Raw genomic sequence first — 113,494 nt, 5'->3', positions numbered from 1 at the left:
GGAGCATGCAGGCCCCTTTTAAGCACAGTTAGGGGACTCTTAGGGTTAGGTCATCTTCTAATGTGATTGGCTAAGCAAGCAGCAGTTACATTTGTACACCTTTGATTGGCTGTGGCCCAGATTTTACCATCATTGAACATGTTTAGATATGTCTTAGAGACTTTGCAGGAACTGACTCAGCCCTGGAGCCTGCTATCTCAGGCAAGTCCTTTTTTTGGTCATAGTCCAGAGGTATTGCAGGAACTGACTCAGGCCCCTGGGTGGCTATCTTCCTCAGCCACATGTCTGGGTCACTGTTGATTCTAACAGTCCTTTGTGTTTTTTTTCCCAGAAGTCTTGCCTGCCTCTCTGGGAAATTGAACCTTAGGCCTAGCTGTAAACTGGAGCAAATTTAATCCTCTCACTGGCTTGTAAGCCACCAGGCAATTCTGTCTTCCCCTCCTTGCCATAGGTGTGCTCACACACCTGGTTTTTTATGTGGGTTCTAGGTATCCAAACTCAGGGACTCATGCTTGTGAGGCAAGCACTTTATACACCGAGCCACTTCCTTAGCCCAATTTCTGTTAGTTTGCAACTGATTAAGCATTTTACTAATTCTAAGTGATAAGCAGTTAGTCAACATTTGTTGAAGTGGAAAAACTTTGTAGGATATATATATTTTTTCAGGTAGGGTCTCATTCTAGCCCATGCTGTCATAAATTTAATCACTAGCCCCAGACTGGCCTTGAATTCAGATCTGTCCTCCTACCTCAGCTTCCGCATTGCTGGGATTAAAGGTATGTGCCACCATGTCTGGCATTCCATGATTTGTTTTTTTCAAAGGTAGGGTCTTTCTCTAAGCCCAGGTCAACCTGAAAATCACTCTGTAGTCTCAGGCTGGCCTTGAACTCAGTGTTCCTCCCCCCTTGCCTCCCAGGTGCTGGGATTAAAGGCGTATGCCACCATGCCTGGCTAATCATTCCATGGTTTTTAAACTGAAACTTGTTAGTATGCATTTGGGTTTGCCTCCCAAGTGCTCAGATTAAAGGCAACATGCCTGCCTCATTCTATGAGTGTAAAAAATATTTTAATTTTTATGAGAGAGAGGGAGAGAGGGAAAGGGGGAGAGAGAATAAGTAGAGAGGATGGGTGCTCCAGGGCCTCCAGCCACTGCAAATGAACTCCAGACGCATGCACCTTCTTGTGTATCTGGTAGGAGGACCTCTGAGAGTTCAAGGCCACCCTGAGACTACACAGTGAGTTCCAGGTCAGCCTGTGAAACCCTACCTTGATAACAAAAAAAGACTTAGGCTGGGGTAGTGACTCAGTGGTCAAAGCTATTTGCTTGTAAAGCCTGCAGGCTATAAAGCAGAACAGGCATTTGTTTGCAGCAGAGAGACCCTGGTATGCCCACACCCACACACAAATAAATACAAAAAAAAAAATAAACAGACCTGGAGATGTACCTTTAAGTCCCATTAATTGCAACTGACCCTTTAGAACAGTAAAACTGAAGAAGTTCTAGCCTCTGCAAACGAACTCCAGGAGCGTGTGCTCCCTTGTGTGTGGATCTGGCTAACGTGGGACCTGGGGAACCGAGCCTCGAACCGGGGTCCTTAGGCTTCAAAGGCAAGCGCTTAACAGCTAAACCATCTCTCCAGCCCTATTATTTATTTATTTTATTTCTTTTTTATCTTTTTTTGTTTTTTTTTTTTGAGGTAGGGTCTCACTCTAGCCTAGGCTGACCTGGAATTCACTATGGAGTCTCAGGGTGGCCTTGAACTTCTGGAAACTCTCCTACCTCTGCTAGGATTAAAGGTGTGTGCCACCACGCCAAGCTTTTTTTGGTTTTTCGAGGTAGGGTCTCACTGTAACTCTAGCTCAGGCTGATCTGGAATTCATTATGTAGTCTCAGACTGGCCTCGAACTCATGGCGATCCTCCTACCTCTGCCTCCAACCCAAGTGCTGGGATTAAAAGCATGCATCACCACGCCTGGCCTACTTCGTAAAAATTTTTATTGACACCCTGATCTGATCATAATCCTTTCCCCCTACCCTGTCTCTACTCCTCCACTGAACCACTGCTTTCCAACTAGTCCTTCTGAACATATTTTTCTGAGTGTGGTTTATGGTCACCTGTCAACACAATGTTCTTTTGGGTCCTGGGGAATCTAACCTGGGATCTTAGGCCTCACAGACAAGCACCTTAACTGCTAAGCCATCTCTATAGCCCCTTACTTAATTTCCAGACAAGGTCTTGCTACGTATGTCTGTGGCTTGGTACTCACGTAAGTAAACCCCTCAGCCTATCTACTAAGTTTTGGGATCATAGGCATGTATGTGCCTCAACACCCGGCCTCAAACTGGCTCTAGAGGCGTTCTTACCCTGAAACTTCCCTTACCCACTTACCTATTTATACGTGTAGCTTTGTTTTAATCATTTTGTTTTGTTTTGTTTTCCGAGGTAGGGTCTCGCTGTAGCTCAGGCGGACCTGGAATTCACTATGTAGTATCACGGTGGCCTCGAATTCATGGCAAGCCTCTTACTAACTCTGCCTTTCTAGTGCTGAGATTAAAGACGTGCGCCATTAGTTTTAATCTTGAATTTTAATTCCCACTGTCACTATTTAATTGAGTCTCCTAGTTTTCCGCACTCCGGCAAGTTTTCAAAACAGAAAAAAAAGCTAGAAATTGGGCTGGAGAGATGGCTTAGCGGTTAAGGCGCTTGCCCCAGTACCCATGTAATGCAGATGTGGAGTTCGTCTGCCGTGGCTGCGTACCCCATTCTCTGCCTCTCAAATAACCTAGAAACTTCAAGCAGCCAGCCAAACTCATAAAAGCTCTTCGCAAGTGACGTTATCCAGGAACTCGGGACATCCCGGGCCTCAACGGGCCGCAGGGCGTCCTCAGGCCGCCCGGGGCCCCTCTGCGCGCCAGTGAGCGGGTCCGTACCCCTGTCTCGCGCGCGGCGGGACGGCAGGTCCTCGGTGAGCTCTCCCAGCGCCGCAGCGGCGTCCCTGCTTCCTCGCGGGGTCGCGGGGACCACGGCTCGGCCCGCGGGAAGCCGCCCTCGGGCCCCGCCGCAGGAAGGAGGGCGGTGACGTCACGGACCGCGGGCGCTGACCCGCCGGCGGCCCGGGCAGGCCGAGGGGCGGGGGGCGGGAGGGGGGCCGCAGTTCCTGGGCCGCCGCCGAGCCCCGCGTGGGGGGCGCGGAGCCCTCCCGACGGCCGCGGCTCCGGCCCTCCGCCCCCGGGCAGCGCCCGCACAGAGTTCGCGGGAAGCGGCCAAACTTCCTGTCCCGCGCCCGGGCCGCTTCCGGTGGGAGCCGGAAGACGCCGCGTGTGGACGGAATCGGGCACCGACTGCGGCCGGCCGGCTGCCCTGCACCGGGAGGCAGGTGAGCTCCGGGGTGCGGCCGGCCACCCCCCCCCCCCGCGCCGGGCCGGGGGGCGGTCCTGCGGGGAAAGGAAGCCCGCTGCGGGCTCTTTTTTGGGGGGGTTTTCGGGCGGGGGATGCCGGGGCCGAGCTCGCGCCCGAGGCGGACCGGGAAGCCGCCCCCCTCGGGCACCTCTCCGGGCCGTGGCGGCCGGGGTGAGGAGCGGCGGGGGTGAAGAGCGGCGGCTGCGGCCCACGGGATGGAGGGAGAGGGCGGCGTGCCGGCTCCTCGGCTCCGTTTTGGGGGCGGGTGCATGGACCGAAGCGCGACCGTCCCCAGAAAGCCGGCGTCGGCGAGTCCCAGGCTGGGGGAGCTCCCCGACTGCACCCGGCGCCGGGACCCGCGGGCCTTCACACCGAGGTGGGCCCTTTGTGATGGCCGGAAGGAATGCCAGCCCGAGCCTGCCCCGGGCATCTCGGCCCCGAGCTTCCCTCCCCTTTCCTGCGTCCACCTGCTCTCCGAGTATGGGAAAGGGACGGCTGCAGACTGGGGCCCCACCGCCGGCCTCTTCGCCTGCCACTTGCGGCGAGCGTGTGAGCTGCGACCGTTTACAAGCGTGTGCGTGCTTTTCGCCCAGTGGACTTAACCGACTGAACAGTCTCGAGAACCTTAACTATTTTATTAAACTTTATTCCACTTGCTCACGAAGCTCTGAAATGCACGTAGGCACCCTTTGGGAGTCAAATATTATTAACTTGGGGATTGCGACTTCATACTTTGACTCAGACTCCGGTACAAGAGTCACCAACACATCTGCAGAGAGAGTAAAAGGAACATTCGAAGCAAAACCAGGCATTTTTGTTGTTGTTGTTGATGGTAGGAGGGATAAATTCCATCCTGTGTTATCTTGACGTGTGGGAGAATATGGGGCAACTAAAATAACATGAAAAATGTGAATGCTAGGGCTGGAGACATGGCTCAGTGGTTAAGGTGCTAAGGTGCTTGCTTGCAAAGCCCTATGGTCCGGGTTCAGTTCCTCAGTACCCAGGTGAAGCCAGGTGCGCAAAGTGATACATGCATCTAGAGGTCCTTTGCAGCATCATGAGGTCCCGGCACACTCTTTCTCTCCTTGCAAATAAATAAATAAATAATTTGAGTTCGAGTTCAAGCTTTGCAGCCAAGTAGATGTCAAATGTTTAGTAAGAGCCAGGCGTGGTGGTGCATGGCTTTAATCCCAGCACTTGGGAAGCTGAAGTAGAATGCCCTTGAGTTCAGGGCCACCTAATCTGTAGTTTTTTCTTGGGGGGGGGGGTGACATTAGGGTTTGACCATTATTTTGAGGCATTGGACTTTGAATATGGAAAGTACACAAACCTTTTAAAAAATATTTTATTTATTTATTTGACAGAGAGAGAATGGGCACATCCGGACCTCTATCCACTGCAAACAACCTTCAGATGCATGCATCATCGTGTGCATCTGGCCTACGTGGGTACTGGGGAATCGAACTTGAATCCTTAGGGTTTGTGGGCAAACACCTTAACCATTAAGCCATCTCTCCAGCCCACATAAACATTTTTAAGAATTTAATTAATTAATTAATTTGTGAGGGAGAAAAGAGACAGAGAATGGGCATGCCAGGGCCTCCACCACTGCAAACAAACTCCAGATGCATGTGCCACCATGTGCATCTGGCTTACATGGGTTCTGGGGAATCGAACTTAGATTCTGAGGCTTCTAAGGCAGAGTACCTTAACCATTAAGCCACCTCTTCAGCCCACATAAACATTTTAATGTTTTGGAAAGGTAATTTGAGTGTCCGAATAGATAGTAAGCAAAGGGAATCTTAAAACAGGATGACTAATTAGAAGCTTATTTTAAGAAATGTTTTGTTTATTTGAGAGAGAGAGAAAAAGCCAGATAGGATGAGAAAGAGAGAGAGAGAGAGAGTGTGTGTGTGTGTAAATGTGCATGCCAGGGCCTGTAGCCACTGCAAATAAACTCCAGATACATGCACCACCTGTGCATCTGGCCTTATGTGGGTATTGCAGAAATGAACCCACATTGTCTGGCTTTGCAGGCAAGTGCCTTAACTGCTGAGCCTTCTCTCCAGCCCTAGAAGCCTATTTTAATACTTTATTTATTTGAAAGAGAGAGAGAGAGAGAGAATGGGTACACTAGGGCCTTTAGCCACTGTAAACGAACTCCAGATGGATGTGCCATTTTCTGCATCTGGCTTTACGTGGGTACTGGGGAATTGAACCCAGGTCCTTAGGCTTTACAGTCAAGTGCCTTAGCCGCTGAGCCATCTCTCCAGCCCTACGAGCCTATTTTTAAAATTTTTCTGTTGACAACTTCCATAATTGTAAACAATATCCCAGGGTAATTCCCTCCTCTCCCTACTTTTCCCGTTTGAAACTTCACTCTTCATCATATCCCGCCCTCCCCCCCCCAATCAGTTTCTCTCTAGTTTTTTCTTTCAGTTTTTCGAGGTAGGGTCTCACTCTGGTTCAGGCTGACCTGGAATTAACTATGTAGTCTCTGGGTGGCCTCGAATGCACAGCGCTTCTCTTATCTTTGCCTCCTGAGTGCTGGGATTAAAGGCATGTGCCGGCTCTCTTATTTTGATGTCATGATCTTTTCCTCCTCTTATGATGGTCTTGTGTAGGTAGTGTCAGGCACTATGAGGTCATGGATATCTAGGCCATTTGTGTCTGGAGGAGCACGTTGTAAGGAGTCCTACCCTTCCTTTGGATCTTATTCTTTCTGCCACCTCTTCCACAATGAACCCTCCTCAGTCTTGGAAGGTGTGATAGAGATATTTCAATGCTGAGCTCTTCTCTGTCAGTTCTCAGCACCTTGGTGCCTTCTGAGTCATCCCAAGGTCACTGCCATCTGAAAAGAGAAGCTTCTCTAACCAAAAGTGAGAGTAGCATTAATATATGGGTGCAAACATTAAGAGAAGTGCTTACTGGGACGTTTGGTGAGCATATTATATACATTTATCCAGACATCAGCAGGCACCCCTAGGGCTCATGACTACCCTGTTGTAGGTTTTCAGCGTCAGGGATGTTATTCTCTCCCATAGACTGGGCCTGCAGTCAAATTAGAGGGTGGTTGGTTTCCCCCATACAGGCATGCCACTCTTGTACCTGTTGGCTCATTTGGCCTGGCTGGCCACATTTAAAGCTTCAGTGTCCACTGTTGAGTACCTCCACTGGTGATTTCTTTCTCTCCCATTGAACTGTGTGCAGCGTGGCTTTTTCCAGCTTTCTGTCAGCTGGTCTATATGGAGGAGGTTTTCAGCTCAGCTCCAGCAGGATTTCTCAGTGGCCTTGCAGCAAGTATGTGGAGTCTCCAGCAGCAGGGTCTTACCTTCTATACCTGGTGGGAAATCAAGGGCCTCGGCAATGACCTGTAATGTTTTAGGAGCATCAGGGACTTCCCTGGCCAACAAATCAATCCTATTTTAATAATATGGTTTAAAGATACTAAGAGATCTAAATGAGCTTACAATAGGAATAAATTTGGAGGACTCAGAAATCACAGGATTATTTAAAATGTGAAGAAAGCCGGGCGTGGTGGCGCACGCCCTTAATCCCAGCACTCGGGAGGCAGAGATAGGAGGATCGCTGTGAGTTCGCGGCCACCCTGAGACTACATAGTGAATTCCAGGTCAGCCTGAGCCAGAGTGAGACCCTGCCTCAAAAAAACCAAAAAAAAAAAAAAAAAAAAAATTGTGAAGAATGAGAGGCATTACTAGACAGAATTTGCAGCTGAGTAGGAAGAAGATTGGGGAATAAATGAACACTGCAGAAGAACAGGCTTGGTAGGGGGGATGTATCTGGGTTTTGGATATTGGCCAGTTTTAAATGCTGCTGTGTGTGTATATGTATATATACATATACATATACATGTACATATACATATACATATACGTATGTATGTTTTGGAGTTCAGAAGAAAAGTCAGGACTGTAGAAAAGAAGAAGAGCTGTCATTTTCTGTGTTATTCATTCACTGTCTGAATTTTTATTCAGTACTTATGCGTTTACAGGAAATTTGTTTGAAATATCTTTACACTTACAGTAAAGATATCTTTAGAAGTTGATATTGATTTCAGGGTTTCTTTTTGGAAAACGGAAAATTGACTGGGCACGATAGCCTATGTCTGTAATCCCAGCACTGAGTGGCTTGAAGGAGGAGGATCAAGAATCCAAGGCCATTTAATTGCAGCACTCAGGAGACAGGTAGGAAGTTCTCTGTGAGTTAGAGGCCAGCCTGGGACTATAGTGGGTTCCAGGCTAGCCTGGAGTAGAGCGAGACCCTGCCCCAAGGAGGAAGAAAAATTCAAGGGTAGAGCTGGAGTGATCACTCAGTGGTTAAAGGCACTTGCTTGCAAAGCCCGATGGGCCCAAGTTTGATTCCCCAGTGCCCGTGTAAAGTGAGATGCACCAAAGTGGCACATGCATCTGGAGTTTATTGCAGTGGCAGGAGGCCTCAGGCACCCATTCTTTCTCTGCCCCCTTCCCTTCTTCCCTACTTTTCTGCTTACAAATAAATAAGTGAATAAATAAATAAAATATTTGATACAATAAGAACAATTCAAGGCCAGCTTTGGCTACATACTGAGCTTGAAGCCAGCTTGGGCTGTATGAAATCATGTCTGAAAAAAACAACAACAAAAACAGGTGGGGGTGCTGGAGAGATGACTTAGTGGTTAAGACACTTACCTGTGAAGCCTCAGGACTGAGGTTTGATTCTCCAGGTCCTACGTAAGCTAGATGCACATGGTGGCACATGTATCTGGAGTTCATATGCAGTGGCTGGAGGCCCTGGCATACCCAGTCTCTCTCTCTAATAAATAAATTAAAAAATAAAAAAGTAAAAATTGATTAATCGTTTATGGTTACACAACTGTGAATATACTAAAGACAGTTTCTCTTTAAAATGAGTAATTATATATGTTATGAAAACAGTTTTGGAAACTTTTTTTTTTTCCCTGAGGTAGACTTACTCTAGCCCAGGCTGACCTGCAATTAACTATGTAGTTTCAGGGTGGCCTTGAAATCTTGACTGTCCTCCTACCTCTACCTCCCGAGTGCTGGGATTAAAGGGGTGTGTCACCATGCCCAGCTTGAAAACTTTTTTTTTTTTTTTACATTTTTATTTTTTTGGTTTTTTGAGGTAGGGTCTCACTCTAGCCCAGGCTGACCAGGAATTCACTAAGGAGTCTCAGGGTGGCCTCAAACTCACAGTGATCCTCCTACCTCTGCCTCTCAAGTGCTGGGATTAAAGGCGTGCGCCACCATGCCTGGCGAAAACTTTTTTTTTTTGGTTTTTTGAGGTAGGGTCTTACTCCAGCCCAGGCTGACCTGGAATTCACTGTGGAGTCTCAGGGTGGCCTCGAACTCAAACTCACGGCAATCCTCCTACCTCTGCCTCCCGAGTGCTGGGATTAAAGGTGTGCGCCACCATGCCTGGCAAAAACTTATTTTTTAAAAAATATTTTTACTTATTTATTTGTAAGCAGAGACAGAGAGAAAAGACAGAGAATGGGTGCACCAGCGCCTCCAGCTGCTGCACCACTGGCTTTATGTGGGTACTGGGAAATTGAACTCTGGTCGTTGGGCAGTGCAGGCAAGCTCATTAACCTCTCAACCATCTCTCCAGTCCAGAAACTTTTAAAAAGATTTGGCCTGGAATGGTGGTGGTGCATGCCTTTAATCCCATTCAAGGGCAGTCTGGGCTAGTGAGGCCCTACCTTGACAAAAAAATTAAAAAAAAATTAAAAAAAGACTTGTACTGCAAGAAGAAAAAAAAGAAGATTTACATTGCAGTTTTTGAACTGTATATAATTGGTAATGGAATTGAGAATCATAACCTTTGTATTTGTCATTATACTACTAGACAGTGTACTTAGCAAGTTCTGTGTCAAAGATGAAGTCCAGGGCTAAGATGAAGTCCACACATGACAGTTAGTGAGCTACTGTGTGCTCTTGAACACATTTTTTTTTCCTTATTTTTTTAAGAGCTAGAGTTAAGAGACAGACACAGAGAGATTATGTACACTAGGGCCTCCTGGCACTGCAAAGGAATTCCAGACACTTTATCACTTTCTGCATCTGGTTTATATAGGCACTGGGGAATTGAACCAGGGTTGTCAGGTTTTTTACAAGCAAGTGCCTTTAACTGCTGAGCCATCCATCACTCCATCCCCTATGTTTTTAAAAATTAATTTATTATTTTTTTTATTAACGATTTCCATGATTGTAAACAATATCCCATGGTAATGCCCCCCCCCCCCCCGCACTTTCCCTTTGAAACTCCATTTTCCATCATATCCCCTCCCCCTCTCAATCAGTCTCTCTCTTATTTTGATGTCATGATCTTTTCCTCCTATTATGATGGTCTTGTGTAGGTAGTATCAATCAGGCACTGTGAGGTCATGGATATCCAGGCCATTTTGTGTCTGGAGGAGCACATTGTAAGGAGTCCTACCCTTCCTTTGGCTCTTACATTCTTTCAGCCACCTCTGCCGCAATAGACCCTGAGCCTTGGAAGGTGTGATAAGAGATATTTCAGTGCTGAGCACTCCTCTGTCACTTCTTCCAGCACCATGATGCCTTCTGAGTCATCCCAAGGTCACTGCCATCTGAAAAGAAGTTTCTCTACCAAAAATGAGAGTATTATTAGTATAAGGGTATGAACATTAAGAGAACGGCTTATTGCAGCCCCCATATTTTTTTCTTTTTGTTTTGAGATAGGGTCTAATGATGTAGTTTAGGCTGGCTTCAAACTTCTGATCCTTCTCCTGCCTTAGCCTTCCCAGTGCTGGGATTATATACGTGTGCTGCCACACCTATCTCTTGTGCAGATTCTTCAGAGTTCAGCCTATTCTAGTGCTTTCACTGTTCTCTGTTTTGGGTCTGGTAAGATGGCTCCGAGGTTAAAGGTGCTTGCTTGCTTTCTTTTTTGGTTTTTCAAGATAGGGTCTCACGCTGGTCCAGGCTGACCTGGAATTAACTATGTAGTCTCAGTGTGGCCTCGAACTCTCAGTGATCTTCCTACCTCTGCCTCCCGAGTATTGGGATTAAAGGCATGTGCCACCACACCCGGTAGGTGTTTGCTTTCTATCTTGAACCTTCAGTACATGTACAAATCTTAAGTTTGGACACCAGAATTGTATGTCTATCCTGTATGTATACGCAGTTGTTTCAGAAAATGTCCACCTTTTTAAAGGTTAAGGTGAAATAAAATGGATATCATAGGCTGGATACGGTGGTACATTTGGGATCACTGTGGGTTTTGAGGCCACCCTGAGACTCCATAGTGAATTGCAGGTTGTCCTGTGCTAGAGTGAGACCCTACCTTGAAAAACCAAAGAAAGGAAGAAAAGGATATCAGTAAATGGTTGTCTGGTTTCTTAGAAGTATTTATTAATTAATTTATGGCTTTTTTTTTTTTTTCAAGGTAGGGTCTTGCTCTAGCTAGCCCAGGCTGACTTGGAATTCACTATGTAGTCTCAGGCTGGCCTTGAACTCATGGTGATCCTCCTACATCTGCCTCCCATGTGCTGGGATTAAAGGCGTGCACCACCATGGCTTCTTTGAGATTTTATAATTCAGGAATCTCAAAGTTGGAGGTACTTTAAAGATCGCGACCTAAACAAACATTTGGAGATTTCTTGGCTTGTTGGGATGAGCTGGAATTGGGGGAAAGAAATTTTTAAGCCCTGGAAATTCAAGATCAAACCTAGAATCCTGTAATCATTCATATTCATGCTGATTTGCTTGTGAAGTTTAGTAACTTTGGTCAGTGAGTTATTAAACCTTGGTTCCTTCTTCTTAAGAAGATGAATGGTAAACCACATTAAGATATGGTAGTGCTTAAGTAAGAAATGTATGTGGAAAGAAAAATTGAGGATTTAAGTGGGAAAAAAGGAACATTTCATTTATATTTTGTAAACTGGATTTCTGGTAGCTACAAAAAGGGAGAAAAGTCAATAAACATAACATTAATTGCCATATTTCTTAATATCTTTTGTAAAGTGTCTTAGTCTAGCATTTTAGTGTAACATAGTATTAATACTAGGAAGACTTCCATTCTTTTTTTTTTTTTTTTTGGTTTATTTATTTATTTGAGAGCGACAGACAGAGAAAGAGAGAGAGAGAGAATGGGCACGCCAGGGCTTCCAACCACTGCAGACGAATTCTAGATGCGTGCGCCCCCTTGTGCATCTGGCTAACATGGGTCCTGGGGAATCGAGCCTTGAACCGGGGTCCTTCGGCTTCACAGGCAAGCACTTAACCGCTAAGCCATCTCTCCAGCCCCCATTCTTGGTACATTTAAAAAATATTTTATTTATTAGAGAGAGAAACACAGAGAGAGAAAGGGGCAAATAGAGAAAAGAGAGAGAAAGAGAAAGGCATGCCAGGGCCTCTAGCCATTGCAAACGAACTCCAGACATATATGTCACTTTGTGCATCTGGCTTACATGGATACTGGGGCATCATACCTGGGTCCTTAAGCTTCGCAGGCAAGCATCTTAACTGCTAAGCCATCTATCTTTCTAGTCTGTTTTTTAAAAATATTTTAAAGAGAGAGAGAGAGAGAATGGGCACATCATATCTTCCAGCCCCTGCAAACGAATTCCAGACACACATACCACCTTGTGCATCTGCTTTATGTGGGTTGTGGGGAATTGAACCTGGGTCCTTTGGCTTTGCAGGCAAGCTCCTTAACCACTAAGTCATCTCTAGCTCCTGTTTTGGTTTTTGAGGTAGGGTCACTCTAGCCCAGGCTGACCTGGAACTCGCAGTGATCTTTCTACCTTTGCTTCTCGAGTGCTGGGATTAGAGGCGTGTTCCACCGTGCCCTGCTCTTAGCACATTTTATACTGTATAATTACATTATGGGTAACACTACTCCTAATTTTAACAATATTTAAACCAGATTAAGTGGGTTCATGAGCCACAGTGCTGGGAGGAGGGTAGAATTGAGTTGGAGTTGGAGTTGAGTAGATCACATGCTTAGCATGCATAGGCCCCGGGTTCAATCTCCAGCACAAAAAGTAGGGGAGGGAGGAAGGGAAGGTGGATAGAATGAATTGATTTGTAGGGGACAATGGCATCTGGGTCCTGAGAGTACACCTTTCAAAAACACTTCAAATTTTGCCTTTCCTTTTTTTTTTTTTTTTTTGGTTTCCATTTTCTTTTGGTAGTGATAGAGATTGAACCCAGAGATATTCTTTTAAACTTGATTTTCTTTTATGTGTGTGGTGTACACGCACACATATGGGTTTTCATATGTGTATGGGTGTACGCATGCGTGTGTGTAGGCCGAGTTTGACAACGAGTATCTTCTCTAATTGTTCTCCAGTTTGCCCTGAGGATCTGCCTCTCGAGTGCCAGGATATAGATGTGCATCTCAGCTTTTAAGTGGGTACTAGGGGTTTAAACTCAGGCCAGCAGTTTTGCAAACACTTAACTGATTAACAAGCTTCCTAGCCCCTTGATATTTTTTAAAAATTTTATTTATTTCAGAGAGAGAGAATGGGTGTGGCAGGGCACCTAGGCAGTACAAACGAACTCCGGGCACATGAGCCACCTTGCCCATCTGGCCTACTTGCCAACTGAGGAATCAGACCTGGGTCCTTAGGCTTTGCAGGCAAGTGCCTTAACTGCTAAGCTATCTCTCAGCATTTGTTTTACTAAGATAGTCACTATGTAGGATGGGGTAGCCTAGAATTTAGGATCCTCCTGCCTCTGTCTCCTGAGTGCTGGGATTATAGGCGAATACCATCTTGTCCCAGATGGACTAATTTTTTAAATTATCAAAACAAAATAGAGCCAGGAGTGGTGGTGCATGGGAGGCAGAGGTAGGAGGATCATCATGAGTTCGAGGCCACCCTGATACTATATAGTGAATTACAGGTAGGCTTGGGCTAGATAGAGTGAGACCCTACCTTGAAAAAAACAAAAACAAAATAATTAATTACCTTTTAGAAAACCTAGTAAGCCAAGAAAAAAAAAAGTCACACTAGCCTGTCACACAATATATCTACTATCATAATTATGTAAATTTCTTTCCACTTTTTCCTATGCATATTGTTAGTGGTGTTAAAAATGGAGGGGGCTGGAGGGATGGCTTAGCGGTTAAGGTATTTGCCTGCAAAGCCGAAGGACGCAGGTTTGATTCCCCAGATGCATTAAGTCTGAAGTGTCAGTGTCATGCTCAATTAGCCATGCCCTGTATTCAAGTTTTCTAAAGAGTAATTGTATTTTGCTTCCAGTTTTTTTTTTTTTTTTTTTTTTTTTTTTTTTTTTTGTTGTTGTTCAAGGTAGGGTCTCACTCTGTGGAAAGGAATTGGGAACCAGGTCTGAATCCTATGGAGACAAAGATCATGCTCTCCCATGTGAAGCTCCCACAAGTCTTTAGCTAAAAGAGGAGCTTCATCTATCTGAATCTTAATAACGCTTATCCTACTTAACCAATGCTGACTTTACTCTCTATTGGAGAATCTATTTTTCTTTGACAGAAGGTAGTGAGACCCAAGGAGATAAACCACTCCTTGCATTTCAGCCAAGGCCCAGGTGAAACCATAGAGTACTGCTTCCATGGTGAGCCTAACAATCAGCTCCAGGGTGAAGGAGACAGGCACTGAGGATACTCAACACTTACCAAAGCAGAAATCCAGGGGCTCCTAAGAGCTCATCACTGAAGTAGACTTAAAACACACCCACCAAGTTTCAGGGAATTTTGTGAAAGAGGGGATGGAAAGATTGTAAGAGCCTCAAGTTGGGACGTCATGCCCCTCCCCAATACCTGACTGCTGCTTCCACAATGCATAACCCGCAGCCCCATGGGGAATACCAGCAACCCCAATGAGGAAGGCCCTCTGCAGAATGGGGACGGGGAGGAGGGAAAGGATGGTGTGATAGTTAAGGTGTTGTCAACGTGATCTGTTTCATAATCCACGGAGATAGCGGGGTGTTCAGCACTGAGACTTCTCTATCACACCCTCCAAGGCTTAGGGGCCATAATGCAATAGGTGGCTGAAAGAATGTAGGTGCCAAAAGGCAGGGAGGACTGCTTACAAAGCTGTCTTCCAGAACCAACGTGGCCTTGACATTCATCATGCCCTCACAGTGGTTGACATTACCTATATAAGGCCTCCATAACAGGAGGGGAAAAAATGATAACATCAAAATAGACAAGAGAGAGCTGGGCGTGGTGGTGCACACCTTTAGTGCCAGCACTAAGGAGGCAGACATAGGAGGATCAGTATGAGTTCAAGGCCACCCTGAGACTACATAGTAAATTCCTGATCAGCCTGGGCTAGACTGAGACCCTACCTCAAAAAAACCAAAAAAATTAAAAAAAATTTTTTTAAAGCCATTTGTGATGATACATGCCACAGGAAATTGCTGAAGGGGTGGAGGCAGGAGGATCAGGAGTTCCAAGCCAGCCTGGGCTACACATAAAAAAATAAAAAGGATAATATTGAAATAAAAAATAATTCTAAAAGATCAAAACACATCAAATACAAATACCTATGATGTTAATTAAAAAAATCCCTCAGTCACTTTAACTCATTATTCTGGAAACTGACAAATTTTTTAAAAGGGAGGAAAAAAAGCCAAGAATTTTTCATTGTTATTTATTTCTCCTCAAGAAGACAAATAAGCTGGGTGTGGTGGCACACACCTTTAATCTCAGCACTGGGGAGGCAGAGGCAGGAGGATTGCCGTGGATTCAAGTCCAGCCTGAGACTCCATAGTGAATTCCAGGTCAGCCTCGGGGAAAAAAAAAAAAAGAGAGAGAGAAGAAAAGAAGAAGCCAAATAAATGCTGATTCAAAAAGAATAGATGGAAGGTGATCATGGTGCACTGGGAGGCAGAGATAGGAGGATTGCTGTGAACTGACGACAGCCTGAAGTTGCAGAGTGAGTTCTAAGTCAGCCTGGGCTAAAGTGAGACCCTACCATGGTAGAAAAATAAAAATTAATAAAAAAGGGGGGGACTGGAGAGATGGCTTACCGGTTAAGGTATTTACCCACAAAGCCAAAGGGTCTCGGTTCAATTCCCTAGGACCTACGTAAGCCAGATGCACAAGGGGGCACACATGTCTGGAATTCCTTAGCAGTGGCTAGACGCCCTGGTGCACCCATTCTCTCTCTCTCTTTCTCTGCCTGTCTCTCTCTCAAACAAATAAATAAACTACATTTTACAAAATTTTTTAAAGCTGGGTTAGAGTTGTAGCTCAGTTGGTAGAGTGTTTTCCTAGCATGCAGAGAACCATGTATTGAAAGGTAAAACAGTAGAATCAGGAGTTCAAAGGTCATTCTCAGCTACATGGCATGTATGAGGACAACCCAACTTGAGTGATGAGCCATCTCCCTAGGCCCAAGTGGAAAAGCTTTCTAAAAAGTTAATTTCTCTAATGGACTTGAAAAAATGTAAAATGTACTATAGCCACTTAGTAGGCCTTAATTTTGAGACTTTTTCCCATTAAAATTGTGTAAAAATTATGAAGAAGTATAAAGGCACAATAAATTCTATCATCACTTGCTCATGAATTTCCCTTTATTTCTTTATGTTTCATTATTGACAACTTCCATAATTATAGACAACAAAGCATGATAATACACTTCTCTTATTTTCCCTTTCACAACTCCACTCTCCATCATATCCCCTCTCCCTCTCAATCTGAATTTCTTTTAAAACTGAACTGTGACCAATTAAGAACTTGATGGCATGTCTACTTATAAAGGCATATAGAAGTGGTTATTGTTCCTATTATTAGAAATAATAGCTAGTTAACCTTTTTTTCCCCCAGAACATCCTGTTTTAATGTTTCTAATTAATCTTTTTATTTCTTTACTGAAATAAACCATTCTTCCACAATTGGATCTCTATTTATTTATTTATTATTTTTGTTTTTTCGAGGTAGGGTCTCACTCTAGCCCAGGCTGACCTGAAATTCACTATATGTAGTCTCAGGGTGGCCTCGAACTCACGGCGATCCTCCTACCTCTTCCTCTGGGATTAAAGGCGTGCGCCACCACGCCCGGCTTGCTTCCAGTTTTTGTCACACATTTATTATGAACAGCTTTGGGAATATAGCATTTTCCATGTTTAAGGCCTTTAGCCAGATGTGGTGGCACACCTGTAAGCCTGGCACTTGGTAGGCATCTATAATCCCAGCACTCAAGAGGTAAAGGCAAGAAGGCTGCTGGGTTTCATGAGAACAAAAACTGTATCAAAGAACAACCTTTTTAAAAAAATTTTTTTGTTTATTTTTATTTATTTATTTGAGAGCAACAGACAGAAAAAGAGGCAGATAGAGAGAGAGAATGGGCGCGCCAGGGCTACCAGCCACTGCAAACGAACTCCAGACACATGCGCCCCCTTGTGCATCTGGCTAACGTGGGTCCTGGGGAATCGAGCCTCAAACTGTGTTCCTTAGGCTTCACAGGCAAAAGCTCAACCGCTAAGCCATCTCTCCAGCCCCATCCTTTTTTTATTCTTGTTTTTGTTTTTCGAAGTAGGGATTCACTCTATCTTGGGCTGACCTGGAATTCACTATGCAGTCTCAGAGTGGCCTCAAACTCATGGTGATCCTCCTACCTCTGCCTCCTGAATGCTGGGATTAAAGGCATGTGCCACCACACTCAACAGAACAACCTTTTTATAGGTTTTGATGTTTTTAGGGTTTGTTTATAGAGTTTCTTATTTGTGTGCGTGTATGTTTATGGGCACTATGTGCCACAGTGTGTGGTGGAGGCAGAGGGCAATGTTGAGGTTGAGCTGTCTTTGCTTTTCTTCACTCTCTTTGAGACAGGGTCACTTGTTGGTAGCGAAGAAATACCAGTCTAGCTGCCCAGCTTGTTTTTTTTTTTTTTTCTTTTTTTAGGCAAGCCCTACAGTCTGGCTTTAAAAAAAATTTTATTTATTTATTTATTTATTTGAGAGAGAGAGAGAAAGGCAGAGAGAGAGAAAGAGAATGTGTGCCAGGGCCTCCAGCCACTGCAAACAACTCCAGATGCATGCGCCCCTTTGTGCATCTGGCTTATGTGGGTGCTGGAGATTCGAACTGGAATCCTTTGACTTTGCAGGTAAACACTTTAACCACTAAGCCATCTTTCCAGTCTTTTTTTTTAAATAAATTTTTTTATTTTTTTTTTATTTGAGAGCGACAGACACTGAGAGAAAGACAGGTAGAGGAAGAGAGAGAGAGAATGGGCGCGCCAGGGCTTCTAGCCTCTGCAAACGAACTCCAGACGCGTGCGCCCCCTTGTGCATCTGGCTAACGTGGGACCTGGGGAACTGAGCCTCGAACCGGGGTCCCTAGGCTTCACAGGCAAGCGCTTAACCGCTATGCCATCTCTCCAGCCCCTTTTTTGTTTTTTTTTAATGAGAAAAAGAAGATTGGTACTCCAGACTTCATGCGCCACCTTGTGTGCACGTGTGGCCTCGCGCATGCTTCACCTTGTGCTTATGTGGGATCTGGGATGTCAGATACAGGTCCTTAGGCTTCGCAGGCAAGTGCCTTAACTTCTAAGCCATCTCTCCAGCCTATGGTTTTTTGTTTGTTTTGTTTTTGCTCTAGCCCTGACCTGGAATTCATTCTGTAGTCTCAGGGTGGCCTTGAACTCACAGAGATCCTCCTTCCTCAGCCTGGGATTAAAAGTGTGCACCACCACACCCAGCTCAGCAGTTGTTCTTTTTTAAAAACAAGTGCTTTAGGCTCAATTCTTTGCTTGTTTTCATTTTTAGATGAAGAAATGCCTTTGTTTATTAAGCCATTGCTCTTAATGCTTTGTCTTTCCCTTTTTTGACCCCTATTTTAGGTTAAATTGATTACCAGCCTAGTTCAGCATTTTACCAGAAGAACATATTCCTAAGGGAATATGAGCAAAACAGGAAGATATCATTGACTGAAATTATATTTGAACCTGTCCCCTGAACAACGACAGGATTTTGGAAGCTGAATCAATGTTATCAGATGAATTAGAATCCAAACCAGAGGTGAGCCCACTCAGGCTGTTTCCTTTTAGTGACTCTATTTTAGTTCATCCTTAGTTTATTAGTCAGGAAACAACTTCTATAATGACTTTTTTTATATACATAATTTTATTACAATTACCAAAAAAAAATTGAACATCCTAGAAATCCCAAAACTTATTACTCATATGAATTCCTATCAACTTTGCTCTTTCTTTCTTTCTTTCTTTTTTTTTTGGTTTTTCGAGGTAGGGTTTCACAGTGGCCCAGGCTAACCTAGAATTAAATTAACTATGTAGTCTCAGGGTGGCCTTGAACTCACGGTGATCCTCCTACCTCTGCCTCTTGAGTACTGGGATTAAAGGCATGCACCACCACGCCAGGCTTTTAACTTTGTTCTTTCTAATGACTTGATAGTAAATATTTTAGGCTTTGTGAGCAAAATGGATTTGATTGCCATTCTTAATTTATTATTTTTCTAGTACTGAATATTTTCTAAAAGTTTTAAATACTGTTTTTTGTTTTCTTTTTGGGTTTTCAAGGTAGATTCTCACTCTAGCTGAGGCTGACCTGGAATTCACTATGTAGTCTCAGGGTGACCATGAAGTCACTGTTGTCCTCCTACCTCTGCCCCTGCTGGCATTAAAGGTGTGCGCCACCATGCCCAGCCTAAACATTCTGTGTTTATCTTTCGGGATTAAAATAGTTGCCAGGTGTGGTGGTGCACAACTTTAATCCTAGTACTAGGGGAGCTGAGGTAGGGCACTCACTGTAAGTTTGAGGCCAGCCTTGGACCACAGAATGAGTCCTAGGTCAGTCTGGGCTAGAATGAGGCCCTGCCTCCAAAAAAAAAGCAGCATGTTGACATGCCTTTGATCCTAGCACTTGGGAGGCAAAGGTAGGTGGTGGATCACCATGAGACTGCATAGTGAATTCCAGGTCAGCCTGGGCTAGAGTGAAACCCTACCTTAAACCCCCCCCCAAAAAAAAGCAAAAAAACTTTATATTCCTAAACCATGTTTATATAATGTGATTTGTATCATATATATGCACACACAAATATATATATATGTATATATATATATCTCAATATATATGTATATATATATATCTCACATATATATGCACACACAAATACTACCACAAGCCATCTTTTCCTGAATTTTGTATATATTTGAAATTAAAAAAAAATTTTTTATTCATTTTATTTATTTGAGAGTGACAGAGAGAGAGAGAGAAAGTGGCAAATAGAGAGAGAAAGAGGCAGATAGAGAGAGAAGGAGAATGGGCGTGCCAGGGCTTCCAGCCATGGCAAACGAACTCCAGATGCGTGTACCCCCTTGTGCATCTGGCTAACGTGGGTCCTGGGGAATCGAGCCTCGAACTGGGGTCCTTAGGCTTCATAGGCTAGCGCTTAACCGCTAAACCATCTCTCCAGCCCTGAAATTTTCTTTTTAAGTACAATGGGAGATTTAAGCATTTTTATATTTCCCTTCATTTTTTCTCACTTTAATTTTAGTAAATTTGTGTTGTGAGTTGAAAGGTCATTTAATTTAAATTCAGATTATTTAAATTTCAAGACTGGTTCTTGTAATAAGTTCTGTCATCTGAGACAAGTCACTTAATGTCTTCTGGTTGATTTCTCACTTGTAAAATACATATTAAATTTTTAGTGATTTAACATGAGGATTGAATGAGCCACTACCCAGGAATGTATTTTGTAATATGTAATGAGTATAGTGCAGTTGATTTTCAAAAACAGATCAGGGCCAGGCATGGTGGTGCACGCCTTTAATCCCAGCATTCCAGAGGCAGATGTAGGAGGATCGCCATGAGTTCAAAGCCACCCTGAGACTACATAGTGATGTCCAGGCCAGCTTGGGCTAGAGCAAGACCCTACCTCAAGAAAAACAACAAAAGATAGAAAAAGAGAGCGAGAGAGAAAATAATATGTTAATGTAATTATATAAATCAGCCTATCTCTCGAACAGAGTACTTCATCAATATTGTAGTTAAGTCTAGTTTTTTAGTAAATATGTTTGAAATTAGTGAGCAAAATTTATTATATCATTTACCTTTTTGGTAAATTTTAGAAGCTTAAATCTATTCCTAACAACCTCTATCTCTTAGTATTGTCTTTTCCCTCCCTCAGCTCCTGGTTCAGTTTGTTCAGAATACCTCCATCCCGTTGGGACAGGGCCTAGTAGAATCAGAGGCTAAAGACATTACTTGCTTATCCCTCCTTCCAGTGACCGAGGCTTCAGAATGCAGTCGGCTAATGTTACCAGGTAAAAATAAAGCTCATTGGAGATAGAATTAAGAATTAAGAGCTTAGCTTGCTCTGTGGTACTGTTGAAATGGAAAATTGGCTTTGCAACTGACTTATGGAAACTAAAAGTTAGGAGTCAGGGGAAATGTAAGATGATAATTATTAGTGCATCAAAATAAAAGTGAGACTGAATGGAGGGGATATGATGGAGACTGGAGTTTCAAAAGGGAAAGTGGGGGGGGCAGGGAATTACCATGGGATGTTGTTTACAATCATGGAAGTTGTCAATAAAAAAAACTAAATTAGCCGGGCGTGGTGGCGCACGCCTTTAATCCCAGCACTCGGGAGGCAGAGGTAGGAGGATCACTGTGAGTTCGAGGCCACCCTGAGACTACATAGTGAATTCCAGGAGAGCCTGAGCTAGAGTGAAACCCTACCTCAAAAAAAAAAAACAAAAACTAAATTAAAATTTATAAAATAGAAATTAGCCAGGTATGGTGGCATACACCTCTGGCCAACAACTCACTAGAAGGTATCCCATTTCTGGCACTGAAAATTTTCCTAGTAATCTATGGCTTCTAGAAGTGCCATTATTCAAGAAAGATTTTCATATGTCTTTTTCAGAATATCTTGAATTTTGACTGACCTTCCTTCCCCCCTTCCCTCACCCTTCTTTTTTTTTTTTTTTTTTTTTTTTTTTTTTTTTTTTTTCAAAATTATTTATTTATTTATTTGAGAGCGATAGACACAGAGAGAAAGACAGATAGCGGGAGAGAGACAGAATGGGCGCGCCAGGACTTCCAGCCTCTGCAAACGAACTCCAGACGCGTGCGCCCCCTTGTGCATCTGGCTAACGTGGGACCTGGGGAACCGAGCCTCGAACCGGGGTCCTTAGGCTTCACAGGCAAGCGCTTAACCGCTAAGCCATCTCTCCAGCCCTCACCCTTCTTTTATACATTCACTTCCCCTGACCTTGCTTAGGTCTTTCCCCTCCCTGTAATCTGTTCTTCTACTTACATATATGCAATACCCTCCCCTTAAGTCCTTCCCTCTCCTACCTCCCTTATAGTCTTTTTCTAGGTTATCAGCTACGGATTTTTGGTTCTAGCTCATACACAAGTACATCTGTAGCTAGGATCCACATATGAGAGAGAACATGTGACATTTGGCTTTCTGGGCCTGGGTTACTTCACTTAGTATAAGCCTTTTCAGATCCATCCATTTCCCTGCAAATTTAATAATTTCATTTTTCTTTCTTTTATTTTTTTATTTTTTTTTTAATTTCATTTTTCTTTACCGCTGAATAGAACTCCATTGTGTAGATGTACCACATCTTTATTATCCATTCATTTATGGATGGGCATCTAGGCTGGTTCCATTTCCTAGCTATTATGAATAGAGCAGCAATAAACACGGTTGTGCAGGTATCTCTAAGGTAGTGTGAAGAGTCATTAGGATATATGCCTAGGAGTGTTATAGCTGGATCATATGATAAATCTATTTTTAGCTGTTTCAAGAACCTCCACACTGATTTCCACAGTGAATTTCAGGTTAGCCTGGGTATGATGGTTTGATTCAGGTGCCCCCCCCAAAAAAAACTTAGGTATCTGAATACTAGGTTCCCCAGCTGACGGTAATTGGAAATTAATACCTCCAGGAAGCAGTTTATTGTTGGGGGTGGGCTTCTAGGTGGTATAGCCAGTTTCCCCATGCCAGTGTTTGGCACACTCTACTGTTGCTATTGTCCACCTTATGTTGGTCAGAGGTTGATGTCCACCCTCTTCTCATGCCATTGTTTTCCGCTGCCATCATGGAGCTTCCCCTCAAGTCTGTAAGCCAAAGTAAACCTCTATTCCCGCCCCCCCCCCCAAAGTGAAAGGAAAAGGTTATTCCAGAACTGTGAATGTTTTAAGATGGAAAAGGAGGGAGGGAGGATAAAGTAGAATAGAGTTGTTGCATGAATGCCAGCATAGAGTGGAGGTGTGGGATCCAAGGGAAATCAGTATGTCAGATACCCCTGAGAGGCCAGAGAGACAAGGACTGTCTGAGAGAAGGCTATCGTTAACCTTGGCAGTCCACAAAAGGCAGCGAGTAAAAAACTAAGCTACAGTGGGTTGAGGTCACAATACAAAGTCCAGTGTATACCTGAAGAAATAACTATATAGTACTTTTTAAAGCTTTCCTTTTAAAGAAAAAATTACTGGGCCAGGCATGGTAGTGCATGCCTTTAATCCCAGCACTCAGGAGGCAAAGGTAGGATTGCTGTGAGTTTGAGGTCACCCTGAGACTACAGAATGAATTCCAGGTCAGCCTGGGCTAGAGTGAGACTACCTGGAAAAATGGAAGGAGAAAAATAAGGTTATAAATAATAAAGGAAAATTTATTCACTTACTTACATCCATGTCCATGAGACACACTATTACAAACATTATTTGTACCTATATAATTTCAATCCCTTCCCTTATAAATATGGTATATAGCATTTCATGCATGGCATATATAATAGATACAGAAAAGTATTAAACAACATATGTACAATTTGAGGAATAAGTATAAAGGCAATATCTATATAATCATTGCCAGCTTTCAAGTTCTCTATAGGCTCTTCCTTGATGCAGACAACTTCCACTCTAATAGGTTGCCACTGTTTTAATTTTTGTGACTAACATTTCTTTTGTTTTCCAAATTTAACCATCCTTGTGTACATCATTAAGCAATATAATTTATTTTTAACTTGTTTTGGCCCTAAATTAATATAATATGATCTATATTTTTTGTACCTTACTTGTTTTATTCTTCATTTGTGAGGTTCAACATTATTCTATGTGTAAGGAAAGTGTAAGAGAAAAGCAAAAGAAAATATCAGATTTGATCTTTACAGATAGACTGTTTATTGAGAGAAACAGCAAGGTACCTCAGCTTTCCTGTGGGATGAAGGCTAAAGCACTGGGCCAGGCTGGGGTGTAAGCTTATAAGGAGTATCCTAAGAAAAAGACTGTAGCAGTTGCGGGTCCAAGGGAAGAAGATAAGGAACTGTAGTTATTTGTGTCCTTGCTCAGACTAAGCTTTTTTAGCCAAATTGTCTAGGCAGGATAACCTATTAGACAGTTTCTGTTCCCTCAAGGTTTTCTAAGCTAAGGGAAGTTTTATCTATTGGGAGTAGCCTATTAAGGCTGCATGTTTCCTGTGTCATTTTTATTACCTGCTAGTTTTAGGGAGACATTAAATCTTTAGTTCCTTCTAGTTTTCAGAGAAGTCTATTGACCCTCACGATGTAGCTGTAGCTTATTTGGTTTCATTGCTGTATTCCTGGTACATCAGTATATCATACATTCTTAGTCCATGCCATTGCTCAATATTTTCCAATACTGGACTATGGCAAGCAGTACTTGTATGAATTTGATATTTTTAGTATTTATATAGTAAAATAGATGTGGCATAAAATTGTCATTTATTTTATTTATTTGAGAGAGCAAGAGAGGGAAAGAGGCAGACAGAGATTGAGAGAGAGAAAGAGAACAGGCATGCCAGGGCCTCCAGCCACTGCAGACAAACTCCAGACACATGCGCCACCCTGTGCATCTGGCTTATGTGGGTCCTGGGGAATCCAACTGTGGTACTTTGGCTTTGCAGGCAAAAGCATTAGCCAGTAAGCCATCTCTCCAGCCCTTATTTTATTTTTATTTGACAGAGAGAAAGAGCAGAGAGAGAGAGAGAATGGGTGCACCAGGGCCTTCAGCAGCTGCAAACGAACTCAAAATGCCTGCACCACTCTGTAGCATCTGGCTTATGTGGGTCCTGGGGAATTGAACCTGGTTCCTTTGGCTTTACAGGCAGATGCCTTAAGTGTTAAGCCATCTCTCCAGCCCATTTTAAAGCTGTTTTGGTGTACAGTTCTGTGATGTTAAGAATACTCACATGGGGCTGGAGAGATGGGTTAATAGTTTAAGGCACTTGCTTGCAAAGCCAAAGAACCCAGGTTCAATTCCCCAGGACCCACGTAAATCAGATGCACAAGGTGTTGCATGTGTCTAGAGTTTGTTTTCAGTGGCTGGAGGCCCTGGTGTGCCCATTCACACTCACTCTTTCTCTTTCTCCCTCTCTCTCCCCCTGCCTATTTTTGTATCTCTCTCAAATAAATAAAAAAAAATATTTTTTAAAAAAGATACTCACATGGGAGGGTGGAGAGATGGCTCAGCAGTTAAAGGCACTTGCTTGCAAAGCCTGATGGGGCCTGGGTTCGATTTCCCAAAACCCAGATGCACAAAGTGGCACATGCATTTGGAATTTGGAGTTCTTTTGCAGTAGCAGGAGGCCCTGGTTGCCTCTGTCTGTCTGTTTCTTTCTCTCAAATAAATACATAAGTAATTAAAGAATACTCGCATGGGGCTGAGGAGATGGCTCAGTGGATAAAGGCATTTGCTTGCAGGGCCTGCCGGCCTGGGTTCAATTCCCCAGCACCCATGCAAAACTAGACACAAAGTGGTGCATGCACCTAGTGTTTTACTGCAGCATCAAGAGACCAGGAGACCCTGCCCCCTTAAACAAACAGAGAATATTCACATTTTTGTGCAACATCATTAGTCTAATGAAAATGGTAGAACTGTCCACTTTATTCCTGTTATTTTACTTACCAGCTGCTTAAAAAAGGAAAATTATTGCCCGCCTGTTACAAAGATGCGTGAAAACATTGAATGCTTCAGCATTATAGTGTAATTCCTTATTATATTGCAACCAAATCATTTGAAAACGCTTCCCCATTACTTAGAACAAAGTTCTTGAGAATAAATTTTTTAAATTGTTTGTATTCAATATGAACCCAGCACTATAATGAGACATTCTGATTGTCCTGTGAAATTTCACTGAGTTTCCCATCCTGCTGTTTTCCCCTGTAATCACTCTGCAGAAATATCATTTTCATGCTATACAAGTCAAGGAGATGGCAGGGCCTTTAATCCCAGCACTCTGGAGGCAGAGTTAGGAGGATCGCTGTTAGTTCAGGGTCACCTTGAGACAACATAGTAAATTCCAGGTCAACCTGAGCTAGATTGAGACCCTACCTTAGAAAAAAAAGAGAAAGAGAGAGAAGTACTTTAAAATTTAGATCCTATTGTTGAAATGGTATTGATTTCTAGCTTCAAGGACTAAAGTGGATAATGTCCCAGTGTGATTGGTTGGTTGCTAGTTATACCTACTGTCAGAACATTTTAGACTACTTTTGTAAGGCTGCTAAGATACTAAGGAGGTTTCCTAAGTCATACATACTAGGTATTAAAGTGGTGAGGTCTTGGAGCTGGGTATAAAAAGTAAGTGGTGCGTTTTCTTTTTACTAGATGATACTTCAAACCATACTAACTCCTCCAAAGAGGTCCCTTCCTCAGCTGTTTTGAGAAGCCTTCAGGTGAATGTGGGCCCAGACGGAGAGGAGACAAGGGCTCAGGCTGTACAGAAGTCCCCAGAGTTTTTGTCTACTCCAGAATCTCCTAGCTTGTTACAAGATCTACAGCCAAGTGACAGCACTTCTTTTATTCTTCTTAATCTGACGCGAGCAGGTATGCTTTATTCTGTTCTCAACTCTATTTAGGCTTAAGAAAAACAAGGAAGAAACAATTGGGGGATGAGGAGATGGCTCAGCAGTTAAAAGCACTTGCTTGCAAAGCCTGTGCCTGGGTTTGATGTCTCAATACCCATAGAAAGCCATATTCAAAAAGTGACTTAATGAATTCCAGGTCAGCCTGGGCTAGAGTGAGACCCTACCTTGAAAAACAAAAAATAAAAATTAAAGGAAAGGAAAAATACAATGCCAGGGGCCTGGAGAGATAGCTTAGCAGTTAAGGTGCTTGCCTGTGAAGACCCAGGTTTAATTCCCAGGTACCCACATAAGCCAGATACATAAGGGGGCACAGGCATCTGAAGTTCGTTTGCATTGGCTGGATTCCCTGGAGCGCCCATTCTGTCTCTCACTTTCTCTCTCAAAATGGATAAATTAAAATAATAAATAAATAAATAAAATGATAAATAGAGAATGGGGACCTGAGCATGGTGGTACACGCCTTTAATCTCAGCACTTGTCAGGCAGAGGTAGGAAGATTGAGAGTGTGAGGCCACCCTGAGACTACATAGTGAATTCCAGGTCAGCCTGGGCTAGAGTGGGACCCTCCCTTAGAAAACTAAAACATACATACACACACACACAAATTCAGAACAGAGTTTCTGGGCCAAGGCAAATGAAAGGATTACCCTTTGGCTAACATTCTTATGTTCTCTTGTTTCTTCTAGGTCTGGGATCTTCAGCTGAGCACTTAGTCTTTGTACAGGATGAGACAGAGGATTCGGGGAATGATTTCCTCTCCAGTGAGAGCACAGACAGTAGCATTCCATGGTTCCTCCGTGTTCAGGAGTTGGCCCATGACAGTTTAATTGCTGCTACTCGTGCACAACTGGCAAAGAATGCAAAGACCAACAGCAATGGTGAGACTCCTATGTCATCTTCCTTTCTCCTATTCTGTACAGGGATTTGAATTGTGTACAACTAAACATAGTTTATTGGTGAGAAACCTAGAAATGTAAAAATGGTCTTTTATCCTAGGCCATACCAGCTTTGTGTACCAGATCAACTAAACCCATATTTTGAATTTTTTTTTTCCAAATTCTTGATGTACAAAGCATCTTTTAAAGAAAAAGGCTATAGGCATGGTGACACATACCTGTAATCTCAGCATTCTGGATGCTGAGGCAGGATAACTGTACTTTTATTTATTTGTTTATTTGAGAGCAACAGAGAGAGAGAGAAGGAGGCAGATAGAATGGGCATACCAGGGCCTCCAGCCACTGCAAACGAACTCCAGCTGCGTGTGCCCCCTTGTGCATCTGGCTAACATGGGTCCTGCGGAATCAAGCCTCAAACCGGGGTCCTTATGCTTCACAGGCAAGCGCTTAACCACTAAGCCATCTCTCCAGCCCGATAACTGTACTTTTGAGGTCAACATGGGCCACATAGACTCTGTCTCAAAATATTTCTAAGGTTATTTGAGTTATTTTTATTATAATGCTTTTTGAGTATGTAAAAACATAAATATTTTCTATTTAGAGCTCTTAAAATTAAAATAGCTTTATCAATTAATACAACTATAAAATTAATGTTAAGTCTATGAGAGATGTTTTGCTGAAACTAAACTGCTAATCATTTTAGAGAGAGAGAGAAATGAATGAGAATGGGTGTGCCAGGGCCTTCAGCTGCTGCAAACAAACTCTAGATGCATGTGCCACCTTGTGCATCTGGCTTACAGGGTCCTGGGGAATTGAACCTGGCCCCTTTGGCTTCACAGGCAAGCACCTTAATCACTAAGCCATGTCTCCAGTCCTCATTTTGCAATTTCAAATTTTACAAGTTATGAGTGGTTTTGTGCTGGTTGCCTCTGCTACTCCCTGTCCCCTTGTTAGCTTAGCATACTTTCTCCATGTTACTTTTCTCAATTCCAGTTAGTTTGAATATTGTCCATGGATTGACAGTATCACTCAGCAACATAGAATGTGGGTCATATGCCTCACCACAGATTTAGTGCATCACAGACTTGTTTCTGATGCATGTTAAAACTTAGAAGTGGGTACTGGAGAGATGTCTTAGCTGTTAGTTGTGGGTTTTTTTCTTTTTTATATGAATAATTTGGTATAAGCTTCATAATCAGTAAAGCGTTGTGAATGTTATTACTCCAAATATGTTACCCTACTAAGTGTATGTTCCTAAATATAAACTAAGCACAAGGGCTGGAGAGATGGCTTAGTGGTTAAGGTACTTGCCAGCAAAGCCAAAGGACCCATGTTCAATTCTCCAGGGCCCACATAAAGCCAGATGCACAAAGCGACACATGCATCTGGAATTAAACAGAAAATAAAAATAAAATAAGCCAGGTGTAATGACACACACTTTTTTTTAAAACAATTTTTTAATTATTTATTGATTGATTGATTTGAGAGCGAGAGACACAGAAAGACAGATAGAGGGAGAGAGAGAGAATGGGCGCGCCAGGGCTTCCAGCCTCTGCAAACAAACTCCAGATGCGTGTACCCCCTTGTGCATCTGGCTAATGTGGGACCTGGGGAACCGAGCCTCAAACCGGGGTCCTTAAGCTTCACAGGCAAGCGCTTAACCGCTAAGCCATCTCTCCAGCCCGACACACACTTTTAATCCCAGCATTTGGGAGGCAGAGGTAGAATGATCACCATCAGTTTCAGGCCACCCTGAGACTACATAGTAAATTCCAGGACAGCCTGGGTTAGAGTGAAACTATACTTCGAAAACAACAAAAAACAAACAAACAAACAAAAAAAAAACAGGAGAAGAAGAAAAGAAAATTAAAGAAATAAAGTAAGCCCAAGTATAAGACAAAAATAGTTCTAGGGCTGGAGAGATGGTTTAGCAGTTAAGGCACTTGCCTGAAAAGCCAAAGTGCCCAGGTTCAATTCCCCAGGATCCTCATAAGCCAGATATACAAAGTGGTGCATGTGTCTGGAGTTCATTTAAAGCTGCTAAAGTCTCTGGCATGCCCATTCTCTCTTTCTCTCTCTCCCTTTTTTTCCCTTCTCAAATTTAAACAATTCATTTTCTTTCAAGTTAGGGTCTTAACTCTAGCCCAGGCTGACCTGGAATTTACTAGGTAATTTCAGGGTGACCTTGAACTCATGGCGATACTCCTACCTCTACTTTCTGAGTGCTGGGATTAAAGCATGCACCACCACGCCTGGCATAGACAATTTTTTAATAAATAAAATACAGTCCTACTTTGCTACTAATATGTTTCCCTAAGTGTTGTCTTACTTAGATATATAAACTTTAGACATGTAGATTAAATGGCTGCATGCAAATTTTAATATTTTGTTTGTACACACACAGTCATGATACACAAACATATTTATGAAATACTGCTTTTCACCACTAACGTGATGTGATTTTATTCAATATTTTAATGTATTCTAACATAAATATCTTTTTTTTCCATATTAGGGTATGCACTATATTCTGCATGCTATGCAAGTATTCCACCACTATAGTCCTTTCTTACTTTGAGACAGTACTGTGCTAAGTTTCCTAAGCTGGCCTCAATTTTTATGCTCTTTTTGTTTGTTTGTTTTTCGAGGTAGGGTCTCACTGTAGTCCAGGCTGACCTGGAATTCACTATGCAGTCTCTGGGTGGCCTTGAGTCACCTCATGGGCGATCCTCCTTCCTCTGCCTCTGCTGGGATCAAAGGCGTGCACCACCATGCCTGGCTACAATTTTTTTTAAAAATTTTTATTTATTTATTTGAGAGCGGCAGACACAGAGAGAAAGAAAGATAGAGGGAGAGAGAGAGAATGGGCGCGCCAGGGCTTCCAGCCTCTGCAAACGAACTCCAGACGCATGCGCCCCCTTGTGCATCAGGCTAACGTGGGACCTGGGGAACCGAGCCTCGAACTGGGGTCCTTAGGCTTCACAGGCAAGCGCTTAACCGCTAAGCCATCTCTCCAGCCCCCGGCTACAATTTTTGATCCTCCTGCCTCATCCTCTCAAGTAGCTAGGATTATAAGCATATGCATGTATTGTGGTTTGTTTTTTTTTTAAAGTTTGTGTTTTCTTTTGTTTCAGTTTAGTTTTTTTTTGTTTTTTTTGAGGTAGGGTCTCATGCTAGCCCAGGCTGACCTGGAATTCACTATGGAGTCTCAGGGTGGCCTCAAACTCGCAGCGATCCTCCTACCTCTGCCTCCGGAGTGCTGGGACTAAAGACATGTGCCACCATGCCTGAGTTGTTTTTTTTTTTTTTTTTTGAGGTAGGGTCTTGCTCTAGCCCAGGCTATCCTGGAATTCATTATGTAGTCTCCTGAAACTCACAGTGATCCTCCTATCTCAGCCTCCTGAGTGGGCTGAGACCCTGGGCTAGCGTGAAACCCTACCTTGAAACACCATATATTATATATTGATCATATATTAGTAATCTTCAGTATTGAACATAATGGAGTTCCATAATTCATTGCCTCTTGTTTTACATTTTCTGGTAAATTTTTATTTATTTATTTACTTGTGTGTGCACACATGTGTAACAGGGTCTCTTGATACTACAAATGAACACCAGGCATACGTGTGTCTTTTAGTGTCTGGCTGTATCTGGATGCTAAGGAATTTAACTCAGGCTTTGCAAGTAAAACGCCTTTACCCTTGGAGCCATCTCCCCAGCCCCCCTTTTTCCCTTTTAAGACAGGTGTTCATCTAGCCCAGACTGGCCTCAAATTCATTATGTTGATAAGGTTGAACTTCTGATTCTCTTACCTCTGCCTTCTAGTCCTGCTATTAAAGGCATACACCACCATGCCCAGCTACATAAAATTTTATTTATTTGGGTTTTCTGAGGTAAGGTCTCACGATAGCTCAGGCTGACCTGGATTTCACTATGGAGTCTCAAGTTGGCCTCAAACTGACGGCAATCCTCCCATCTCCACTTCCCAAGTCCTGAGATTAAAGGTGTGTGCCACTATGCCCGGCCGCTCCTGGCTTTTTTTTATGTAGGTACAAGGGATCCAAACTCAAGTTCTCATCATTGATGGGCAGGCACTTTACCACTGAACATTGCCTCGGCTGATTTTTGGGGGGGAGTTGTTTATGTTTTATTTCTTGAGACTTATAACCAAGAATACCTTGAACTCCTGACCCTCATGCCTCTACCCCCCCCCAAGTGGTGGGATTAAAGTTGCATGTATGTACCACCTGGCTTTTACAAATTTTGTTTGTTTTTTGTTTTAAGGGAGGGTCTCTCTGTAGCTGAGGTTGACCTGGAGCTCATTCTGTAGTTCCAGGTTGGACTCAATTTTACAGTAATCTTACTTCTGCCCCCTGAGTGCTGGGATTAAAGGCATGTGCTACCATGCCCAGCAACAGAATAGTTTGTTTTTTCATGGTAGGGTCTTGCTCTAGCCCTGGGTTACCTGGAATTCACTATGGAGTCTCAGGGTGGCCTCAAACTCACAGCAGTCCTCTTACCTCTGCCTCCCAAATGGTGGTATTAAAGGCATATGCCACCACGCCAAGCTACAAATAGTTTTCATTCTGCTTTTTGAAATAATGTTAAAGAAGCTATTTTGAATATTTCTACATTTGTCAGAAACCTAGTCTTGTGAAACAATGCGTGATAGCTGGGGCTGGAAAGGTAGCTTAGCAGTTAAGCCACTTGCCTGAGAAACCTAAGGACCTAGGTTCAACTTCCAAGGACCCATGTAAGCCAGCGCATGGTGGCACGTACATCTTGAGTTCATTTACACTGGCACAAGGCCCTGTCACGCCTATTCTTTCTCTCTATCTGCCTTTTTCTCTCTCAAATAAATAAAAATAAAATATTTTGAAAACATGATAATTGTTGGTAGTTCTCTGGAATAAGGGTATGACTGTGTAAGGCACTCATATCTATGGAGAAGATAGATACAGGTACCTGGTTGTTGCAGTCAGGTCCACATTGCTGGTAGAAATCACCAGACCAGGAGCAGCTTACAGGAAAAAAGAGGGTTATTTTGGCTCACAGGCTCAAGGGGGAAGCTCCATGATGGCAGGGAAAACGACGACATGAACAGAGGGTGGACATTACTGCCTGGCCAACATAAGGTGGACCATAGCAACAGGAGAGTATGCTAAACACTGGCAAGGGGAAACTGGCTATAACACCCATAAGTCTACCCCCAACAACATGCCCCCTCCAGGAGATGTTAATTCCCAAATCTCCATCATCTGGGACCCAAGTATTCAGAACATCTAAGTTTATGGGGGGCACCTGAATCAAACCACAACACTGATTAATAACAGGAATGAAATATAGGAGCTTTATTGTTTAAAACTAAGTTTCTGGGGAGCTGGAGAAATGGCTTAGCAGTTAAGCACTTGCCTGTAAAGCCTAAGGATCCCAGTTCAAGGCTCAATTCCCCAGTACCCATGTTAGCCAGATGCACAAGGGAGCACATGCATCTGGAGTTGCAGTGGCTGGAGGCCTTGATGTGCCCATTCTCTCCTCCTCGCTCTTTCTTTCTCTGTCACTCTCAAATAAATAAATAACAAAACAATAAAACTAAGTTTCTGAATAGGATTTTCTCTGGATTACAAGTATGTGATTTTGCTTTAGGAGAAAATGTTCACCTTGGTTCTGGTGATGGGCAACCCAAAGATCCTGGGCCCCTTCCTCAAGTGGAAAAAAAGCTCAAGTGCACAGTTGAGGGCTGTGACCGGACATTTGTATGGCCAGCTCACTTCAAGTACCACCTCAAAACTCATCGGTAAGCAAATCTGAGATCTCATGTTGTTTTTAAATATTTATTTATTTACTTATGGAGGGAGAGAGAGAAAAAAAGAGAGAGAGAGAGAGAGAAAGGGAGAGAGGGAGAATGGGTGCACCAGGGCCTCTTCTGCACGTGAACTCCAGATGCATGCACCACTGCATCTGGCTTATGTGGTTATTGGAGGATTGAACCTGGGACCTTATACTTCTCAGGAAAGTGCCTTAACTGCTAATCCATCTCTCCAGCCCTGAGATCTCATATTTGTGTGTTTAGTTAGTTATTTGTATATATGTGAGAGAGCAAGTGGGTATGCCAGGGCCTCTTGCTCCTGCAAATGAACTCCAGACATATGTGCTACTTTGTGGATCTGTCTTTACATGGATACTGGGCAATCATATTCTGTCTACCAGGTTTTCAAGCAAGCTCCTTTAACTTCTGAGTCCTCTTCCTAGCCCTGAGATAACCATATTTTGAACTTAAGAACATTAACCTTTCCAAGGAACCTGTCTCCTGATTAACAAATTAAAGGAAAGCAAAGACTCAGCTATGTTCGCATTATTAGTAAGGAATGGTGGTATACATCTATAATCTCAGCACTTGGGAGGCTGGCAGGAGGATCAAATGTTGGACATCAGCCTAGGTTACATATTGAGACATTGTCTCAGAAAAGCAAGATCTCTCTCTCTCTCTCTCTCTCTGTCTTTTGGTTTTCCAAGGTAAGGTTTCACTCTAGCTCAGGCTGGCCTGGAATTCACCATGTAGTCTCAGGGTGGCCTTGAACTCATGGTGATCCTCCTATCTCTGCCTCCCAAGTGTTGGGATTAAAGGCGTGCATCACCATACCCAGCCAATATCTCCAAGATCTCTTTTAAGACACGGTCTAACTGTCTTGCCCAAGTTGTTCTTAAATTCCTTAGCTTAAATTATGTTTCCAGGGGCTGGGGAGATGGCTCAGTGGGTGGTGGTGCTTGTGCTTGCCTGTAAAGCCTGTAGCCTGGGTTCAGTTCCCCGTTACCCACGTAAAGCCAGATGTACAAAGTGGCACAAGCCAGGTGTGATGGATCATGTTTTAATCTCAGCACTTGGGAGGCAGAGGTAGGGGGATCACTGTCAGTTCAAGGTCAACCTGGGCTAGTAGAGTGAGACCCCACCTTTAAAAGACAGAAAAAGAAAAAAGTGGCACAAGCATCTGGTGTTTGCAGCAAGCGACCATGGCACTTCCATACACATGCACATGCCTGCAAATAAATAAATTTCTAAAAAAACATCTTTTCATCTCAGCCTCCCAAGTGTTAGATTTCTAGGCATGCACACCCATGACCAGTCTTTTGTTTGGTTCTTACTTTTATGATGCTGGGATTGAACTCAGGACCTTGTGCATTTTAGACAATCATCTTCCACCTCTCTCCCGAGTGCTAGGATTCACGACGCCTGGCTCATAAAACATAACTTTTTTTTGAGAATTTATGTAATATGTAAACCTAGGCCACTACTTAAAACCTGTAAAATTAGTATTGGGGATATGATAGAGCAGAACATTTATAATTTTAACAAACTCTTCAGATTATTTTGATATATCCAGGTTTGGAATTTATTGTTTGCACTGAGAAGCAATAGGAATTTTAACTTGTCATCTGTAGCAAAGAGTATTTTTAGATATTATTGCTTATTTGGTGTTTTGCAGAAATGACCGCTCCTTCATCTGCCCTGCAGAAGGTTGTGGGAAAAGCTTCTATGTGTTGCAGAGGCTGAAGGTGCACATGAGAACACACAATGGGGAAAAGCCTTTTATGTGCCCTGAGTCCAATTGTGGTAAGCAGTTCACTACAGCTGGAAACTTAAAGAACCATCGGCGCACCCACACAGGTGTGTGCAACTCTGCATTCCCTTGTGCAATCTCCTTGGTTCAGTGTTTGCTTATGTATACTTAGGAAAGGTTCACATGAGACTATAAATGAAGTTGTGAGGTCCTTGCTAGAATCCTGAAGAGAATTTTTGTTGTTGTTTTTTGCTTTATTTGGTGTCTCATGGGATTTGCAATTCATTAGTAGTAACATTTATTGACCTTTATCTATGTGTGAGGAATGGACAATGTGGATTTCTGCATGCAGGAACCTAACTTGCTAACTTGAAGGAAGAGATACAAGAACTTAGGAAACAATGATGCGAGGACATAGGGACAAAATCAGTCTTTCCAAATCTCTCTGAACAATGTTTAATTGGATTTTACTCAATAACATTTATTAAAACATACAAACCATAAAGAACAATAAATTGGAGTAGGTAAGGAGAAGGTATAAAAGATAAGATATAGTATACTTTTTAAAATTAAATGTAAATACATCATGTCTGCAAAATTTCATTTGAATTTCCTGACATTGTAATTGGTTAATGACAATTTTCATTATGGAATTATCTCTGAATAATAACATAAATAAACTAGCATCTTGATAAACATTTGAACTTCACAATTGTTTTTGAAATTCAATTGTGTTTATTTTTCTTGAACAGAATGAGAGAAGTAAAAGTTTGTACCAAACTCTAGATAAAATAGTTTGATTGGATAGATTTGACTGCATATTTTCTGCATGTATAGTGAACATCCTAAATTAACAACAAACATATGTGTCATTACAACGTAGAGAAATAGTTTTTTTTTGGGGGGGGTGTTTCAAGGTAGGGTCTCACTCTAGCCCAGGCTGACCTGGAATTCACTAAGTAGTCTCAGGGTGGCCTCGAACTCACGGCGACCCTCCTACCTCTGCCTTTCGAGTGCTGTAGAAATAATGTTTAAAGAAGTTAAAGTATGAGCACATAAATGACTGTTATGAAAATGATCTTTGTCAATCACCCATTTTCCCAGTTAAATTAATCTGTTTCCTTTTCTCAGCAGCTTGTACTTTTCCATAAAAGTTGTACTTTCACAAGTTTCTTTCTAATTACATCATGAGAAAACAACTTGTAGTTAGTATTGCTTCCCTCACCTCACACCACCGTCCACCGACAGCTTTCCTACCAACTAGGAACAGCAGCTCCCCAGTACTACAGCTTTACTGTTTTATGTGCTTCCTGTGTGTGGTGAAATCAGTAAGAGAAATGCATTTCATGTCCTAAATCCTTTTGTGAAACACTGCCTACCAATTACATAGATTTAAAAAAATTACATGCAGATTTTGACTATTTATTTGTTATAAGAAAATTCATTTCCTGATAAAATGAATTTTTATCAGGAAAAACAAACTTATTGAAAAAATCCATGAACTTACCTTTTTAATTTTGCCTTTTCTGTGACAAAATTTGGGGGTAAGATGGGGAAATTTAATGATTGATTTCAGGCTAAAAGACTCACTTTTCTGGTACTTGTCTTATAATAAAAAATATAAGTAGCACCTTATTATGAACTTTGACAGGGGATTCTTGCTTGTAATAATACTCAAGAATCATTAAAGATTGCTGTAGCCGGGCGTGATGGCGCACGCCTTTAATCCCAGCACTCGGGAGGCAGAGGTAGGAGGATTGCCATGAGTTCGAGGCCACCCTGAGACTCCATAGTGAATTCCAGGTCAGCCTGGGCTAGAGTGAGACCCTACCTCGAAAAACTAAAACAAACATAAAAAGGAAAAAAGATTGCTGTAAAGGCTGGAAATGTAGCTCAGTATATAGTGCTTGCCTAGCATGTACATTGAGTTCAATCTCCAGCACTGGAAAAAAAGTTGCTCTTGAGATTTCTAACTTTAATGATCCTTAATAAAGACCATATTCAGTGGTCTAAAAACAACAAAAAGCGTATTTGCTCTTTTGGTTTTTAATAAACCATCAAGGGCCATATTTCATTCTGGAAAAATATATTCATTAAAAATGTTTCAACTAATTTATTTAAAAATTACCCTAGTATTTTCTAATGCCAAAAAAAAAGCTTACTTGAATATTACTTCTAAACCTCAATAACATAAATCAATGATTTAACTACTTTTTAAAAAAGAATACCTGTTTCTTTAACATTTAACAACCTGAAATAAATCTATACAAATTTTTAAAAATACAGTAACACAGCCAGGCATGGTAGCACACACCTTTAATCCCAGCATTTGGAAGGGAAGTAGGAGGATCGCCATGAGTTTGAGGCCACCCTGAGAATACATAGCGAATTCCAGATCAGCCTGGGCTAGACTGAGACCCTACCTTCGGAAAAAAAATATACAGTAACACTGTTAAGTTTTATTAGGTCCCTTTTTTTCGTTTGCCTTAGAAAGAATGTACAACTCTTCTTGCAATTTTTGTTAAGAAAGGGGGAAAAGAAAGTGTTCCCTTTCAGTTGAGTCATAACAAACATCTTACCCTTCTCTTAGAGTGTTTGGAGACAGACAAAGGGTATGGAACAAACACTGAGGGTCCTTCAGGACAAGCAGTCCCTTGAGAAAGCTGGAAGCAACAGTAGGTCTGGCTCTTAGCTGCGTACATAGTTCAGCCATGGCATGGACAGGGTACCGCTGCCCTGCCCTTCCCCTTCCCTCACTGCCCCTCCTCTGTAAAGTACGTCAAAGCCCTCTTCTATAACAAAGTCTTTTGGTATAATGGGTGTGGTAGAAAAACCATTGCTTTGTCTCTTGGGGACATCTTTCACCTCTTGCATGTCTTGCTTTTGAGGTACTACAACTTATCTATTTCTTTTTTTTTTTTTTTAGTTGTTTTTTGAGGTAGGCTCTCAACTCTAGCCAAAGCTGACCTGGAGCTCACACCGTTAGTTCCAGGCTGGCCTTGAACTCATAGCGATCCTCCTACCTTTGCATCCCGAGTGCTGGGATTAAAGGTGTGCGCCACCACGCCAAGTTACAACTTGACTGTTTCCATTTCACATTGAATATCCTTTCCACTTTTTTTTTTTTTTGGTTTCTCGAGGTAGGGTCTCACTCTAGCCCAGGCTGACCTGGAATTCACTATGGAGTCTCAGGGTGGCCTTGAACTCAAGGGCAATCCGCCTACCTCTGCCTCCCGAGTGCTGGGATTAAAGACACCACCACGCCCGCCCGGCTCTTTACATTATTTTCTATCACTTCACTACTTCACCTTTGACCTTCTCAGTTGCCCTCCTTCCAACAAGATCCAATGTCTTCTGTATGTTTATGTGCTTTTAGATCAAAAGGGTCTTATCTAAGATTCTCAACAAATGAGCCTTCAACCCCATGGGAATTAGAATGCTCCTGTCAGAGACCCGAGTTCTTATTATCTTTCCAAAAAATGAGATTAAATTCATAGATTATAAATAATGTCAGTACACCTGATGACTTCATTGGCAGTGCAGGCAGATTGCATGTCTTTTTATACCAAGTTATCAAACAGGATGAGGATAATGTACTTAGAAATCAACTTCGCTAAATTCAGAAATGTAAGTCTCCAAACTGAACCCTGGCAGCATCTTTTTTTACATGTCAGTCAGACCAGCTTCATCTTTCAGTTTCATACGCATATTATTTTAAACACTTAAAATCTTGAAAGTGAAATTGGCAAGTCTTCAGAAGTTAAGATACCCTGTGTGCGCTATCATGGAGTAATAACCCAGTTGTGCTGATGTTTTCCCAACAGTTTCCAAAGACAAACATGGTTGCCACCCATTGATGAAAAATACTTGCTTGCCCTTTGCCAAAAGCTACATTACAGTGTTCAATGAAATATACACTAACTGCTAAGCAGTTGGAAATTTGGAAATGTCCAAATCACAATTTTTAAAACAGTTTTGTTTAATAATATTCATATTGGTGCCAAATTGGTCTCCTTTCCAAGACTTGAGTGGAAAAATGGAGGCACAGGCTGCCCGCACCCTTCTTCCAGAAGGACTAAGTTGTCTAAGATATACAGTAAAATGGAGAATAACAGCAGGAGGACTCCATGTGCCTTTGGAAATACAGACTAAGACAAGCCATCAGAGCCCTCGTGGGTTCAAAACTACATTATATCCATATAGCAGGTATTACCTGTACAATGATCTTTTCAAAGCTCAAGTTCAGTAAGTTTTAAAGCATTTGCTACTATTGTCATGAATACAGCTTTCAAACTGTAAATCAGGTATCACTTCGTGCACATTTCCTGGACCAACCTGCCTGTCAGAATTCACTGCCTGTGGTCAACTCTTGTGATTTATAAACAATCGACACATAAATTTCAGCCAACACCCATAAAGCTTAGCTATGGAGCAGCAAATATTTTTTAAAAAAAAATGTTATTCTGCATAATCTATCCTGCAGACACAAGTCTCTGTCACCTGTCATAACAATGCAGGCTTTCAGAAAATGAAAGTATTTACATTTATCTGAAATTCATGTCAGTTAAAAGCAGGCAACTGGCTCCATGGAAAAGCGCGAGTGTAAATATGGAGGCAGAGTGGTCTATCTGCAGAGCGGCTCTGCTCTATCCGGTCCTCCATGGGCCCAGGACATGTCAGCTCATGGCTGCATCCAAAAGCCAGTGAGTGATTATAGCCAGGTTGGAAAGGGCTCGCTTTTTTTTTTTTTTTTGAAAAGGGGGATCAGCTCTTCAGATTCCAAAGTCCCTAGATCCCTATTTGTTCCCAGAATACAGTCAAGGAAATCAGGGAAGCAGCTCTGTTGGGGATTGATGTTCATGGGCACCTGACCTGCACTTTCTCCTGTGTACATCTTGTCCATGTTGCTTAGGAAGTCCTTTGGAGTTGTGGGGACAGTGCAGCATCACAAGCCCAGGTCGCTGTCCGTATTTTGCTCCCTTGTATGATAGGGCCTCCATTGAGGAAAGGGTCCAAGCTGTTACTGGTGATGGACCTCATGCTTGGGGTGATGGAAGGCAGGTTGACAGGAGCAGCTTGAGCGGAGGCCACGTTCTCAGCTTCCCTGGGAAGTTTCTGCAGAGAGCGGCTTCCTACCCAAGGGAAGTTAGAGCAAAAGGGAGTCAGTCTGAACTTCACTATTTTGTTTAGTTTATCCCTGGCTTGGTTTGGGTATTTGACATTTTGTAACCTAGATTGGCCTGGAAGTCACTGTGTACCTTAGGCTGCCCTTGAACTGGTAGAAATCCTCTGTCTGTCTCAACTTCCCACGTGCTGGGATTATAGCATGCTCTACCATGCTGGCTGAACTTGTTACTGTTACTTGACATGCAATCTGTCATATGTATTGTTATTTATTTAGCAAATTTTTGAGAACCTTCTCTTTGGGGGTGGTTATGAGTATAAAACTGTGAGAACAGCCCACACTGTCAGTCTTGCTGTCATCAGAAGGAATGGGATTACTGAAGCTGGAGGGATCAGCCCTTTATCTGGGGAGGAGAAATACTATGAAGTTTAGGGGAATCAGCAGGGCTCTTTGGTAGTCTATTGCAGAACATTGAGAGGCAACACTTACTAGGTAGGTAGCCCAGTTGAAATTATATGGCATGAATTAAAGGAATCAGATTGAAAACAGAAGGATGAGGAAAGATAGAATAGGTTGTCAATTAATCAGAAGGCTGAATCTTTGTCTTATTTTCTATCTAGGAGAGAAACCTTTCCTTTGTGAAGCCCAAGGATGTGGCCGTTCCTTTGCCGAGTATTCTAGCCTCCGAAAACATCTGGTTGTTCATTCAGGTATCAGAACCTGTGTCATTCATGTGTTTCAGTATTTACAAAAAAAAAAAAAAATAGGCAAAGGGTGAGATGGGTAGTATAAAACAGTTTAAAAAGAAACAAAATTTCCACCATAACCTTAATAGAGCTTCTCATTCTGACTAAATAATGACCAGGGCCCTTAATTGATCATGTTCAAAGATGTTTTTACCATGGAGAGTTCTTCTTTTCAGTGGATTACTGAAGTACTTTCTAATCTAGACCTGAGGAGATCTGTGCTGGGTCCTTTGTAAATTATATCAAACATGGATCCTGTTCTTTAGGTATTGACATTTTCATTCCTCTGGAGAAAAATTTCAAATCAAGAACAAAGTGGAGTGGGGGAGGCTGGAGAGATGGCTTAGTGTTTAAGGCGCTTGTCTGCAAAGCCAAAGGACCCAGGTTCAATTGCCCAGGACCCATCTAAGCCAGTTGCACAAGGGGGCACAGGCATCTGGAGTTCATTTGCAGTGGCTTTAGGCCCTGGCACACCCATTCTCTCCCTCCCTGTCTATTTCTATATCTCTCAAATAAATAAAGATAGAAAATTTAAAAAGGCCAGGTGTGGTGGTGCATGCCTTTAATCCCAGCACTCAAGAGGCAGAGGTAGGAGAATCACCGTGAGTTCGAGGCCACCCAGAGACTACATAATGAATTCCAGGTCAACTTGGGCTAGAATCGGATCCTACCTCAAAAAACCAAAAAAATGAACAAAGTGGGAAGATTGATAGCCTGTGGTAGCAGCACCAGTAACATTATTGCCTTCTGAGAGGGTATTGGTGATTTTGCTTCTATTACCTCTTTGGCAGAAGCTGGGCCTTTGGAAATTGGTAAGCAGTAGTGTAGAAGAGCAAGACCCATTTCTTGTGTGGGATTCTTATATTAATTCCTTGTAATTCTGTCAATTTTCTCATTCTATGCAGATTGACCTGGTCTTCCCTGATAAAGATGTCTTTCAAAATGTCTGAAAATGGGGCTGAGAGGGTAAAGTGCTTGTCTTTATGAGGACTTGAGTTCCATCCTCAGAGCCCACAAAAAAATAGCTGGGTATGGTAGCGTGCATTTTTAATCCCAAGGCTAGCAAGGTGGAGTCAGGTAGATCCTTGGGGCTTGCTAGCCCAGCCAGTATAGCCTGATGGGTGAGTTTCTGAAGTGCCTTGTCTCAAGAAAAAGATGGGAGCTTGGCATAGTGGCGCATGCCCTTAATTCCAGCATTTGGGAGGCATAGGTGGAAGGACTGCTCTAAGTCCAAGGCCAGCCTAAGACTACATAATGAATTCCAGGTCAGCCTGGGCTAGAGTGAGACCCTACCTTGAAAAATAAAAAACAAGAACAATGACTGGGCATGGTGGCACATGCTTTTAATCCCAGCACTAGGGAGGCAGAGGTAGGAGGATCACTGTGAGTTCAAGGCCACCCTGAGACTACACAGTGAATTCCAGGTCAGCCTGGGCTAGAGTGAACCCTACTTCAAACCCCTTCCCCCAAAAAAGGAACAATGTCTGAAGAACATCATCCTTGGTTATGGTTATCCTCTGGCCTCCACACATATGTCTACCCACACAGATACTAAAAGAAGCACAAGCTGGGTGTGGTGGTGCCCACATTTAATCCCAGCACCTGGGAGGCAGAGGTAGGATCTCCATGAGTTTGAGACCACCCTGAGACTACATAGTGAATTCCAGGTCAGCCTGGACTAGAGTGAAATCCTACCTTAAAAAACCAAAAAAAGAAAAAGAAAAAGAAGCACAAGTATCTGGCATTCATTTGCATGACAAGATACTCTGGCATGCACACACACATTTTTTTAAAGTAATTTTTACTTTATTTTTTATTTATTTATTTGAGAGCAACAGACAGAGGGAGCGAGAATGGGTGTACCATGGCCTCCGGCCACTGCAAACGAACTCCAGACACGTTCATACCCTTGTGCATCTGGCTAACTTGGGTCCTGGAGAATCAAGCCTCGAACCAGGGTCCTCAGGCTTCACAGGCAAGCACTTAAATGCTAAGCCATCTCTCCAGCCCACAAATAACTTAAAAAGGAAGAAAAGTGGACTGGAGAGATGGCTTAGCAGTTAAGGCATTTACCTGCAAAGCCAAAGGACCCAAGTTTGATTTCCCAAAACTCACATTAGCTAGATGCACAAGGGGGTATGCGCGTCTGGCGTTTGTTTGCAGTAGCTGGAGGACTTGGCATGCCCGTTTTCTCTCCTCCTCTCTCTTTCTCTCCGCCTCCCTCACTCTTTGTCTATTGCTCTCAAATAAATAAAAATAAACAAAAAGAAATAAATAAAAGGAAGAAAAGAGCTGGGTGTGGTGGTGCATACCTTTAATCCTAGCACTTGAAAGGCAGAAGTGGGTGGATTGCTGTGAGTTTGAGGCCACCCTGAGAATGTAACATAAATTCCAGGTCAGCCTGGGCTAGAGTGAGACCCTACCTTGAACCCCCCCACCCCAAAAGAAAAGGTAAAAATAACAAAGATGTGCCACCATGCCTGTCTTGGCACAGTACTTTTTGTTATTGTAGCCCTCATTTTGCCCTTTTACTGCCTTATTCTGTCTACCTGTCCCCTAAGAGCATGCATTTCTGACCTTTGCTCTAAGTGTGTTTTTGTGGAATGGAGACAACAAGCTTTAGACTTAAGAACGTGTATGATAGTTCAGGTCATTTATGTTAGAAGAACCACCAGTGTGAATGTTAAAAACTTCAAGTGGTGACAAGGAAATAGGTCATAGGGCATTTTGAATCCAGGATTGGAATCCTTGAGGTGGGTACATATCCTAGAGGTCAATGTGTGCTGGGAAAGGAAGCAAACACTTCCTTGAGTGTTGTGATTCCATACTGAAGAAGAGACTATTTTGGAAAGCCATAGCACAGTAGGTCCAGAAATTACTGGATCTGGAAGCCAGAGACTTGCTGGTGTACTTTTCCTGCCTTCCTCACATAGAGAAGGCTGAGGGACTGGGAAGGTGAGGAATGGGAGGAGCCCCCTCAGGTTTAGTTTACCATTCTCTGGCCTTCTCCATGTAGGTCTTTAGTCCACTCACTCACTTGATACTGGAAATGGTCCCTTTTTTTTTGGCTGCCTTGTTTTAACCTGGCTCCTTTTTCAGGAGAGAAACCTCATCAGTGCCAAGTCTGTGGGAAGACCTTTTCACAGAGCGGGAGCAGAAATGTGCATATGAGAAAGCATCACTTGCAGTTGGGAGCAGCAGGGAGTCAAGAACAGGAGCAAACTGGTGAGGAGGGTGGTCAAGTAGGGAGTGGTCATGTAGCCAGAGAGCCAAGTCATTGGCTACCTTGCTATCCGGAGGTTTTCTGGTTTGGTTTTGGGTAGAGAAGTTTGTCATTTGATGGGCTGTTGGCATCCAAACAACTGTCAGTTGCAGTGCAGTCATCTGCAACCTTTCAAAACATGTATTTTCTTGTTGCTCATGCCTCATTCTCTACCCACACAAAACAAGAATTTGTAGATAAATTGTAAGATCCTAGAATATCTGGTTTTTAAAATTCCACATGGGGCTAACATGTAGCTCAGTAGGACATAGCAAGTTTGAGGCCAGCCTAGGCTGTATGTGACTCTGTCTTAAAAAACAAAAATGAGCTGAGTGTGGTGGCATGCCTTTAATCCCAGCACTCGGGAGGCTGAGGAAGGAAGATTGCATTGCTGTGAGTTTGAGGCCACCTTGAGACTACATATTAAATTCCAGGGTAGCCTGGGCTGGAGCAAAACCTTACCTCAAAAAAAGGGGGGAGGGGCGCTAAAGACCTGGCTTAGTGTAGTGGTTAAAGTGCTTGGCTACGAAGCCTAAGGACCCACGTTTGATTCCCCAATACCCATGTAAGCCAGATGCACAAGGTGGTGTATGCATCTTGAGTTGTTTTGCAGTGGCTAGAGACTCTGGTGTGCCCATTCTCTTCCTCCTCTTCCTTCTCTTCTTTCCTTCATTCTCCCTCACTCTTTACCTTCCTTCTTCCTTCCTTCCCTTCTCTCTCCTTCTTTCTCTCAGCTCATATAAATAAAATTTTTAGGGGCTGGAGAGATGGCTTAGTGGTTAAGGCATTTGCCTGGAAGCCAAAGGATCCCAGTTGGATTATCTAGGACCCATGTAAGCCAGATACACAAGGGGGCTCTGGAGTTCGTTTGCAGTGGCTGGAGGCCCTGACACATCCATATTCTCTCTCTCTCTCTCTCAAATAAATAAATTAAAAGAAAGAAAGAAATAAACAAGGGCCGGAGAGATGGCTTAGTGGTTAAGGTGTTTGATTCCCCAGGACCCATGTAAACCAGATGCACAAGGTGGCGCAGGCATCTGGAGTACGTTTGCAATGGCTGGAGGCCCTGGCTTGCCTATTCTCTTCTCTCTCCCTGCCTCTTTCCCTCTCTCAAAAAATAAAAAATAAAATATTAATTAAAAAAGAAAGGAGTCAGGTTTGGTTGCACACATCTTTAATCCCAGCACTGGAGGCAGAGATAGGAAGATTGCTGTGAGACTACATAGTGAATTCCAGGTCAGCCTGGGCTAGAGCGAGACCCTACCTTGAAAAACCAAAACCAATAAAAGCAGGTGGAGCAGAAGAGATGGCTTAGCACACTCCACTTTCTCTCTCTCTCTGCCTCTTTCTGTCTTTCAAATAAATAAATAATATATTTGCAAAGAAAAATGAGTGTGTGTGTGTGTGTGTGTGTGTGTTTTGTTTTTTGAGGTAGGGTCTCACTCTAGCCCAGGCTGACCTGGAATTCACAATGTAGTCTCAGAGTGGCCTCAAACTCACAGTGATCCTCCTACCTCTGCCTTCCAAGTGCTGGGATTAAAGGCATGCACCACCACACCCAGCGAATGAATATATTTTTAAAAGTTCCTCTAGTGCAAGCCCAGTGTGGTGGTGCATGTATGAAATCCAAGCATTTGGGAGTCTGAGGTAAGAGGATGAGGGTTTCAAGGCCAATCTCAACTGCATTTGAGGTCAGTTGCAACTTGTGCCACATGAACCTGTCTGAGTTAAAAAAAATGTCCTTAGTGAATATGATGATAACTAGAGCTAGTCTCTATGGACCCTTCGCCTTGCCTTAAAGTGGACAACTATTTATTTCTTCTACCTACTTCTTCATGTCTTTTCTTAATCATTTCATTCCAAATATCCTTTCTGAGGATCTACATATCTCCCTGTTAATCTTCATATATTAATTATAGGCAAAGATTATTAGACATAAGGATCAAACTTTGTAGGTTTATTATTTCCTGGAAGTAGGTAAAATAGGAAGTGACATCCAAGATAGAAATTAACTTCTAGGTCTCAAAGAGGTAGCCAGCTTTCTTATGAAGAGAAGTGAGAACCAGGCTCAGCCTTGACTGCTGTATGTCTCTCACATCCTATTCTCTGTGCAGCTGAGCCACTCCTGGGCAGTAGTTTGCTTGAAGAGGCTTCAGTACCCAGTAAAAACCTGGTGTCTATGAATTCCCAGTCCAGCCTTGGAGGAGAGTCCTTGAATCTACCTAATACAAATTCTATCCTGGGAGTTGATGATGGTAAGACTTCTAACTCTCCTTTATTTGGGGGAAATGGGCTGCAACTAGGAGCTAAGGAATGGAGCATTTGTCAAAATGGAGGTTTTAATCTTATAACTAACTGTGGTGTGATTGAATAGAATTTATATTTATTCTCTGGGATGGATAAAGTAAATCTGATTTTTGAAAGATTAAATATGTGAGCCGGGCATGGTGGCGCATGCCTTTAATCCCAGCACCAGGGAGGCAGAGGTAGGAGGATTGCCATGAGTTCAAGGCCACCCTGAGACTACATAGTGAATTCCAGGTCAGCCTGGGCTAGAGTGAGACCCTACCTCAAAAAACAAAAAAATAAATAAATATGTAACACAAGAATAAAGAGAAAAAAATTTTAATAGAAAATGATCTGTAATCCTTAGCGTTTTAGCCCAACTATGTCTGTCTTTCCTATTGCAGTTATGGAAGAACTTAACTTTTAAAACATTTAAACAGAACTTAACCAGGTTTTACAGAGGAGATATAAAGCAATTTCTCCATACCTTCAAAAGCCATATCTTCTGGAGAAAGAAAGGGCTCTCTAGGAAACAGTTGCTCCTCTGGTATAGAAATTTCACCCAACTTACACAGGCCAGGCCCTCTTCTCTGAAAAACTTACCAGGTGAGGTCAGCATGCCTTTATTCAGTGCCTACTGTGTGCCTGGCACCATGGGAGAGACGAAACAGGAGATAGGGACCTTCCAGTTGAGAAGTTAAACTTACAATTGTGTCAGACAACATTAAGTAAATAGAAGAAATAATATTAGTTATACAATGTAGTCTGAAAGAACAACATAAGCTATAAAGCTTCTAGAAGAAACTTAATTTGTTTGTGAGGACTAATTGGTTTATCTATAAACTAGTTACAGAAGATTTTCTTGGTGATCCCACAAACATTTACTAAGAGAGAGACTGTAGGTTTTAGTTACTTATATCCTGCTCAGAGTTAGGTGTAAGTGACCATGTTTGTGTAACTTCTATATGGAGCCTGCGAGGCCCAAAATTTGCTGTTTAGGGATACTGCACTATTTCGTGAACAGCCATTGTAGAAAGCAAAGCAGGAGGCAGAGAAATTGCATGGGGCAACTTTGCCAGCTTTCAAGAAGCAAGTACCAAGGGAGGAAGGGACCCTAAGTAGGAACTTTGAGTAAAGAATTAGCTTAAGTTCTTAACCTGTTGACTTCAAGGCTGGCTCTGATTTTCTGATCTGCCTGCCTACACAGCTGTTGCCTGGTTTTATACACTTTAATACAGGTACCAGGGCTAAAACCATAGTACTTGTAAATTGTATATTGAGCTGGGTGTGGTGGTGCACACCTTTAATCCCAAACACTTGGGAAGCAGAAGTAGGAGGATTGCTTTGAGTCCTAGGCCAGTCTGAGAGTACATAGTGAATTCCAGGTTAGCCTGGGCCAGAGTGAGATCTTACTTAAAAAAAAAAATTGGTATATTGAAAACTGGCCAACTCCTTTTTTTTTTTTTAAGCTTTTACTTCCCATCAACCTTTTGGAATACTTTCCTAATACACTAATAATGTGAGGCAGGAATTACCTTGAAAGAAAGATTACATGGGATTCAATTTTTCAGGAATAGTTTTTGAAGTCTTAATGGTTGATTTGATGAGCAAGTGCATATTCACAGAAGTGTAAATTTACTGTTTCTTAGAGTCCCGTTTTCTGTTTTCATAGAGGTTCTTGCTGAAGGGTCTCCACGTCCCCTGTCTTCAGTGCCTGATGTGACACATCATTTGGTGACCATGCAGTCAGGGAGACAGTCATATGAGGTCTCTGTCTTAACTGCAGTTAATCCACAAGAGGTAAAACTGACTCTTGCCTTCACTTTGTTTCTTTGGTGAATTAGTGGATTGTGGGTGGGTAGAGAAATTTGCCAGTTGTGTACTGGCATCTCCTGGAAACTTGGACTAGAATATCTTGCTTGATGCTTAAGCATCTGTTCAGTGTCAAAGGAATTTTTTTTAATTATTAGTTTTTTAATTAACAACTTCCATGATTATAAACAATATCCCATGGTAATGCCCTCCCTCCCCCTGCCACTTTCCCCTTTGAAACTCCACTCTCCGTCATATCCCCTCCCCCTCTCAGTCTCTTTTATTTTGATGTCATGATCTTTTCCTCCTATTATGGTGGTCTTGTGTAGGTAGTGTCAGGCACTGCGAGGTCATGGATATCCAGGCCATTTTGTGTCTGGGGGAGCACGTTATAAGGAGTCCTACCCTTCCTCAAAGGAATTTTGACTATTAGGAATCAGACTGTTAGGGCCTAGACTTTCAGCTTTAGAGTTCCCTATATGTACATATTCCTTTATTATCCTCCCTGTTCCACTGTTCTCTACATCACTAGGACATGAAAATGTTTTTGTTTTATAAGGAAAGTAACTTGCTAGAACAAAGTTGTTCTAGTTGAGGGTAGGGGGGATATCAGTTACAAAATAATTGAAAATAATGACTAATGTAGGAGGCTGAGGTTGGTTCAAACCAGCTTGAGCTATACACATACTGAGCCCAATGCCTCATTTTTTTTTCTCTTATATGTAGATTTCGGGTCTAAAACAAACAAAATTCCATGGAATTAGAAAGGGGACTATTTGGGAAGAAGGAGATAGGGTATGGGGGACAGGACAAGAGAAGTCAATGAGAGAAGCTAGGCATGGTGCCTCACACCTTTAATCCCAGCACACCAGAGGAATGGTAGAAAGAGCACCATGAGTTCAAGGCTATCCTGAGATTACGTAGTAAATTCTAGGTCAGCCTAGGCTAGAGTGAGACCCTACCTCGGGGGGGGGGGGGATCCTTGAAGAGATAGTTTAGCAGTTAATGCACTTGCCTACATAGTCAAAGGACCCAGGTTCAATTCACCAGAACTCACGTAAGCCAGAACAAGGTGGAACATACATCTGGAATTTATTTTAAGCAGCTGAAGGCCCTGGTGCACCCATTCTTTTTCTTTTCTTCTTTTTTTATTTTTTCTGAGGTAGGGTCTCACTCTAGCCCAGGCTGACCTGGAATTCACTATGTAGTTTCAGGGTGGCCTTGAACTCACAGCGATCCTCCTACCTCTGCCTCCTGAGTGCTGGAATTAAAGGTGTGTTCTACCACACCCAGCCCAGCCTATTCTTTCTGTCTGCCTCTCTCTCTCTCTCTCTCTCTCTCCCCCCCCTCAAATAAATAATTTTTTTAAAAAAGTCAATGAAGAGTTGAATTAAATATGAAGTACATTATATACATTTATTAAAATGTCATAATGAACCCTATCATATAAATAATATATGCTAATAAAAAGTAATCCTCTGGACTGGAGAGATTGCTTAGCAGTTTGGGTGCATGCCTGCGAAGCCAAAGGACTCAGGTTCTATTCCCCCCAGGACCCATGTAAGCCAGATGCACAAGGTGCTGCATGTGTCTAGAGTTTCTTTGCAGCAGCTGGAGTGCTCACTCTCTATCTGCCTCTCTCTCTCTCTGTCTGTCTGTCTCAGAGAGAAGTAAATAAAAATTATATTAAAAAATAAAATAAAGGGGTTAAAGGCAAAACCTTGCAAAACCTGCTGGCCCAGGTTCAATTCCTCAGCTATCCACATAAAACCAGGGGTCAAAAAGTACATTCATCTGGCATTCATTTGCAATCACAAGAGTCCTTAGCACACCCATACACACAGAAAACAAATAAACAAATAGATTAAAAATTTCAAAAAAGAAAAATTGGGCTTGGAGATGGCTTAGCAGTTAAAGGCTGATGGCCTAGAATTGATTCCCATATAAAGCCAGATGCACAATATGGCACATGTATCTAGAGTTCATCTGCAGCTGCAAAAGGCCCTGGCTTCCCCATTCTCTCCCCCCCTCCCTCTCTCAAGTAAATATTTTAAAGTAAAAAAGAAAAATTATCATTGATTCTGCTAGAGTCATGTGTCTGGGAGATAGCAAGCTGAACCAGTTGAGCATGAAGTATGCTTTCACTTGCTTGTTGACTGTGGGCTGTCCTCTAAGTCAAGGACAGGCCTTTTCAATTGCATATACTTGGCTGTGACCCAGAACAAACCTTGGTCTTACGTCTTGGGAGTTTGACTTCATGACAAGCATATGTGTGAGCTTTTGCCATACAGCCTGTGTACCCCAGTAAACTATTGTATCATTGAAATGACTCTGAATCCTATACTAAATTTGTTTTATTGTTATTTTAGAATCATCCTTGGAGTAATCATCCTCCTAAGATCGCAGGTCTCTGGGCATCCATGTTAACACTCTGCCAGGATTGTTTGTATTCATTGTGACACTGGATTGAACATTTTAATATTCAATTTATTTGTTGTTATTGGAGAGAGAGACAGAAAGAGACTAGAAAGAGACAGAGAATGGGCATGGCATGCCAGGGCCTTCACCCGCTGCAAACAAACTCCTGATGCATGTGCCACCTTGTGCATCTGGCTTACGTGGGTCCTGGGGAATCACTCCTGGGTCCTCTGGCTTTGCAGGCAAGTGCCTTAACCACTAAGCATTTCCTCCAGCCCTTTTTACATTTTTTAAATATTTATTTTTATTTTCTTGAGAAAGAAAGGCAGATAGAGAGAATGGTGAACATTTTGCTGTTGGTATCATGGGTTCTATCCTAAGTTGCTTATTTTCAGGTTTTAGAATGAGTCATCTCTGATTCACCTATGGAGTTTCTCCTCTATTTTTTGCCCCTTTTAATCCTTTTTATTTTCCTCCTTTGCAGTTATATTATACAAGTTTTCAGAGTGTAGTAAGAGAGATATTCATATATAAGCACATGTACCTGTTACTCAAATTGAATTTTTATTATTATTTTTTTTTTTTTTTAGTTAGGGTTTCACTAGCCCAGGCTGACGTGGAACTCACTATGTAGTCTCAGGGTGACCTCAAACTCACAGCAATCCTCATACCTCTGCCTCCCAAGTGTTGGGATTAAAAGCATGTTCCACGATGCCCAGCTTGAATAATTAATTTTATGTTCTACATCTTACTTGTTTTGATTATTTTGTTTGTGCTGGAATTTAAAAAAACATTTTATTTATTTATTCATTTATTTATTTATTTATTTGCAAGCAGAGAGAGAAGAGAGACAGAGAATGGATGCTCCAGGGTCTCCCACTGCTGTAAGTGAACCCTAGATGCACTTGTCACTTTGTGCACTTGACTATGTGGGTACTAGAGAATCAAATCCAGGTTGTTAGTCTTTGCAAACAAGCACCTGAACCACTGAGCAATCTCTCCAACCCTTGTGCTGGAATATTTTAGAGCAAAGTATAGACATGTTTACCTTAACAGACAAGGATTTAAGAAGGGATTATATTTTTATACACAACAAAATTAATAACAATATTCTCTAATGTTTTGTGTGATGTTATGTTTCTCAAAAATGTCTTTTCAAGGCTGGTGTGGGGGCACATGCCTTTATTCCCAGCACTTGGGAGGCAGGGGTAGGAAGATTGCCCTGAGTTTGAGGCCACCTTGAGACTACATAGTGAATTCTAGGTCAGCCTGGACTAGTCTGAGACCCTACCTTGAAAAACAACCAACCAACCAAAAAAAGAAGAGAAAAGCCTTTTCAGGGCTAGAGAGATGACTTAGTGGTTAAGGCTCTTGCCTGCAAAGTCTGAGGACCCAGGTTCTCCCCAGATTCCATGTAAGCCAGATAAACAAGGTGGTATATGCATCTGGAGTTTGTTTGCAGTGGCTAAAGGCCCTTGCACACCCATTCTCTCATACCCTCTAACTACTTCTCTAATAAACAAATGAGTAAATGAAAATACTTTTATAAAAAAAATGCCTTTTCAGTGCTAGAGAGTTGACTTAATGGTTATGGTTTTTATATGCAAAGCTTAAAGACCCAGGCTCACCAGATGCACATGGTGGCTTATGCATCTGGAGTCCTTTTGCAGTGGCTAGAGACTCTAGTATATCCATTCTCTTTATAAATAAATAAGTTAAATACATAGTAAAATACATTTTTTCGCGCTGGGTGTGGTGGCACACGCCTTTAATCCCAGCACTTGGGAGGCAGAGGTAGGATGATTGCTGTGAGTTCGAGGCCACCCTGAGGCTCCATAGTGAATTCCAGGCTAAGCTGGGCTAGAGTTGAGACCCTACCTTGAAAAATAACAAAACAACAAAAAAAGCATACACACACATACACACAAAAAAAGATGGTACATGCGTCTGGAGTTTGTTTGCAGTAATTATAGGCCCTGGCACACCCATTCTCTCTCCCTTCCTATCTGCCTCTCTCTCTCAAATAAAATGAAAAATACCTGGCTGGGCATGGTGGCACACATCTTTAATCCCAGCACTTGGGAAGCAGGAATAGAAGGATTGCTGTGAATCTGAGGCCACCCTGAGACTACATAGTTAATTCCAGGCCAGAGTGAGACTACCTCAAAAAACAAAACAGAAAAAAAAACCTCTCTGGAAAATCTGAGTGTGATAGCACATACCTTTATTTTATTTTATTTCGTTTTTTTGAGGCAAGCCCCACAGACTGGTCTTGTGTATGTGTGTGTCTGTGAGAGAGAGAGAGAAATTGAGAGAGAATGAATTGGCATGCCAGGGCCTCAGCCATTGCAATTGAACTTTAGACATGTGCGCCCCTTTGTGTACATGTACAACCTGGCATGCTTGCATCACTGCACCTGGCTTATGTGGGACCTAGAAAGTCAAACATGAGTCTAGGTTTTTGCAGGCAAGCGCCTTAACTGCAGAGCCATGCATCCAGCCTGGAACACACCAGCCCAACATACACCGTTAGTCATACTACGTAGGCCAGCCTGGGCTACAGAGTAAATTTTAGGTCAGCCTGGGCTGGTATGAGATACTGTCTCAAAAGGAAAAAGAATCTCAGCTGGGCCTTTAGCCCAGCATTCGGGAGCTGGGGTAGAAGTGTCACTGAGTCTGAGGCCAGCCTAGGGCTACAGGGTGAGTTTCAAGTCAGCTTAGGGTTGAGACCCTCCCTTGGAAGAACAAGCAAAGAATCTCTAACAGGGATAAGGCTCAGTAGATGAAGTGCTTGCTGCACAAGTGTGAGGACCACGCATCAACCCCCAGCACTCATGTAAATGTCTATGGGCACGACAGCCTACCTTCAATCCCAGCACACAGAAGGCAGACGGGGATGTCCGGGTAAGATGGCTACCTAGCCTAGCCCTGGATTCAAGTGAGAGTCCCTGCCTCAGTAGATAAAATGTCTCCACATACACATGCACACACATTCAAACAAACACACCACATACCAAAAAACAACTTTATTTTGCAGGGAAGGGTCCTAGATGATCTGCCACTGAGTTTCATCCCAGCCCCAAACTACCCTTTTTTTTGTTTGTTTGTTTTTGTTTTTTGAGGTAGGGTTTCTCTAGAATTCCCTATGTAGTCTCAGGGTAGCCTCAAACTCACAACAATCCTCATACCTTTGCCTCCCAAGTGCTGGAATTAAAAGTGTGTGCCACTACGCCTGTCAAAACTACACAATTTTTAGATCCCCATCATGCATACAGCATCAAGTGAAATAAGAAATGTTATGTAAGCATTTTTAATCCTCCCACTTAAGCTCTCAGGGCTGGAATTATGGTCATGCATGCAACTGGGAACCAACTCCAGATGCATGTGCCACTCGGGCATCTGGTCTTATGTGGGCATTACGGAATCAAACCTGGACCACCAGGCTTTGCAAGCAAGTGCATTTAACCACTGCACCATCTTCCCAGTCCTAAATTTTATATTTTGTTGCCATAGTTAACATGGCAGCATTATGTAGCCAAGGTGTTTTCCCAAGACCAGTGTGAAAATATGATCTATCAGTGTGTTCGTGTCTTTAGTTTTGTAACTAGATAACCGTGACCTCATCTCTCAGTTCATTCCCCAACCACCACTCTTAATCCTTTCACTTAGTATGAATTATTTTTTCAGTAATTCAGCTATAATCTAGTCTTATCTGCTTTTGATCTTTTACAGTTATTAAACCAAGGGGAATTAACTGAAAGACGGACATGAGTATGGATGCTGACTCCTGGAGGAGCAGCTCTGTCTGATCCCAGGTGCATGGTGGGACTAGGATCCAAAAGGTTCACAACCCACTGGAAGCCAAGAGCCTGCCTTTGCCTCAGTTCATCTTTCCTACAGAGGAGCTTCTCAACCACCATCTGATCTGCTCAAGGAGCAATGAGTACCTGTGGGCTGAGTACACGTAGCTGCCTCTCTTCTCAGTGCAAATTTGGGTAGACTTCTCCCAAAAGTAAAGTTGATTATGTATTGGATGAAGTTTTTCATTACAGCTGTTGAGGAAAGACTTTCCTTTGAAGAGTTTTCATCCCAAACCCAGCTATCTTTTCACATGGTTGGGTGGTGTCTCACCACCAACCACAGAACTTCACCACAAAGCTGACTTTTCAAGATGCCTTGTTGCTTTGAAGAAGGGAGTGATGTCATTTATGTCATGGCATTCTCCCTGTAGCAACCTGAGTAAGAGACTCTCAGCCACTTGGCTGCAAAAAATAAATTACTTGAATCTCTCCCTTGGCCCAGGCTGTACACCTCTACTTTGCTTTCTTGGTTTATGGGAGTTATAGAAGCATGTTGAGAGGGGTTGTTTGTTGTTTTTTAAGTTAAAAATCACATGATCTAGCACTTCAGTTTTCCCTTTAAATAAACAAAGCAACCCAGTCAGCTCTTTGGCTCTTGTTTTAGATATACTTGTTTTTTTAGAGAAGAGGTTAAGAAAATAATTCATTTTTTCTTAGGATTCCATGAAGGTAAAACTAAGGTGTAAGGAAGCTAAGCATGGTGGCACACCTTTAATCCCAGAACTTGGGAGGCAGAGGTAGGAGGATCGCTGTGAGTTTGAGGCCAGTGTGAGACTACACAGTGAATTCCAAGTCAGCATGTGTCAGGAGTCCCTACCTCAAAAAAAAAAAAAAAAAAAAAAAAATGCGGGCATGGTGGCAACACGTGCCTTTAATCCCAGCACTAGGGAGGCAGAGGTAGGAGGATGACCATGAGTTCAAGGCCACCCTGAGACAATATAGTGAATTCCAGATCAGCCTGAGCTAAAGTGAGGCTGATCTCAAAAGAAGAAAACATGATATGCCACCACACTGTCGTATACATACACATACAGAACCTTGCCATGCATACAGTAGACATATAAACATGCACACTCCTGCCCCCAAAACACAAAACCATGACATGAATATCATTTCTAACTGGCAAACCCAGATGCTGTTATCAGAGTATCACACCCTGACCCAAGTCTGGGAAAATGGCAGTAATACATAGTTTTGAATTTGTCCAGAAAGATGGTTAATACGTGAGAAATAGGCTCCTGTTAGAAACCTTGCTATTATCCTGCCTCTAGTTACTGAGAAAATACACGATTTTTTTTTGGTGAGAACTCCTAAAATATCCCAAAGCTCACCTACTTGTAGAAAATCCTGGCTATCAGAGAGGTTTGCATTTCTTGAACATGAACTCCATGCTGACACACACACACGCGCATACAATGCTCCATTCTCGACAGATAATAGCAAGGAACTCATATTTTAAATTATTTGTTACTGATGTGTAATTGACTTATATACTATGGAGACTAAGTTCATGACAATTACTTGTATTTTTGTAATATTTTATTTATTAAAGAGAGGAGAAAAAGAGGCAAATAGAGAATAGATGCACCAGGGCCTCTAGCCACTGCAAACAAACTCCAGACTCATGTGTATCTGGCTTTACATGAATATTGGGGAATCAAACCTGGGTCCTTTGGCTTTGCCAGCAAGCACCTTAACCATTAAGCCATCTCTCCTTCCCAGTTATTTATATTTTTGCATATTTATTTATTTATGAGGATGGGCACACCAAGGCTTCTAGTCACTGCAAATGAAGTCCAGATACATGTTTCATCTTGTACTTCTGGCTTTACATGGGAACTGGGAAATCGAACCTGGGGCCTTAGGCTTTGCAGGCAAGCACCTTTAACCACTAAGTCATCTCTCCAGCCCTATTTGTATTTTTAAATGCCTTGCTTTCTACAGCAATGACTCCCAACCTAGAACATTTCTGCCTTGTGGAATCTGTCTGGAAACATCTTTGATTATCAACAGGTAGAAGACAGATGGATGCTAATGGATATCCAGTAGGCAGAGGCAACAGTGCAGCAAAACAACCTGTGCTGTTTAGGACAGCTCACAAGCAACAGACATGAAGGCCCATAATCCTGAAATAAAAACTCAAATTGGCCAGGTGTGGTGGTACACACTGATCCCAGCACTCAGGAGACAGAGGTAGGAGGATCGCCATGAGGCCACCCTCAGACTCCATAGTGAATTCCAGGCCAGCCTGGGCTAGAGTGAAACCCTACCTCCAAAAAAAAAAAAGACATGTTGAAATTGGTCGTTTCCCTGTACTATATCTAATAAATAGATATGTTTTATTTCACTCACACAGTAGTTCCCTAAGATTTTTTTTTCTTTTTGTTTTGGTTTTTTGATTTTTTTGAGTTAGGGTCTCACTGTAGCTCAGGCTGACCTGGAATTCACTATGTAGTCTCAGGGTAGCCTCGAACTCACGGCGATCCTCCTACCTCTGCCTCCCAAGTGCTGGGATTAAAGGTGTGCGCCACCAAGCCTGGCTCTAAGATTTTTTTGTTCTTGTTGATTTTGGTTTTTTTGAGGTGGAGTCTCACTCTAGCCCAGGCTGACCTGGAATTCACTATGTAGTCTCAGGGTGGACTTGAACTCCTGGTGATTTTCCTATCTCTGCCTCCCAAGTGCTGGTATTAAAGGTGTGCACCACCACGGCCGGCTCTAGTTTTAAGTTTTTAGATCTTTACCAACGTGCACGTGTATAGCTTCTGATGCAAATGTGGTTGGTCTGGCAGTTGTGGGTCTGTACTTCAGCAATGTTTGTACTTTCATCTTTGCTATACCTCATTTGACTCATGAGCCCTAGTAGGTGTTTGGGCTTCTTTCTAGACGTATTCACAAAGCAGAAATCCTTAACTCAGCTGTGCTTCCTCCCCTGAGCTTTAAACCATTTTTGTCATCTGTTACTTTTCCCTGTTCTTTTAACAGTATTCATGACTCAAAACTCGAGTCTTACTGGGCATGGTGGCACATGCCTTTAATCCCAGCACTTGGGAGGCAGAGGTAGGAGGATCTCCGTGAGTTCGAGGCCACCCTGAGACTACATAGTGAATTCCAGGTCAGCTTGAGCAGGAGTGAGACCCTAACTCGAAAAACCAAAAAAAAAAAAAAAAAAAAAGCTAGAGTCTTGCCTGCCTTGATTCAGCCCTTAGCTGCTTGGTGTTCAGATGCAGGAATAATATTAAGTGAACTGCTTAAACAAGTGGTGATCCTCCACGTTGTTCTTGGGGTAGGTAGGCTGCTGTTAAGATTCTTCTAAGTCCTGCTGGGGATCTCTGAGGGTGAGTTTCGGAGATTCATAGATGCTGCAAAACATTTTAAATTAAAAGAAACATTGTATAAGGTTTAAAAATGGTCCATAGAAATGGCTATTTTGTTTGTTTTTTGAGGTAGGCTTTCACTCTAGCTCAGGCTGACCTGGAATTCACTATGTAGTCTCAGGATGGCCTGGAACGAACTCACGGAGATCCTCCTACCTCTGCCTCCCAAGTGCTGGGATTAAAGGCGTGTGCCACCACACCCAGCGACTTGGACTAAGAATAATGGTAATACTATTGTTTTCCCACTGTGCCTTAGGTAATACTAAAGTCAGTTATGGGAGAGGTGTTGTAAAGGAGTTCCAGAAAAAACATCTTATAACTTCACAAGTAGATATGACTTTTCATCTGAAAGTAGAAATATTTTTGACTCATGGCATTATAACTGAAATAAGAAAATAATCTTAGGACTAGAAGGATGGCTTAGCGGTTAAAGGTGCTTGCCTGCAAAGCCAAAGGACCCAGGTTCAATTTCCCAGGACCCAAGTTAGCCAGGTGCACAAGGGTCGCACACGTCTGGAGTTCATTTGCAGTGGCTAGAAGCCCTGGAGCACCCATTTTCTCTCTCTCTCTCTCTCTCTCTCTCTCTCTCTGCCTCTTTCTCTCTCTGTCACTCTCAAATAAATAAATATAAAAATAAACAAAAAATAATTTTAGCTGGGTGTGACAGCGCACACATTTAATCCCAACACGTGGAAGGCAGAAGTAATCCATGAGTTCAAGGCCACCCTGAGACTACATAGTGAATTCCAAGTCAGCCTGGGCTAGAGTGAGACCCTACCTCAAAAAAAGAAAAAAGAGAAAAAAGAGAAAAAAAAAAATCTGTGGCTAGAGAGATGTCTCAGCCATTAAGGCACTTTTCTGCAAAGCCCAAGGACCCAGGTTTGATTCCCTAGTACCCACATAAAGCCAGATGCACAAAGTGGAACATGCACTTGGTATTTGTATTCAGTGGCTGGGGGGCCCTGGTGTGCCCATTGTCTCTCTTCTTTCTCTCTTTACTCGCAAATAAATTAATAAAAATAAAAAACCAGGTGTGGTGGCGCATACCTTTAATCCCAGCACTTGGGAGGCTGAAGTCATAGGATTGCCATGAGTTCAAGACCTGCCTGAGACTACATAGTGAATTCCAGGCCAGCCTAGGATAGAGCAAGACCCTACCTACCTCCAACAACAACAACAAAAAAAGTAAGTTTCCAATTGAAGGACTCTAACTAAATCTAGATTGTATTCACAACTGGATTACTATAAATTCAAATATGTGGCTTGAAGATCTCTGGATGAGTTATATAAGTAAAGGATGGTGATCTCAGAGTAGCTGCTGTAGTTTCCTCCCAGTGGCTTCACTGGGGATGACAAATTAGAACTACCTAATTATAGCAGCATCTCAGATTACCTAGGAAGACCCTTGACTGACCTTTGTACAGCCCCTGTGCCTTGACTCCTCACGAAGTCCTCCTCCAGTCCAGCCTGCTGCAGGGTTTCTCGATACCGTTGTTCTGCTTCTTTCTTGGCAAGGTCCTGTGGAATGGAAACTGATCTACTGTAGCTGTCTCATGGATTGCCAGATGATTCTAAAATTACTTGCATAATCAGTAGCTTTATAATGCATAACAGTGCTCCTCCCACCGCCACCTTTAGTACTAGACAAAAATCAACATAAAAATTAGAGTTTTGATTTAACGCCTTAGTATGTAAATGAGTCTCCTGAGGATCTTGTTCAAATACAGATTTGCATTTGATAGGTCTCAGACTAGGCCTGAGTTTCTATATTTCTTTTTTTGTTTTTGTTTTTTCAAGATAAGGTCTAGACCAGGCTGACCTGGAATTTACTATGTAGTTTTAGAGTTGCTAAGAACTCACAGGGATCCTCCTACCTCTGCCTCCCAAATGCTAGGATTAAAGGTGTGACTACAGAGTGAGTTCCAGATCAGCCTGGGCTACACTGAGACCCTACCTTGAAAACAAGGGGCTGGAGATACGACTTAGTGGTTAAGGCACTTGCCTGCAAAGCCAAAGGACCCTTGTAAAGCCAGATACTCATGCTTCTGGAGTTTGCCCTGGCACACTCATTGTTCTCTATCCATCTAATCTAGTCTATCTATCTGCCTCCTCTTCTCTCTCTTACAAATAAATACAAATAAAATCACAAAAAAAGACAACATGTAAGTAAAAAAAATAAATAAATAAAAACAAAAATGAAAGGAGGTTTCAGTGAGAGACCCTGATCTGTTGGCTCTGTCATTTGAGGCCTGAGGTAAGGCTGGCATATCATGGAGGCGGAGTGTGAGGCACAGGCTGCCCATTCACAGTGACTAGGAAACAGTGAGAGAACATCCTGAATCTGTCTGCTCGTGGGTATTCTTTTTTCTTTTTTTGGTTTTTTCTGAGGTAGGGCTTCACTCTAGTCCAGGCTGACTTGGAATTCACTATGTAGTCTCAGGGTGGCCTCAAACTCTTGGCGATCCTCCTACCTCTGCCTCCCGAGTGCTGGGATAAAGGCATGCGCCACCACACGCTCTCTTTTTTTCTGTTTTATCACATCTGGAAGTCAACCTGCTTACTGCCCACATTGAGATTGGGTTTTCCTCCCTTAGCTAATACCATGAGGAACATGGCTAACTGTCGGTATCTCTCAATACAATCAAGTTGACAAGATTATCCATCATAGAGTTCAATTTAGAATATCTGAGTCTGAGGAAATCCTTAATATTCACATAGTAAAGTAGCTTCATAGTTTATAAGAGCCCTTTAACCCAGAGCAGAAAGAAAACGACAATTTGTTTTTACCTTTGTAACTTGTTCAAAGAGGTAGGGTCTTGTTTGTATTCTCTTCTTCATCTCCTCCAATTCTTTCTTATACTCTTTAGTTCTTTTACGGTCATTGTTCCTGGAATTAACAAGATTTCTAGAAAGAATCCCTCTTTTCCAATTCAGAATACCCTTCATTCTAGTTAACCAGAGCACCTTCCATGCACACTGAAATTTCCTAACTCCTGGCAGATCTTTCCAGCTCCTGTGATCACAGAAGCTCACCTAGGTGATTCCATTCTGCCATTTCAAGGCCAGTGATATGCTGTTCCAAACCAAACAACCCTTTGCCATGTGGAGGACACTGACCGGTTCTCTTTAAGTTTTGCTTTGAACACCTCCTCCAGGCTTTTGTGGGGATCCATGGCTTTTGCACGCAAGGTCACGGATTTAGACATGGCTTGACACTTCTTTTTGTGCATTCCCAACCACTGAATACTCTTATCTTCCTTGTCCTTTTTTTCAAGTGACAATCTAAAAGGAAAGAACAAAAATAACATTGTAGATGACCAGCCTGGGCACATTTTAAAGCAGCCTTGAGCTGGAGAAATGGCTTAGTGGTTAAGGTGCTTGCCTGCTAAGCCTAAGGACTCATGTTTGATTCCCATAAAGCCAGATGCACTAGGTGGTACATGCATCTGGAGTTCCTTGCAGTGGCTAGAGGCCCTGGCATGCCCATTCTCTCTTTCTAGCAAATAAATAAAATTTTCTTTAAAAAAAAAAAAAGCAGCTGGAGAGGTGGCTTAGCAGTTAAGCACTTGCCTTGAAGCCTAAGGACCCCAGTTTGAAGCTCAATTCCCCAGGACCCACGTAATCCAGATGTACAAGGTGACACATGTATCTGAAGTTCGTTTCCAGTGGCTGGAGTCCCTGGTGCACCCATTCTCTCTCCCAGGCTCTCTCTTTCTCCGTCTGTCGCTCGCAAATAAATAAAATAAATAAATAAACTTTAAAAAAGGCAGGTGGACCATGGTGGTGCATGTCTTTAATCCCAGTACTTGGAAGGCAGAAGTAGGAGGACTGCTGTGAGTTCAAGGCTACACTGAGACAACATAGTGAATTCCAGGTCTGGAGTTCATTTGCAGTGCTAGAGGCCCGGGCACACCCATATTCTCATTCTCTCTCTCTCTCTCCCTCTCTCAAATAAATAATAGTAATAAAAATAAGCAGGCTTGAGCTGGGGGTTTAACTCAGTGGTGGGCATTTGCCTGGCTTGAACCAGGCCCTGGTTTTAATCTCTAGCACTGACAAAAAGAGGAGGAGGGGAAAGAAAAAAAAAACAAAAAAGGAAAAGAAAACCAGGCTCCTGCTTTCCATCTGACTGATGTTCCTCAAGATAATTTCAGACCTGAGCAATGGATGCCTTATCTTTAAAATATTTATTTATTGACAGATAAAGAGGGGGACAGAGAGAGATAATGGGCGTGCCAGGGCCTTTGGCCACTGCGAACAAACTCCAGATGCATGGGCCCAATTGAACCTGGGACCTTTGGCTTTGCAGGCAGGCGCCTTAACCACTAAGGCGTCCCTCCAGCCCTGGCTGCCTCATCTTTGTGGTAGGTTCTCCCACCTTCTATCATGCATCTCTGAATTTTTAGTGCTCATGGTTACTCTCTTTCATGTATATGCTTTCACACATTATCTGTGCTGCACTCCTACCAACTTCCTCTTCTGCTTACTCTTTAGTCTTCACGCTTTACCGCAGACATGCTCTAAAAGACAACGCTGCTGCACCAAGCGTCCTCACGGGTCTCTAAACTTGCGCTCCTCACAAAGCACAGCAATAGCTTCTTAGCCTGTCTGTATTTCAAACTGGTTACTCTACTGTAGGCTTCCTAAGGCATCTTTGGCCTTAACATTGTGCCTTGAACCCATGAAAGCCCCATGAGAGTTTGCTAAGTAATGGTACATATTCCTGCCTTAATAGAGAACCCCAACAGTCCTTGAAATGTCTCTGGTAACAACAGAGGGTGTTCAGAAGCAGGGTGGGCTCTAGCATTTTGGACCAAGATGGGGCATTATGAGTCTTGTGTGACCTACATACTCACCTGACTGCAGATTCCCTCTTCCGAGTAGCATCTGTGATGTGCACAGGGAGGGTGTTGGTAGAAAGAGAAGCAAGGCCACTCAGAGAATGACTCCTTGGCCGGGGTGTAGCTGTTGGCTGAGGAGAATCCTGTAACAAAAGAAGGCAGGTATTGGTGGGACAGCATGAGTGATTAGTTGCTATTCTAATTAGAATTCAATTTCATGGAAGAGCAGAAAATTAGAATCTTTATTTCCTCCCCACCTCCCAGGAATAAAGCGAGGAGAATGAGAATCTCGATGTTAGTGGTAATATTGGAGGAATACTATGTATCTCTGGCTCCTATTAGTTTAGATGGAGTATAATCAGTGTATCTACAAGAAGCGAGAATGTCCTAGGACTGAGTGAAGAGACAGATGTTGCACTTCCCTCCTCTGAAACTGTAGCAGGGAGATTCCTCTGATGGTAGCTGACAAGAACTCCATGACTCTGAGCCTGACCTCTTTGGTCAATAATATACCTTATCTCAGGCACCAGCTGCCTGTACGTAACCCTATTTGGCAGAACCCTAAGCTCCTGGGTGTAAATCTCTCCCCCTCTGAGTGAAGAGCTGAAACAAAGGACTGTGAAAGGTGTGTAACTGCAGCACAGCGGGAGTTCACGGCCTCTTTCTGGTGCTGGCTAGCAGAGGTCTGCGCAGGAATCAAGGCTCTCTCCCTCTCTCTGAAGTACATTTTTGCCTGATTTCGCTTTCTGACTCAATTATTATTTTTTTTAAAATGTTTCTGTTTATTTTACTTGCTTGAGAGTAACAGGCAGAGAGAGAAAGAGGGAGATAGAGAATGGGCGCGCCAGGGCCTCCAGCCACTGCAAACACTCCAGATGCGTGCGCCCCCTTGTGCATCTGGCTAACATGGGTCCTGGGGAATCAAGCCTTGAACCAGGGTCCTTAGGCTTCACAGGCAAGTGCTTAACCACTAAGCCATTTCTCCAGCCCTGACTCAATTATTGCCTGTAACAAAAAGGTCTACGGAGAAGAGTTCTTTGGAACTGGCAAAAGGATACAGCACTTGGTCCCAATTCACTGCCTCTTGGAATTTTTTAAATTCTAGAAAGGGATGGAAGGAGGGCTCTCGTGGTCTTAAATTTATAGGAATATGGATCTGCCTGCATACAGAAATATAGAGTTGGTCATTAAAAAAAAAAAAAAAAGCAAAAAGAGCCGGGTGTGGTGGTGCACACCTTTAATTCCAGCACTTGGGAGGCAGAGGTAGGAGGATCGCTGAGTTGAGGCCACCTGTGATTACGTAGGGACCTAGGACTACATAGTGAATTCCAGGTCAGCCTGAGCTAGAGTGCAACCCTACCTCGAAGGAAAAAAAAGAGCAAAAAGGTCATTTAGAGACTAGTGAGATGGCATACACCTTTAATCCCAGCACTCAGCAGGCAGAGGTAGGAGAATTGCTGTGAGTTCAAGATCAAGTTCAAGCCTGAGACTACAGAGAGAGTTCTAGGTCAGCCTGGGCTAGAGTGAGACCCTACCTTACAAAACCAAAAAGGTTATATAACAATGTCAGGACAGGGCTGGAGAGATTGCTTAGAGGTTAAAGCACTGTGAAGTGGAACCCAAGTTCGACTTACCCAGAACCCACATAAATAAGATGCACATATTGGCGCATGCACCTGGAGTTTGTCTGCAGTGGCTAGAGGCCCTGGTACACTTTCTTTCTCTCAAACAAATAAATAAAGTATATATTTTTTAATGTCAAGCTGGGCGTGGTGGCGCACGCCTTTAATCCCAGCACTTGGGAGCCAGGGGTAGGAGGATCAAAGTAGGTTTGAGGCCACTCTGAAACTACACAGTGAGTTCCAGGTCAGCCTGGGCTAGAGTGAGACCCTACCTCTAAAAACAAAACAAAAACAAACAAACAAAAAAAAAGTCAGGATGAACAAAACTAATTAAAAAAAAAAAGTCAATATGAAAAAAAAAAAACTGTCAGAAGGGGCTAGAGAGATGGCTTAGCAGTTAAGGTGCTTGCTTGCAAAGCCTAACAACCTGGGTTAGATTCCCCAATGCCCATGTAAAGACAGATACACAAAATGGCATATGTATTTGGAGTTCATCTGCAGCAGTTAGAGGCTCTGGCTTGCTTGCTTGTTTCTCTTCCTCCCTCCCTCCCTCCCTCCCTCTCTTTCTCTCATCACACTGAAAATAAAAAAAAAAAAAAAATTTGAGGGGCTGGAGAAACTGCTCAGTAGTTAAGGCACTTGCCTGAAAAGCCTAAGAACCCTGGTTCAATTCCCCAATACCTATGTAAAGCCAGATGCATAGAGTGGCACCTGCATCTGGAGTTAGTTTCAGTGGCTTAGAAGCCCTGGCATGCCCATTATATCTGCCCTTCTTTTTCTCTTTCTGCCAAATAAGTATTTTTTAATGTCAGGACAAGGCTTTCCTTCCTATCCCTAGTTTGCGTGTGTGTGTGTGTGTGTGTGTAGAGGCCACAGGCAGAAGTCGGTTGGTCTCTACTTTTACTCTTTCAGAGTCTCTCACTGAAACTAGAGCTCACCAAGTTGGTTACCAGTTAGCCTGTTTCCACCTCCCCAGCGCTGGGATTACAGGTGTGTGTCACAATGCTTAGCAGTTTTTTTAAAAAATGTTTTACTCATTTGCAAGAGGAGAGAGAATAAATGAGTATGCCAGGGCTTCTAGCCACTGCAGACGAACTCCAGATGCGTGCGTCACTTTGTGCAGCTGACTCTGCGAGGGTACTAGGGATCACCCCCAGGCCGTTAGGCATTGCAGGCAAGCGCCGTAACCACTGGGCAAACTCTCCAGCCTAATGCTTAGCAATTTATGTGATTACTGGGGATCTGAACTCAGGTCCTCATGCTTGTGCAGCAAGCATTTTACCCACTGAGCCATCTCCCCAGCCCCAGCTGCTGTGCTATGGGGCTGGGCCCACCATGTGCCTCTGTCCTCGGACCCCAGTCCTTCCTCCCGACACAGCTGCCTGGGTCTCACCCTCCTCCTGCCAGTGCTGGCCGCATCACAGGGCCGCGGGGCATGACACAGATTGGCAGTCCTCAGCAAGAAGGGCTTGTTGCGCGTGGTCTCCCGGCTCTCCCTCTTCTTGGCAGCTCTTCTCTGGAAGGCGTTGTAAAGGGCCTCATAGTCAGGGACGACTGGGTTCACCCGAGGCTGGAATCCAAAGTCGGTCTGTAGAAAGCTGAGCTTTTCCTTCTGGGTTCGAGTAGCTGTGCGGGGCTGAGAGTGAGCCCGGCTCCTAGAAGAGCTGACAGGAGAGGAGGCCATCTGTAGCATGTCCAGAGCCCTCATCTGGATGCGAATTTTCCTCAAGAGCTCAGCTTCTGAGCAAAGAGAGGACAGTGAAGAATGAGGAAGGACCACATTTCACACTAAAAGGTCTAGAGAATTCATTCTCCCTCCCCCTTCTGAAAGACATTCTCAGCCAGATGTGGTGATACATGCCTTTAATCCCAGCACTGGAGAGGCAGAGGTAGGAGGATCGCCGTGAGTTTGAGGCCACCCTGAGACTCCATAGTGAATTCCAGGTCAGCCTGGGCTAGAGTGAGATCCTGCCTTGAGAAGCCAAAAAAAAAAAAACCATTCTCACTATGATATCCAACTCTTAAACCCTCCTGTCTTGGCTTCTTCTGTAGGTGGGATTACAGGCACAGGTTATCACATGTCTCAAAATTTTCCCTGCTTTAAACATTAACTGTAGTATGTTAAAGTCAACTGTAAATAATGTAATTTAACAAATAACGTAAAACTCATCCCCTGCATGATTTCAGAAGTTGGCGCTACTTCACCAGAATGAGGGAGTTCAGAGCTTTCCCATGAGCAGATGGCTGGAGGTGACACTGGCCTAAGCTAGTCCTGGAGTGTCTCATGGACTCCGCTCCAAGATCTGAGCTGGTTCAAAGGCCTTCACATGTACTTACAGAGAGGTCACCAGGACAAGTGCTGGAGGATTGCTGCAGGACCTCCCAGCTGTAAAGACAGACCTAACCAACCCTCCCTGCAGGCCTGAACTGAGCACTCACTCTAGCGAATATGCCTGACAGCTGGTCTCAGAGCTAGGGTGACCTTGAACCCTGATTAAATTGCTCTCTCTTTCTCTCTCCCTCTCTTTGTATTTTTGTTTTTTTCTTTTTTAGTTTTCAAGGTTGGTTCTTACTCTAGTCCAGGCTGACCTGGAATTCACTATGTAGTTTCAGGGTGGCCTCAAACTCATGGTGATCTTCCTACGTCTGCCTCCAAGTGCTGAGATTAATGGCTAGCATGCACTAACATGCGTGGCCTCTGTCTTTTGTTTTCCTCAAGGCAGGGTCTCACTCTAGTTCAAGCTGACCTGGAGCTCACTGGATAGTCCTGGGCTGGCCTCAAACTCATAATCCTCCTACCTCTACCTCATGAGTGCTGGGATTAAAGGCCTATGCCACTGTGCCTGGCTTCCTGACTAAATCTCTATACTGCCTTTGAAGACCCTTGACACGAGGCAAACACACAGCAAGGGTGTGTTTACCCTGAAGTTTGTCCCCAAGGGCTGGTTCCAAAATGGCTTTGGGGATTCTTTTGGCAGCCTTCTTCGGGGGGACCTTGTCCTCAGTGATGGCGCTTGAGTCTCGGTGTCGAGCAGCTTTCTTTCGCTGCTCCTCCTTCTCCAGGAAGCTGAAAGGTTTCAGAGACGAGAGTAGCAGCTCCTTCCTCTTCTGTATCCGTGCGCGCCTCTGCGCCTCGCTGCGCTCCACGATCTCGGGGTAGAGGGGCAGGTAGACGTGCGCGGGCACAGGCTGCGCTCGGAACTGCCGGTGGCACTCGGCCTCCTCCTGGCCCTGCCTCTGGGCCTGCTGCCTCTCCAGTTCGAAGGAGGCAGGCGAGGCCAGCCACTGGGCCTTCTTCCTGGCCTCGCGCACTGTCATGCGGAATGGCTGAGGGACAGTAATGGAGGATGCCCAGGAGCAGACACTTCTGTGCTGGGAGAGAGGCCCAGAGTCTGAGGTCGGCAAGGCCTGAGCCCTGGGAGCGTCAGAGGGAAGGCTGCTCAGGGAGCTGCTGCGCCTGGGGGAGCAAACAGACCTGTGTATGGACAAGGCAGCTAGGAGGTCTGGATCCTCCTGGGTCCTTCTCCCCAGACCTTGGTACAGGCAGACCACAGCTGGCTTCTCAGACACCACAACCTCCCAAAGGCCTTCCTCTCTGCCACAGGCAATCTCAGCGGCCCAACGGGAATGCTCTTCTCAAAATCCACCCAGCAGGTGCCATTTTGAACTGTGACAGTTGCACGAGGGAGAAAACAGTGCAATGGAGTGCTGCAGAGACTCACATCCAATTCAAACCTTGAGGTTTTGAATTTCTTTATAGGGTGGCAAAAGTAATAACCACTTACAAGGCTATTAGGAAAAGACTTAGTAGTTAATGAGATAAAGTATACAGGCACATAACGGACTTGGTCAAGGTCAATGACCCTTGTCATTCTCAGGGGAGAGGATTTTGGGAAAGTTGGTTACAGTACTCATTGAACTAAGTGTTCCCTAAAGTGATTTAGGATTGCTGGGTAGGAATCAGACACTTGGTTTGACCCAAGACCTAATGCTAGGCTACGTCTTGGATAAATGACAACTTTGCAGATGTGGTCCCTGCCTTACAGAGGGAGAAGGTAAGGCCCTGTGACATGGCATGATGTGCCTGAAGAGGCATGGGCTACCACTGACTGCAGTACCATACCTCAGAGACCAAGGGCCCTGGGCCTGGGCCTGCGGCTTCCCCCTGCCCACGTCCCAGAAGAAGCTCTTCAGATCTTCCTCATCTTCAGAGACGTTCTCACCACTGCTTGGGTCAGACTGAAAGAAGGATTCTAGCAGACCCCACCTGCCTTTCTGCTTCAGAGTCTGCAGAGTCTCATAAAAGCTCCCTGTTGAGTCAGAAGTAGAATCTGTCTCCTCCTCTGAACTAAGGAACTCGTGGAGTTTTCCAGCCCTGGGCAAAACCAGCTTTTCCCCAGACTGCTCATCTTCTGCCTCTGTGTCTGAGGAAGATTTGGGGGGAAATACCTAAAATGGAATAGAAATAAATTGGGAGTTAAACTATAGTTTCAAAAGTTTTCAAAAACATAGTTTTGGACCTGGGCATGTTGGTGCATGACTTTAATCCCAGCACTCGGCAGGCAGACGTAGGAGGATTGCCATGCGTTCAAGGCTACCCTGAGATTATATGGTGAATTCCAGGTCAGACTGGGCTAAAGTAAGACCCTACCTTGAAAAACCAAAAAAACAAAAAAAAACAAAAAAAAAACACATAGTTTTGTTTCACTTTGAATAGGCCTAAATAAATTAGGGACTAAAGAGAAACAAAGAAAAACAAGATGAGTTCTTCACTCAAAAGATATTGTAAGAACTGGAGAGATGGTGTAGCCATTAAGGCACTTGCCTGCAAAGCCTCAGGGCCCAGGTTCCATTCTCCAGGTCCCATGTAAGCCAGATGTACATGGTGGCACATGCATCTGGAGTTTGTTTGCAGTGGCTAGAGGCCCTGGTGCACCCACTCTCACTTTCTTTCTCTCTTTCCCTGTCTGTAATAAATTTAAAATTAAAAAAAAAGACATTTCAGGGTTGGAGAGATGGCTTAGCAGTTAAGGTGCTTGCTTGCAAAGTCTAAGGACCCAGGTCTAACTCCCCAGATGCACAAAGTGGTAAATACATCTGGAGTACGTGTGCAGTGGCGAGAGGCCCTGGTATGTCTATTCTTCCTCTCTCTCTCTCTCTTTCTCTGTCTCTTTCTTCCTCTCAAATAAATAAAATATTTAAAATTTAAAATAAAGAAAGTTGGGAACTGGGCATTGTGGTGCATGCCTTTAATCCCAGCACTGGGGAAGCAGAGGTAGGATCGCTGAGAATTCGAGGTCTATGTGGACACTTGGTTGAAGGGTCAGAAAGATGGCCAAAGAGCTAAAGCCAGTTCCCTGCTCCATTCAGTGCCGTAAGCATGCACAGGCCACCATTCATAATCCGCACCATACATTTTGTTCTCTGCACTCCTAACCATGGAATCCTAACCATGACTTTGGCCACACTCTATACCCTGCTTACTTGAGATTTCCATAGTTGCTACCCATCCTCCTTGTCTCATCTACAGCCCTTTTCTTCTTATCCTAATTTCCATACTATCACCAGATATGGATGATTAACAGAAGAGACAATGCCTTCTAGCTGTAAGCAACATCATGGGAAAGCATGCCACCCAGGCTTTGAAATACCTCATCCCGAGTCTCAGTGCTACAATGCTTACCTAGCATGCTCACAGTTGATTCTGATCCTCAGCACCCCAAAACAACAGCATCAAAACTACATTCATGTATTCATGCAGAATTTATGTACTGGGTGTCCAATAGGCACAGATGGGAACAAGACAAAGAAGTCTCTACTTACGGTGAGAGCAGGCAAACAATGTAGGAGGAATATAACAACAGAAAGGGTAAACACTGTGAGGTCGTGGAATAACTGAAATAACACGGGTACAATCACTTTAGGAAGCCTCTAATTTTATGTTTCAAGTACCTCTTTGCCTACCCTGCCCTTTCTCTCTCTCTCTTTTTGGCTTTTCAAGAAGGGTCTCACTCTAGCCCAGGATGACCAGGAATTTACTACGTGGCCTTGAACTCATGGCAATCCTCCTACCTCTGCCTCCGAAGCGCCGTACTAAAAGCACTAAAAGCATGCACCACCACGCCCAGCACCCTCCACTCTTCTCAATACCTCTTGCTCCCCTTTCATGGTCTATTATGTAGTTTTATAGTCTATCCCCGCTTTCAACTCCCCCTAATTACATACATAGAAATGTTAAAACCTGTGCTGGAGAGATGGCTCAGAGGTTAAGGCACTTGCCTTCAGAACTTAACCACCAGAGTTCAGTTACTCAGTACCCACATAGAGCTAGAAGCACAAAGTGGCATATGAATCTGGGGTTTGTTTGCAGTGGCTGGAGGCCCTGGTGGGCCCATCCTGTCTGTTTCTCTTCTATCTCTCTTGACTGTAAATAAATAAATATTTTTAAAAAATGAATATTAAAACTCAACTCTTGAGCCGGGTGTGGTGGTGCATGCCTTCTAATCCCAGCACTCAGAAGGCAGAGGTAGGATGATTGCCATGAGTTCGAGGCTACCCTGAGACAACAGACTGAATTCCAGGTCAGCCTGAGCTAGAGTGAGACCCTACCTCAAAAAACAAAAACAAAACAAAAAACCTCAACTCTTGTATGGTTATAAAAGTTTTACTTAAATAAAGGAGCTGGAGCCAGGCATGGTGATGCACGCCTTTAATTCTAGCACTCGGGAGGCAGAGGGAGGAGGATTGCCATGAGTTTGAGGCCACTCATAGTGAATCCCAGGTCAGCCTGAGCCAGAGTGAGACCCTACCTCAAAAAACCAAAATAAATAAATAAATAAAAGGAGCCAGACCATGGTGCTGAGAAGTGACAGAGGAGAGCTCAGCACTGAAATATCTCTATCACATCTTCCAAGGCTCAGGGTCCAATGCAAAAGAGGTGGTGGAAAAATGTAAGAGCCAAAAGGAAGGGTAGGACTCCCTACAATGTGCTCCTGCAGACACATGGCCTGGATATCCATGACCTCACAGTGCCTGATACTACCTACACAAGACCATCATAATAGGAGGAAAAGATGATGACATCAAAACAAAAGAGACTGATTGAGAGGGCAGAGATATGATGGAGAGTGGAATTGCAAAGGGGAAAATGGGGGGAGGGAATTGACGTGGGGCATTGTCTATAAGTATGGAAGTTGTCAATAAAAAAATGAATTAAAAAAAAAGAGCCAGGCATAGTGGCACACATCTTTAATCCCAGCACTTGGGAGGCAGAGGTAGGAGGATCGCCATGAGTTCAAGGCCACCCTGACACTACATAGTGAGTTCCAGGTGAGCTTGGGCTAGAGCAAGACCCTACCTCAAAAACAGAAACAAAATAAAAAAGGGACCCTGGCCTCAGTCAGTGAGCCACCAAGGACTCAGCTGCCGCCCTTTGAGTCCCCTTTCTTCCTGATGCTCTGCCCTCCCCACCACCCACCGCCCACCTTCTCCCAAAGCCGCCTTATGCAGGCCGTTTCCACTGAGGAAAAGGAATCCCAAAGCATATCTACTACCCAGAACCTCCTCTCTTTGACTCCTTTGCTGATGCAAGCTAGGCAATGACCTGCTTCTTGCTGACGCTGAGGAGTCTATCCATAGAAGAATTCAACAGAGAAACATCAGGAAGACCCTGACTACTGTCCAAGGGATCATTGATGATTACATTAAAATAAGCCAGCAGTGCTGGTGAGATGGTTTAGTGGTTAAGGCACATGCCTGCAAAGCCAAAGGACCTTGGTTTGATTCCCCAGGACCCATATAAGCCAGATGCATAAGGTGGAGGCCATTCTTTCTCTCTCTGTCTTTTCGCTATCAAATAAATAAGTAAGTAAATAAATATAGATAAAAAGAAACCAGTGAGAGCATTTAAGAAATCTGTGGGCTGGAAAGATGTCCCAGTGGTTAAGGCACTTGTTTGCAAAACTTTTGCAGTGGCTAGAGGCTCGGGTACACCCATTCTCTCTGCCTCTCTTCTGTTGGTCTGTGTGTGTGTGCGCGTGTGCGCACATGCATGTGTGTGCATGTGCGCAAATAATTTTTTTTTAAAAAAAGAAGAGCTGGGCATGGTGGCGCACACCTTTAATCCCAGCACTTGGGAGGCAGAGGTAGGAGGATCGCCATGAGTTCAAGACTACCCTGAGACTACATAGTGAATTCCAGGTCAGCCTGAGCTAGAGTGAGACCCTACCTTGAAAAGCCAAAAAAAAAAAAAAAAAGACAATGACTAGAGAGATGGCTTAGTGGTGAAGGCACTTGCTTGTAAAGCCAAAAGACCCAGGTTCAATTCCCCAATATTCATATACAGCCAGATGCAAAAGGTGGCATGTGATTTCCTTTGCAGTGGCTGGAAGCCTGGCATGCCCATTCTCATTCTCTCTCTTAAATAAATAAAATATTAAAAAAGAAGAACTTTGCCTGTGACAGTACTGTAATTGAGCATCCAGAATATGGAGAAGTGATTCAGCTACAGAGTGACCAGCACAAGAATATATGCCAGTTCCTAATAGAGACGTGACTGGCTGAGGACGATCAGCTGAAGGTTCATGGGTTAAGTGCTTGTGGCTCTCTCAAACATAACCGAGGATTTCCTTGCAATGAGTAGAATGTCCCTTCTGCCCCCTGTCATAAGTTTAAAACCTTCAAAGGTCACTATGTAACCATTTGGGGTCTGCTGTTAACTTGGACTAGTGTAACTTCATGCAAAAAAATGAAAAGAGCCATCCTTTCTAGTCTGAAAGTCCCTCATTTAAAGAGGTCAGGCAGCAGGCGCCTGGCAGTGTTCAGCTTGAAACAAAGCAATAATGCAATGTTTCAGCCCAGCCCGGAGCCCCAAGGTCACAGAAGGCCGTCTGCCAGAAGCTCCCCAGCTCTCCCTCTACAGGGTCCCATGCCCCAGGAGAAGGTCAACACTTGAACAGCCCACCCGAGTTTGGAGAGGATGGGGGTAAAGGCAGCAACAGCAGCAGTGCTGCTATAGGGAGCCTCTGGCAGTAAAAAAGAACACTTGGGGTCCGGAGGGATGGCTTAGTCGTTAAGGTGATTGCCTGTGAAGCCTAAGGACCTTGGTTCTATTCCCCAGAACCCACATAAGCCAGATGCACACTGGAGTTCGTTTGCAGTGGCTAGTGGCCCTGGTGAGCCCATTCTCTCTCTGTCTCTCTCTCACAGAGAAATTAATAAAAAACAAAACCAAGAAAAGAACACTTGGAGTCTAACTTGACAGGCCAGCAGAACTCAGAAAAGGCTACCTTCCCACTGGTGAGGTGATTAAGACATCTGGCTTGCCACCAAAGTTGTCTTTTTAACCAGACATATCTAGGTGGGGGTTATGCAAAGAATGTGAGGCCAGCTAACAACAGTTAGACTTGACAAGAGAGCAAACATCACCATGTTGAAGGGGCAGTCATGTCGCTCGCTGTAGAGCTTGCGGCTTACCAGCAACAGCTGCCCAGTGTTCTATGAAGTAGCAGGCTGTTGTTTTGTTCGTGTTATGTATTTAAACCTGTATTTAAATAAAAACTTGTTTTCAGAAACAAAAGGACCCTGCTGCCCGTGGCCAGGTGGGGAAAACAAGAATAGCCCCTGTTGTCAGAAAAAAACAAAGCCACCTGAGTTAGGACTTGGGTCATATCTAAGAACAGGGCAGCAGAACAGTCCAGCCTACTCAAGAGTCCTTCAAGCCCTCACATTCTCCCCTCCATTGCCTTTGTGACTTCTCTCATGTAGTCTGGGCCCAGACAGCCTCTTTTCCCAGAAACTCATAAAAAGGGCCAACTCACTTTGTTTTTGTTTGTTTTTCGAGGTAGGGCCTCACTCTGGCCCAGGATGACCTAGAATTCACTATGTAGTCTCAAGGTGGCCTCGAACTCACAGCAATCCTCCTACCTCTGCCTCCCAAGTGCTGGGATTAAAGATGTGTGCCACCATGCCCAGCGGTCTTTATGTCTTTTTAAAATTATTTTATTTTTCTTTCTTTCTTTCTTCTTCTTCTTCTTTTTTTTTTTTTTTTTTTTTTTTTTTTTTTTTTGGTTTTTCGAGGTAGTGTCTCACTCTGGCCCAGGATGACCTAGAATTCACTATGTATTCTCAAGGTAACCTTGAACTCACAGCAATCCAACTACCTCTGCCTCCCACCTGGCTTATTTATTTCTGTGAGAGAGAAAGAGAGAGAGAGGGGGGACAGAGAGAGAGAGAAAGGATATGAATATGGATGTGCCAGGGCCTCCGGCTGCTACAAATGACCTCCAGAGATATGCCACCTTGTGTATCTGACTTACATGGGTCTTGAGAAGTCGAACCTGGGTCCTTTGGCTTTGTAGGCAAACGGCTTAGCCTCTAGGCCATCTCTGCAGCCCTATGTCTTTTTTTCTTTTTTTTTGGTTTTTCGAGGTAGGGTCTCACTCTGGTCCAGGCTGACCTGGAATTAACTCTGTAGTCTCGGGGTGGCCTTGAACTCATGGCAATCCTCCTATCTCTGCCTCCCGAGTGCTGGGATTAAAGGCGTGCGCCACCACGCCCGGCTCTCTATGTCTTTTTAAAAACAAAATTATTTTACTTAAAAGAGACAGAGAAAGAAGCCGATAGTGGGTGCACCAGGGCACCTAGCCGCTGCAAATGAGCTCCAGACATATGTGCCATGTTGTACATCTGGGGAATCGAACCTCGGTCCTTAAGTTTTGCAGACAAGGGCTTTTAGGGCTAAGCCATCCCTCCAGTTCTGTATGTCTCAATCTTTCTCAGCCTCCGTTTTCACTTCTAAATAATGGAATCGATCATATCATTGGTCATACAGTTGCGAGGATGGGCGAAAAAAGAGCGTTATTGTTATGGTTCTATCAAGAGCGTGGCCCAGGACACTGAAGGCTCAAGTCCCCAGGGAAGAGTTGGCGGCCAATTTTAGCCCCACCCCCTCGGGGACACGCCCCTGGCGACTGTCTCCAAGGCAACGCGAAACAGTTTCCTCTCCCTGAGATTACTTTGTCGGGGGAGCATCCGACTTCCTCCCTTTTCTTTTTTTATTTTACCTGGCGGCTCCGCTCGGCACCCGCGGGATCCCCCGCAGGCCTCTCCACAGTCATCTTCGCAAGCTGCGGCAGAGGCGGCGGCCGACAGGTGCGCGGACCGCGAGGCTGGCTGCTGCTGCAGTGCAAGCCACGCCCCCTCCCGGTTTCGGCCTCTGACTGCTTCCGGGCTTCGTCCTAGGAGGCAAGAGTCGCCGTCGGATTGGTCCAGCCGTCCTGCTTCCGGCGGGGGCGGCACCGGATTGGAGGGCTGTGCTCCGGAAGCGCTCCTGGAGGCGGGTCTAGCGGGGCGCCGGGGGCGCCCGCGCAGGTCAGGTCGATGGCGGCCCGGCTGGGAGTGAGCAGGTTGCTGGGCGCTCGCCCGGCTGCCCGGGGAGGCCCGCTGCTCGCCTGCCGGAGGTGGGCCGGTGCCTCGGCAGACACCGTGTACGATGTGGTGGTGTCGGGCGGAGGCCTGGTGGGCGCTGCCATGGCTTGTGCCTTGGGTAAGCGCATCCTCGGGGCGTGTGGCGGGGACCTGGGCTGCGGACCGGGCGGGCTTGACCTAGCGGCCCATTCACTGCCCGACTGGAGGAGCCCGGGGCGTGCGCTTGAGCTGCTGTCCCTACGGTCAGGGTTTGTAGAACACGCACCTTTGGAAGGAACCAGGCGGTGTATCACTGACTTGTTTTGTTTTGTTTTCTAACTGATTCTCATATTTAATTTTTTTTTTTTTTTTTTTGAGGTAGGGACTCATTCTATAACAGGCTGACCTCGATCGAATTCACTATGTAGTCTCATGGTGGCCTCAAACTCACGGTGATTCTCCTACCTCTGCTTCCCGAGTGCGCCACCACGCCCGGCTGTTTTAAAATATTTTATTCATTTATGAGAGAGACAGACAGAATGAATATGGTCACTCCAGGGCCTCCAGTCACTGCAAACGAACTCCAGACGCATGACCACCTTGTGCATCTATCTGGCTTACATGGGTCCTGGGGAATACAACTTGGTTTTGCAGGCAAGCGCCTTAACCTCTAAGCCATCTCTCGAGCCCGTTTATTTATTTCTTTTTTCTTTTTTTCTTTTTCGAGGTAGGGTCTCTAGCTCAGGCTGACCAGGAATTCACTATGTCTTCTCAGGGTGGCCTTGAACTCACGGTGATCCTCCTACCTATGCCTGGAATTAAAGGCGTGACACCCGGCATGTTTTGTTTTTTGAAAGCAGCGTTATTACAGTATAGCTCACATAATATAAAGTACTCCCTTTTAAAGCATACATTTTAAGAGTTTTAGTATATTCGCAGATCGGTGCAGTTATCACCACAAAAAGTTTTAATACGTTTTACTTATTCTATAAAATTAAACAAAAACCATGGGACCCTTTAGAAGTCACTCATTTCGCAATCCAAGGCACTGCTTTCTGTCTCTGGAATTGCTGGTTTATATGGTGCCTTTATTCAACGTTTTGAAGAGTTGCCACTGTTTTTAAGATACTGCACCATTGTAAAGGTCCACGTACAACTTGTGAATGTTGCAGTTTCTCTAGGCACACTAGACAGGACTTGTTTTTTTGTCTTTTTGCTTATAGTCACCTTAGGAGTTGAGAAGTGGTGTCGGTTTATATTTTCCTAATGACAAAGGATGTTGAATTAGCTTATTAATTTTTGCCTTACTGCAGATAGAATCCAAGGCTCTATACATGCCAAACCAAGTGCTCTACTGCTGAGCTGCATCTTTGAATAAATTCTTCCATATTCTTAGCCATCATTTGTGTATCTTTCTTTTTTCTTTTCTTTCTTTTTTGTTTGTTTTTTCCAAGTAGGGTCTTGCTCTAGCCCAAACTGACCTAGAATTCACTGATTCTAGTCTCAGAGTGGCCTAACCCTACCTCGACCTCCCTGTACCAGGCCTGTTTTGTTTTGTTTTCATCCTGTTCTCCAGTACCACAGGGAACAAAAGCAGCCGTTTTTTAATATAAATATGTGCACAAAACTCTGTATTATAATTGCTTTCTTCTCTTTTAACATCTTTAATTTTTGAAATTTTTATTTATTTGAGAGAGAGAATGGGCAGGCCAGGGTCTCCAGTCACTGCAGACAAACCCCAGACACATGTGCCACCTTGTGCATCTGGCTTGTGTGAGTACTGGGGAGTCGAATCTGGGTCCTTGGGCTTTGCAGGCAAGCGCTGCAACCACTAAGTTATCTCTCCAGCCCTATAATTTATTTATTTCTCTGTCTCTTCCATAGAACACCACAGTAAAAAGTATTATTTATTTATTTGCTAGAGATTGAGGGAGGGCAAAAGAGAAAGAATGGGTGTACCCCACAGCCTGTAACCCTTGTAAATGAACTCACGATGAATGTGCCACTTTGTGCATCTGACTTTATGTGGGTACTGCAGAATTGAACCTGAATGCTTTGGCTTTGTAGACAAGCGCCTTAACCACTAAGTCATATCTCTAGTCCCCAGCCCATTTTTAAAAAATACTTTGTTCACTTTTATTTATTTATTTGAGAACGACAGACAGAGAGAGAAAGAGGCAGAGAGAGAGAGAATGGGCACGCCAGGGCCTTCAACCACTGCAAACAAACTCCAGATTCATACACCCCCTTATGCATCAGGCTAATATGGATCCTGGGGAATCAAGTCTCAAACTGGGGTCCTTGGGCTTCACAGGCAAGCATTTAACTGCTAAGCCATCTCTAGCCCCCAGCCCATTAGAATTTTTTTTAAAAATCTTTGTTTATTTATTAGATACAGAGGGAGAGAGAAAATGGGCACACCAGGGCCTCTAGCCATTACAAATGAACTCCAAGTGCATGTGCCATGATGTGCATCTGGCTAATGTGGCTCCTGGAGAATTGAACCTGGGACCTTAGGCTTCACAGGCAAGTGCCTTAACTTCTAAGCCATCTCTCCAGTCACCCCTCAGCTCATTAAAAAAAAAATCTTTATTTGTGCTTGTTTCAGCGCACATATACTAAAATTGGAACAATACAGAAAAGGTAAGCATGGCCCCTGTGCAAGGATGACATGCAAATTTGTGGAAAAAAATAATTATTTGCAAGGAAAGACAACAACACGTTTTAAAAATCAGGAATGAAGCAGGTTGTGTTGGAGCCCACCTTTAATCCCAGCATATGGGAGGCAGAGGGAGGTAGATGGTCTTTAGTTGAAGGACACCCTAAGACTATATAGTGAATTCAGGTCAGCCTGGACTAGAGTTAGACCCTACTTCAAAGAGAAAAAAAAAATCAGGAATGACTTTTACAAATGACAGTACAGGACTGGGAAGGTGGCTCAGCTTAAAGGGTAAAGGCACTTCCTTTACTACTGGCCAAAGTTCCATTCCTCAGCACCCACATAAAGCAGTATGCAAAGTGGTACTATTATCACAAGGTGCCTAAGACAGTGGGAGGCAGAGCTAGGAAGATTGCCAACTAACTAGACTGGAGCACACAACTGCAGAAACCCAAGTGCTGGGTTGAAAGACATGCACCACCACACCCAATTTTTTTGTTTAGTTTAGTTTGGTTTTGTTTTGAGGTAGGGTCTTGCACAGGCTGACCTATGTAGTCTCAGGGAGGCCTTGAACTCACAGTGATTCTACCTCTGCCTCCTAAATGCTGGGATTAAAGGCATGTGTCACCCTACACAGCTCAACATTACATTAAAACATTATTTATTTATTTATTTATTTATTTATTTGAGGGACAGTAAGAGGCAGATAGAGGAGAATGGGTGCACCAGGGCCCTGAAGCCCTGCAAACGAACTCTAAATGCATGCACCACCATGTGCATCTGGCTTATGTGGGTCCTAGGGAATTGCACCTGGGTCCTTAGGCTATAATCTCAGCAAAACTGCCATGAACTCAAGGCTATCTTGGGGGTACAGAGTAAAACCTTGGTTCAAAACAAACAGCCTGGCATGGTGGAGCACGCTTTTCATCCCAGCACTTTGGATACATAGGTAGGCAGATCACTGTGAGTTTGAGGCTTCTGTAGCAGACAGCTTCAGGTTTGCTGAGATGCACTTCCAGACTAGAAGCAGTTATGGAGGAAGGGATTTATTGAAGTTTGCAGATCCAGGGAAAGTTCCATAGTGCTAGAAGAAGCTGGCCTGCCTTCACAGGCCCAAGCAGAGAGAAGCCACAAGCCCAGAAGCCGTGTTGCACACTTCAGGAACTCCAGGCAGAACTAGGCACTTTATATATCTTTACATTGGAATTTCAAATCACCACCACATCTTAGGGCTGGACCCTAATATCTGCCCAGTAACACCTCCTCCACCCAGGTAGCTGCAAATCCAAACTACAAACTAATAAAGCACTGAATATATTGGGGGCCATCTATTCAAAAGTACCACAGGAGGCATAGGTAGGCAGATCACTGAGTTTGAGGCAAGCCTGACTTCATAGTGAATTCCATGCCAGCTAGGCTAGAGTGAGACCCTACCATGTAAAACAAAACAACAACAAAAACCTGAGTAAAAATAAAGCCACAAATGTAAAAGAACAGTTTACTTCCTTAGTCTTGGAAATTAAATTTTGGGGGATGGAGAGATGGCCTAGCCGTTAAGGCACTTGCCTGCAAAGCCAAAGGACCCAGGTTTGATTCCCCAGGACCCATGTAAGCCAGATGCACAAGATGGTGCATGCATCTGGAGTTTGTTTGCAACAACTAGAGACCCTGGCATGCCCATATTCTCTCTCTTTCTCAAAGGCATGGTGGTACATGCCTTTAATCCCAGCACTTGGGAGGCAAAGGTAGGAGGATCACTGTGAGTTGGAGGCCATTCTGAGACTATCTAATGAATTCCAGGTCAGCCTGGGCTAGAGGGAGAACTTATCTCCAAAAATAAAAATAAAAAAGTAGGGTGGGAGAGATTACTTAGAGGTTAAGGCGCTTGTCTGAATCCTAAGGGCCCAGGTTCAATTCCCCAGTACCCATGTAAACTAGATGCACAAGGTAGTGCATGCATCTAGAGTCCCTTTGCAGTGGCTGGAGGCCTGGCATGACCATTCTTTATTTGCCAGTTTCTCCCTTGCCTTCTCTCTCAAATAAAATAAAATATAAAAAAGTACCTTTTAATTTTTTTAATTTGTTGTTTTATATATATATAAATTTTATTGACAACTTCCATAATTGTAAACAATATCCCGTGGTAATTCCCTCAAACCCCCCCCCCCACTTTCCTCTTTGAAACTCCACTTTCCACCATATTCCCACCCCCTCTCAGTCTCTCTTGATGTCGTGATCTTTTCCTCCTATTATGATGGTCTTGTGTAAGTAGTTTCATGCACTGAGGTCATAGATATCCAGGCCATTTGGTGTCTGGAGGAGCACGTTGTAAGGGGTCTACCCTTCCTTTGGCTCTTACATTCTTTCTGCCACCAGTTCCACAATAGACCGTGAGCCTTGGAAGGTGTGATAGAGATATTTCAGTGCTGAGCATTCTTCTGTCACTTCTCAGCACTGTGATGCCTTTTCAGTCATCCCAAGGTCATGCCATCTGAAAAGAGAAGCTTCTCTGACCAGAAGTGAAAGTAGCATTAATATATGGTTATGAACATTAAGAGAAGTGCTTACTGGGCAGTTTGGTTAGCATAGTATGTACATTTAGCCAGACAGCAGCAGATGTTACACCCCTAGGGCTCATGACTACTCCTGTTGTAGGTTTTTAGTATCAGGGATGTATTCCCTCCTATGGAGTGGGCCTCCAGTCAAATTTAAGGGTGGTTGGTTTCCCCCATAACAGACATGCCACTATTGCACCTGTTGTCTCATTTGGCCTGACTGGCCAAATTTAAGACTTGCAGTGTCCACTGTTGAGTATCTTCACTGGTGATTTCTCTGTCTCCCATTGATCTGCATGCAGCATGACTTTTTCCAGTTTTCTGTCAGCTGGTCTACATGGAGGAGGTTTTCACCTCAGTTCCAAGAGGGTTTCTCAGTGGCCTTGCAGCCCAATTATGTGGAATCTTCAGCAATAGGGTCTTACCATCTCTTCCTGGTGTGGAACCTGAGGCCTTGGCAATGGCCTGTAATGTTTTGGGGGCATCAAGGACCTCCCTGGCTAACAACTCAGTAGAAAGGATCCCATGCCTGCCACTGAAAATTTTCTAGTAACAATCTATGGTTCCTGAGTGTTCCATGGTCCAAAAAAGTAGGTTTCCATATGACTTAATCATGTTCTCTTAGATTTTTCTTTTATTTATTTGAGAGAAACAGGCAGGGAAAGAGATAAAGAATGGGCATACCAGGGTCTCCAGCTGCTACAAACTCCAGATGCATGCACCTCCTTGTACATCTGGCTTATGTGTGTCTTGGTGATTAGCACCTGTGTCCTTTGGCTTTGTGGGTAAACACCTTAAACGCTAAGCCATTTCTTCAGCCCCCTTTTAATGTTTTGATATTTACATGTGTTATGTAATTTAAATCTGGTTAGACATGCTTATTTCCTTAAACACATGAAAAGTTCCAAAATTCCCTCAGTTTTAAAGATTTTATTACAGAGAAACAGGCAGGTAGAGAAAGAGAATGGGTATGCCAGTGCCTCCAGGCATTACAAATGAACTTCAGACACATGCGCCACCTTGTGCATCTGGCTTACACAGGGACTGGGTCCTTTGGTTTTGCTGGCAAGTGCCTTAACCACTACGCTATCTCTCTAGCTCTCTTCTAGCAGTTTTTTCAGAAAAATATTTTATTTTTATTTATATACATGAGAGAGAGAAAGAGGCAGAGAGAAAATGAGTGCACCAGGGACTCCAGCCAGTGCAAACAAACTCCAGATGTATGTGCCACCTGTGCATTTGCGTTACATGGGTCCTGGGGAATTGAACCAACTGGCTTTGCAGGCAAACGCCTTAACTGCTAAGCCGCCTCTCCAGCCCTTTTCTAGCATTTCTAAGTATAAAGTACATTATTATCTGCGGTTATCTTACTGTGCAGTTAATTTCTTGGCTTTCCTAAAATGATTTTAAATATTGCATCTTTTGTTTTTTTAGGACATGATATTCACTTTCATGATAAAAAAATCCTGTTGCTCGAAGCAGGTCCAAAGAAAGTACTGGAGAAATTGTCGGAAACTTACAGCAACAGGGTCAGCTCCATTTCCCCTGGTTCTGCAACCCTGCTCAGCAGTAAGTAGAGCAACATCCTTTCCACTCAAATGTCCAACTTGTCCTGTAGGACAGTCACCAGAGCATAGGAAATTGCTTATTGTGTGGGGGTGAGTGGGTGGGAGATGGGCTTGCTTGTCCAGTTTGAGGCCTGCCTGAGAATACATAGTGAAATTAAGGCCATCTTGGCCTAGTGTGAGAACCAACCTCAAAAAAACAAAATTTAAAAAATCTTAAAGCGGGCATGGTGGCGCACACCTTTAATCCCAGCACTCGGGAGGCAGCAGTAGGAGGATTGCTGAGAATTCAAGGCCACCCTGAGACTACATAGTGAATTCCAGGTCAGCCTGAGCCAGAGGAAAAAAAAAAAATCTTTAGGCTGGGTGTGGTGGTACATGTCTTTAATCACAGCACTTGGGAGATAGAGGTAGGAGGATCACCACAAATTGGAGGCCATCCTGAGAAGACATAGTGAATTCCAGGTCAGCCTGGACTAGAGTGAGACCCTATCTTAGAAAACAAAAAAAACAAAAAAAAAGCCTTTAGAATGTTTATAATAGAATAAAGAATATATAAATATATATCATATTATATTATTCTTTATATATAAATATATAAAGAATAGTGGCTTAGTTTTCTTTAGTGTGATTGGAGTTTTTCATGCATATTATACAGTGTGGAGCGCAGCAACAGAGTAGCTTAGCTTCTATCAGCAGACTGAATAGAAGCAGAGGGTTTTTCTCTTGCTGGAAAACACTGCAGACAACCTGACTTAGCAGGGTGGAGAGACCAGTGATGTGCCGGGGGGGGGGGGGGCAAGAATCCCAGATTCCTGTGAGGTCACCCTGGTCTATATAGAACCTTTCTTTTTATAGGTTTTGGTGCCTGGGACCATATCTGCAACATGAGATACCGAGCCTTCCGCCGAATGCAGGTGCCTCCTTTTCATTCCTTCCTCTTGGCAAGCTGTCTTGGCCTTGTGTTACAGCATCAGAACACATGTTCTTCAGGTTCTCTGTGAATGTGGGGGGAACCAGAGCAAGTCTGAATTCCAGTCTGAATAGGGCTTTTTTTTGTTTTTTGAGGTAGGGTCTCACACTCTAGCCCAGGCTGACCTGGAATTCACTATGTAGTCTCAGGGTAGCCTTGAACTCACAGTTGGTTCACCAACCTCTGCCTTCCAAGTGCTGGGATTAAAGGCATGCACCACCATGCCCAGTTGAATGCCCTTTTTTAAAAAAAATTGTGTGTGTGTGTGTGTGTGTGTGTGTGTGTATAGATATATATAATTTATTTATTTGAACAAGAGAAAGAAGGAGGTGGGGAGAGAGAGAGAATAGGTGCACTAGGGCCTCCAGCCACTGCAAACGAACTCCAGACACATGTGCCCCCTTGTGCATTGGCTTACATGGTCCTGGGGAATCAAACCGGGATCCTTTGGCTTTGGCAAATGCCTTAACCACCAAGCCATCTCACTAGTCTCTCTCTCTCTCTCTTTTTAAATGTATTCTCTTTTTAAAAAAAATTTGTGTGTGTGTGTGTGTGTGTGCAGTCTCATTAGCCCAGGCTGGCCTTGAACTTGTTCTGCAGCTAAGGCTTGCCCTGACCTCCATATACTCCTCCTCTACTTCCTAAGTGCTAGGATAATAGTCATCACACATTGCTCTGATCTTTTCACTTTCAGCCCTGCTAAAGAGGCTGAGGGTTTGTGATTTCTTGCTCCTCTCATTGGGAATGCACTGAACTTTTATCAGAATCATGTTTACTTTTCCTTGGTTGTATTTATTTATTTTAATTATTTATTTATTTGAGAGAGAGAATGTTGCAGAGAGAGAAAGAGGGAGAGAATGGGTACACCAGGGCCTCCAGCCACTGCAAACGAACTCCAGATGCGTGCGCCCCCTTGTGCATCTGGCTTACATGGGTCCTTGATAATCAAACTGGGATCCTTTGGCTTTGCAAGCAAGCACCTTAATCCCTAAGCCATCTCTCCAGCCTCCTTTTCCTTGGTTTTAATGCAGCTTTTCTTTTGTGTTTCCAGGTGTGGGATGCCTGCTCAGAGGCCTTGATAATGTTCGATAAGGATAATTTAGATGACATGGGCTATATTGTAGAAAATGACGTCATCATGCATGCTCTCACTAAGCAGCTGGAGGCTGTGTCCGGTGAGGCACCATCTTGTCCACCTTCATTTGTTCTCTAGGAAGTGAGAGTGATAGACACACACAGAGAGAAAGAGAATGGCCGTGCCAGGGCCTCCAGCCACCGCAAACAAACTCCAGATGCATGCATGCCACATTGTGCATCTGGCTTACGTGGGTCCTGGGGAATCGAGCCTTGAACTGGGGTCCATAGGCTTCACAATCAAGCGCTTAGCTGATAAGCCATCTCTCCAGCCCCTTTTGTCTTGTTTTTTTTCGAGGTAGGGTTTCACTCTAGCCCATGTTGACCTGTAACTCACTGTGTAGTCTCAGGGTAACCTTGAACTCATGGCAGTCCTCCCACCTCTGCCTCCTAGTGCTGAGATTAAAGGCGTGCACCACCACGTCTGGCATCCTTGTGGCTTTCATGATTGATCAACAGCTCTTAAGCCATAGTATTGATTACTTGAGTCCCCTTTTTTTTTTTACAGTTACTTTTTAGATCTTGCCTGTATGTGTGTTACATGTGTGTGGAGGCCAGAGTAGAACATTAGATGTTTTCTGTCATTCTTCCATGTTGTTTCCTTGACATGAAGTCTGTCACTGAACTTAGAGGTATTGCTTTATTTTTATTTTATTTAATTATTTTCAAGCAGAGAGAGAGAATGGGTCTTGTCAGGACCTCCAGCTGCTGCAAACTCCACATGTATGTGCTGCTTTGTGGATCTGACTTTGTGTGGATACTGGAGAATCAAACCCCAGTCATTAGGCTTCACAGACAAGAGCCATCTCCAGCCGTGAGCTGCTGGTTTGTTTTTTGTTTTTTGTTTTTTGTTTTTTTTTTTTTTTGGTCTGCTCTTTTGATTGAACAGTGAGCTCCAGCCATTCTCATGTCTCCACCCCCACAGGACTGTGATTACAGATGTGCATAGCCATGCCCAGTTTTTGCGTGGGTGCTAGCACTTGAACTCAGTTCATCATGCTTACATGGCAAATGATCTTACTCACTGAGCTGTCTCCCCAGCCCATCTTGCTTTTCTTGTTTGGTAGTAAGCAATGAGATGGCAAGCCTGGAACTTTGTTTTAGGTGTGTTTGGTTTTTCCTTAGCTTTTTGACCCACCTTTCTAATATTTTGCTTTTTTTCTCTTGACCTTTGCAGACCAAGTGACAGTTCTCTACAAGAGCAAAGCTGTTGGCTATACCTGGCCTGATACATTTTCCATGGAAGACTCCAGTCCTTGGGTCCACATTACCCTAGGTGATGGCAGCACCCTCCAGACCAAATTGTTGGTAGTTGAAGATTCTTACTTTGTCAGGGGTCTTGCATGTTCTCTGAGCCATAGAGCCATAGTTTGAGATGTAAACTATGAATTAACTTTTGGCAAAGCTGTGGTTGTATAGTGACTGGTATCCATTTAAGGAAGCATTAGTTAAGAGGCTTTATAAAATCTGCATAGGAAGCAGTCTCATGAAATGAAGGCTAGGAGGATGGCCAGGTTTCACAGGGACGGGAAGCAGAGTATTGGGAATTAGAGCTGTTCTTTCTCTCCGGAATCCTAGGGTCATTCCGCTCCTGGCAGCACTCATTTCTGCCTCTGCTCCCATGCCTTCTTTGGGCTGCACTTTCTCTCTAGTTCAAGTATCAAAACCACCTGGCTGAATCTGGTTGTGGCACTTCTTGGGTCACACGTACGCTTGGCCCCATTAGTCCATATGAGGACATATGTTGTAGAACGGTCCCTATAGGGGCTGCCTGGGAGAGGCCTGGTAAGTTTCCTGCCACAGTTGAGATTTGTCAACAGTTGGGACTAGACAGAATTTTAGTGGAAAGAGATAAATTTCTGGAGCAGTATGATTGGTCATAAGGCTTAGCAGGCCCATGTGTCCATGCAGATTGGTGCTGATGGTTACAACTCAGCAGTACGGCAGGCTGCTGGGATCCAGAATGTCACCTGGAACTATGACCAGTCTGCTGTTGTGGCTACTCTGTATTTGTCAGAGGTAAGATCTGAAGCTACCATGTGAGGACCCTATTCATAAGCACCCAATGCCCCTTTCAGGAACCTTTCTTCTGTTGCAGGCCACAGAAAACAATGTAGCCTGGCAGAGATTCCTCCCCTCTGGGCCTATTGCTCTGCTACCGGTAAGAGGTCCTCTGGCCAGTCAGCTCCAAGGTAGTCATTCTCCAAGCTCCCATTGTCTCCCTTACCTACCTTCATGCTTGAAAACTCTGAGGTCAGAAAAGGATTGTTAGAAAAGGTTTCATTCCATACTGGTCTCAAACTCTCTCTTTTTAAAGATTTATTTTTTATTTATTTATTTTAGAGAGAGAAAGAGAATGGGTATGACAGGGCCTGTAGCCACTGCAAATGAATTCCAGATGCATGCGCCACCATGTGCATCTGGCTGGAACCTGGAGAATCGAACCTGGGTCCTTAGGCTTCACAGGCATGCGCCTTCACCGCTAAAACATCTCTCCGGCCCTCTTTTTTTTTTTTTAAGTTATTTTTTATTGTTCTAATGGGCATGACAGGGACTCTAGCCACCGCAAACAAACTCCAGACACATAAGCCAGCCATCCTTGTGCATCTGGTTTTATGGCTCCTTTGGCTTTGTCAACAAGCACCTCAACCTCTAAACTATCTCTCCAATGCATTTTTTTGTTTTTGTTTTATTTAGTTTATATTACAGAGAGAGAGAGAATGGATGTGCCAGGGCTTCTAGCCAATGTAGATGAACTCCCAGACATATGGACCACCTTGTTCATCTGGCTTACCTGGGTACTAGGGAATTGAACGTGGGTCCTTAGGCTTCACAGGCAAGCACCTTAACTGCTAAGCCATTTCTCCAGCCCAAATCCAGGTTTTAAAAAATATTTTATTTTTGTTTATGTATATATGGGGAGGGTCTCAAACTCTCAGTCCTCCTGCCTCAGATTTTTGTATACTGGGATTAAAGGTATGCGTCACCATACCAGACTTTTTATTTTTTTATTTTTTTTTGGTTTCTGAGGTAGGGTCTCACTCACTGTAGCCCAGGCTGACTTGAAATTCACTATGTAGTCTCAGGGTGGCCTTGAACTCAAGGTGATTCTCCTACCTCTGCCTCCCAAGTGCTGGAATTAAAAGTATGTGCCACCATACCTGGCTAGTCTTTTTTTTTTTTTGACACAGCTCTCAGATACCTTGAGTTCCTTGGTATGGTCCACCTCGCACGACCATGCAGCAAAGCTGGTCAGCATGGATGAGGAAGAGTTTGTGGACGCCATCAACTCCGCTTTTGTGAGTATCGCTTTGTCCAGCTGATGGCGTGAGGTGGGAGTAGACAGAAAGGGAGTTATGAGTAAGGAAAAGGGAAAGGCCCTACCAAGCAGCTTTTCCTTTGCAACAGTAATCCTCGATCTGGAATCTCCAAGGTGTACAGGGAAATGTAAAGCAGAGGGTTATAGGCTGCTGTTGCACTGATAGACACCTGATTCACTGGTGGATAGGGTGTGTTTTTTTTTTTTTTTTAAGGAAAATTCATTTATTTATTAGAGAAAGAGCAGATAGAAAGAGAATGAGCACACCTGGGCCTCCAGCCACTGCAAACAAACTCCAGAAGCATGTGTTACCTTGTACATCTGGTTTTATGGGGGTCCTGAGGTCTTTTGGCTTTGTAGGCAAGCGCCTTAACCACTAAGCCATCTCTCCAGCCCCTAGAGTAAGACTTATCTCCAAACAAACTAAGAAAAGAAAGTTGTACTTCTCACAGAGATGTCACAGAGCGAGTAGCAAAGCTGCATTTATCTGTTTGGCCCATAGAGCTGAGGATTTTATAAGTCCCACTGCTTCTTAAGGACTTCATACTGAAGGACCTAAATTCAACGGTTTTGTGGGAGCAATAGGAAAAAAATGAATTGGTCTGGAGAGATGGTTCAGTGGATAAGAGCAGTTGCTGCACAAGCATGATGACCTGAGTTCAGGCCCTGGTATCCATGTAAAAGGCCAGACATGGGGCTGAAGAGACGGCTTAGCAGTTAAGGTGCTTGCCTGCAAAGCTAAAGGACCCAGATTCAATTCCCCAGTACCCATGTAAGCCAGATGGACAAGGTGGCACATGTGTCAGGAGTTTATTTGCAATGGCTGGAAGCCCTGGCATGCCTATTCTGTCTGCCTTGTTCTCTCTTAAATAAATAAATATTTTTAAGCAAAAAAAAAAAAAAAGCTGGGTGTGGTGCACGCCTTTAATCCCAGCACTGGGGAGGCAGAGGTTAAGAGGATTGCTATGGGTTCAAGGCCACCCTGAGACTATATAGTGAATTCCCGGTCAGCCTGGGCTAACGCGAGATCCTACCTCAAAAGAAAATAAAACCTGAAAACTAAAAAAAAGCCAACCATAGACAGCCACACATACCTAAAACCCTAGTACTGGGTGGGAGAGAGTAGGTAGAGACAGGATCACTGGGACTCCCTGGTCAGCCAATCTAATAGAAGTAAAACGAAATGAAGCTGGACATGGTGCACACCTTTAATCCCAGTACTCGGGAGGCAGAGGTAGGAGGGTTGCCATGAGTTTGAGGCCACCCTGAGACTACATAATGAATTCCACATCAGCCTGGGCCAGAGTGAGACCCTCTCTTAAAAAAAAAACAAAAAAAGAAGGGAAGAAAGAAAAACAGGGATATCAAGTTCAGTGACTTTGTCTTAGGGAAATAAGATGGAAGAGTGGTAGAGAACACTCATCTTCCTCTGGCCCGTCATGTATCTGTATACATTTGTGTATACCACTTGCGTTCACACACCAAAATATATGAATGGCATCTGGCTTACATGTTTCTTAGGGAATTGAATGGTTTTGCAGGCAAGTACCTTCACCGCTAAGGCATCTCTGCAGCTGTCTGAGTCATTTTAGTATATGTTCCTGGCACAAGCCTCGCACCTTTGTAGTAGGGCCTTCTGTGTTGCATGTGTGGCAATGACAATCTCAGTAGAGTGGTAGACATATGCACAGACAGCCGTGGGAGCAGAGCTGAAGAGATTGGTCAGTGGTTAGGTGCTTGCTTGCAAAGCCTAAAGACCCAGGTTCTATTCCCCAATATCCATGTAAGCCAGATACACAAAGTAGCATGTGTCTGGAGTTTGTTTGCAGTGGCTAGAGGCCCTGGCGCACCTATCCTATCTGCTTTCTCTCAAATAACTTTTTAAAATTTTTCAAATAAACAAGCTATGGAAGGATGGTGGGGGACACAGGATTGGAGGGATGTCTCATGAGGTGTATGCATGTGGGAAGGCATGTAAGTGTAATCTAAGCTTGGAGGCAGGAGGACATCATAGAATGGGCTGCACTGTAGCGGGTTCGTGTTTATTGGTGGGGACAAGTAACAAGTGATACTCAGAAGTAGGCAGGGGCCATCCCAGGAATAGTTTGGCATGATTCCAAAGCCTGTGGAAAATTCAACTTTGACTTAAGGGAGCTTGTAATTAATTCATCAGCAACATCAGCTTAAATATGCTAAATTGCATTTCCTTTAGCTTTGGTTATAAAAGGGAGTAAATTTTAAATTCTCTTCTAGTCACTAATCACATTCTACCTTGTTTTTTGACTCTGCAGTGGAGCGATGCTAACCACACAGACTTCGTTGACTCAGCCAGCACCATGTTCCAATACATCGTCACCTTTCTGAAGCCCACTAGGGTCTCAGCTCGCCAGCTGCCCCCAAGTGTAGCCAAAGTGGATGCCAAAAGCAGAGCACTCTTTCCTTTGGGCTTGGGACATGCTGCTGAGTATGTCCGTCCTCGAGTGGCCCTCATTGGGTAAGACAGTAAGGGAGCAGGGCTACTCTTTCCTCACCTGTTCTGCTGGAAGTCATCTGAATGCTGCTTTCTTCTTAGGGACGCAGCCCACAGAGTCCATCCACTTGCAGGGCAAGGTGTCAACATGGGCTTTGGCGATATCACCAGCTTAGTCCGCCATCTCAGTGCTGCAGCCTTTGATGGGAAGGACTTAGGTAAGGATTCAGGTACCCTGAAATCATGTAAAGATCAGAGCTCTTGAGAGGTAAGATGGGCAGACTTAACGATAGAGTGAGGAAAAAGTTTTATTACTGGAGTAGGAACTTAACCTTTCTTTTTTCCCCCAGGCTCTATGAGCCACCTGACAGGTTATGAAACAGATAGACAGCGTCATAATACTGCTCTTCTAGCTGCCACAGACTTATTGAAAAGGCTGTATTCGACCAGTGCTGCTCCGCTGGTGTTGCTCAGGACATGGGGCTTGCAGGCCACTAATGCAGTGTCTCCTCTCAAAGTAAGTGGTCTCGTGGGGCTTCCCAAGATTTTTGTTGAGGAAGGACTGTGAACAGTTCAAATTTCTTAGAATTGACTTATCTTGACTCTAATAATACGTTCTTATCTGGTCATGACCAAGTGTACTTGCTGAGCTTGGGTGGGGGCCCATAACTAAATAACTTCAATATGTAGCAAAGGGTTAAGAACAGAGAACAGACCTGTTGGTAGTGAACTTCTCTTGCTGCATGGCTACCTTGTTCCCTGTGGCATTCACATTTAAAAATACTTACTCTTCTCACAGAAATAAAGCAGGGACCCTTGGGAGGAGTCTCTGTGGGACTTATGCTAAGTTTTTAAAATTTTTTATTTTATTTTTAACTTGTTTTTGTTTATTTTTATTTATTTATTTGAGAGTGAAAGAGTGAGGAAGAGGCAGAGAGAGAGAGAGAAGAGAGAGAATGGGTGCGCCAGGGCTTCCATCCACTGCAAACGAACTCCAGATGCATGCGCCCCCTTGTGCATCTGGCTAACGTGGGTCCTGGGGAATCGAGCCTCAAACCGAGGTCCTTAGGCTTCACAGGCAAGCGCTTAACTGCTAAGCCATCTCTCCAGCCCCAAAACTTTTATTTTTTTATTGACAACTTCCATAATAATATATAATAAACTGTGGTAATTCCCTCCCCCCCCCACTCCCCTTTGAAACTCCACTCCTCATCATACCCGCCCCCCCATCAGTCTGTTTTATTTTGATGTCACCATCTTTTTTCCCTCTTATGAGGGTCTTGTGGAGGTAGTGCCAGGCACTGTGAGGGCATGGGTATCCAGGCCATTTTGTGTCTGGGGGAGCATGTTGTAAGGAGTCCTACCCTTCCCTTGGCTCTTACATTCTTTCCGCCAACTCTTTCACAATGGACCCTGAGCCTTAGAAGGTGTGATAGAGATGTTTCAGTGCTGAGCATTTCTCTGTCACTTCTTTGCAGCACCATGGTGCCTTTTGAGTCATATCAGAGGTCACTGCCATCTGAAAAGGGAAGCTTTACTAACTAAAATTAGAGTAGCATTAATATATGGGTATGAACATTAAGAGAAGTGCTTACTGGGCAGTTTGATGAGCATAGTATATACATTTAACCAGATAACAGCAGATGTTGCACCCCTAGTGCTCATGACTACCCCTGTTGTTGATTTTCAATATCAGGGATGTATTCCCTCCCATGAACCCAGTCTCCAGTCCAATTAGAGAGCTGTTGGTTTCCCCCACCATGGACATGCCACTATTGCACCTGTTGGCTCATTTGGCCTGGATGGCCCAACCTAAGGCTTGTAGTGTCCAACTTCTGCTGTGTTTTTGCATCATCACTTGACATATTTCATTTTGAAGTATTTTCTTTACCTGTCCATCCTCCTTAGTGGCAGTCTCACTCACCTGGTTTCATTTTTCTCTAGGAACAGATTATGGCCTTTGCCAGCAGATGAGAGCTCCTCTTCCAGATCATGTTGAAAAAGAACCCCCTCTACCAGGATCATCATATACATATCCAAGATACAAAAAATAAATTTATAGTAGAACTTTTATCTTTTTATTTTCATTTATTTATTTGAGAGAGAGAGAAAGACACACACAGAGAGAATGATGCACCAGGGTCTCTAGCCGCTGCAAAGGAACTCCAGATGTGCCACCTTGCGCAGCTGGCTTATGTGGGCACTGGGGAACCAAACCTAGGTCCTTACACTCCACAAGTAAGTGCCTTAATGACAAAGCTCTCTCTCCAGCCCAAATATTCTTTCTTAATAAAATGCTTTTTTTTAAATAACCAATCAAGCCAGGCGTGGTGGCACAGGCTTTTAATCCTAACACTTAGGAGGCAGAGGTAGGAGGAGTGCCGAGAGTTCAAGGCCACCCTGAGAGTACTAAAAAACCAAAAAACTTAAAAAATGAAAAAGTAGCCAATCACATAAAATATTATTTTCATAAGGAAGATTAGACATTCAGAACTAGACATGTAATTCAGAGGCTAGCTAAAATGATCAGGAGCCAGGGCAGGAAAGTGCTGTTGTGAATGGATAGAATAAAAAGGCAAGTTAGGGTAGTAGCTCAGTGGTAGCACTTTGTGCTTAACATCAAGGGTGACCTGGTCCAACCCCCAGTGCTATTCATGTCCTATCCCACCAGAAGGGCAAAAATCAAAGCTATGACCAGAATCTAAAGACTCACAAGTAGTATACACATTGACCCTAACCAAAGACCACAAGCCAGGGTATAGTTTTACCTCATAGAAATACTGAGACACTAAGTTTAGGATCATGTTTAATACTATGACTATATTAGCTTGGGAGGTGTTACTGGCAATGAATTTGCACTTAGCTGTATGGTTGGACAAGTTCATTAATCCAGAGTGACGGACAAGTTGAGGAAAGAAGGCAGAGTATAAGAAGCAGCCACACTCTCCAGAGCATGTCCCCTAAGACTTAATGGCCCCTTCCAGCTGCAAGTATGTCTTCTAGTCAGCAGTTTTTGCATCCTGTTGAGATTTAAGGTGAGCTGAGCATTGGTGCCTCACGCCTACAATCTTAGACTTGGGAGACTGAAGCAGGATAAGAATTTAAGGACAACCAGGCGTGGTGGCGCACACCTTTAATCCCAGCACTTGGGAGGCTGAAGTAGGGGGACTGCTGTGAGTTTGAGGCCACCCTGAAACTACATACTGAATTCCAGGTCAACCTGAGCTAGAGTGAGACCCTACCTCAAAAAAAAAAAAAAAAAAAAAGAGAGAGTGAAAGTTTTAGAAGGCTCATAAATTGGTTGATTAGAGCCAGGGTGCAATAGAGCCCAACAGAATCTAACACAGTACCTTTTCCTTTATGAATACTTGTGGAATGCAAACCTACGTATTTTGTTTTTTTAGGAGAGGGAATACAGTAAGAGTGAGAAAGGAAAGAAACACTTGTACTGATAGGGACAATAACGTCATCTTAATTTAGCAAATAAGGAGAAAATTAAAATGTTCAAAGAAATGACACACTCCAAAGGTTGAAATGAGATTTTTCTTTGATTCTCAGGGACCTATCCCGGAGCTCTAACTCTTTAACATTTGAGTTCCAAAGTTTTTTTGTTGTTGTTGTTTTTTTGAGGTAGGGTCTCACTCTAGCTCAGGCTGACCTGGAATTCACTGTGTAGTGTCAGGGTGGCCTCGAACTCACGGTGATCCTCCTACCTGTGTCTCCCAAGTGCTGGGATTAAAGGGGCACACCATCACTCCCAGCCCAAAGCTATTTTTTTCCTCTCAGGGCTCTCTGTGACACACAAAGAATCTCAAAAGATTTACATTCCAGTGCCAGTTGTGCACCCCACCAAGTGGTTAACAGTTCACAGTAGGTGTGTAAAATTAATTAAACCCAAATCTCCAGGCTCAAGGAGCAAGACTACAAAAACAATTTTTTTTTAGATAGTCAGTTGCTGGGCTTCAGACTCCAGATGAGCTCAGATAATGCCCAAATCCTCTCTCCTCCACTGAGAAAGGTTGGCAAATGCAGGCCTTACTCGGAGATTCCCAGAGACTGCAACAGGTGAAAGGTGGCTCCCAAGGCCCAGCCTGTTTCTATGTTGTTCACTTTTTTGGTGAGCTGTTAAGGAAGAAACAAAAAAGTCTTCACATTCTCATCCAATTTTAAACTCTAGTATGTATGGCAATTGGAAACACATTACTTGCAAAGAATACCCACATAGCCAGACCCTCCAGCCGTGGCCTAATTGCCTCTCTTTATAGCACTGTGATCCCTGAATACTTGGCCCAGGAAATGACACCATCAGAGCATCTAGAAACATCTTGTCAGAAAGGCTTCTGAACACATCCTAAGCCTAAGCATACCATCTCCTGATTTATTTTTTCTGAATCACCAACTCTTAGAAGACTAACTAATGAAATGTTAATGGATATGACAGAAAGGGAAAGAGCTGGGAATAGATAGGTAAGAAAGAACATTATTAAACATTTTGACTCATGTAAGCAACTGTCCTTCACTATAACAACCAACCAGAGCACTTGAGACATTCTGGACTAGGCTGTGCCTTGATAGCTAAGTATCTTGACAGCCTAGACAAAACTTTAGAGCTAAATTACAGAAAAATGGATTAGTTTTTATCAAATTCTTTTCCTCAGAATCCTAGAGAATTGTTAGGAATGCTTTGAGGAGAACAGGAATCAAGTGATAAGGGTGTTCCATGCCCCCACCCTCTGCTTCATCCACAGCAACTCCACCTCTTTCTGTTTGTGTTACTCACATTCTGCCTAAGCATTTTATTTACTTATTTATTTTGGTTTTTCGAGGTAAGGTCTCACTCTAGCCTAGGCTGACCTGGAATTCACTATGGAGTCTCAGGGTGGCCTCAAACTCACGGCGATCCTCCTTCCTCTGCCTCCCGAGTGCTGGGATTAAAGGCGTGTGTCACCACACCTGGCCTGCCTAAGCATTTTGTTGATTCTACCACCAATGAAGTCTGAAAATTAATGGCCGTTTTATATTGACCTGATGACATGAAGTCCAGCCACTGTGCCCCAAACTAGTAAAATTCCTGTTGAAGGGGCTGGAGAGACGGCTCAGTGGTTAAGACATTTGCTTGCAAAGTCTAAGGACCTAGGTTCGATTCCCAATACCCATGTAAAGCCAGATGCACTAAGTTGTGTATGCAATTGGAACTCATTTACAGTGGCAGGAAGCCCTGGCATGTCTATTCTCCCCTCATCCTCTCTCTCTGCCTGCCTTGCTCTCTCATACCAAAATGCACACATGCATCCACACACACATTCACATGCAAACCACATACACACAAACACAAGAAAAAAAATCAGAACTTGAATAAAGACTTGATGAACATCAAAATCCATACTTTCAGCAGAGTTTCCAACCTTTTCAAATTGTTATACAATCTCATCTACAAAGTTCATACTGTAGGACCACTCAATGGAGTTACAAAAAACAACACAGGGCTGGAGCGATGGCTTAGCAGTTAAGGTGCTTGCCTGTGAATCCTTAGGACCCAGGTTCAATTCTCCAAGTCCCACATAAGCCAGATCCAAAAAGTAGCACATGTGTCAGGAGTTAGTTTGCAGTGACTAGAGGCCCTGGCATGCCCATTTTCTCTCTCTCTCTGTCTCAAATAAAAATAAATAAAATTTTTTAACTTATTTAGGTAAAAAAATCACAAAAGAATATTATGTAGCCAGGTGTGGTGGCACATGCCTTTAATCCCAACACTCATGAGGCAGAGGTAGGATTGCCATGAGTTCGAGGCCAGCCTGAGATTACATAGTAGATTCCAGGTCAGCCTAGGCTAGAGCAAGACCCTACCTCAAAAAAAAATTAAAAAATATAAAAAAAATAGGGGCTGGAGAGATGGCTTAGTGATTAAGGCACTTGCCTGCAAAGCCAAAGGAACCAGGTTTGACTCCCTAGGACCCCTGTAATCCAGATGCAGATGCACAAGGGGAAGCACACATCTGGAGTTTGTTTGCAGTGGCTGGAGGCCCTAGCATACCTATTCTTTCTCTCTCTGTACCTGCATATTTCTGTATCTCTCTCTCTCAAATACATAAAATATTTGAAAATAAAAAGAACAATAAAAGGATATCATACTATTTTAAGTAAGTTTACAATTCTGTACTGAACTTCATTCATTGTTGTCCTTAGCTACGTGTGGCTATATGGCCCCTAGATGGACATGCCTGCAAGTACACTGACTCTCCTAGCAAGTAATTCTCTGTTAATCATTTTAAATGCTGTTGTTCTTGACTAATACAACACATTAAATCAAACACTTCAGGCCATGAGTGGTGGTGCACAGTGTTAATCCCAGCACTCAGGAGGCAGAGGTAGGAGGATCACTGTGAATTTGAGGCCAGCCAGAGACTACATAGTAAATTCCACACGTCATCCTGGCCTAGAGCGAGACCCTACCTCAAAAAACAAAACAACAACAAAACCTCAGTAGGAATGACTTTATGAACTCTGTATTGCATGGAAAATCTAGAGCTATAAAAACAGGACATGGCACAGGGAAAGTGAGAGGAGGATAAACTACTCTAACCATGTGTCCATAAGTTCACAAAGCCACCTGTGCCATAGCTATGTTGATGTTAAATCTCTAACAGACTGCTACTTGAAGACAAAGATAACATCTTAACCATCTCTGTAAATAAAACGTAAAATTATTCATTTGAGGCTGGACATGGTGTCACACACCTTTAATCCCAGCACTAGGGAGGCAGAGGTAGGAGGATCGCCCTGAGACTACAAAGTGAATTCCAGGTCAGTCTGAGAAGAGGGAGACTCTACCTCCAATAATAATACTAATAATTCAATTGTGGTATAGAAGGTAAGAAAGTTAATAGTATAAATGAAACCAATGAGATATCTTTCAGAATAACAACTACAGAAAAAGCAGAGCCTGTGTGTGCTGAAATCAATGAAGGGAAATATGAAGACAAGATGAAAAAGATTCAAGAGACACTAGGGCTGGAGAAAGGGCTCAGCATTTAAAGCACTTGCTTGCAAATGCAAAGCCCAATGACCCGAGTTTGATTCCCTCAATGCCCTTGTAAAGCCAGATACACAAAGGGGTGTGTATGTCTAGAGTTCCAGCAGTGGCTGAAGGCCTTGGTGTGCCTGTTCTTTCTCTCTGCTTGTAAATGGACAGATTAAAGTGTTTTTTTAAAGCCGGGTCTGGTGTCACACACCTTTAATCCCAGCACTAGGGAGGCAGAGGTAGGAGTACTGCCACTCAGAGACTATAATGAATTCCAGGTCAACCTGAGCTAGCCTGGCGGGAGGTGGGGGGGAACACACTAAATATCTGAACAATTAACATAGGATACACTACATATGCTTGAGGTATATAAGCCACTCAGTGAGGGACTATCCATTCTGGTCACTCATATCTTGTGTCAAGTGGGCCTTTAATGGGTAAGTTAATATTATTGGCCAGGTGTATCTGCCTTAGGGTCTCTGAGCAAGTTTGTGTGATGGTGCAAAGTACCTTTTAAAATTTTTATTTGCAAGCAGAGAAAGAGAATATGTGCACCAGGGCTTCTAGTAACTGCAAACAAACCCCAGACACGTGCCACCTTGTACATCTGGGTCCTTTGGTTTTGTAGGCAAACCATCTCTCCAGCTCCCTAAGTAGCTTTTGTCTTGTGCTGTCTTCATCAAATTTCAGCTAAAGTTTTGCTTTAAATTTTTTTATTTATTACTTTCATGTGGGCATGTACACATGTGTGCTAGGGCCTCTCTTGCCGCTAGACACTTGCTCCACTTTTTATGTCTAGTTTATGTGAGCAGATTGAAAACTGAACCAAAGCCAGCAAGCTTTGCAAGCAAGCACCTTTAACCTCCAATCCATCTTCCCAGGCTCCAGCTGAAGCTTTTAAAAGCACCACTAGTACGAGGACACTTAGAGTGTACAAACCCAGGTGAAAGAACCCAAGATTCAGGCTGGGTGTGGTGGTGCAAGCCTTTATCCCAGCACTCGGGAGGCAGCTGTAGGAACGAGTTAGAGGCCACCCTGAGGCTACGTAGTGAATTCTAGGTCAGCCTGAGCTAGAGTGAGACCCTACCTTGAAAAAAAAATAAGTAAATAATGAAGCTAGGTGGTGCATGTCTTTAATCCCAGCATTTGGGGGAGAGAGGTAGGAGAATCACCGTGAATTCAAGGCCACCCCTGAGACTACATTGTGAATTCAAGGTTAGCCTGGACTAGGGTGAAACCCTACCTCAAAAAAACCAAAATAAAAAATAATAAATAAAAGAAATCCATCTTCCCAGCCCCCAGCTGAAGCTTTTAAAAGCACCGCTAGCAGGAGGACACTTAGTACAAACCCAGGTGAAAGAACCCCACATTCAGATTCAGGAAGCATGAGAGTTCCAAGCCCTTTCCTAGGTATTTGTTTTTCTTGTCTCCCTTTTGCTTCTCATCGAGTTCTAAACTAAATAAACCATGTGACTTGAGCATATTCATTGAGCTCCAAGTCTTTCTGTTCTGTGTCCTCTGGAATAGCTTGCCTAGTCCTATCCTTAGAGGCTACTACTACCTCAAAGTGATTTCTCACATTCATGGCACTAGCATGGTGCTTTGGACAAAGTCTGAACAAGAACACCTTCAGAATCTAGCTACACTGATTTCTAAACAAGTTCTTTTTTTAGTGGGTTTTTTTTTTTTTTTTTTTTTGGTTTTTCAAGGTAGACTTTCACCCTAGGCCAGGCTAACCTGGAACTCACTATGTAGTGAACTCACGGCAATCCTCCTATCTCTGCTTCCCAAATGCTGGGAATAAAGGCATGTGCCACCACACCCGGCTTTTTTTTCTTTTTTGTTTTTAAGGATATGAGACAGAGATTTGGGGGGGAGGGCAGAGAGAGAATGGCCATGCCAGGGCCTCTAGCCACTGCAAACAAACTCTAAACACATGTGCTACCATGTGCACCTGGCTTATATGGGACCTGGAGAATTGAACCTGGGTCCTTAGGCTTCACAGGCAAATGCCGTAACCACTAAGCCATCTCTCCAGCCCTCTAAACAAGTTCTTGATTTCTTTTCTCCAATACCCACAGACAAAGACAGTTACAGGACTCCATTACTTTCTCTCTTACCTGCAAGAGGGTGCTGTCTGCAAAGCCAAAGCCCTCTTTCAACAAGGCTGTGATGTAGCTGAGATCCATGCAGAGGAAAGGACTGCCTGAGGTGAAGTTCTCCAAGTTATCACACACTAGAAATAAAATAAGATAATAAACAGTGGAATTCAACTAACTGAGAAATGTAGGGTGTTCTTTAAACATAGATGGGTCAAATAAGCAAAAGTCCCCATTGGGTTGGTGCTTGAGCCTCTTGGTAAATCCACATTTATTTAGAATCTGCACATCTTTAGTATGAAATGATTTCATACATATAGGCACCAGGACTGCTAGAGATCAAGCCCAGGGCCTCACACATGCTAGATAAGTTGCCAACCCCTGAGTTACATGCTCGCTCACTTGATTCCCTATTTGCCAAATTTCTGGTCTACTGTAGACAATACCAAATATTCTACTGAGACTCAGAAGATAGAAATACCATTTAACCCTCTCCTGGGTCCACTGGTTAAGATCATTTGTATTTTAAGTTGACTTGTTCAAGGAAGACTATGTGGCTATTTCCCATATATTCTAGCACACTGTGTTTCAATAATCCTAACAAAACTATTTCAGTTTTAAAAATGAGCTGATGCAAGATGGGCGTGGGGGCATATGCTTTCAGCACTCAGGAGGCAGAGGTAAGAGGATCACTATGAGTTCAAGGCCACCCTGGGATTATACAGTGAATTCCAGGTCAGCCTGAGCTAGAGTGGGACCCTACCTTAAAAGAAGAAAAAAAAAAAAGAAAAGAAAAAGAAAACTGAGTTGATGTACTGGGCGTGGTGGCACATGCCTTTAATCAATCCCAAGTACTTGGGAGGCAGAGGTAGGAGGATTGGAGGATCGCTATGAAGTTCAAGACCGCTCTGAGACTACATAGTGAATTTCAGGTCAGCCTGGGCTAGAGTGAGACCCTACCTTGAAAAACAAAACAAAACAAAAAAAGAGCTGGTGGTGGCACACTCTTATAATTCACAGCACTTGGGAAGTGGAGGCAGGAGGATCAAAAATTCAAGGTTTGCAGGCTCAGTGGTTAAGACACTTGCCTGCAAGGCCTAATGACAGTGATTTGACTCCCCAATATACACAGAAAACCAGGTGCATAAAATTACACCTGCTTCTGGAGTTCATTTGCAGAGCTGGATCCAGGTTTGATTCCCCAGGACCCACATAAGCCAGATGCACAAGGTGGTACATGCATCTGGAGTTCATTGGCAATGTCTGGAGAGCCATTCTCTCTCCCTTCCTCCTTCCCGCTCTCTCTCTCTCTCTCTGCCTCTTTCCTTCTCTCACTCTCAAATAAATAATTTTTTAAAAAAGGAAAAGTATAGGAAAAAAGTTTTTATCATTCTAATGCTGCATATATATATATATATATATATATATATATATATATATATATATATATATTTGTTTTGTTTTGTTTTGTTTTTTGTTTTCCAAGGTAGGGTCTCACTCTAGCTCAGGCTGACCTGTAATTCACTACGTAGTCTCAGGGTGGCCTTGAACTCATGGTGATCCTCCTACCTCTGCCTCCCAAGTGCTGGGATTAAAGTCATGCACTACCACGCCCAGCATTTATACTCCTATATTCTTGACAGAATTTTATAGAACCTAATGCACCTTCCAGAGCTGACTGAAAGGCACAGAAGGAAGCCAGACACCTGAGTAGTTTTGATTTGACACATGTTTTAGGTCATTGAGTGGGTAAGCATATCTTATTGTTCATGTTTACGGGCTTCAGGACACTTACCTTCCCTGGCTTTCCTTTCAAAATCTTCAACTTTCAAAACACCCCCCTTTTCATAATCTGAAATTAAACAAAAAAAAGTAGCTATTATCCATAAGCCTTTAAGGAAACAAGGGAATTTATTCTACTAATATCTATAATAAAAACCGGAAAGCCAGATGTGGTGGCATACACCTTTAATCCCAGCACTTGGGAGGCAGAGGTAGGAGGATCACCATGAATTTGAGACCACCCTGAGACTACATAGTGAATTCCAGGTCAGCCTGAGCTAGAGTGAGACCCTACCTCAGAAAACCAAAAACAAAAAATCCTGAAAATATACAAATCTCTAACATTAGAGACTGTGATACACAAACATTGCATATCCATACAAGTTCATGCTGCTTCATTTATTTACACTTAGGCTGTAGAGACAGCCCAGCAGTTAAGGCAGTTGCCTGCAAAGCTTAATGACCAGGGTTCAAATCCCCAGTACCCAAGTAAAGCCAGATGTACAAAGTGGCACATACATCTGGAGTTTTTTTTGCAGTGGCTAGAGGTACTGGTGTGCCCATTCTCTCTCTCTGATTACAAAATAAATAAATACAATATTTGCATTTAATACATGTTACCTATTTTGTGTTACATATTTGGCCACCATAATAAAAAAGTAGGTTCAGAGGCTGGAGAAATGGCTTAGCAGTTAAGGCACTTGCCTGCAAAGCCTACGGACCCAAGTTCTGTTCTCCAGTACCCATGTAAAAGCCAGATGCACAGATGGTGTATGCTTCTGGAGTTCATTTGCAGGGACTGGAGGCCCTGGTGTGCCGATTTTCTCTCTATATCTACCTGTTCCTCTCTATTTCTCCCTCTCTCTCTCTCTCTCTCTCTCTCTCTCTCTCTCTCTCTCAAATAAATAAATAAATAATTTGTTTTAAAGTAGGTTCCAGAGGGAGAGATGGCTAAGTGGTTAAAAAGCCTGCCTGCAAAGCCTAACAACCAGGGTTCAAGACCCCAATACCCATGTACAGCTGGATGCACAAGGTGATACATGCTTCTGGAGTTCATTTGCAATGGCTAGAAGCCCTGGCATACCCATTCTCTTGCTCTCGCTCTCTCGCTCTCTCTCTCTCTCTCTCTCTCTCTCTCTTTTTTGGTTTTTTTCGAGGTAGGGTCTCACTCTGGCTCAGGCTGACCTGGAATTCACTATGTAGTCTCAGGGTGGCCTCGAACACTCGGCGATCCTCCTACCTCTGCCTCCCGAGTGCTGGGATTAAAGGCGTGTGCCACCACGCCTGGCTTCTCTCTCTCTCTTAAATAAATAATTTGGTGCTGGAGAGATGGTTTAGTGGTTAAGGTGATTGACTACAAACCATAAGGACCCTGGTTTGATTCCCCAGTGCCCATGTAAAGCCAGATCCACAGGGTGCTACAAGTACTTGCAGCACCTAGAGGCCCTGGGGCACTCATTCTCTGTCTATGTGCATCTTTCTCTCTCTCAAATAAACAAATAAAAATAAAAACAATCAAGGGTTGCCCAAGTTACAGAGTGAGTTTCAGGGCCAACATGGGCAACTCAGACACCCTATATCAAAATAAAAAGTTAAAGGCTACAGGGATGACTTAGTGGTTAAGGTGTTTGCCTGCAAAGCCAAAGGACCCAGATTCAATTCCCCAGGACCCACGTTAGTGAGATGCATCTGGTATTTGTTTGCAGTGGCTGGAGGCCCTTGCAACTCTATATTCTCTCTCTCCTCCCCCCATTCTCTGTCAAACAAATAAATAATAATTTTTTACAATCTTTTATAAAACAACAAAGAAAGTTAAAGCAGGGCATGGTGGTGCACGCTTTTAATCCCAGCACTCAGGAGGCAGAGGTAGGAGGACTGCTGTGAGTTTGAGGCCACCTGAGAATACAGAGTGAATTCCAGGTCACCTGGGCTACAGTGAGACCCTACCTCAAAAAACAAAAGCAAAAACAAAAAAAAAGGGGGGCCTGGAGAGATGGTTTAGCAGTTAAGGTGTTTGCCTGAAAGACCTTGGTCCAACTCCCCAGGACCCACATAAACCAGATGCACAAGGTGGTGTATGCATCTGGAGTTTGTTTCCAGTGGCTGGAGGTGCTGGCATGCCTATTCTCTTGCTCTGTCTGCCTTTCTCTTGCTCTCATTCTCTCAAGTAAATAAATTAATAAAAAGAAAAAGTTATTTTAAAAAAGTTTAACAGGGGTTTGAGATGTAACTTGGTGTACTAGCATATGCAGAGGCTCAATCCTCAGTAACAAAAAAAAAAAAAAAAAAAAGTTCATGTAAAAACCCAGGTATGGATGGTTGTGCCTGTCTATAAAACCAGCATGTAGAGGCTGAGGGGCAGGACTGCTGCAAGTTTGAGGTCAGTCTGGACTGTGTAATGAGTTCAAGCCCAGCCTCAAATATATAGTAAAACCTAGTTTCAAGAACATAATTTATGTACAGTTGTTTACATCGTCATCTGCTCCTAAAGACCCCCTTCTATTCTAGTGGCTATGGAGAACTAGGAAATCATTCTACATAACCTCTCAAATGCTTTTCTCCTTGACTTTCCTCACAACAGCCCTATCCGTTCTCCTTCCTGGCCTCACACCAGACATGAACTCACCAATCAAGTGTGTGTCAACAGCTCGATCATAGTAGTAAGAGAAAGCATAGAAAGAGCTTCTCCGGATCTCCTCTGGCTGGTGAAGTTTTCCTTGCACCACCCCCAGCACCTCAGAGTAGCAGGGCTCAAAGCCCATTGCTCCTGTCAGGGTACAAGCACACATCTTTTGAGTCTCATGAGAGGAAAAGGGGCTCTTTCTGTGAATAACAAGATCAAGAGGAACTAAAGGTTTGCTATCAGTAAGCAAACTTACTCAACCTCACTCCTGTTTCTCCATGGCAGCTTAACCCCATGTTTCCCAGACACAGCCACAGCTGACATGCTAGTGCCTTATGGTCTGGAAGCAATTATCCATAAACTTCACTTCTTCCCTTTACTGGGAAAACAAAATTTTCCCTAGATTTTCAATGTCTATCCCTTTAATAGTATCTAAATAAATTTTCTGTTCTATCATCTCAATGTTAAAGTTCACTATAAGCTGGGTGTGTTGGTGCACGCCTTTAATCCCAGCACTCAGGAAGCAGAGGTAGGAGGATCTCTGTGAGTTCAAGACCAGTTGGAGACTACATAGTGAATTTCAGGTCAGCCTACAGTTAGACCCTACCTTGAAAAAACAACAATAACAAAAAGGCAAAAGATTTATATGATCTGAAGATATTATTGTCATTAAATAATTTGTCATGTTCATGAAATTCAACCCTCCACCCACAAATAAATAAATAAATAAATAAATCACCTTCTTGGTTGCCACCATACTGGTATTTCACACCCCCAAAAATCCACTCTGCTTCCAACCATCTTGGTAAACAGGCACTTCGGAAAGTATGTCCATCAATCCCTGAAAGAAACCACAGCACAAAAAGACTTCATATGTGAGAGAGGGAAGAAGGGAAGTAAGAAGCTAAGGCTGAAAGGAATCACTAAAGGCACTGAGGCTTAATAATCATATGAAACTGGTTTCCTGACTACATTCTGTGATATGAATTCTCACTCAGTGCTCACAGATAGGATTTCTGGTGTTGGTTTAACACCCTGAACACAGAGGAATTTTCATGCATGTGCAATTTGGCAGAGGGTCCATAGCTTTCATTACATCTCAAAGAAACTGGACTGGGGAGATGGCTCAGCTGTTAAGGGTGCTTGCTTACATCTCAAAGAAATCCAAAACCTACAATAAGTTCCTTTCTACAATGGGTAAAATATTATGTTGCCACCTTCACTGATAACAGAATGTAAATGAAATACAGTTGAAGATATTGGTAAATCCTGAAATCTATATTCTTTTTTTTTTTTTAGTTTAGTCTAATTCTATCCCAGGCTGGCCTGGAATTCACTATGTAGTCTCAGGCTGGACTTGAGCTCACAGTGTTCCTCCTACCTTTGCCTACCACATGCTAGGATTGAAGGTGTGTGCCACCATGCCCAGCAAAATCTATACATTCTTTATCTCAATACTAGCTTACTGTGAACCAGGCATAGCACAAAGTACATTACATGCAAAATCATGTTTAAAGTGAGGAACAGGGTACAAAAAAGTGAGCAATTTTTTCTAAACCATGAAACTGGAAATGTAACCAGTTCTGCTTATACCTAATGGAGATGAATGGAACTGCTGAGTCATTCCATCTTGCAAACAGAACAGGCTCTGCTTCCTGATAAGGGTTTGGACAAGTTCCTACCAAACTAGGTTTCGGCTTCTTAACCACACGCTGTTCCCCCTAAATAAGTAAGCCTCATTCTAATAATGAATTATACATACCAAAGCATCTGAACTTTAAAAACAGATAAGAAATTTTATTTATATTTTATTTTGGTTTTGCAAGGTAAGGTGTCACTCTAGCCCAGGCTGACTTAGGACTGAATCTGTATTCTCAGGCTGGCCTGTAAACTCACCATGACTTCTTCTGCCCTGCCTCCTGAGTGCACCACCATGCCCAGTGAAATTTACTTTTTTTTTTTTTTTCTTCCCAAGGTAGGGTTTCACTATAGCCCAGGCTGACCTGGAATTCACTATGTAGTCTCAGGCTGGCTTCGAACTCACAGAGATCCTCCAACCTCAGCCTCCCAAGTGCTGAGATTATAGGTGTGTGCCACTATGCCCAGCTAAAGTTTGCTATTTTTAAATCCTATTATACAACACATGTTTCCCAATTCAACACAACCCTTTCCTCCATAGACTGACTGCCAAGGAAGGGAAGAGGCGAGCTGAGTAGAAGTATTACTCTTGTCATCTCCCACCAGGCACAGGTACTTTGACAAACCTTCTGTTTCCAGGGCTCCCAGAGTTGCTAGTCTTGCAGCTTTCAATCCAAATCCCAGGTAACTGTAAAATACAGGATTGACCAGTTTCATGCTAGTCCTAAAGTTCTCCAGCCCAAGCTACCTTTTTCAAACAAAACATAGTTTCTCTAACTTCCTTTGGAGAGATGAAAACTCTGCTTTATCTCTCTGATATATTCAATTCTTATGGTCAATAAGAGCAGATTTCTACACAATTTGGATCAAGGTTATTCAGTAACCACCGCCTATAGGTATAATTCAACTGTATATGATGATTCCTAGTGTGCCATCCTGAGAACCCTCCCCAGAAAAGCCCTCATTATCTTAGTTCCTGTCACTACTCGAGTCAAATTCCAGTATGGTTTCTGACATCTGAGGATGAGGTGGAGGTGTAGTACAAAGCTTCTCCACCTGTTCTCCCTCTAAAGAACACTTGACTCTAAAATCATACTTTTTTTTTTTGATTTTTCAAGGTAGGGTTTCACTTTAGTCCAGGCTGCCCTGAAATTCACTATGACTATAGTCTCAGGGTGGTCTCAAACTCAAAGTGATCCTCCTTCCTCTGCCTCTTGAGTGCTGGGATTAAAGACGTGTGCCACCACGCCTAGCTTGAAATGACATACTTTTGAGGTGAAGAATGGAGAAGGCTCTTAAAAGAGTTCCTTGGATTTTGGTATATGGATTAGGTTTCAGTTGATATGCCTTAGGGGACAGGCAAAGACTTTATAAGGCTGATAAGATACAATAACCAGTATGAAAATGCTTTAAAATATTTTTAAGAAGTCTAAAACAAAGAAAAGAAAATGCTTTGAAAAATTATGAAAATACTATAATATGAAATATTCTTCTTCCTTGTACCTCACCTTACCTGTGTGTATAGAGCTTAAAAGTGCTGTTAAACATCTCAAAGGAAGTGAGGTAGCCCCTAGGGGTTTGTTCCAGGGTTTTCTGCAAATCCAAAAAATCAAAAGGAACATTCAGGATTTATAATTATCTGCAGATCTTATTACTATTACCATTACCCATGTCCCTCCCCAAAAAATCAGAGATGGGAAAGGTTAGGCTGCTAATCTTCTAATGCTTGAGGAATCAGAGGACTCAGTTGGCTCATGATGGAGCTGTTTCTGAAGATAGGGTATTTACTTTCTTAGCAGCATGATGCCTGCCAAGTATGTTGCCAACAAGACATTTGTGTAAATGACTTACCTCAAACTGGGGCAGGAATGTGATTTGGGTGGAAGCACCTCCCAGGTCCAGGGTTCCCATAGTCTCCTGCCCATGACCATGTAGCTGACCTGGCAATGACAGCCAGCTGTGAATATGCTGGACAACATATGACCATATCTCCCTGAATGCCCAATATCATCTGAATATGTTGGACAGGACAACTCTCATTTGTCTACAGGTTCTCTCCTATTCTTATTATACACTAAAAATGTCCCATAAATAGTCCACTATTCCCTGGCCCAAGGGCTCAGGTTAATATAAACTCAGGAGGACACTTCACTTGCTGAAGCTTTTTTAAATTTTGTTTGTTTGTTTGTTTGAGAGTGACAGAGAGAAGGAGGCAGATAGACAGAATGGGCATGCCAGGGCCTCTAGCTACTGCAAACTCCAGATGCATGCACCACCTTGTGCAACTGGCTTACGTGGGTCCTGGGGAATCAAGCCTTAAACTGGGGTCCTTAGGCTTCAAAGGCACTAAGCCATCTCTCCAGTCCCACTTGCTAAAGCTTTAAAGGTATGTTATGTTAGCTTATCTTTCTCCTCACTTTTTTTTTGTGTGTGTGAGGTAGGGTCTCACTCTAGCCCCAGCTGACCTGGGATTTACTATGTAGTCTCAGGGTGGCCTCAAATTGATGGTAATCCTCCTACCTCTGCCTCCCAAGTGCTGGGATTAAAGTCTTGCACCACCATGCCTGGCTCCTCATCTTCTTTTAATATAGAAAGAGGCCAGGCGTGGTGGTATACGCTTTTAATTCTAGCATTTGGGGACAGAGGTAGGAGGATCACTGTGAGTTTGGGGCCACCATGAGAATTCTGGGTCAGCTTGAACTAGACTGAAACCCTACCTTGAAATACAAAACCAAAATAACAAAAAAGGGCTGGAGGGATGGCTTAGTAGTTAAGATGCTTGCCTGCAAAGCCTAAGGACCCAGGTTCGATTTCCCATGACCCATATAAGCCAGATGAACAAGGCAGCACATGTGTCTGGAGTTCATTTGCAGTGGCTGGAGGCCCTGGTGCACCCATCCACTCTCTCTCTTAAATAAAAAAATGAAAAATTTGTTATAAAGCAAATGCATAAATAAAAGATGAACTTAAAAAATATATTTTTACCTCTTAGAAAATTCACAGTAACCCAAGCTAATATGCCTAAAAAGAAAAAAACAAACAAGGATTACATCCCAGAGCATTTTTTTTTTCTCTCCTGGCTCCATTTCTGTCTAAAGATCACGTCTATGCCTGACTATCCCCATTTTCCCTGCTTAGTTATTTCTTCTTCCTGGCTGGCTCTCTTTTCTTCACTGCTGGATCCCTGTTCCTGCCCCTCTCCCCAGTTCACCCACTTTACCCCCTGTCCCACCTTCATAGGATCCATCCATGATACCAACGCTGTCATCTGGGACAAGGAAAGGGGACTTCTTGAAGATTTCCTCTACCTAAGGAAAAAAGGCAAAAATCTGGATTCCATGAGACAACAAATTGTAAATGTTCTTTTAAGATTTAGAAAACTGGAGCCGGGCGTGGTAGCGCACACCTTGAATCCCAGCACTTGGGAGGCAGAGGTAGGAGGATTGCAGTGAGTTCAAGGCCACCCTGAGAGTACAGAGTAAATTTCAGGTCAGCCTGAGCTAGAGTGAGACCCTACCTTGATAAACCAAAAGTAAAATAAAATAAATAAATAATAAATAAAAAGTAAACAAATAAAGATATAAAATATTTTAAAAAACAAATAAATAAAAAAGGAAAATATTCTTAGAGGAAAAACAGAATTGTCTAAAATGTAGATTTAAAAATTTACCTCAAAGAGCAGAGCCTGGGCTTTCTGTTCTGGCAGTAAGCGTAGTCCTGCTGTTGCCTTCAGAACCACTGGTGTCTTTTTCCAGTGACTTCTGGGGATTGAATCTTTGGCCACCTCTAGGAGCCTTTGTACAGTTTCAGCACCCTTTAAAGGAGAGAGCCCATTCATCCAGTGAGCAGTCATATTCTAGCAGCAGTAGGCTATTCCTTCAATGTGCTGAGGGGCGGGGGGTGTTGATAAGAGTGCTGTGGCAAAATACTCCAACCCATTTCTGCTCTGCAGAAGAAACCTAGAGAAGTTGAGCACTTTGAAGATGACTCCATTTCATTTTTAGGGTCAAATTAAAATTATCCTTTTATCATATCATTTTAGACCAATATTGTTAAATATTTTATTTATTTGAGAGAGAGAAAGAGGCAGAGAGAGAAAGAGAGGGAGGGAGGACGGAAGAAGGGGAGAGGGAGAGAATGGGGACACCAGGGTCTCTAGCCACTGCAAATGAATTCCAGATGCATATGCTACCTTGTGCCTCTGGCTTACGTGGCTCTTGGAGAACTGAACCTGGGTCCTTTGGATTTGCAGGCAAGCACCTTAGCCACTAAGCCATCTCTTCAGCCCATTCTTTTATTTTTAAGTAAATTAGTGTTAGGCCAGAAAGTTAAGTACAGTACAGAGAACTCAGGAGTGGGGTCAGAAAACATGCTTGCTAGCTATGACCTAACATGGGCTACTAGGCCTTTCCTAGGGTTTGATCTCTTCAAATGTAAACTACGAGATATACATCACATTAGTATTAAACTGTTGTGTGCACTAGATGAGAGCCCAGAGTCACCACTGACAAAAGAGTTAACTGTGCCTGTTAGTTACAGTTACATGTGACTTCCAGGACAGAACATGCCAGGCTCATTTCTATGTCACACATAGCAGATGATCAACATGAAAAATGAAACCATTACCAGGCATGGTGGCACACACCTTTAATGCCAGCACTCGGGAGGCAGAAGTAGGAGGATTGTTGTGAGTTCGAGGCCACCCTAAGACTACACAGTGAATTCCAGGTGAGCCTGGGCTAGAGCGAGACCCTACCTCGGAAAAGAAAAAAAAAAAAAAAAACATTGTTTACCTGAGTGAATCTTTATTCTGCTTTATTCTGACAACCCATTGCCTCACTCCTCCCCTTTTAAGACAGATGTCACCCAGGCTGGCCTGGAACTCTTACTCATTCAGCTTCAGCCTCCTTAGTGCTGGCATGACAGGTATGAGCCATCATGCTTGGTCCCTTTTTATTCTTTAGCAAGCCTAACACAATCACCTTTTGCAAATGTCAAATCAGTTTCTGTAAAGTGAATGCTTTCAATAGCTTCTAATTCTCTACCACTCTGCCATTTCATGTGCTGAACCAAGAAAATGCACCTCAGCTTAAAGAGCTCAGATTAATTTTTTACTTGTTTTGTTGAGACTGGGTGTCACATTATAGGACAGGCTGGCATAGAACTCTTGGTAATTTTCTTCTTTCAGCCTCCCACATGCTGGGATTAAAAGCATGGGCTACTAACCAACTTTTTTTCCATTTTGTTTTTTTTTGTTGTTGTTAATATTTATTTATTTATTTGAGAAAGAGAGAGAGAAAGAGGCAGAGAGAGAGAGAATGAGCATACCTGGGCCTCCAGCCACTGCAAAGGAACTCCAGATGCACGCTCCACTTTGTGCATCTGGCTTATGTGGGTCCTGGGGAGTTGAACCTGGGTCCTTCGGCTTTGCAGGCAAGTGCCTTAACTGCTAAGCCATCTCTCCAGCCCTCTGTTTTGTTTATATAAGACTATGCAGATCACAAATTTCAGTGCCTATCTATGCTACTGAATGAGTTCTAGGCCAGCCTGGGCACTTATTAAGACCTTATCTCAAAGTAAAGAGTTCTGGGAATATAGCTCAGTAATAGAACACACACCTAGTATACATGAAGCCCTAGGTTAGATCCCCAGCATTACAAAAATAAACCAACAGGGGCTGCAGGGATGGCTTAGCAGTTAAGGTGTTTGCCTGCAAAGCCAAAAGACCTAGGTTTGATTCCTCAGAACCCACGTAAGCCAGATGCACAAGGGGGCACATGTGTCTGGAGTTCGTTTGCAGTGGCCAGAGGCCCTGGTGCGCCCATTCTCTCTCTCTCTCTCTCTCTCTCTCCTTTCTCTGTCAAATAAATAAATAAATGAAAATAAAATACTTTTTAAAAAAACAACAAAAATCACATCCAATCATAAGACTTACTTGCTTTGGTTGATCTACAAAAGCAGAGAGTCCTGGCTTCACAGAATCAAAAATTTCACCTTCCAGAAAGGGCAGCTGTCCTATATTGTCCATGAAACAAAACAAGAGATGGTTGACTTGTGATTTCTCTTGTTGTATGAGGCTTGTTAAGGTTTCAGTTGAAGCTGGGTGTGGTGTTGCACACCTTTAGTCCCAGCACTTGGGAGGCTGAGGTAGGAGGATTGCTGTCGGTTTGAGGCCACCCTGAAACTACATAGTGAATTCTAGGTCAGTTTGGGATAAATAAAAAACCAACTTCAAACCCCTATTCCCCCCCCAAAAATTTTTCAGTTGAACTTGCATTGTTTACTTTCTCTGTTTTATTTTTGTTTTTTATTTTATTTGAGGTAGGTAGGCTTTTTTTTTTTTTTTCTTATTACACATTTCCCCTTTGTCCTAAGAGTTCACTATTTCCCAGCTTGTCAATAAGGACAGAGGAGGAATCATATACCAGCTGACCATTATCATTATGTTTTTGGAAATATGAGCAATAAAAAGATTCATTTATGTTAAATGAAATTACTGCTTGAACTATATGCTCTTTCATCTTTCTTGTAGTGTTCATTTTTCAAAAAAAAAATTTATTTATTTTGAGAGAGAGAGAGAAAGAATGGGTGCACCAGGCCCTCCAGCCACTGAAAACAAACTCCAGACACATGTACCACCTTGTGCATCTGGATTACATGGGTCCTAGGGAACTGAACTTGGGTCCTTTGGCTTTGGAGGCAAGCACTTTAACTGCTAAGCCATCTCTCCAGCCCAGGCCTTTCATTTTTAAAATGCAAACAAATTATTGTTTCTATGAAAATCAAAGATGAAAAATTTTTGAAGCATAGGATGTTTATATCCATACATACATGATGAAGACATTCTGTTCTCTTTTTTTTTTTTTTTCTTTTCTTTTCTTTTTGAAGTAGAGTCTCGCTCTAGCCCAGGCTGATCCGGAATTCACTATATCGTCTCAAGGTGGCCTTGAACTCATGTGTGTATATATATATATTGTTGGGCTGTAGAGATGGCTTAGTGGTTAAGGCATGTTTCACTATATAGTCCAGGCTGGCCTTAGATTATGATTCTTTTGCTTCTTTCGGCTCTTTAGATAATCCAAGGAAAGAAAACTGATAAATTAGAAAAAATTAAACTCGAGGGTCCCCTCAGCCTCTTTCCAAGGTTCTCATGGCTACTTTCCTGATATTCTGAATACTGACAACCTTTGGGGGGAGTCAGGCAAATGACAGCTGTACTTTTTGGACATATGGGTTTCAGATAAGGTAGCCCAAGTATCTATCAATCTCTTCCTCCTTCCTTCTCTCCCTCTATAGGTTTAGACTGGCCTCAAACTTGCCATGTAGCTAAAGGTGAAACTGAACTCCTGCTTTCACCTCCTAATGCAGGAATTAGAGATGTGTGCCACTTTACGTGGCACTAAGGATCAAAGTCAGGGCTTCACTCATATGAGGCAAGCACTCTACCAACATACACAGCACCACCTCTCCTCTTTTAATCCCACATTCAAGAAAAATAAGGTTCCATTTCAGTACAAAGCATTCTCTGAAGAAAGACATTCACTAGCTGTAAGATTCGGTAATTTACCTCATCCATTTGAGCACATTTATTTCTGGGAGGAGATGCTGAAGTGTGGATTCATAAACTCTGGTGACAGTCCCAGTTCTGCTTACCTGGCATTTTCTGCACGAAAGTGTAAACATGAATTCGAGTTCCAGTGCTCCCCGCGTCAAACATAATTCCATACACAGTGCTGGCGCTGACATTGATAGGGCACATGGAAGATAAGAAGACGCCCTCAAACCACGTCTGCTGCTCTCTGCGGAAGACCGAGCTGCAAACATGGGATATCCCCAGCATGAAGAAGACTGCTATCAAGGAACTGGCCATATTCTTCCCAAGATGCATTCACTGAAGGCTTTGGTGCAGAAGCAGTGTTGCTCACACTCCTGTAATGGCTTAGAGGACAAAAATGCACAAGGTTAGTCCAACTGACATTTTACCTGTAAAAGATGAAAGAACAAGACGAAAATCCCACTCTCCTCCTCAAAGTGTTCCTTCTCTTTTTCAAATAACCAATACAACAAGCTGAACCAGAGCAATATAGGATCTTAGCACCTCTTCTGAAGGGTATCTTGTTTCAAAAGGAAGTTAGGATTTAAAATTTTTCCCACACTTTGCTTTGATTGTAGGTTGGTCCTCACATGCTCAAAAGCTCTCGCTTTCACCCTGTTTCTATGGTT

The 113,494-nt window shown here is 43.4% G+C and overlaps 5 protein-coding genes and 1 non-coding gene across 11 annotated transcripts; 3 read left to right on the top strand and 3 right to left on the bottom strand.

Moving 5' to 3' along the window:
- Positions 1-2,886: 2,886 nt before the first annotated feature.
- Positions 2,887-3,672, bottom strand: LOC123462350 (basic proline-rich protein-like). The gene has a single exon (XM_045155592.1). The coding sequence runs from the start codon at positions 3,670-3,672 to the stop codon at positions 2,887-2,889; it is 786 nt and encodes a 261-aa protein (XP_045011527.1).
- Positions 3,304-54,773, top strand: Znf410 (zinc finger protein 410). 6 transcript variants are annotated; one of them, XM_045155353.1, is made up of 13 exons: positions 3,304-3,378; positions 18,211-18,388; positions 20,517-20,652; positions 25,967-26,185; positions 26,913-27,104; positions 32,769-32,919; positions 34,607-34,734; positions 40,427-40,516; positions 43,652-43,777; positions 45,929-46,069; positions 47,773-47,900; positions 51,168-51,214; positions 54,063-54,773. In XM_045155353.1, exons 2-13 carry the CDS (start codon positions 18,356-18,358, stop codon positions 54,067-54,069), a joined length of 1,398 nt encoding a protein of 465 aa, XP_045011288.1. In that variant the 5' UTR covers positions 3,304-3,378; positions 18,211-18,355; the 3' UTR covers positions 54,070-54,773. The 6 variants fall into 6 exon arrangements, 5 of the variants coding, with proteins under 5 accessions (XP_045011288.1, XP_045011286.1, XP_045011291.1 ...); XM_045155351.1 differs by having other exon boundaries at positions 34,607-34,788; XM_045155356.1 differs by lacking the exon at positions 43,652-43,777.
- Positions 54,774-57,342: 2,569 nt separating this feature from the next.
- Fam161b (FAM161 centrosomal protein B) lies at positions 57,343-75,213 on the bottom strand. Its single transcript, XM_045153838.1, has 9 exons — positions 75,091-75,213; positions 68,151-68,476; positions 66,949-67,484; positions 65,421-65,767; positions 62,421-62,548; positions 60,682-60,846; positions 60,352-60,451; positions 58,979-59,082; positions 57,343-57,549 (listed from the first exon to the last, which is right to left on the bottom strand). The coding sequence occupies exons 1-9, from the start codon at positions 75,142-75,144 to the stop codon at positions 57,489-57,491; spliced, it is 1,821 nt and encodes a 606-aa protein (XP_045009773.1). The 5' UTR covers positions 75,145-75,213; the 3' UTR covers positions 57,343-57,488.
- Positions 75,214-75,406: 193 nt separating this feature from the next.
- Coq6 (coenzyme Q6, monooxygenase) lies at positions 75,407-92,179 on the top strand. Its single transcript, XM_045154611.1, has 12 exons — positions 75,407-75,572; positions 82,082-82,216; positions 83,071-83,129; positions 84,237-84,360; positions 85,497-85,627; positions 86,231-86,338; positions 86,418-86,480; positions 87,511-87,618; positions 89,930-90,132; positions 90,211-90,326; positions 90,459-90,625; positions 92,053-92,179. Exons 1-12 carry the CDS (start codon positions 75,407-75,409, stop codon positions 92,080-92,082), a joined length of 1,410 nt encoding a protein of 469 aa, XP_045010546.1. The 3' UTR covers positions 92,083-92,179.
- On the top strand, positions 78,029-78,134 carry LOC123462476. Its single transcript, XR_006638298.1, has one exon. It is a non-coding gene; the product is annotated as a U6 spliceosomal RNA (small nuclear RNA).
- A 1,453-nt stretch (positions 92,180-93,632) lies between the features above and the next one.
- Entpd5 (ectonucleoside triphosphate diphosphohydrolase 5 (inactive)) lies at positions 93,633-113,172 on the bottom strand. Its single transcript, XM_045155093.1, has 13 exons — positions 112,925-113,172; positions 111,207-111,286; positions 108,942-109,085; positions 108,504-108,579; positions 108,257-108,292; positions 107,123-107,211; positions 106,785-106,864; positions 105,898-105,959; positions 104,373-104,474; positions 103,637-103,777; positions 101,024-101,080; positions 99,250-99,365; positions 93,633-94,230 (listed from the first exon to the last, which is right to left on the bottom strand). Exons 1-13 carry the CDS (start codon positions 113,157-113,159, stop codon positions 94,144-94,146), a joined length of 1,305 nt encoding a protein of 434 aa, XP_045011028.1. The 5' UTR covers positions 113,160-113,172; the 3' UTR covers positions 93,633-94,143.
- Positions 113,173-113,494: the final 322 nt, after the last annotated feature.

The sequence above is a fragment of the Jaculus jaculus genome, chromosome 7, assembly GCF_020740685.1.
Source record: "Jaculus jaculus isolate mJacJac1 chromosome 7, mJacJac1.mat.Y.cur, whole genome shotgun sequence".
NCBI classification, from domain to species: domain Eukaryota; kingdom Metazoa; phylum Chordata; class Mammalia; order Rodentia; family Dipodidae; genus Jaculus; species Jaculus jaculus.
This window is presented reverse-complemented; position numbering and strand designations above follow the sequence as displayed.

Bases quoted from the DNA above. Each gene is read 5' to 3' on its own strand.
- Entpd5 (XM_045155093.1), bottom strand. From the start codon at position 113,159: ATGCATCTTGGGAAGAATATGGCCAGTTCCTTGATAGCAGTCTTCTTC. The intron at 107,212-108,256 runs GTAAAAATATAT...TGTCATTGCCAG, and splicing joins TACTGTGAATTTTCTAAGAG to GTCAGCTACATGGTCATGGG. The intron at 104,475-105,897 runs GTTTGTCAAAGT...GGTTTCTTTCAG, and splicing joins GGGAGCCCTGGAAACAGAAG to GGATTGATGGACATACTTTC.
- Znf410 (XM_045155351.1), top strand. From the start codon at position 18,356: ATGTTATCAGATGAATTAGAATCCAAACCAGAG. The intron at 40,517-43,651 runs GTATCAGAACCT...CTCCTTTTTCAG, and splicing joins ACATCTGGTTGTTCATTCAG to GAGAGAAACCTCATCAGTGC. The intron at 47,901-51,167 runs GTAAAACTGACT...ATTTGCAAGCAG, and splicing joins CTGCAGTTAATCCACAAGAG to AGAGAGAAGAGAGACAGAGA.
- LOC123462350 (XM_045155592.1), bottom strand. From the start codon at position 3,672: ATGCACCCGCCCCCAAAACGGAGCCGAGGAGCCGGCACGCCGCCCTCT.
- Coq6 (XM_045154611.1), top strand. From the start codon at position 75,407: ATGGCGGCCCGGCTGGGAGTGAGCAGGTTGCTGGGCGCTCGCCCGGCT. The intron at 75,573-82,081 runs GTAAGCGCATCC...TTGTTTTTTTAG, and splicing joins TGCCATGGCTTGTGCCTTGG to GACATGATATTCACTTTCAT. The intron at 86,339-86,417 runs GTAAGATCTGAA...CTTCTGTTGCAG, and splicing joins CTACTCTGTATTTGTCAGAG to GCCACAGAAAACAATGTAGC.
- Fam161b (XM_045153838.1), bottom strand. From the start codon at position 75,144: ATGACTGTGGAGAGGCCTGCGGGGGATCCCGCGGGTGCCGAGCGGAGC. The intron at 68,477-75,090 runs GTAAAATAAAAA...ATTCCATTTTAG, and splicing joins GTGCCGAGCGGAGCCGCCAG to GTATTTCCCCCCAAATCTTC. The intron at 65,768-66,948 runs GTAAACACACCC...CTCTTTGCTCAG, and splicing joins CCTTGGGGACAAACTTCAGG to AAGCTGAGCTCTTGAGGAAA.